The sequence below is a fragment of the Ursus maritimus genome, unplaced genomic scaffold, assembly GCF_017311325.1.
Source record: "Ursus maritimus isolate PB19 unplaced genomic scaffold, ASM1731132v1 scaffold_10, whole genome shotgun sequence".
Classification (NCBI taxonomy): Eukaryota; Metazoa; Chordata; class Mammalia; order Carnivora; family Ursidae; genus Ursus; species Ursus maritimus.
In genome coordinates, this window is record NW_024423344.1 from 79,020,114 (window position 1) to 79,152,721 (window position 132,608).

The 132,608-nt window shown below is 51.3% G+C and overlaps 3 protein-coding genes across 23 annotated transcripts; 1 reads left to right on the plus strand and 2 right to left on the minus strand.

Annotated features, from left to right (window-relative positions):
- Positions 1-17,525: 17,525 nt before the first annotated feature.
- On the minus strand, positions 17,526-37,729 carry ADPRHL1 (ADP-ribosylhydrolase like 1). Of its 3 annotated transcripts, none has more exons than XM_008684948.2 (7): positions 37,150-37,724; positions 32,100-32,264; positions 26,816-26,941; positions 24,929-25,069; positions 22,474-22,601; positions 21,095-21,227; positions 17,526-20,346 (listed from the first exon to the last, which is right to left on the minus strand). In XM_008684948.2, the coding sequence occupies exons 1-7, from the start codon at positions 37,361-37,363 to the stop codon at positions 20,189-20,191; spliced, it is 1,065 nt and encodes a 354-aa protein (XP_008683170.1). In that variant the 5' UTR covers positions 37,364-37,724; the 3' UTR covers positions 17,526-20,188. The 3 variants fall into 3 exon arrangements, with proteins under 3 accessions (XP_008683170.1, XP_008683171.1, XP_008683169.1); XM_008684947.2 differs by having other exon boundaries at positions 20,313-20,346; positions 20,885-21,227; positions 37,150-37,729; XM_008684949.2 differs by lacking the exons at positions 32,100-32,264; positions 37,150-37,724 and adding an exon at positions 27,788-28,671 and having other exon boundaries at positions 20,303-20,346; positions 20,885-21,227.
- Positions 37,730-39,065: 1,336 nt separating this feature from the next.
- DCUN1D2 (defective in cullin neddylation 1 domain containing 2) lies at positions 39,066-66,115 on the minus strand. Of its 15 annotated transcripts, XM_040624894.1 has the most exons (10): positions 65,913-66,115; positions 65,310-65,374; positions 64,592-64,868; positions 59,645-60,039; positions 56,495-56,663; positions 51,838-51,968; positions 50,122-50,253; positions 43,961-44,043; positions 42,082-42,249; positions 39,066-41,020 (listed from the first exon to the last, which is right to left on the minus strand). In XM_040624894.1, the coding sequence occupies exons 4-10, from the start codon at positions 59,817-59,819 to the stop codon at positions 41,000-41,002; spliced, it is 879 nt and encodes a 292-aa protein (XP_040480828.1). In that variant the 5' UTR covers positions 59,820-60,039; positions 64,592-64,868; positions 65,310-65,374; positions 65,913-66,115; the 3' UTR covers positions 39,066-40,999. The 15 variants fall into 15 exon arrangements, 14 of the variants coding, with proteins under 14 accessions (XP_040480828.1, XP_040480824.1, XP_040480846.1 ...); XM_040624890.1 differs by lacking the exon at positions 64,592-64,868; XR_005833393.1 differs by lacking the exons at positions 64,592-64,868; positions 65,310-65,374 and having other exon boundaries at positions 42,082-42,319.
- A 280-nt stretch (positions 66,116-66,395) lies between these two features.
- Positions 66,396-110,197, plus strand: TMCO3 (transmembrane and coiled-coil domains 3). Of its 5 annotated transcripts, none has more exons than XM_040624861.1 (14): positions 66,396-66,646; positions 67,975-68,083; positions 73,743-74,266; positions 76,645-76,824; positions 78,228-78,422; positions 79,325-79,453; positions 82,489-82,581; positions 83,622-83,808; positions 90,248-90,368; positions 100,092-100,287; positions 103,923-104,073; positions 105,895-105,974; positions 107,533-107,682; positions 109,482-110,197. In XM_040624861.1, the coding sequence occupies exons 3-14, from the start codon at positions 73,823-73,825 to the stop codon at positions 109,593-109,595; spliced, it is 2,040 nt and encodes a 679-aa protein (XP_040480795.1). In that variant the 5' UTR covers positions 66,396-66,646; positions 67,975-68,083; positions 73,743-73,822; the 3' UTR covers positions 109,596-110,197. The 5 variants fall into 5 exon arrangements, with proteins under 5 accessions (XP_040480795.1, XP_040480805.1, XP_040480799.1 ...); XM_040624871.1 differs by having other exon boundaries at positions 90,251-90,368; XM_040624865.1 differs by having other exon boundaries at positions 66,397-66,646; positions 78,228-78,419.
- Positions 110,198-132,608: the final 22,411 nt, after the last annotated feature.

The following is a 132,608-nucleotide window of genomic DNA, read 5'->3' on the forward strand; positions in this document are numbered from 1 at the left end:
GTGGCCCAGCTCTGGAGAAGCTTCTGGACCTCGCAATGGCTATAGCCCCCCGATCATCCTTTCCAATAAAGTGCAAAGTCCAGATTTGTGCTCTGTTTTTATTTTATTTATTTATTTATTTATTATTTTTGAGATTTTATTTATTTAGGGGTGCCTGGATGGCTCAGCCGTTAAGCGTCTGCCTTCGGCTCAGGGCGTGATCCCAGGGTCCTGGGATCAAGCCCCACATCAGGCTCCTCTGCTAGGAGCCTGCTTCTTCCTCTCCCACTCCCCCTGCCTGTGTTCCCTCTCTCGCTGCCTCTCTCTGTCCAATAAATAAATAGAATCTTTCTTTTTAAAATTTTATTTATTTATTGGACAGAGAGAGAGACAGCCAGCGAGAGAGGGAACACAAGCAGGGGGAGTGGGAGAGGAAGCAGCAGGCTCCCAGTGGAGCAGGGAGCCCGATGCAGGGCTCGATCCCAAGACCCTGGGATCACGCCCTGAGCCGAAGGCAGACGCTTAACGGCTAAGCCACCCAGGCACCTTGTGCCTCGTGCTCTGTTTGACTAAAGAAGAATATTGATGGGCGTCTGGAGTTGGCTTGAAATATATTCCAGCAAGAGAGAAAAGGAAGGAGTGGGTGAGGAAGCCACAGCAAAACCACGAGGCTGGGCCTCGGCACCACGGAGGGGTTCTCGCGTCTGACAAGTTCCCTGATAACGTATGTAGCCAGTTAGGGAGTGATGCCCTCCCCTAGTGGGGGCAGGAGGGCCCAGAAGCGGCCCTGCGGCCTGGGTCCCCCACCAGCCTGGCCCACCGGGGCTCGGGGGCCCTCCCCGCAAAGCCAGAAGGAGCACTCGCAGATGCTGTTAGTGACGGGTTAAGGAAGTGGGCGGGGCGGGGGCGCTCTGAGGTCTCGGGGACCCCACCAAATGCCCCTATCTCCGCATCTGGGCGGCCGCCTGCCTGGAGCGCGTGTGGGGCCCTGTCCTCGGGGCGCTTTCCTCCAATGGCAAGCAGCCTTCCAGGCCTGCGAGTGAGGGCCGGCCCAGGAGCCGGTGCGAACCATCGTCCTGGGCCGCCCCAGCGCGCCCGGCCTCGGGGTCCCCTGATGTGGGCCTCTCTCTCTGCGGGAAGCCCCTTCCGGAGACTGCAGTGGGGAGAGCGTGGGTCCCGGAAGCCGTGCTGCCCCCAGCGCACATGTCTGGGCACGTGACCCCGGCCGGCGGCTCACCTGGACCCGGAAGGGATTAGGCGGAGGCGGAGCGTTTCCGGTTCCGGACCCTCGCTGACGCGGGCGCCTCGTGGTCGTTCTCCTCGGAGAGCCCGTCCCGCGGGGAGTCACGCCGGGGTTTCTTCCGTGAAGCCCCTTACAGAAGAAAACCGGGTTTTGGAAGAGGGCAGGTCCGCCGAGCAGCGTGGGAAGAGCTGCGGGAGCCCAGACTTAGCTCGAGCGGGCGCGTGCGAGCGGCTGACGGAGGCGGCCCCGCGTTGGCCGGTGGCTCCCGCTCTCGGGACAGACCTCGTGCACCGCGCCTTCGGCACGTTCCGGGCATCGCGGGAAACGCGGGATTCGGTTTTGGAGACAGTTTTGAGGGAATGTTGCCCATAAGCAAGTTTTATTTCATCATGAGACAAAATGAACTTTAAAAAAGATTTTATTTGAGCGAGCGAGCACCTGTGAGCAGGGCAGGGGCAGAGGGAGAGGGAGACTCTCCAGCAGACGCCTCGCCGAGCGGGGAGCCCGCCGCGGGGTCGATCCCAGCCCCTGGGGTCACGACCGGAGCTGAGGGCAGTGTTAGTGCAGAACTCCGGCCCGACGGCGAGGACAGCAGGTCCGCAACAGTCCTGGAGCCTAGAAGTCCGCGATCCAGGCCTGGCAGGGCCGGTCCCTGCACCCTGTCTCCTCCCCCTGTCCTGCGGGGTCGCCCCTGTGCACGTGCACCCTGACCTCCTCCTCGCCCGGGGTAGGGCTCGGCCCGCCGGCCCGTCGTCCCTGACGCACCTCTTCGAAGACGGGACGTCCGAGCGCAGCCCCTTGAGAAGTATTCCTGCTGCCGAACGTGCCGGCACCGCCCACCGGGAGCGGTGATGGAAAGAGGCAGTCCCAGTTCACGGCACGACAGTCACACGTCGGGGAAACCCACTCGGCGGCACGGAGGTGGAGCTGACACGTGTGGCCTTGCCCGGTGAAGCGCGTGCGCAGGGCGCTCCCTGCAGGCAGCCCGCCTAGCCGCTCGCGGCCCGGCCTGCACGCACAGGAACCCCGGGACCCAGATTCCCGTGAGCAAGAGGTAAGGAGACCTTTCTCCTTGAGACTCAGTCTTTCCCGGGGAGTCTGTTCGGCGGGAAGAACACCCCCTTCGTTTCCGTGCTTTTCCCTCTGAACGTTGTAACACCCCCCCCCCCCAACCCCCCGCCCCGCGGAGTTGACGGACCCTCGCCTTCGATGCGAAGCAGGTCCCAGGCCGGGAAGAGCCGCGGGGATTCGGTGGGCTGGGAGGCGTGCGCATAGAGCCTCCCGGGCCCCGGGAGCCGTGCGCGTAAGATGGCGCAGCTGTGAGCAGGCACCTCGTCCCCGCCCGCGAAGAGGGTGCGAGGAGCCGAGTCAGTAATGGACAGGGTGCTGGTCTCCCGGGTCTGTGGGGCAGCGCTGCTTGCAGGCGGGAAACACGAGCAGCTGGATCGGGACAAGTCCGGGAGGGCGTTACTTTTAGAGGCCTGTTGACATTTCTCAGCAGCTGCCTCCGGCGGCTCGCCTGCAGGCTCTGAGCTGCCCCGGGACCCAGTGCGGTCTAGGTGCCGTCCCTTCACCCCCAGACGCGTCCCCTTCCTGCCCACTGACGCCAAGGCCACATACCGACCTCTCCTGCTTTCAAAATGGTGCTAAAATATACATCCCATACGACTTAGCATTGGACCCGGTTTTCAGTGAGCCAAGAGCTCAGGGGCCTTAAACACATTCCCGTTATTGTGTGACCAGCACCACCCTCTGTCTCCCGAACTTTCTCACCTTCCCAAACAGAAACTGGGTCCCCATAAACTCTGCCCTCAGCCCTTGGGCCCCTCCTGCTCTCTGTCACTGTGAACGGGGCTCCTCCAGGGACCTGTGCTTTTGTGAGGGGCTTATTTCTGCTGATGTCATGTCCTGCGGGTCCCGCGGCAGCCCAGGGGGTCCTGACTAGCTGGAGCCCATTTAACCTGAAGACCGAGTCTTGTCGGTTCTCTTTCCCCCTGAGCTTGTTCGACACGGTTCTGGCTGGGCAGGCCAGGGTGTGGGGAGAAGGAGGCTCTTTGTGTGTGCGTCCAGGGCAGGGAGTGGGGGTCATATGTGCCCAGCGGCCCCATGGGCAGCCCGGGCCTTCAGTTTCAGCGACAGTGGGATAAGACAGGCCTCCTCGGAGGTGCCAGCAGGACCTCCTGCTTGCCGAAGCCACAGAAGAGGGAAGCGTGTTTACAGAAGAGGGGGTATCCGTGCACAGCCTGCTGGGGGTTTTCCTGGAGCGAGCCAGTAGCCGGGAGCGGCTCCCCTCCTGCAGCGAGTATCTTCTCAGGGAAGCTGTGCGGCAGAAATACCGACGGGGTGGTCGCTGGAGAGCTGACAGATTGGGGGACTGGAAAAGCCCCCCAGGATGGGGGCAGGTGACCCCCTGGCAGCATGACACGTTTGCAGTTGTTCACAGGGTGTGAGCGTCTGTGGGCCTCGCACCGTGTGACCCTCCTTGCCTGCACTTTGAGGCCCAGGGACGCAAGGTGCCCATGCCTTTCTCGCAAACAAGAGTGCGGACTGAAGAGAGGGGTTATGTCAAGGCGGGCAGAGTAGACCCGTGACTGCGTGTCCGGCAAGCAGGACCGGGAATAAGGGTCCGGTCGGGTAGCCAGCGCCAGGGAGCTTCTGTCACCCACAGGGAGCGCGGAGCCTCCCCTGGCAGCTCCCAAGTGACACTGCGTGCAGGCGGTCATGGTGCTGGCAGGGTGGGTGCCAAGTGCTGACAGCCCAGGCCCTAACTCAGTGCCTCGAGGACCAGCACAGCAGGTGTGGTGGTTTCATTTCAGGGCGGGGAAAACAGGAGCAGGCACGCGCTCGCACACCCACCATCTCCCCCTCCCAGACACCCCCACAGTGTGCACACATGCACACACATGGACCTCTCCCAAGGCCACATGGCCAGCCTGTGGCAGGACTGCGGGGCTCTGTCCTGGAGCCCCACGGGAAGGTCTAGTGCAGAGGCCAGCTCTGGGGAGGGCTGGAGGAGCCTGTGCGTGCACACCCAGCCACTGGAAAGGCCCCTCCCCGGGGGTGCAGTTGAGAGCCGCTGTCACCAAAGGGTGGGGCGCCCGGTCCGGCCTCACCTGTCCACCCCAGAGTTCCGGGAGCTGCAGGGCCCTGTGGTGGCCACGTGACCGGCTCCGCTGCGCCCAGGGCTCCCCCACCTCGCCCGAAAGACCCGCCCCTTGCCTGCAGGGCCACAAAGGAAGCATCCGAAGCGACACCAAGATGACCCCACCCTACCCTGCCTGTGATAGGAAACATATTTTATTTCTGTTTTTGAAATTATCTCTAGCTGAATAATGTTAGTAAAAATTCAAAGGGAAGAACACAACAAATAAAATACAGTTAGTAGTTTTTTGCTAAAAAACCCATTTTACAGATGTTAGTATACAAAAAGTGATAAAACAGAACATAGACTTGAACAGCTGGGGTTATTACATAATCACATAATTACAAGATCGAAACTCAAATAAGGAAGAGACGCTGAGTTTGTGGAGTCCTAACCGCAGGCATTCGTGGATGGAGCACCTGAGACGGGCTGGCTCACAAGCGGGTCTGTAAACAGCAGAAGAAGCCTGAAGCAGGCCTTCATGTCCACAGCTCCACGAAGCACGCCCATCAGCTGACCAGCTCATATACACGTCCCCTTGTTGCGATGCCGACTGCCCTCGGGCGGCCACCCTTCTGTCTCAGCTGTTCCCGGGCAGGTGGGCTCAGGGGCCTTCTTTGCGTGGAGACACCTGCTTCCGTGGGGTCCTCCAGCCACGTGGCCTTTGTGTAATGGGAACACACACTGAGCACCGTCAAGCCCCCGTGGAAATTCACCTTTGACCGCCAGCCGCTCTGGCACAGGCAGCGGACCTGCGGCCGTATTTGGTGAACGGGGAGCAGGGCCCCACGCTTGCCAGGCGTCGAGCAGAGCTGGGAGCGCGACCTGCTTGAAGCTGCATCTGGAGGACAGTCTGATTCCAGCACTTGGACTCACACCCTCTGAGCATTCTCCAGCGGACTTTCTGGTCTGTTTAAAAATAGCAACACAAGCCTACCGCTTATTTTAAAAAGGGAACACTCAGTGAATATAATATTTTTATCTCCTCTGTCATCACATTCTTTGCCAAACATGGCCTCAGATCCTCTGGCACGAAGGAGGAAGGAGGACAGTGAGTAAGGCGGTGCCCTGCCAGGCGCAGGGGCACACGGTCCCCCTCCAGCTCCCGCAAAGACGCCGCGGGTGTGAGCACAGCCTCTGCTGGGCCCCACCCCCGAGCATGTGCCCAGCGCCTCGCGGGGTTTGCAGTGCCAGGAAGCCAGCCGACTAGATGCAGCCATCCCGAGATTCCCAAGGGGGGGGCACTGGACCCCCCCAAGCCTGGGAGCCCCCAGGAAGGGACACCCCGTCCTCCAGCAGACGTGGGACGGCCCCTGTCTCCCACTGGCCCTCGACTCCAAGTAGGAGCCAGACGCAGCTGGCGAGGTGCCCCCCCAGGGCTCCCAGGTGCCCAGACAAGGGCGTGGGCAGCACCGTGTACACAGGCCACTGTCACACACTGTCATGCCATGAGCCCTCGCAGTGCGCGGGGGGCACTATCTCTCCTCTACAGAGGAGGCCAAGCATCGCTGTCCCGGGACTCCCAGACTCGGGACACCTCCGCCGTGGAAAGTGCCGATGTGCCGGACTTTGAACCGCTGGCTTGAGGGGTGGGCAGCAGGAAGTGGGCCTGCTGCTGGATGGAGCACCGCTGGCCACATGGACCCTCTGCCTCCTGCTGAGCCCCGCAAGAACCTCCGTGCACCGTGGTCACATCAGGCAGGCCCGGAGGAGGCGCCGCAGCCGCTCTCACCCTGCCCGCCCTGCACAGGACCAGGGCTGAGCACCGACCGAAGGTCTGGTCAGAAAGCACCTTCTCCATGTGGACGTTCCAGTCAGCGCGTCAAGGAAGCTTCTACGGGATGGGTAGACATTGCTTAGAACGTCGCTCACCTGAAGGGCAGCCAGCAGCACAGCATATTCGAGAGGCAGGAACCCCCTTCTGCAGATGGGGCGTCATGTGCACAGCGTGTGCAGGACAGCCGTCCCCTCGGGAGCCGGCGCTTTCTTGAGGCCACTTGATGGCCCTGAAGCTGGTGCACTATAGCGTTGAGAGTTGAACACCGTACACAAGATGTGACTCCCAGTGTGGCTGCGCCATAGTCACAGAAATTACCTTGAGGTCACGTGATTACCAGGGATTTTTTTTTTATTTCTTTCCTTACGCTTCTATATAATACTCAACTACTCTAGACGGCAGAAGCATCATCATAGAGACTGAGAAGCACGGAAGAAGATCAAACGGCCCGGGCAGGAGGACAGGCAGCAAGGCCCCATGGGCAGCGGTGGGACACGGCACTGTGGAGGTTCCCTGTGCTCTGCACATGGCGCCCGCAGGGACGCTGCTTGGGACGTGCGTCTGGAAACATCCATCCCTGCTCAGCGCCCCTTCCTGTGGGACTGACAACAGTGTCCCCGTGGTTTGTTCCACTCTGGCCCCGCGGGCACTTCACGGGCGACTCACCCGCCCATGCGGAGCGGAGGGGCCGCGGCCTACAGGTGACACCACAAAGAGCAAGGCAGCCAGAGCCACCAAGACAGGGCAGGAGAGACGCCCACAAGGCTCAGAGGTGAACATGAAGGTGTGGAAACAATGCGGCTCCGTGCGCAGAGAGCAATGTGGACCTGGGTGCCCTCGAGCGCCGTAAAGAACGGGACCCGTGGGGACAAGCACCTGGATGTCCTGGGCTGTCCCTCGTCCTCGCTCTTCCATCCCCAAGGAGAAGCCGCATGGGCCCCAGGAAGACGCTGCAGAGCTCCACAGTTCGGGGACGTGGCCCTCCCACGGCCAGTTACCAAGCAGGAAAGGGATCCGCCACAGCGCACTCTGGACACGCACGTGCGAGGCCATGTGGATTGGAGGCAGGAAAGCAGCCTGAGCGAGGCGCTGACACTGAGGTGCCAGGCATGTCCGTGTCTGGAACCCAGGGCCTCACTTGGGAAGTTCGAACGTGTCATTGGCCCTGATAACTGTTGGTCTGAAGGACAGATCAAAGGACCGCTGGTCGCCAAAGCTCTGGGCTCTGTACTTGGCAAAGTGCGCCAGCCTTCTGCGGCGTTCACGCTCCAGCGTGCTGCCCCCTGCCTCCAGGGTGTTTGGGGGCTCCTCCTGGGCTGGGGCACAGGGCGTCTGGCAGCCCCCGAGCTTGGGTGCGGGCACTGTGGAGCCAGGCACTGGCTCGGGGCCAGAAGACCGCTGGCTCCTATCCACTGTGGGCTGGTTTTCTCCCACCTTGTGTGGTACTCCGGGCTCCGCCTGGCTGCCCCTGGGGGCTGGTCTCCGGGACCTGCCCTTTGCACCTGCAGTGGACAGTGCTTCCAGTGAGTTGCTGGGGGGGCCTGCTGAGATGCGGGTCACCATCCTGTCGTCCTGGGCCTGCGCTGGGCGCCCCGGCTTCCCTGGGGGGGAAGGTGCTTGGTTCTCTCCAGCCTGCGCACCGTGTCCCCGAGGGGGGGTCTCTGCACGCCACGCCCGCTGTCCCCGTGCATGTTCTGGGCCTTTCTCAGTGTGTTGGTGATTCGTCCCCACTTCAGTGGCCCCCACCTCAGCGCCATGGCCCACCTCAACCTCCCTGGGCCGTGTTGGACTCTCTTTTGCAGCACATGACAGAGGCTTCGGGCCCCACGGAGCTACCCCCTTCTCTGGGGGGCCATCCAGCTTCATGGGCCCTGCAGCCCTCTCCAGTGCCCCCAGGCCTGCCTGTGGCTGATGCCTGACCCCCACCTCGACTCCCTCCCGGGAGCCAGCCCTCATGAGGGATGCAGGCGGCGGGTGTGCCCGGGGGTTGGGGCACTTCTGGGGCGCCCCACCTCCCCACTGCCCTTCTGCTGCGGCTCCCGGTGATAGAGGCTGGCGGGGAGCCCCAGCGCCGGGAGGAACCTGGTTTTGGGGCAGGACGTGCTTGTCCGCTTTGGCCTGTGGGTTCTCAGGAGGTGAAGGTGGAGGCCCCACCACAGCGCTGCCCGGGGGCACAGGGTGAGCCCAGCCTGGGACTGGGATCACTTCGCCCCCCCAGGGGCTCCCGTGCACAGCTGCGGCACCTGTGCCTCCTGCCACTGCGCTAGCTTCACCCTTGGCCACAGCAGTCGTGCGCGGCTCAGCCAACATGAGCGGGGCGCCTGCCACCTCCAGTGACACAGCGGCCGGGGACCTGGGGGCCTCCGGCCGGCGCTGCCCTGAACCCCCACAGGCGCCGCTCTCTGCAGCTCTGAGCAGATGCCTCTGGGGCCCGGCTGGTGCCGAGCCACGCAGGGGGCTGGTGGCCCGGGTCAGAGCCACGGCAGCAAGGCTGTGGTGCGCTGGCGGTGGGCCACTCTCTTCCTCACACACTGGGTTCCCCTTTCTGGCCATGCTGTTTATGGGGCTTGGGACGTGACCAGCCACTGGTGTGGCGTGACTCTCTGTGGCCCCTGTGGCTGCCACCCATCTAGGGGCTTCGGGAGTTAGTTTGGGGCATTTGCTGAAGGAGGTGGGTCTGTTGCCGCTGAGGCCGGGGCTGGTGCTCCCTGCAGCCCGCAGGATGGGCTGGGCAGGGTCCCTTAGTGACGGCCCCCTGAGCTCTCGCTCACACAGGACCTTCTCGTCCGTGGAGGTCGGACTGTCAGACTGGGTCCTGTCTCTGGGGGTGACCTCCAGCGGTGCTGAGACGCCCGCCGGGTGTCCCATGTCAGCAGGCAGCTCTCGCTGATGGCCAGGGGCCGAGGGGCTGTCCCCTCTCCGAGCCTCTGAGGCCGTGGGATGATGCCATGGGGCACCCCCGCCACGGACCAACCTGTCACCTGATGCTGGCAAGTGATGCTTCTCACAGGCCAGCTCAGCCACGTCCTCTCCTGCCGGACCCTCAGGGCGCTGGAGCTCCTTTGAATCCCCAAAGCTGTATGTGTTTGCCTTTCCTCGAGTGGGACGTTTCTGAGGAACTGCTGCTGGGAGGTCCTGACCCATGCTGGTGACACCCCTTGCAGGTGGGACACTCAGGACTTTGAGGGCACCCTCAGCCATGCCGGCTGCCCTGGTGCTCTCACCGTCTGTCCCTGTGGGAAACGGCACTTGAGCAATTTCAAGCCCACCCCCACCCCCGCCTCCACTGCTCTGAAGACTAGAAGCTTTGTCTCCACGACTTGATGCCTTCGGCAGTGTGGCAGGAGGTGGTGGCATTTTGTACGTGTCCGGCCGGGTGACAGTCATCTGGGGAGACTCCGTGGCCTTGGACAGTGTGGCAGGAGATGGTGGCATTTCGTATGTGTCCGGCCGGGTGACAGTCATCTGGGGAGACTCCATGGCCTTGGACCACGTGGCAGGAGATGGTGGCAATTGGTACGTGTCCGGCCGGGTGACAGTCACCTGGGGAGACTCCATGGCCTTGGACCACGTGGCAGGAGATGGTGGCAATTGGTACATGTCCGGCCGGGTGACAGTCACCTGGGGAGACTCCATGGCCTTGGACCACGTGGCAGGAGATGGTGGCAATTGGTACATGTCCGGCCGGGTGACAGTCATCTGGGGAGACTCCACGGCCTTGGACAACGTGGCAGGAGATGGTGGCAATTGGTACGTGTCCGGCCGGATGACCGTCACCTGGGGAGACTCCATGGCCTTGGACAGCATGGCAGGAGATGGTGGCATTTCATACGTGTCTGGCTGGGTGACAGTCATCTGGGGAGACTCCATGGCCTTGGACCACGTGGCAGGAGATGGTGGCAATTGGTATGTGTCCAGCCGGGTGACTGTCATCTGGGGAGACTCCATGGCCTTGGACCACGTGGCAGGAGATGGTGGCAATTGGTACGTGTCCGGCCGGGTCACAGTCATCTGGGGAGACTCCACGGCCTTGGACAACATGGCAGGAGATGGTGGCAATTGGTACGTGTCCGGCCGGGTGACAGTCACTTGGGGAGACTCCACGGCCTTCAGCAGCGAGGCAGGAGATGGTGGCAATTGGTACATGTCCGGCCGGGTGACAGTCACCTGGAGAGACTCCACGGCCTTTGGCAGTGTGGCAGGAGGTGGTGGCATTTGGTACATGACTGGCCGTGTGACAGTTATCTGGGGAGACTCCACAGCTGACTGTGCGCGTTGCAGAGCCTGGGCGGCGGGAGCCAGAAAGGGCGGGATATGTCCCGCTACCTTCTGTTCCGGGAAAGTCGCCTGGACAGCAAACAGGGGGTCTCCTTCCGAGCCTAGAGTCACTCCTTCTGTTTCATCCTCAGAACTGCAAACCATCAGGGCAACCTCGGGGGCCATCCCTGCTCCTGCGCCCGGGAGTCCAGGCCACAGGCCCACCCTGGCTTCCCCAGGGCCCCCGGTGCGCTGTGAAGTGTCCCCTGCGGGGGGCAGGCCTATCCTGTCACCTCCTGTTGCCCTGGTATGCCCTGGGCTGGCTGGTTTGAGTAGGGACACCACGGGCTCACCGCCAGGAAGGGCCGCACCCCTGTGGGAGGCAGGAGAGGGGGCTGGCCCGGGGATGGGCTCGGGCCCCCCTCCCAGGAACGCCGTTTCCAGGCTGTCCCCGGGAGCCATGGCCCAGGGTGCTGGTGGCTGTGTGGGCCCGCCACCAGGCTGTCCCTGTCCTGCTGTTTTACTTCCCCTGGGCACTATGTCCCCTGCGGTGGGGGATGTGCCCGTTCCTCCCCTGGGCACGCGCCCCTGATGGGAGCGGCTGATTTTGGCACAGTGGGACAGCCAGCTCCTGGGGGCACAGACAACAGTGGCGATGTTGAAGGCCAGCACGGGCTCCGCGGTGCAGGCCAGGAAGCGGGCTAGCGGTGTCCGGATGCAGGTGCTGGCCATGGTGGCCATGCAGAGCACGCGGGTCTCGGGCCTCTGCGTCTTCCTCCTCTGCGTGTTCTTCTTCTTCCTCCCGTCTGTGCGGAGCGGCAGCACACTGGCCTCTGAACAAAGACAGCCGCTCTGCTCAAACTTCTCCCGCAGCTTGGACAGGATGGAGCCCCTCTTGGGGGCCAACTTCGGCAGGGGCCCCCTGGCAGCTTTGGGCTCCTCGCGGACCTCCTTCTCCTCTGCGGCCAGGAATATCTTCAGGATGTTTTTCACGGTGCCCTTCCCGGTTGGGAGGCCCTGCCGGGGCTTCTGCCCGTGGGGCGGCCCCGGGTCCTGCGGGGGGCGGCCGGCTCCCTCCCGGGTCTTCTCCAGGAGCTTGTTGATGGTGGCGGTCACCAAGCTCCTGCTGGGGCCCTGCTTGTCCTTGGAAATCAGCCTCCCCACCTCCCGGGCCTTCTTGAGGCGGGGCTCGCGGCCCGAGCCCATGAACTTGGCCTGCAGGAGCTGGAAGCACGTGGGCCGCCGGTGGGTGTCCTGGCTGTCAGGCGAGCGTGGGGCCCTGCTCTCTCTGCCCTCTGCCCTCCTGGTGGGAGGTGGCTCTGGGGGCCTGTCCTGGAGATCCGTGACATAGAGCAGCAGGCTGCTGAGGACGGCCCGGGCTGCCGGGTCACACGTCACGCTGCTGACCTTCTTTCTCAGGGCTTGGACGTCCACGCACTTCTTACTGCCATACGTCCTGCCACGCTTGGAGCTGCAGGAAAAAAAAATCAATCGTCACAGATTTTATCTTTGTTGTCTTCCAAGGTGACTTCAGAGAATATTTCCTGTGGAGCAATCACATTTCAAATACCCCAAAAATCTGGGGGAAGGACAGAGGCCTGGGAGCCTGGAGATGCAGAGACGAGGGACACGCATGGCCTCTTGGGCTGCCGTTTGCTGCCCACTCAAGACTGCTGTCCTTCCAAGGGTTACTAGCTCTGTGGAAGCACTTTGGAAAGTGGATGTGTGTGTGTGCGGTATTGGACTGTTTTTACAGCGGATATACGATGCTCGTATAATTGGGGAAAAGTAAGCATAGGAAATTAACACTTTCTGTGGGGTTCTATGCATATCTAACTTGAGGTATGAGAAATGAAGTTAATACCACGGTTATATCCTGACTCAAGACCCGTGGACAACCACAGGCCTGGGAAGACACGGAGGGCCTCAGCTTTGGGGAAGGTCTCAGGGGCAGGAACGGAGGGTGGTGAACCCCTGGAGGAAGTGGTCTTCGCTGCCAAGCAGAGTGGATGGGGCTCGCCAGGTACAGGGGGCACCCCAGAATGCTCTCAGAGGTTCCCCGTGGCTGAGGGGCCTGAGCCTCTGTCCCCGAGAGACTCTTATCAGCACGGCAGCCACAGGCCCTTGACCTCAACCCAGCCACTGACAGACCTCCTGGGGACGGGGTCTCGGGCGCCTGATGTGGCTTCTGCACAGCCTGGCACAGGAGGTCCTCCCTGGTGGGCGGAGGCACATCTGTGAAGATGCACAGGACACAGCCCGGCCGTTCTGGCTTCTAGTGAGTCCTTCCAAGCAGACGGTCGCGGAGCACGACAGAACCACATCCTGCTCGACAGTCTTCACGCTGCTTTGGACGACGTTAGAGCGTTGGCCGCATTCTAAACGTGCAGCACCAGGCTGTTTCACACACGGCACACGCCCATGGAAGCGAGAGCGCTGTCCTGGCTGGGAAAGTGCTCACGGCATACGTGAAGCGGCAAACTGCATGGCCCAATGTGGACTTAGATACCAGATTGAAAGGAAATACACATGATACTTTTCATGCTTTTATGCATTTCCCAGAAAAGAGGGCTCTGCATGTAGACGCCACACGCGTCTTCTTAATTAGCTGTGAGGACGTGCCCAGAGCCGCAGGTGGTCTGTCACCCAGCAGCCTGACCACACCGGGAAGTACTCGTTTCGGGGGGCGTGACCGTGGACGCCTGCACCCACAGGCTCCCCGAGAGCCCCCAGTCCACCCAGCTGCGGTCAGTTCGGGGAGAGGGGCAGCATTAGTTGTCCTCAGACACCAGACAACCTGTGATGACCCGGAGTGCGGGGGCACTACCCCCATGCCTGACTCTCGTCCACCAGGGGCCTGAGCACTTGCCTCCCGACAAGGCTTCCGAGCCACCGCCACTGCTGGCCCAGGGACCCCACTCGGAGAATCCCAGGGATAGGTCGGGCTCTTTCCCAACCTCAGACAGCTGTGCATTTGGTGAGTTAGGACCCTAAAGCAAAACAGAAACCTGAATCCATTCCTAAGCCCGAGCAGTGTGAGCCAGCATGGCCACCGGGCCACATGTGCACGCAGTGAGCACCAGCTGATTCCTGGGCCACAGCTGCACCCGTCCAGCGCAGGACCGCCGAGGGGCTGGCCAGGCACATGGGCACCCACACTGCTCACACATTGGCCCCCAAGGCGTGTGGGGACATCCTCTCTCCCACTACTCTCTGCAGGGTCATCAGAGACCTCACTTTTCCTGCCAGGGTAGGTTGTCAGTGGCCACTCGGGGCTCCATGGTCCAAGCTTCCTCCAGAGCCCACAAGCTTCATCTCCACGGCTTCAAAGGCAGCCCCAAGGAGACGCAGCCCAGGACCTGCGGGGACCGGGAGGAGACCTTGGTCAGTGCCAGCACTCCTGCGACCTGACTGTCCCCACGGCTCTGTCTCTGGACCGAGCGCTGGGATCCGTGGCCTCCTGCTCTGATGGGTAGCTGGCTGGCGGCACGGCTTTGTTTCCCAGAGGCACAAGACAGCAGGCATCCCCATGTCTCTTCGCGCGATTCGTCCCGAGGCTCTGCCGTTGACTTTGCTGGGCGCCCCACCAGTGCCCTGGGCTTGCTCGGGCTTATCTTACTTTACTGCGTTCTCTCACACGTTGCTGTGCAGATACTGGGTCTGAGCGCGGCACCGGGACTGGAACACTGTCCGGGCGGCTCACAAGTGTGGGGAGCTCACCTGGGATGCCCAGCTCTGTGCGTCTGGCCCGACACCAGGGTCTCACAGGCACGTCACATGTGGCTGAACTCCCTCCCAGCACCTGCACGGCCCCAGCTGCCGCCTGCCTGGCCGGGCTTTGCAGTCCCACGTTTCCCTCCGCCTCATGGCCACCTCTCCGACTGCACACCCATGTGCTCTGGCCTCCGCCGTGTCTACAACTGGGTCCAAACTCCTGCTGCGGACAAGGCTACAGCCCTGAGCTCTTGGCACCACCTCCTCGTGCTGCATTCCTGCTTGCCCGTCCATGCTCGTGTCCCTCCTTCTGGGACCCGTGCTCTGGAAGATGCCCATGGAAGCCTCACCCCACCTGGAGCCCTGGGCCTCAGTGCTCATCCCAGCCAGACTGACTCCCGGGCAGACGACCAGACGCCCATCTCTGAGGAGTCCAGACCCTAGCTCCATACCTGACTCACACAGGGCCTGTCGGTGCTGGCTGAGCTCACGGCTGGGACTGAGCGCCGGGCCAACACTGTCACTGCGCAGTCGCCCCAGGCGCCTGTCGTTGTGTGCGGGTCCTAGCTTCATGGGGATGGTGGCTGCAGCAGAGCCCGCCGCCTGCATCCTACACGGGGGCCTCTGGGCCCAGGACCTCGGCGTGCAGGCAGGGCCTGGTGCGGGTGCCGATGGGGGCCTCCTGGAGGAGCCGACCACACCGCCAGCCACAACTCTAGCCACCCTGCTGGGGGCCGTTGCTCCCTTGGCCCTTCCATTCACCTTCATGACTGCAGGTTGAGTCACTCGAGGGCTGAAATAGCTCTGGAGTCATTCTGACGTCTGAACACGGCCCCTGAGGACCAGCCACGTGGCCTCGTGCGCCCTTGCAGCTTCCTTTGCCTACAGGCGCCAGGATCCCCGAGTCTGAATGGGAAGCAGCTCTGGCAGGGGTGCAGAGTGAGGGCAGCTTGGTATGGACTGAGCCCTGTTTCTCTGCTGTCGGCACCGGACGCTTCCCGCCACGATCTCCAAGCCATGGCTTCGATGCCAAGCGCCCCTCTGTGGCATGAAGCAAGGTGGGGACTCATCCCAATTGTGTTTACCTACCAGCCCACGGCGGGGCTGACACGCTGGTCACGTCACGAGGTGCGAAGATTCAGAACGACGCCTGGAGCAGGGAGTGCAGAGGGGTGACCATGTGGCCTCCTCCAATAGGTAACTTGTGCGTAGCAGTCACCATGAACACGATACCCCTCCTCGACTCCACCTGCCCCTGTGCTGTCTCTGCTGTCCTGCTCCCTCCACCCTAGGGATCCCCTGCCCCCAGAGAAATGCTGAGCTCTGTTTGCAAGACTATTGTGCCATGCGTGCTCACCACGTGGCTGAGCTGGGATCCTGCCCTCCCTTCAGGGACACGCTACCCAGTGCTCAGGCCATGAACTTGCCCATCTGGCCCTCTGACCCCACCTTGTACTCTGCTCCAGCAGCACTGGCCATCAATTGGTCCCCAGCTCATTCCTACCCCTGGACCTTTGCACAAGCTGTTCCCTCTGCTTTCCACTGCCTATCCTCGGGCTTTCACGTGGATCCTCCTGAGGTCACTCCCTGCGCACACAACCCTCAGCGCCCCCAACGCACCACCTGGGGTCGTTATTGCTGTAACAATCATTGTCTGAGATTCAAGTGCAGTTGCAAACATGCATATGTTTGGCTCCACGTGGGCAGGAAAACCACTGTTCTGCACTTTCCTGGGGCTTGCATCGAGGCCTGGCAGGAGCAGACCCTCAGGAGACACCTGTGGAGGGGACCAGTCTGAGGTCTGGCTCACGCTGCCCATCACTGTCAGGGGTGAGGGATGCAGACCTGTGTGCCTCAGCTCAGCTCCCTGCTCTGCTCTGTCCCAGCCCTGCACTGAGCCTTTCCGCCTGGAACAGCCACACTCCCGACGAGCTCCTATGCATCCTTCACACCCCAGTTCAGATGTTCTTCTCGGCAGAGCCTTCCCAGTGGCCTGGCTATGTTGCCCCCACTGGTCCTGGGGAGGCCCCTCAGTGTCCCCTGTGGGGTACCAGCACGGCCCTCTGCAGCCCTGCAGTCCATGAATCAGAACGGCTGGGGGCGTGAATTCTCCTGCAGGACGGTGTGAGCGCAGCTGTGGAGGTGAGGTCCCCAATCGGGGCCTCCCATGGCTGCCTGAGCCCAGACTTGCAGGCAGGCCCAGCACATTCTTCTCTGAGCCCCACACACCTGGCCTGCGCACTGCAGGTGAGGACAGTTGTGGGGAGCATCGGCCATTTGCTCCTCAAAGCCAAGTGTGTTTCCGTCTGGTCAGCGCTTCCCAGAGGTGGTCTGGGGTTGACGTCTTCATGTTGGGCTGCTGCCCCTGCTGGCTGGTGGGACAGGACCGGAACACCTTTATCTGGGGCCACTGTGAGTAGCATGGCCGCGATAAGCTTTCCTGGCGGTTCCGTTGGCACCTCTGGCTACTGAGAGGTCACCTGCAAATACAGGGGCACTAGAGGGTCAGGGTGCAGGACAACTCCCTGGCTGAGACCCTCCACCTCAGCCTGGCCCAAAAGGCCAGTAGCACCGGGTCCCTCGGGGGTCTCAGTGGGGCCTTCCTGGCAGGCAGCGCCTGGCCTTCACCATCTGCTTTATCAGCAGGCACGGGTCCGCCCTCATCAGTGTGTCCTCGGGCAACAAGGGGACATCCCTTGGCCCCCGTGTCCTCCTCTGAGATATGGGGTCTCCTAGGCCCTGTTGGGCAGATCGCTGAGTCCCATGGCAGCAGAGACCCCCCCAACCCCGCCAAGTGCATCCTTGGAAAGAAAGGGGAAAGAAACCAGCCAGGATCACCCCCACAGTGCTGCTCCCACACTTGTCTTCCACACAGAGAGCTGCGCCCTCATGACGGCCCCCTGCTGTCCTCTGGCCCAGCACACTCGCCAACTTGCCTCACACTGCCTGTGCCCTCCCAAGCCCTTGCAGACGCTCCCTGTGGCCAGCTCTCTGAGCAGGCCAGTCCTGCTGCCTGGAGCTGTGAGGGGTAGTGGAGCTGAAACTGTGCAGGAGTCAGGGTCAGGGAACCCGAGCCCCTGTGTTTTCCTAGAAATAAATCCGGCTGGAAATGGTAGGCAGCCGTCTGGGCTGGGGTATCCCCAGCCCTGCACCCAAGCCCCCCAGCTGGCGGGCTGCAGGGAGAGAGGGGCGTCAGTCCAGCCCTGGCTGATGGAGTCCGTGGGGTAGATGCAGGCAGCCGGAGGGTTCTCGGGCACCCCTCCCTCGTTCCCGGGGCACGGCTGCTGCTGGGCACGTTTGTCTGCATCGCTGAGAGAGACAGCGGGCGGTGTGGCCCAGTGTTCGCACGCAGCAGTCAGCCCAATGTGAACAGCTGGTGCAGCTGGTGAAGGGAGCTTTTGGGGTCATTTTGTGGCTTTCTGTGTGTTTTAATGTACTTGAAAACAAGCGATTACAATGGGGGCAGGATGAACGCAGGACCAAGGGCTGACAGGTGGGCTGGGGGTCTCCCTCGTGTCCGTGTCCCCTTGGGCTGTGGCCCTGAGAAGGCCCTGTGTCCCCAGTGGCCTCCTCGGAAACGGTGTTTCCAGCTCCTTCTGCGGACACCTGGCCGAGCCTCCTTTGCTGTCTGCTCCAGCTGCCCGTGGGCCTGCGGCTGAGGACAAGTGCCACTGCCTCTGGAAGGCCGGCGGGCAGCTTAGAAGTGGGGCTGGGCTGTCAGGCTTACTGGGTCTACTTCACGAACAGCTCCCACCGTCCTGTGCCCAACAGGCAGTGATGGCACCCACTGCTGTCCCACCCCCGACCTGGGGAACCCCCGCCCCATGGAGGGGTCAGACCCAGAGAACCGGGCTGAGGCCGTTGTGCAGTTGGACCCTGTGAGTGGACCCTTCCGATCTCGTCAGGGGACTTGCTGGGTGGGTTGCCCCCAGCTGTCAGAGGGACAGAGCGTCTGCCAAACCTCCCATCTGGCTTCCAGATACAAAAACACTGGGAACAGGGTTCAAAATCTAAATGCCAAACCTCTTAACCCAAGAGCCTGGGGACATGCATTAATCCATCAGCCTGAAGTCTAGACGCCTGGGAGCAGAGCAGGGGACCTGCTCCGAAAGTGGAGCCCTGAGGGCAGGGGGCTGCCAGAAAGCAAACCCTTCCCGACGGGCCCAGCGCTGCCGGCAGGGTCAGGGCTGCCTCCGGAGCCCCAGCCTCTGAGCCCACGTGCCCATGCGCTGAGCTGGGGCGGGGGTCGTGGGGAGGACGCCATCTCCACGAGGAGGACCCGCCGCTGCCTGACACCCCCACCACGCAGAATGCAAAGTTGCCGGCCTACCTCGGGGACCAATGTCCTTGCAGGAGGGATGGGAGGCGACATTTGGAAATAGACATGGGGGTGGCAGAAGTGGGAACAACCGAGTAACGTGAATCACGTTGCACAAGAAAGTGCGGCATCTAAAAAGACCGGGGTCCAAAAATGCCAAAAGGAAAGGAGTGCACGCGTGCATGTGTGTGCAGATGCTCCCGGATTACACGTGAGAGGCGGCTTCTGGGGCCACCTGAGGGGCTGGGAGTGCTACTGTGGCTGAGGGCTTGGAGCCCCCTGCTCTCCACACACCACCGTGGACGCACGAGTTTCAGAAGCTGTGCGCCTGCGTCCCATTTGCAATAAGGATGGAATCACAAGTATTTAACGTAAAATCTGAGCGGGTGCGCTGTTCACCTCACCGTGTTTATGGTCTCATTTTCTTCAGTGCATGCATTTTTCTGCAGTGAGATGGGGAGACAGTCTACTCCTTTCAGGAGTCCTGTGAATTTTTGCTTAAATGTTTTATCATCAACCTGTAAATAGACCCACTTCCTGATTCTCAAGGATGGGCTGGGTTCTCCTAAACTGCCAGCGTGATGGAGCCCGGGTGTCCTTGCGCCGCCCCCCCCCCCCGGCTCCTCCCCTGGGGCCGGCCTCTGGCTCCCATGGTCGGCGGGACGTGGCTCGGCAACAGTGAGCGTGCCAGCTTACCTTTGCGGGCCTCTGCTCCTGAAGGGCATGCTGGGCGCCATCCCCGCCCCCCAGCCTGGGCAGCCCATCCGAGGGGCCACCCTGCGCGTGGCTTTCTGCCGCTTCCCACTGAAAAGCCCCAGCAGCAGCGAGGGTTAGTTCAGTTACTGGGACCCTCCTTGCCGGCCGCCCCTGGATCTTTTGCCCGCCAGCCGGCGTGAAGCCTTCACACTGTCCTGAGAAGCGAGGGGGTGACCCCGTGGGCTCTGGGGGCCACCGGCCACGCTCGGAGGCCACCGCGGGGCCGGCCCCAGCCAAGCCGCCAAAGCGCCGTGTTAAATGTGAAACACCAACTGCTCTTTTATTCACACCAGATGCTACTTCAGAAAGACTGTGTCTGAGGTTATTTTTAGCAAGAGCGGGCGTTCTCTCTCTCAAGACTCGCCGCCAGAGACACCCCAGCCACGGGGAGCGGCTCCGTGTCCTTAGCAGCGGGCCCGGTGGAGCAGGTGGGGGCCGAGGCTGGGCCTGTCAGGCCCGCATGACAACTGCAGACCACGTGGAAGGAGATGCGGGAGATGCACGCGGACCCTTTATTTCCCGGTTTTCTCAGGCACTCGTTCCAAACGGGTTGGTTTTTAAGATCTAGTGTGATTAAAAACGTCGGCTGGAGGTTAAGCGCGTGCTTCCGGCTGCCGGTGTCTGAGGCCAGGAGCGGGCGGGCACACGCCCTGTCCACGCACGGCCGTCGTGGTTAGCTTTGTCGGCATCAGTGAGCGAGCAGCATTAGTTGTGCACAGAGTGAAATACACGGACTGTCCCCGAGACTGTTTGTGCTGCTGTTTGGAGCCTCGGGGCGACAGACCCAGGGTGGGGCCAGTGATGCCCTGGGGTCACGTGAGGGCAGGACAAACATCCTTGTGGGACAGACAGTGCATTTCCTACAGCAGGTAGTTGTGACATCAGGGGGAGGAAAGAGTTAAAATGTAATTATGGCCAATTAGGCACGGCGCACACCAGGAGGGCCGTGGGACAGCCAGAGCTGGACGCGGCTCCCCGCAAAGGGACAGTGGTGGGAGGGCTTTACTTCTCCTCCGTGGACAGGCGATACAGAGCTTCACCCAGACGCGCCAGCTCTTCCTTGTGCTCCAGGTCCTGGTACAGGCCCGTGGGAACCGCATCCAGGCCGTGCAGCAGCCCAAACAGGCAGCCCGCGATAGTCCCTGTGGCCCCGCTCTCGCCTGGAACAGAAACACAGGTCCTCAGGGGCCCCAGGGTCAAGGCCGACGGGTGTGGCGCCGGGATCTGGCACTAGCCACTGCCTGTGGGTCCGCCTTGCCAAGGGACCATCTCAGAGACCCTCTGGGCAGCCCCCTCCCTCCCTCTTTGCACACCCTGACACGTCTGAGTGTGTGCAGATGCCCGTGCTGTCCTGGGGTCCGGGCGCTCGGGGAGACCACGTCTGCGGGGCAGTAATGGTGTCAGGACCCGAGGGGCTCTGATGCCCACGGAGACCCCGTGCTCAGCACGAGGTGGTGCTTGCCAGGAATCCCCTCATTTCACACCCGCGGGAGAGAGCAGGCACCGGGAGGCGGGGAAATCCCGCCTGCACAGCCGTGGGACAGTCACGGCCACTCCTGGAGGGCTCGAACCGGCGGCTGCCTGATGTAAGGTGCTACAGAGCTCTCTCTGGCTACACAGTCCACAGAACTGTGTGGGGCCCGTACGAGCAGGACCCCCACTCTTAGCCAAGCAGCCTTGAAGGAGAGGGACGCTCACCCCGGCTCCTGCAGATGCCGTTTTCTTATGAGCTCAGACTCAAATGGCCACTCGAGGCAGCACCCCGCCCAGAGAAGGACACACATCCAGGGGGGTCAGGAGGCCGGTCCTTTGACGCCTGCAGCCCTGGACATCCCAGGAGGGTGCTTTGGGGTGAGAAGAGGGTGCTGGTCGCCCGGAACCCAAGACCATTAAAGAAGGCGATCTCACCTCCGTGACACATGGCCCGGTGGCAGAGCTCCGTCCAGCTGTCCCCAGCTCCTAGGAGAGCATCGTAGGCAATCATGGGGGCATCGTGGCCCCGCCGGCCCCCTCGGCCTTCTGAGCTCCATTTTCGGTAGGCCTGAAGGAAGAGCCGGGGGTCAGGGTCATGCATGACAGTCAAGCCAGTGTCAGCTGGAGCACATGCTTCCTGGATTCGTCCAGGGCCCTGCTGTCCACGTACTCGCTGCGCACTTGTGGAGCACCGTCTGTGTGCCGGGTCCTGCCCCAGGGCTGGGGGTGACCGTGCACAGGAAAGAGCCACTTCTTACGGCTCCTATGGAGGCAGACATTCCAAAGACAAACAATCCTGACCACATGTTGGGGTAGCCGCCAAGTCTACAGTGATAGAGCCCACGCAACCCTCGTCTGAGCAGAGCATGGGGCAGCGGGTGCCAAGGCCCTAACGCAGGGCTGGGTGGTGGTTCCAAATGAAGCCCGGCGGGTGCGCGATGAGCGGGAAGGCTGGAGAGAGCTGGGAATGGGCAGGGGCCGCGAGGTGGAGACTGGCCGGTCACACCCCTGTGCCCTGGCCACAGATTCAGTGCTGGTTGGGGCAGTAGCACCACCACCTGCAGGACCGCACATGGGGGCCTTCCTGCATCCGGGGAGGGGGGGCATGGGGGGCACACAGAGGGCCGGTAGGGAGCACCTGAGGAGGAAGGGTGGGTCTCCCCCTCCCCCTCCCCTTGCACCCTCCTGACACCTGGAATGCAGACGTGCTGGCCGGAGCTGGAGCAGCCAGCTTGGACGACAGTGGTGCCCTCAGAAGGCAGAGGAGCCACACAGAAGTGTCCTCAGCTCCTCACTGCAAGGGACTTCCCACTCTGCTTTGGGATCCGTGGACCTATGGGTAATAAGTGTCTATCTTGGCTAAGCCACGCTGACTCAGTGTTTTCCCTTGTGCTACCAAACCCGATGCTGACAACGTCAGCCAGTTAGGGGTTGTCTCAGCACAAGGAAGGGTGACGGTGTGCACGACCTCATGCATCGTGTACACTTTTAAGTCCCAGTGCCTAGAAAAAGTGAAGTGGAATAGAACATCTTTAACAACCATATTTTCAAATTATTTAGCACATACCACGCTTTTAATGAGAGAAAACAGAAAAATAAAAGTTTTATCTGTTTCAAACATGCTTCCTCCAGGAAGGTTTCCACCCCCACCCCCACAGCTGCTCCAGGCCCCTCGTTGCTGTGGGGGGAGCCCCCCAGGCCAGGCTCTAAATGCGGCAGAAACACAGCCCCACTGCCGCGGCTCCTCAGCGGGACCCTGGGCAGTGGGGCCCAGACAACTCCTGTCCCCACCCCTCAGATGTGGGAAGACTTACCTTGTCCCTCTCCTCTGCATCATAGCGGTCGGGGAAGGTGGCTTTGTTTCCCGTGTCTTCGCTGATCTTTCTCTCCTCCAAGTAAAACTGCCATTTAGCTTCAAAGTAAAACCAGTGCTCCTGGTATTCTAAACATAAAGAATAGGGTGGGCTGCACACGAGGGCCACCAGCTGGGGCGTGGGGGCAGCGGGTGTCGCGCGGGCAGGAGCAGGAGGTGGAGGGCTGAGCCCCACCGCGGCGACGGCTCTGCGGCTCGGCAATGCTTGTGTCTGCACCTACTTTGAAACCATAGTGAGGAAGGTGGAGATGGGGGACAAAGTGACCCCAAGCCTTGCTTGACTCTGTTCCAAAGCCCAGGTGGGATTGCAGTCCTTCCAAGAGCATCCTCTTGAAAATTCCAAGCTGTATCCCTTCCCTGACGCAACCCAGCCTGGGAGGAGACGTTCCTTTACTCCCGGCTGACCGCCCAGTGCACAACCCTTACTCCTGACCAACCACCTGACGCCCAAGCCCCAGAGGTGTTGAAAGGACTTGCAAAATCACAGGGTGACGAGGACGTTCATGGCAGCAGCTACGCGGGTGCCGATATGGGGGCACGAGCCCCTGGGTGTCCCTCTGGCGGGCAGCTGGGCCGGCACACTGTGGCAGCCTCCTTGCCAGGATGAGGGAAGCTCCTGGCCCATGAGGCACAGCCACTGCTCTGGAGAGAGGGGACGGCTCGGGGGCTGGAGAAAGGCCCCGAGACAGGTGTTGGGGTGGGGCTCCAGGTCCTGAGGGAACCGCAGGGCCCTGGAAAAGCTGGCCCGAGTCTGCTTTACAAAACTAAAAGTAAAGCCGACCTAAGGTTGAGGCAAGATGACAGGGTCAGACGGGAAGTCCCAGCTGCCCCGCAGGGACGAGGGCTGGGCCTGCGTGTGGTCACCTCTGCCCTGGCCATTGGGCAGCCGACTCTAGGAACAGAAGTCCAGGCAGGAAAGCAGGGAACTGATTTTCCGTTGTCTCTACTGCCAATGGGCGTTGTCCCCACTAAGCAGAAGGCCCTGGAAGAATCGAACATGATTTTCTCTGGATAATTTTGGGTTTCTGTTAAAAAGGGTATGTGTCATAGGAGGTCATAAAACTCTAGGTTGAACACATTTAAAATCAAACAAAGAACAAAGTGTCAAATTTTCTGACCAATGCCTGTCCTCCCCATTACCGTCCAGGAGCATCCCCGATGGCTGCTCTGTGAGAAGTCCTGGGGGAGGCCAGTGCTCTGGGGGCCGTCCCTGACACAGCGTGAACGCAGTCACTGCATGGCCCACACTTGGCCTTGCTGACCTGTCTCTCCCAGGTGGGAGGAGGTAACCACAGACAGCCTCGCCTGGTGCAGAGACCTCCGGGTAAGAGTGACTTAAGCCAGTTGAAAAGAAGGCCAGCGTGGAGCTCTGTTCTATAATTAAGTTTATAGGGGGACACTTCAGTTCATGGTGGACACAAGGTTCTCTGCTTCCCATCGGAACGGGGCCCGGTGGATAAGAGTTTCCCAGCACTACAAGCTGGCAGAGGTCTCCTTGTCAAGTTGTTCTGGAAGCTTCTCCAAGATATTTAGAATGAGTCCCCACTCGTCGGAGGGTGACAGTGACTCATGGGTTTCCTGTCTCAAGACCTCAGCCTCGGGCTGCCCAGAAAACCAACAACTTTGCTCCTACACGCACCCTCAGCTCCCTCTGCCCCGGGACAAACATGGCAACTCATGCCAGAAATCCTCCTGGACACCTTCAGAACATCTGCATGCAGCTCCCGTCTTCCTAGAGGGAGAGAACCCTGCGGAGGGTCGGCGGCCCAAGGAGAAGCCGTGGGCTTCCTAGTCCTGCACCTGCTTCTCGCCTCTGGTCCGCCAGGTCACCACCACTCGCCCAACTGCCAGCAACACCACAGTCCCCTAGGACCTCTGCCGGACAAGCTGATGGACACCCCACTGGTGGCCAGGAGGGTGTGTATCCTTTGACAGTGGATTTGGGGTAACTGAGGACAGACAGACATTCCTGGGTATAGATGTCACCAGTGGGCACGGATGCCCATCTGACCTTGGTGGCAGCAGACTTCGAGTCAGGCAATCCGCAAGGTGGAGGAGTAGTGCAGACGTCAGTGTGGGTGTCCCTCGTCCCTCTCCGGGGAGTGGGCTACTTAAAGACCATCGAACTGGAGTGCACACTCCTTTCGTCTCTCCGCTGCCATCAGACAGCAGGAGGCCCGGGCTTGGGGTGCAGCGGCTTGCACTGCACCAGGTCTCCTGGCCACTGGGGTCCCCCTGGGCAGGTGCTGCCCTCTGCCAGGGGTGCCTTGGGCCCTTGGTTTCACTGTGGGGCAAATAAACCTCAAGCTGTCTGGGAACCTGGTCTGTCCAAATGCACTCTGAGTTTGAATCAGACAAGCCCGTTCAAGTGTGATAGGAGGGGAGGCCAGGCTCACCTGCCAGGTGCCGGATGGTCTTCTTACAGTACTCCTCAGCCAGCGGGACCGTCCGCATCATGTCCCTGCCCCACTGTTCCAGCGGCTTTCCTTGTGCAGCGTACGATGCAAACAGGGCCGTGCACAGGGACCCGAGGAAGCCTGCAGGGCAGGGCAGAACAGGAGAACGACAATGGCATCTGGGCCACGCCGGCTCTGAGCTCAGCGTGCTGGGCCATGGCTCTGTGCACGCTGGACTTGTTTCCTGCACAAAGGGGTGCCACACCCCCAGCAAGGGCTGTCGTGGGGGCAGACGGTCCTCAGCACAGAGGAGTGCCCACCAGGCCAGCCCGAGACTCACAGAGACTGCAACCACACGGGAAAAGGCACGGCCATCTCCAGAGATGCTCTCGGTGGCTCACTGGCCACTCTGGAAGGCATCGCTACGGGCTGAAAGTGAGTGTCCCCTTCTCAGACCCATTACCGTTTGGACCACCTGCCATCGCCTGCCCCCTCTTGGGGGGTATCCAGCGTTGAGGACGTGCACAGGTTAATATGACCGCGATGCTTGCTGCCAGTGGTGTCTGGAACACTGGACAGGGCCCAACATGCCTTCCCCGGTGTTGCCCGCAGACCATCAAACCCTCAGTGTCCCTCAGTGTTTCATCAGATCTTCCGTTAGAAACAAATTGTGTGAAACATTTCTTTAATAATAGGGGGCACTATATCAGCCAATGTTCTAGAGGTTTGGGTTCTGGACCCCGAGTCTCGTGCTCCCCATATTGTCTCCAGACACTCGGCACCGTCACGGTTGGAGGTTCCTGTGTTTAGTCCGCCTCTAGCTGAACTGCTAGCAGCAGGTGCACAGCACGGAGTCCCCCCAGCCAGCTGAGATGCCGCCAGCTGCCCAAATTCTCTGCCTTTCACACAGACTTAAGGGTCTAAAGAACACCCACAAGGGTGTTGCCAGGAGGGCACAGTGTGGCTGCATCAGTTACAGGGGACATTGAAAGTGGCCTTGAGGGGATGCCTGGGTGGCTCAGTTGTTAAGCATCTGCCTTCAGCTCAGGTCATGATCTCAGGATCCTGGGATCGAGCCCTGTGTTGGGCTCCCTGCTCAGTGGGGAGTCTGCTTCTCTTTCTGCCTGCCACTCCCCCTGCTCGTGCTCTCTCTCTCAAATAAATAAATAAAATCTTAAAGTGGCCTTGAAAGAGAGAACAGTCTTGGGACAGTGGCTGGCCATCTGCGGACTCACAGGGGTGTGGGAGGGCGTGTTACCCACCTTGCCATGATGCAAGGGTGGTTACAGGTTTCTTTTTAAACTTAGGAGCCGACTGCCCTTCTAGGTCATGACCCATGGTCAGGTGCTGGGGCCCCGCCTGTGTGATGGACGTGCAGCGGGGAACCCTGGGGCGTGGCTGGTGCCACTGCCCCCAGGAGCACGAGCCAAGGGGCCCATTGTTCCCCCCACTGTCTGCTCATGAACAAGGAGGCCTGGCTCCAGCGCCACAGTCTTCCCTGTGACAGGTGGGGAAACAGGCACGGGCGGTGAAGTGCAGCTCACGTGGCCCGTGAGTATTGGTCTGGTTCAGGCCCCCACGTGGGCGCAGCATGTGGCAGCAGATGATGCCCAACACATGTGATATAAATGCGGATGCCCGTGACGTCACCCCGGAGCCTAGCCTAATTCAGATAACTGGTGCTTTCTTTCGTCCTGGCGCAAACGGCACTGCACCTGCTGGGGATGCTTCCTTCTCCAGCATCACTGTGGTCAATGCCAAGCCTGCTTCTAGATTGAAAACAGAGCGGAAGCAGAACTGAAGATGGAAAAGCCCAAGTCCGCCCACAGGTAGACGACCCACACGGTGGGTCTGGTTTCTGCGCGGGCGTCGCTCGCGCAGCCTCACCTGTGGGGTGGTTGTGGGTCATCCTGCCGCACTCGACACTCACTTCCACCAGCGTCTCCAGGCGCTCCGGCTTCCAGTACCGCATGCCGATGCACATGGCTTTGGTGGCGGCTCCAAACCCAGAGCCTACATGGAACACAGAACACCCAGTTTCAGATGTTGGCTCCAATGGCCCCACCTCTGGCCACCAAACTCTCACGAATAACCCGAAAGTGCAAACACGTCCATGTCATGTTTATCACAGTGTCATTTAAGTGAGTGAAAAATCGTCAGATGACCCAAATGCCCAACAGAATGAAGTAAGTAAACTGCAAAGCCTCCAGGCACTGGGATTTTACTTTGGCAGGAAACACGGGATTGTTGATGGCTTGGGAGGTGCTCAAAACGTGCTCCCCCAGGAAAACGTGGCACACAGAGCTGCAGACCCAGCATGCTTTAACCAGATGCATCCTCTCTCTTTGAAGAGAGTTTCACGGACTTGTGGCTGTGGCACAGCCAGCTGCACGGGTCTCGGTCCCCGCCGGTAAGCTGCAGCGCGGCCTCCTGGATAAAGGTGGTGGGCCTGCCCGCCAGTCGCTCCGAAGGGTTCCAGGCACCCTCCAGGTCTGGCGCCACAGGCCCATAGGCCTTTCCTGGCGTTGTGTGCGCATGGAGTCATGCGGAATGTACTCCTTCCTGCCTGGCGTCTTCCACCCACGGTGACCACGTCGAGATGCCCCCGGGGCTGTCCTGCCAAAGGATTGACTTCTCCTCCCGCTGGGCGTACTGCGCAGTGCGGAGGGGCTGCCGCTCTGTCCGCCCACCTGCGGACAGATGCCTGGGCTGTTCCCAGTTGGGGGTGGGGGGTGATGGTGACAAATAACAGCACCGTGAACACTCCTAACCAAATCTTCGTACAGACACATGCCTTCCTTTCTCTCGGGAGACTCCTCGGACCACAGCGCTTAGCTCCTCCGACACATGAGTGCTCACCTGGGAAGGAGCTGCCAGACCGGCTTCCCAAGTGGCCGTGCTGCTCTACGTTCTGCTGGCGGCTCCTCTGCGCCCTGGATGCTCTTCGCAGGCTCTCCACTTCAGCGTGCTCGGCGCGGTCTCCCTGCGAGTTTAACACGGGTTTCCGAGAAACTACTGGTGCCGACCATGATTTCATGTGCTTTTTGGCCACCCCCGTCTCTTCCTTGGGGAATTGCTAGCTCAAATATCTCTCATTTTTGTTTTGGGTTGCTTGTTTTCTTATCATGTTCTACGAGTTCTGAGTATTTATCAGATGTGTGCTTTGCAAATATTTTCTCCCAATCTATAGTTTGCTGTGTTATTGTTTCAACAGTCTTCTGGGAACAGGATGAATTTGGGGAGTAGGTGTGCCCTTCAGTCCCTGGGATAGTCGTGTACGACTGGTTCTCTTTCTTCTTTAACTGGTTGGTAGAATTCCCCAGCGAGGCCATTTCTTTCATAGATACAGTGCTATTTACGTGATCTATTTTTTCTCGAGTGACCTTTGGTAGCTTGTGTCCCTCGAGGAACTTGTCCATTTCGTCTAAGTCCTTAAATGTATTGGAACAAATTTTTAATAACATTCCCTTATTTCTCTCAGAATGTGCAGAGAGGTCGCCTCTCTCACTGGGCGCTGCTACTTTGGGTCGTCCCCTTTTGTCCGGATCAGTCTGGCTCCAGGTTCAACAACATCTTCATCTTCGTAAAGAATCAGCATTTGGTTGCGTCCATTTTCTCTATTTCTCTGTTTTCTGTGGCACTGATTTCCACTCTGATCTGCAGGGTTTAGCTTGCCCTTTGTTCTCCACTTTCTCACCGTGAATACTGAGGCCTTAACCTTGAACTCTGATGCCGGGGTGGGTGTGTCTATTTCTCTTGCTGTTCTACGTCGTTGTTAGTACACAGATGCTTGGGTTTGCCGTGTCTTCCCAGTGAATGGGTGCATTGTCATGATGGAATTGCCTTCTTTTCCCCTGGCAACGGTCTTTGCTCCAAAACTTGCTTTTTGTGAAACAGAGCCACACCAGCTTTCTTCTGCCTGCTGTTCACATGGTGAACCTTTCTTCTCCCTAACCCACCTGTGCCTTCATGTGTAAAGTGCATTTCCTGTGAGCGGCCTGGAGCTGGGACTTGCTTCTTCCTCCCAGCTGAGCCCCTGCCATTTACTTGGAGTCTTTAGACCATTTATATTTGATGTGATTATTGATGTGATCTGGGTCAAGTCTGTCATCCTGTTCTTTGCTTCCTTTTCTCTCTTGTCTGCCTATTTTGGGTTGAACATTACTGAGCAGTGAGATCAGCTGCCAGTCCCACCATGTAAAGGGCAGCGCCCGCCACCACAGGGAGGAGCCCTCAGACCTCGGCCAGCTTCTCTGGTCTGGAGTTGCCCAGGAGGACAAAACACAGGGACACGAGGTTGGCGCTTTCCTTTCTGGAATGAGAAGACGCAGGGAGACCTGCATTGGTAGCAAGCTCTGGTCTCCCATGGCGGTGGGTCCCTCCTAAAGCCGAGGTGGGGTTCGTGCTGCAGGGGAGACCCGTTCTCTCCCCGTGGGCCAGCTGCACTGGCAGGGTTGGTTAGGGCCGTGAGATGCTCAGTTTAAGCAGTTCAGGGAATTCACTGCATACCTAGAATAGGGAAAGGTTTCCCCTAATGAGGTGGAGAAATCCAAGGCCGAGGGACAGCCTCACACCTGGTCCCCCCAGATGGGAGCATTCTGGGCTGGGACACAGGTCACTTGTGGAGGCTTCTCCAAGAAATATTTCCAAATGATTCCACTTTCTCTGTGGTTTGCTTATTAGTTATAACTATTTTGTGATGTTAGTAGTTGCTGTGGGGCTGAGTACCCGCCTCTAACTTACCACAGCCCGCCTCATGCCTCGGACAAGCACCGTGTGGCCGCTCGCTTCCACCCTCCCCAGCCAGCCTCAACCACACTGCGTCCAACTCCTGCTCACGAGCGCTTTATAAACCCGCAGTACCTGACTAGTTTTTGAAGTCAGTGCTCCTTTAAAGAGATTTCAATAAGAAGTTACAAATTCTTCCCTATTTACTCATGTGATGATGATTTCCATCGAAGTTCTTTTTGTGTGGATTCCATTCTGTGTTAGGTTCCTTCTGCCCAAATGATGGTCTGTCCCTTAGCCTTTCTCACAGCGTGACTGCTGGTGATGAAGTCTTTAGCTTTTGTTTGCCTGGAAAAGGCTATTTGGCCATCGCTTCTGTAGGATGCTGTTCTAGGAGTACAACTCCAGGGTGAAGTGTTTTCCTTCTGTGCCTGCGTCACGCTGCTTCCGACAAGAGACCCGCACCCTCCTCGCTGTGCTGTCAGCACACAGCGCGCTTTTCGCCTTATTATCAGTTGTGAGCAATTTGCCGCGTGCCATAGTGTAGTGTTCTCCGTGTTTCTTGTGCTCGATAGTTACTGAGTTTCTTCAATCTGTGGGTTTACAATTTTCATTAAATTTAGAGAGATTTTGGCCCCCATTTCTTTTTTTCCTTTGGTTTTATTAGAATTCAATTTAGTTAACATATGATGTATTATTAGTTTCAGAGGTAGAGGTCAGTGGTTTATCAGTTGCATACAACACCCCGTGCTCACTCCATCACGTCCCCTCCTTAATGCCCATCCCCCAGTTACCCCATCCCCCACCCTCCTCCCTCCAGCAGCCCTCAGTTTGTTTCCAGGAGTCCAGAGTCTCTCATGGTTTGTCTCCCTCTCCGATTTCATCTTGTTTTATTTTTCTTCTCTTCCCCTATGAGCCTCTGTTTTGTTTTGTTAAATTCCACATATGAGTGAGATCATATGATAACTGTCTTTCTCTGACCGACTTATTTCGCTCAGCATAGTACCCTCTAGTTCCATCCACATCGTTGCAAGTACAAGATTTCATTCTTTCTGATGGCTGAGTAGTATTCCGTTGTACGTATGAACCACATCTCCTTTATCCATTCATGTGTCGATGGGCATCTGAGCTCTTTCCACAGTTTGGCTAGTGTGGACGTGGCTGCTGTGAACACTGGGGTGCAGGGGCCCCTTCGGATCACTATATTACTGTATCTTTGGGGTAAATACCCAGTAGTGCAATTGCTGGGTCGTAGGGTAGCTCTATTTTTAACTTTTTGAGGACCCTCCCTACTGTTTTCCAGAGTGGATGCACCAGCTTGCATTCCCACCAACAGTGGAAGAGGGCCCCCTGTCTCCACAACCTCGCCAACACCTGTTGTTTCATGTCTTGTTGATTTTAGCCGTTCTGACTGGTGTGAGGTGGTGTCTCATTGTGGTTTTGATGTGTGTTTCCCGGATGCCGAGAGATGTGGAGCATCTTTTCATGTGTCTGTTGGCCATTGTATGTCTTCTTTGGAGAAGTGTCTGTTCGTGACTTCTGAGATTTTGGCTGCTAGTTCTTCAAATCATTTCTTTGTTGCCCTCGCTCTGTCAGGGACCCTTTCACAGGCACATGAGGTCGCTGTGAGTCGTCTATGGCTCACTAGTGCTCTTTTCATATTTTTGGATGCTTTTTTCTCTACATGTCTGGTTCTGGGTTGTTTCTCTTGCTATGCCTTCAGACTCACTGTTTTTCTTCTAAAATGTCTAATCTGCTGTTAATCTCAGCCAATGCATTTAGAAACTCAGACATTATAGTGTTTTTTCTGGAAATGTGATTTAGGTTCTTTTTATACATCCACGTCCTTACTTAACTCTTTCAGCCTTTGGCATACATACTATTTTATACCTGGTTGATGACTCTAACATCTGCATCAGGATTCATCGGTTTTGATTTATTGATTTTCCTCTTCATTATAGATTATATTGTCCGCTTCTTTTATGCCAAGTAACATGATTGGATGCCAACCTCAGTAGAAACCCCAAGGGGGGTCCAACCTCAGTATAAACCCCAAGGGGCAAGTTCGTCCCCTATAAACCCAGAGGGATGGTCTGGGACCCCAGGAGCAGGTGCCCTGGAGGCAGAGACCCTGGCGATGTAAATATATCACCATAAACACATCAGAGCACCCTGGAGACAGACCTTTATGCTGCTAGTATATGTGTTCCTGACTTTTTGGCAAAATACAAACTTAAAGGGAAAGCAGTTGAAAGTATTCCTTAAGGGGAAGCCAGGATTGGTGTCGAACAGACGCCCGGGTGGCAGGTGCGGCACAAAGGAGCCCCCGCCAGTCCCTCTGTCGTGCAGACCTGCACCGCTGCGGGTTAGTGGGCGACACGCGGGTTAGTGTGCAGACTGCTGTCCAGCATGCGCTTTACGCGGAGGAGAAAGCACCCCTGACCCTTCTCGTTGAACGGTGTGTGCCAGGCGAGGAGGTAGTTGTCCGGCTTCAGCTGTGAGCAGCCTTCAAGGGTGGCTGGATCTGCCCAATGTTCCGGAAGCTTCTCAAGGACTTCCACGTAGCGTTTCACCATCTCCCGGTACAGGTCGTCCAGGCACCAGTAGTCTGGGGAGAGAGGAGTAGGACAAGGTCAGACTGAGCAGGAAGGGCGGCAGCCCCGTAAGCCCGCAGGGCAGCAGGGACAAGGCAGGGGGCAGTAAGCTTCCTGACCCCGTCGGTAGGAGAGGAGGAAGCTTTAGGGGACCCACCTCCCACGGTCCTGGCTCCCTAGAGACACGTCGCATGCACACAGCTCACTAGATTTTATGCAGAATTCAGATATTATAGTTTGTTGTGCTTCTCATTCTGGTTACACAGCAGAGTCTAGACAAAACCCACAGTCCTCATCTCCTGCTGACAGTTCTATCCACGGCGAGGACAAACTGGCCTGAAATCTGCCCGTCCCTTGGGCTTTCACAAACCCACATCTCCATACAGGAACCTGAACCTCTGCGCCTCCGTTGGCCTCTCCCTCCTGTGATGCAGCCTAGTGGACTCCCAGTTCGTCCCAAACTGCACCCAGTGTGTGACGGCGTTCTGGGGACAAGCGCATTCTCAAGTCCCTGGAGGATCAGGGATGTGGAGGGCAGAGGCGCTAACGCGCTGCCCTCCAGCTGTCTGGCGGGCATTGCCCCTCGCCGGTTGCAGGTGCCCCTGCCAACACCGTCAGTCCTGTCGTGTTGGGGTTCCGGGAAGGCTCGGTGGTTATGCGACTTGCCCGAGACCAGAGACTGTAAACGGAGTCCGACTGCAGGCCTGGGCGTTGCTGTCGTTAAATAAATGTGCAGTGTGGCGGGTGCAGGCCACGTAGCTCCAGACGGGGCCTCTGATTTGCCTTGTTCCATCAGAGAGCAGGGCCAGGTGGTGGAGGGACAGCTGGGCCAGTGGAGGGCACCACTGTGACTTGTACAGCTACCAACAAACTCCTTCTGTACCCAAACTGTATTTCAGGCCTTCGGGCTGGCCTCAGGAGCCGGGATTGCCCCTCTTCTGCTTGGGGCACATACCCTAACTTTGGGGGGTGTGGGGGAGGGGAGGACGCTGGGAGGGAGCCCCCCTCTCGGCCACCCCAGGGCCAGGATCCCCTCATGGGGGTGAGGGAGACAGGCACACTGGCCAAGTCTCTCCCTGCTCCGGGATGAAAGCCGCCGTTCCTGCCGCCATCAGGGCCAGTGGGCCCTCTGGCCCTGGAGTTGGGGCTCTGGAGGCAGGACTTCGTCTTCAGTCCTTTTGTCCCCAACTGCACACGGCTGGCGCCGTGTGGGACGTGCCACGCATGGCCCAGGTCTGAGTGGGGATGGAGAGCCCGTGGCCACACCCAGTGGCGGGAGGAGTGGGCTTTGCAGGGCACGCGGCTGTGGGGGCATCCTGCCTGTGGGTCACCAGCACCTCCCTTACAAACAGCCTTTCTTAACTCCATCTGGGGTGAGTGAGCCTGGCCTTTCCGGAGTCCCTCAAATAATTCGTTTTATTCTGGAATCACATCCTTCTAAAGGAAAAAAAAATAAACCTCCCTAAAAGCAAAGAAGATGTGGTCCATATATACACTGGAATATTACTCAGCTATCAAAAAAGAATGATTTCTCAACATTTGCTGCAACATGGATGGCACTGGAGGAGATAATGCTAAGTGAAATAAGTCAAGCAGAGAAAGACAATTATATGGTTTCACTCATTTACGGAACATAAGAAGTAGGAAGATCGGTAGGGGAAGAAAGGGATAAAGAAAGGGGGGTAATCAGAAGGGGGAATGAAGCATGAGAGACTATGGACTCTGAGAAACAATCTGAGGGCTTCAGAAGCGAGGGGGGTGGGGGAATGGGATAGACCGGTGATGGGTAGTAAGGAGGGCACGTATTACATGGTGCACTGGGTGTTATACGCAACTAATGAATCATGGAACTTTATATCAAAAACCAGGGATGTACTGTATGGTGACTAATATAATAAAAAAATAGTATTATTTGAAAAAAAAGAACTACAAAAAAAAAAAAAGCAAAATGGCAACAAACAGTCTTCAGTTTGTTTCAGGTTAGAATTCAAACTAGAAACAGCTTTTTCTAAAGCTGCAATGCCGTGGTTCCTCCACTTTGTGACGTGGCTTTTCAGCTCACTTTTCTCCGCCTTCCCATCCAGTCTCCCCTGAGACAGGGTGGCTCATGAAACCCCTGTATGTCTCCCAACCAATGTCACCATAAAGAAAAGGCACACCACCCATATCGAGGGGCTTCATAGTAAAAATGTCAACTTTTCAAAATGCTGTTGCCATCAGGGAGCCCGTGATGGAGGAAGAGAGAGGGGGAGTCTGGACGGCCTGGTCCGCTCACACGTGGGCCAGGCCCCACGTTCCCCTGCAAGTATGGACACGCCCATGGCACCTGCCGTAGTCCCTGGTGGCTCATGCCCCCACTGCTCCTGTCCGGCCACAGCAGCTGGAGTGGCTGACCATCAGACCAGGACACTTAGAAAGACAGGCAGTAACTATCTTGCCATGAGCCACCTTCCCTTAATAATTGATTACGTGCCCGCGCTGCCCCACTTGATCTCACTTAACCCTATGACGAAGGCATCATCGTCCCAAAGTGCAGGAGGGAAAGCCAGCTCAAGAGTTTCAGGGCCAGGGAGCGCCAGGCCCCAGGGCCCCCGAGGTGGAGCCCCCTTCCCATCCTTGGGTGATGGGCACAGGGCCACACGCACAAGGCAGCCTGTGGTAAGTGTGTGTAGTGAGCTCGCGGGGCACGCTATGGAGACTGGATTGCCCACCCGGCCTGTGGGGCACGGGACACGGCTTTGGGGGCCACTATCTGATCTCGCCCAATTCTGTACGTTCCAGAGACATGGCCCAAAGTAGGAGGTCACACAGGCTGTCCGTGACCCTGCATCTCCCTCACAACAGCAGGACCCCATCATCTCACAGCGCAGAACAGCAGGACGTACTTCAAAATGCCAACCTGTGGTCCCGCTTTGTGAAAGTCTGCGGGTCTTTGGGAGAAGTAGTGAAGAACCACTGTCCATTGGGGCCCTCGGAGTCCCTGCGTGGCCATGACTGCAGGTGGTCGGGACAGTGCTGAGAACCTTATGTGTTGGAAGCAAGTTATCTGGGTCCCGTCCCAGCTCAGACACTCACGTGGCTGTGGGGCACTGGGCAAGTTACCTGACCTCTCTGCGTCCGTTCCTCTGTCTGTAAAACTGTAATAATGATGTCAACCTTCAGGGTGATGTGAGGGTCAGATGATGACACATGTGGGACCAGAACATACCGGGCAGCACTTAGCGCCGCGTCAGGGCTGGCGGTCCCTGTGAACGGGGCTCAGAGGCCCCTTTATAGGCCACAATTTGCTATTATTTAATAAAGATTTTACGTATGTATGTATGTATGTATGTATTTATTTGTCAGAGACAGAGAGCACAGAGGGAGAGGGAGAAGCAGACTCCCCGCTGATCAGGGAGCCAAACATGGGGGTCAATCCCAGGACCCTGGGATTGTGACCTGAGCCAGAGGCAGACCCTTCACTGGCTGAGCCACCCAGGAGCTCCCACAATTTGCTATTAATTGAAAAAAAAAGATCCAGCTGTTTGACAACTACATTTAAATAAAATTTCAACTTAGATTCTTAGTGACTTGAAAAAGATGCCTGCTTGAGTTTCTGGAGGCTCGAGTCAGGGGTGATCCTCAGAAGTGTCCCCTCAAGGCGGGCAGACCAGAGGATGCTGGGTGCACAGCCACCCCTGCGGCCGGAGGCGGGGGCACGTCTCTGCTGGGAAACAAGACCCCAAATACCCCCATCCTCTCACATGCACACATTTCACACTGGGGCAGATTATGTCCTATTTCTGTCAAGAGGGCTTAATCTAATCTCAGCACGTCACGGTCAGCTGGCCAGTGCAGGCACGCCGCGGACTCCGCCATTCACAAAAGAGACAAGGGCAGACACGGAGAGGACATGGAGAGACACCCGTGGAGGGAGCAAGGACCGGCTGTGCGCAGCCCGAATGAGGCCGGCTCTGCTGGCGGGGCGGGGGGGGAACGCGAAGTTCTCGGGCCGGCACCCCTGCTTCGGGTGAGTCTGAGCACACGAGAAACTGGAGATCCTCGATGGCACAGTTGTGCAGACTCAGGAAGGCGCCTCACCCCCCAGTGCGCTGTGGCGCTATCTTATCTCTTCTGGTGCCTCGGCCGTCGCCCGGGTTATTTTGGAATGGGCCACGGCGCGGTCGGCATTCCTGCAGGATGAGCACAGAGCTAAGCTGAGTGCGCCCGGGGCCCGGGCCCAGCCTCATTGCCTCACCGTCGCCCCCAACACTCGCTCTGCGGCCACATGCGGATGAGGCGCACAGGCTGTCAGCCTGAACCTTGTCGGGAACGGTGCATGACCCACCGCGGCTTCCCTGAAAGTCGTGCCAACTCGCGATCCTGCCGCGCACCTGCTCCCCGAAGAGCACTTCCCCTCCCCGCCCCGTCCAGCCGAATTCACAGCATCTCCCCAGGACCTGTTCTGTTTACGCGGGTATCTGAATCCTGTTTTGGGAGGTGGCATTTTGACTCAAATTCGTTGGGATTTAGAATTAATCCCCAAACAATATCTTAATGGGGTCCAAATTTCAAACGGGCTTATTATTTTGTATTCTTTTGAAATAAAATCAGAGGGCTTACTATCTGCAGTGAAAAGTTGAACCCTCTCCCAAAACAGCCCCAAAGCGAGAAATTCAACTGGTTTAACTCCGGGAACACGGGGCTCAGCCTCGTGGACAGTTTACAGACACAAACCAAGAGTCACGATTCCAGAGGCTGACTGCAGACAGGCAGAGGGACACGACCCATAGGGGCCGCGAGCAGGGACACTGCTGGCTGGGAGGTCAGGGGTTGCCGTGGCAGAAATGCCAGGCACCTCCAGGGCTCGGGTGCCCAGCAGCGGGTGCTGGCGGCTGAGGGCGGGGGAGGGGGGCTTACCTGTGGTCAGGGCGCCGGCCGTCGTCAGGTGCATGATGGTGTTGTCACTCACCGGCCACGTCTCCGCGGAGAGCAGCAGGTGGTCCAGGTCCGTGCTCGTCTGCAGCCCCTCCTGGACCTTCCTGCCTGAGGCACTGCTGTCCCTGCGGGCGTTTCTGTGCCCGAGCGCATCCCCCACAGCCCCCAGCAGCATCGCAGCCTTGAACTTCTCCATGTGGGAGTCCGCTCCTCTGGCCGCGCACAGCCTTTGTGCTTCGCGGCAGCGGCCTTCAGTGCGCCCCACTGACCTCTGTTTTGGTCATTGTGCGGCTGTCAGCAGCTCCCTGAGTGGCCAGGCACGCCTTTTCTGTCTCTGCAGGTGGCACCAATGAGAACTGCTCCAGCCCCCTCTGCTCCCCGTGCCTGCCGAGGAGCCACGTGGACAGCGTCCCTCCCTTCCGCATCAGCACAGGCACCAGCTCTGGGCAGAGGAGCCCAGGGCTTAGTCAGCGTCGCAACAGCTGCGGCCGCCTCCCCGCAGAGCGACGACCTCTGAGCGCTGAGCCCTTGCCAGAGTTCTGGAGACGTGCACACGCCCAGCGTGCCGTCTGACTGCTGCCCCGCCCCCAGGCACCCTGTGCTTTCTGCCCCGACAGCTTGGTCTTTCCTCACGTTTCCAGTAAATGGAATCGTAGACTCTCTGTGGCCTCTCTGGCGTCTCTCACTAGCATAACACTGAGTTTCATTCCATGCATGGTTTTATTTTTTGGAAAACTTTTTTGATTACACACTGTGGTTGGCAGAAAGCCTCGGCAACGTGCGGGCCAAGGAGAGGTGCGCCTCCAGCGCGGGTGCGAGCGGCCGGCTCACCGTTCGCGCACAGCAGGCAGGCTCTCCTGCGGCGGCTGGGCTCTGGGCGCGGACTCCTGCCGTGCCGAGGACGCTCCACGGCGGGAAGCTGGGGTGCGAACGTGCACATCAGGCTCTGGGGCTGAATCAGGAGTTAGCAAGCAGTGTCCCCGCCCGCCGCTGGCCCCGCCATGGGCCTGCGCTTCCCCCTTGGCCCCTGGGACCTGGTTACTCATCAGACCAGAAGTGGGACCCATCACCCCTGGATCTGGGAAACACGTGTGATAGAAATAGCAATTCTTTCACTAATAACAAGATGCCGAGGGCACTTGAGCTCAGGGTGTTTAGTCAGTGTTACCAAGGAGGCTCTAGAATATTCTTCCAGCCAGCAGGGTCCTGCGGGGGGCCGGGGCGGGGGGAGGCACGTGCGCTCCCTGTGCAGCAGGACAAGACCGTCACTGCACTCAGATAAGCACCCAGCACGGGCGAAGGGCATTGTGGGAACAGCTACACGGAGGGCCTGTGGCTCATTTCTTCTGCTGCCTCTGAGGCTGTGGAAACCTTTCCTGAAGTGGCCATGCCCTCCGGCCTGTGTGGGCACTCCCTGTCCTGTGGGGCAGCATTCCCGAGCCCGGCCATGTGCCTGGGGCCGTGGGCGCCCCTCCCCCCACGCAGCCTGCTGTCTGAGGGCTGGAGTGCTGCACTCAGACGTGCATGCGTCCCCGACATGGGAAGATGGGGTCCCACCTGTTCCAGAAATTCCTGGCAGGCGCTCCGTGTCTTAACTAAGCCTCTTGAATTTGGGTGGTTTGTGTATTTTTTATATAGTTTGCAATCCAGTATGTTCTGGTACAGGATACCCATCAGCTCAAGGACAGTCTCTCCTTTTCACATGGAAACAACCACAGTTAGTGGGCACACTCCGTGGTGATGGCAAGGAGAGCACCTGGCCAGGCTCTTCTCTCGAGCATCTAAGCAGGAGTGCGGGCCGCACACGGGTGGGGCGTCCCCAGACGGGCTGTGCTCCTGTGGGTCCCGTGGCGCCCAGCATCTTAGCAACCGAGAGCAGAACTGGAAGGACACCATCATCACAGCAGAGAAAATAATTTATTTTAATGTTTCCGAAGCTCTTACACTTTCATAGCATGCATGCCTTACACATACATAAGAGAAGAAAGAGAAACCCGGTTTTTTGAAGAGCCTGTGTCCAAGCACAGGGCTCTGTTTTCTCTGATAAACAGCCACACAGAACCTCCCCCACACCTCTGACTCTTGAGAACGAACAGACCTCCCGATTTGTGCGAGATTACCCAAGCGCTACAACTCGTCTGAGCACAACACTTTACGTGGCAGGAGCCTCGAAGGGTGCTGTAAAATCGCGGAGGTTTTTATTCTGCAAATACGCGCTCTCTTAGAGCCCCAGGCTCACAGGCAGAGGCAGCCTTGCTCCTCCCTGGGGAGCCGTGGAAGCGCAGGCCTGGGAGAAGCCTCGGGACTCGGTCGTGCACCTCGCTGGGGCCGCCCCGGCCCCGACGGTGGTGTCCAGCCTCAGGCCCCCTTTCCTCCCCCCACAGCCTGCTGTCTCTTTGAATGACTCCTTTTCGAAAGTATACATAGTTCACGCACCGCAAGTATGCAAAACCCCCCACTGGGCACAGATGCTTCCGGAAACTCGGAACCACATTTGTGAAGGTCAACTCAAGCACACATTTTACGCACACCGTCCATTTACAGGGAATCCAAAGTGAACTTCCTCTCCCCGTGAAGTGACCCCAACTCATCTGTGTCGTAAACTGGGTTGAGGGCAGGAAGCAGGCACACTTGTGACATGAAGATATTTCCACGTATGAGGTAGGTCCACACAGTGATTTGTGGAACGCGCAGCTTTTTCCAAACAGAAAGCAGGCGGCATCATGGGCCTTCCGCGTTCGGATGGCAGGTTCTGGGCCTTGCTGGACGGTCTTCTCTGGCCAGCAAACACCAGAAGAACGTAGACAACAACGTGATGAGCACGGGCTTCGGATGGAAACGAGGTGGAGGTTTCCCCCTGGGTGTTTTCGGAGAACGAAACGTATGCAACCACACACACGGCCAGAGGGCGGGTGACCGGCCTCGCAGACCGCTGGACGGGACCAACTCACAGGACTTTCAAATCCATAATCCATTGCTTGTAAAAGAAATACTTTTCATGGAAAAATGTCTTCTTAAATGTAATAAAATACATCTTTTAAAAAAACAATCTTTACAAAATTTTTTAGGAAGCTCACTCAAATGACGTTGGAAGGAAAAGACCCGCGACTTGTCAAGAGTTTACAATAACGTCCCCGGAGCCCCCGCCCGCATGTGCCATCACTGCGCAAACCGTCACACCAAGAGCCGCCGAAAGACTTTCACATGAACACCTACAGGGAATTAAAATAAAAATAGACCCAATAAATCTAGGTATTTGATAATTCAGAAAATAGAAATCTTGAATTCCTGGCACCAAGTTTATAAGATGTTCAAATCCATGTCAGATGTTCTTTAGGCCACACGGATACCGGCTTTGACCTGCAGAAAACCGCGCATCCTGCCGAGGACACAAACACCGCTTTTTAAGTGGAATTACAAGGCAGCCCGGCAGAGCTGTGGTCACTGTTGGCGTTCCCCTGACATCATGAGTGAAACAGCATGCTCTGCCACTCGGCCAACAGGCTCTGAGTTACTTTTTCACAAGTATAATAAAAATCATGCAGAAATCCCCTAAAGCAACAGCCACGGGGCCACCCCCAGGCATCCCAAAGCCGCGTCTTCTGAGGAGTTCCTTCCGGCGTCCAACTCAGCCCTTTCTGTAGCAGGGGGAAGTCACTCCAGCGCCCCGGCTGGCCAAGGGTGACTGCGCAGCCAGCGACACGGGCACAGTGACCGACCGACCTTGCAGGAGGTGCTTCCTCTCGGCATCGTAATGCGTCTTCATTTTCTGCCTAGAAAGGGCTGCGCTTAGCGCCCGTGACGACTGGCCGCGCGTACTCGACGAAATCGTCTATGAGAACAGGCCATGCGCCTACAGGAAAGCAAACACAGATTTTTAAAAAAAAATCAACAGTTTAGAGTAATACTTTTATATTCAGAGCATTCTTCTCATAGTCAGTGTCTGTATTTCAAGAACTCAAGTGAATTTAAACTTCCCAGCCTGTTTCTCTGGAGGAATTGGCCAATGAAACCCATTCCTCCTGCTCTGGCCAGACCCAGGTGCAAATATGGGTGCGCTTGTGTGGACACTGCCTCTAACGACAGGGCAGGCGGGGCTGGCTGGCCACAAGGCCCCGGCCCCCGTCCCAGGCCGTCAGGAACAGGCACAGGGCCCTCTGCTTTCCCTGCAGAACACGGCCTCCTGGCTGCCCAGGTGCCTTTTTCTCCCTGGGCCATTTCCCCCTCCAGCCCAGGCCACCCCCACACTCTCAAGTGGCCCAGACCATCCAAGATCCTGGGACACCCCCCCGCCGGCCTGACACACGCTCGCTGTAAGCTGCTGGCTGCTTCTCTGCAGACGAGCTGTGTCTCGCTACCATAGCTAAGCTTCTGGGAACTGGGCTTCCGTCTACGGTCCACTGTCCACGTTCACTCACACATGTTTAGTAAATGCCTGCTCTGTGCCCAGTGTGGAGGACACACACAGACACACACGCCAGGGCGGTGAGCCTTCACCGTCCAGAGCAAAGCACAGGGAGGTGAGACGGTGCCCAGAGGGTATCGCTGAGGAAGCACACGGTGGGCGGGTGAGCCTGTGCTCCTTCCCTGAAGTGGCACAGCGCCCAGGGCGGTAGGCACGCAGATGCTCCCCGACTGGCTGTCCGGAGATGTTGGGGGGAGGGCCCACGAGATACGTAATCATGTTTACGTCAGGCACCGGCCGGCATCTTCAGACAGACAGGGCCTCGCACAGGATTGTGTACCTGGGGCGGCAGCTTCCAACACCCCCACGGCTCTGCCGCAGGCCCCTGGGCACGGCCACCCCGGAAATGCTCTAGTTTAGGGGACAGTGTCCTCTGGATGGAGACTACATCTGAAGCCCTATTTTTCTTTCGTGAGGTTGACAGACACTGAAGTGGGTCCTATTATTACCGCCGTCACCCCCACTGCACTGAGGGGTGGGGCCGGAGTCGGAGGAGCTGGTCGGCACCGTCCTGCGCCCCGGGGGCAGGGAGAGGCAGCCCGCGCGTCAGCGTTTCTGGCCAGCATCTGCAGCACTAGGACTTCCCGTACCTTCTTCGTCATAGTTAGACATATCATCTGCAATCATATTTCCAAAATCTAGCAGAAGGTTCCAGGTGTCCCTTGGGATTGATCTTTTGTGCTGCTCCTAATACATAAGAGAAAAAACCCACGAGACTTGAGGAGCAGACGTGACCCTCGGGTGTCCCACCGTCTAGCTGGCTCGGTGCGCAGTCACGCAGAGTAAGCACCACCCTCACACTGCGGACACTAGTGACAGAAAGAGGCTTCCGGAGAAATCTTAGGAGCCACATAATGCCAACGTGCAAATATGGAGAAGCAGACTTATTAAAAAACAGAGTAAACATTTAAAATACAAAGTGTATAATCTGTTCCAGTCAAATACGAGGGCATCCCTTTAAATCTCTACCTAACTCCCACTGATTCAGACACAATGCAGGAGGACAGGCAAACTGCACTTGGATACGATGTATTTCTCTCTCTACTAGGATGGGGTGACGGTCTAAAAGCACGTGATCAACATTTGAGATCTAGCAAACATGCGGAGAACACCGCACATCTGTGCTGGGATGCACCACCCGCGGAAGCTTCCACCTCGCAGTCCTGGCGGGCACTGTCCTCCCTGGCCTCCCCTCCTAGCACAGCGCTCCCCTCCTGAAGGGACCACGCACCACGCTCACCCCCTCTCTGGGCATTTATCTAAAGCTCCCCCAGAACGTGTAGCCGCTTTCTCCCGCTCCACATCAGGCCTGGACTCAGGGGAGTTCACTGTGCTCTGGGAGCATTCTGCTGAGCGGTTAGCCGCTCTCCTGTCTGGGGCTCTGTGCGCGTCCCCAAGGTGCGGCTGTGATGATGCCGCCCCATCTCTGGGAACGTCTGCAACCGAGGTCGCCGGCCACAAACTAGTAAGTGGGGGAGCAGAGTAAAAGTGATGGGCGGCTTTGAAGCCGTGTCTCGGCTTTCCCACGCTGCTGCAAGGAGGCCCCTAACCACACGGAGCCCCAGGGGACGGACGGACCTCGGCCAGGCCAGGGTCTGTGCCGTGATCAGGCCTGCCCCCTCACATGTTCCCGGAGGAACCGACACAGTAGGTCTGGGCACACCGACATCATGTGACTCTCTATTCTGCAGCGAGACCCCGTGCTCCACACGCGTCACACCGTGACACCTGCTTCCCTCCCTCCCGACGAGGAGGAGCCCCCCCATGAAGAAGGCCCAACGCCACTCAGAGGCCCGCCTCCAGCACAGACAGACCCTCTCCCAAGGGGCCAGATAGCCCTCCCTTTTCCTTCTGAACATCGTAAACACGTTTAAAATGTATCAGACTATGAGCGCGCTGGACTCTGGGTTACAGTCCATAGCCTGAAGCGAGCGCGCTGGACTCTGGGTTACAGTCCATGGCCTGAAGCCAGTATCAACGTCCAGGACATGTGTGACTGGTGCTTTCTTCAGGAATTCCAAGTTTCTCAGAGGAAGCGCAGAATTAGTTAGTTTGAGTTCCCCAGAGAAGGTGGTGGAGGGATGACGGCCCAGGTCTGCAGGGCATCTGAAACCCTAGCCTGCGGGTTCTGTGTGTGGCTCCCTGAGCTGCTTCGGACATCGGCCTTGGCACAGCCCTGCCTAAAGCTCCGTGGCCGTGGCGCTCTGCATGGCTGAGTGGCCGTGTGGGCACCGTACAGAACACCTTGGCCACATAACACAGACAGCCACGTAAACTGCTGGCCCCCTCCCACTGGGCACACAGAGCAAGAAGCAGGAGGACACTTACCAATAAAAACGTGTTCCAAAGATCTAAAAATTTAAACCTTCCAGATAATACTAAATTCCAGTATGCAACAGCCATTTCTAAATCTGGCAAAAAGAGAGAAAGAGCAGTTAATAAATCCCAATTTCTTTTTCCACTGCACAAAACGTGATCACTTCTTAGCACACTGATTCTCACCTCAATCAATAAAACTCAGCACTCTAAGCCAAGGTCAGAGGAGGCCTACCCCCCACATAGGTGTTCCTGAAATTGTGTGTAGTCTAAGCTTATAACTCTGGGGATCTATGCATTTGTGAGTCAGCCGTGTAAATGACTGTTCCGCACGGACATCAGTGTTGGGGACTCTCATTTTCGTCTATGTCGGGCTACCTTCAAACCTGGCCAAGCCAACCTGGATGCAACCCGTGCACACCATTTATTATCGGTGCTTTGCCACCGTGGGAGCGGAAAGAGTCAGACGCAAACATAAGCCGCACGCGCGCTACAAGGGCTCCACGTTTTCTCAAGACCACAGCTAGGGAGAGAACTTCCACTGACGGGAGAACACTTAGAATCTAAACTGGTTATCAGTGAGAGTCAACATCCCCCGTCCTCCCCGACACAGACCCACGCTGCAGGGCTCGGGGGGAAGATGAGGTCTTACGGGATAGGGTCGCTGAGTTTTAGGACTGCATGAGAATACTGTCCTAAGCCGTAATTTTTGGAATGCTGACTCATTCTCTGCTTACTGTAAGTTTCATACCTGTCTCTTTCTGTGTGCTCGAGATGGCAAGTGTACTAAGAGGCTGAGCTGAGCTAAAACCAACAACCTGTAATCACGTGCTTTAGCCACAAGTGCTCAGCACTTCTAGACCATAAGAGAACAGTCATAATAAAACAATTTCCTAATTACATGTTTGCATACATACGTCAGGATGGGCTAATGTGAAAAACAGACAAATAAATACTTAAGGTAACAGATTCTTTTAAGTGCAAAATATTCACTTTTCAGAAAATTTTCGTCAAATCCCTGGTCGGCCCCACGTGGGCGGATGGCGGAAGCAGCCGTAGGGGCGCCTGGGGGCTCCGTCGGCACAGCACGCAGACTCTCGATGTCAGGGTTGTGAGTCTGCGCCCCATGTGGGGTGCAGTTTACTTACAATTGGAATAAAAAAGTAGAGCCGTAACCTGAGATTTCCAGGAAAACTGCATACGCAAAGGGAAGTACAAGTGGCACCAGCTTTAAGTAAAATGCCTGTACTCCCCCTGTTTAAAGTCCATCACAGACTTTCTCAGCCTTAAATACGCTGGAGGCTTCATGAGAAAGAGACGGTCAGGAAGTCTGCAGGACCGACCGGACGGGACGGGTGGGACGGCTCGCTAAGCCTTGCCCGCCGCCCGAGGTCTAACGCGGAGACGAGCCTCTTGTCTCGCTAGGGCTACATCCCTGTGACTTCGAAAGAACGTGAACTGAGATCTACACTCAACTCAGCTTCAAGGTGACAACACCACACCGAGAAGTGGGGGTGAACCTGGGAGGAAAGAGGAATCGAGCCGTATGGCAGACATCTCATCTAGGTATTTTGGGGTTAGTCTGGTCCTAGAAACATTTCTTCAAAGTTCTTGATTCGCATGTTTGTGACTAAAAGTAAATGTACACATTTTCCATATTTAGTATTATCTATGTAAAAACGTTTTTACATGAGGGGCTCAGTCGGTAAAGCGTCTGCCTTTGGCTCAGGTCTTGATCTCAGGGTCCCCGTGTCGGGCTCCCTGCTCAGCGGGGAACCTGCTTCTCCCTCTGCCGCTCCCCCTGCTTGTGCTCTCTCACCCTCTGTCAAATGAATAAATAAAATCTTTAAAAAAAATTCTATATTTAATCCTTCAGGAGACAGACCACATAATATGCTTTGGAAATTGTAAAATCAATTGTTCTGCTTTGGGTATGTAGTCATAAAATTATTCATCTGGCTTTATTTTTTTTTTTTAAGCCTTCAAAAAACTTCTAAATGGAGGGTCATGTATTTGAATAATCTGATTTCCTGAAGAGGCTGTTGCTTCCTGGCAGTTCCCTGCCCTCTCCCCAAGCTGCTAAGACTCTGCAGTTGTCCGTCCCTATAGGTGTCGGTGTCCTGCAGGTGTCTGCAGACAGGCCTGAGACTCAGGAAAGGGGCCACAGGTGAGAGTGGAGATCTCCCGTCTCTGCCGCCTGATGCAGAGGCTGAGCTCTCTAAACCAGAGCTTGTGTCGCAAACATCTTCCAAAAACACTCCTTCCCCTCACAGTGAGTCTCCTTGAAATATTCATGGAGAAAGAAAATAGATTTACAGACTGTAAGTCAGGTACTTAATTCAGACTCTTAATTGACAACCTCCTGAAAATGGCTTGGAATTACACCTGAACTTGAGGGGGCGACTTCGGGCTGAAGCTGAAGATGGAGCGTCATCTCGAGAAAAGCCCGGTGATGCTGTCTTGACAACGCTCACGGCAGTCACTGGCTAGTCACAGGCGTTAATTTGCCTCAGCCTCTTAGAAAGGAACAGATCGGAACAGGAAAGATGATGCAGCAGAAGCTGTAGTTCCACAAGTGAGAAAGCAGCTCAGGAAAGAATAGTCCTGGGCACACCTATTAGGGTTATCATAGAAAAGGGGGAAACCCCACATCAAAACCCCCAGAAGTAACAGGTGTCGGCAAAGATGTGGAGCCAGTGCACCTGTGGTCTGCTGGCGACAAGGTCAGGTGGGGCAGCCACCACGGAGACCAGTACGGTGGCTCCTCGGGAAATTCAATGCAGACTTACTACACAACCCCGCAATTCCACATGGGGAATAAGCCCAAGGAACGGAGAAGCAGGGGCTCGGGCAGACGTGGGAAGAGCCGTGTTCACAGCAGCATTTCTCACAAGACCTAAGAGCTGGAAGCGACCCGAGTGTCCACTGTGGATGAATGTGTGAGCAAAATGTGGCATGTGTGCCGTGCACATGGGAGTATCACCCAGGCTTCAAAAGGAAGGATACTGACACGACACAACCAGGAAGAGCCTTGGGGACACTGTGATCGAAGGAACAAACGAGTCGCAGAAGGACACGTGCTGCGAGCTACCTGTGGGAGCCAACTTTGCACAGACAGGCTGGCACCAGCGGCTGGGGGGCTGTCACTGTTTGGTAGGGAGAGTGCAGTTCTCAGGCTAGGAAAGTTCCAGAGACGGGTGGGGGCAGTGGTTGGACAACAGTGGGGGTGCCACTGAGCTGCCCACTTAAAACAGTTAAAATGGCAAAGAAGAAAGGAAGGAGAGGAGAGGAAAAACAGTCCGGGGAGAAGCCCCCCCGGACCCCGATGAAGATTTAGGATGAGCAGTTGTGTGCTTCAGCCCCTCCTTTCTGTCCGCCCCCCAATTTTTTTTAAAGTGAGGGAAGGGGGAGGGGAAGAGAGAGACAGAATCTCAAGCAGGCTCCGCCCCCAGCATGGAGCCCCATTGTGGGCTCAATCCCATGACCCTGAGACCACAACCTGAGCCAAAATCAAGAGTCGGATGCCCAACTCACTGAGCCACCCAGGTGCCCCTACTTTCTGTCCCTTACACGACTGATGACAAGGAACATTCATGGGCATGTGGAAGGGTTCTAGAAAGGTAGTGGGAGAGGCAGCATAGTTTTTAAATTTCTGTGAATCTTCACATAAAAACAGAAAAAGCACCTGGACAGCATATCCCAAACCAAAGGCAACATTTACAGTGCTGTCCAGGCAGGAGAGGATGACCCATCAGCAGTCACACGACCTGCATGGGCTATGGGGGGGTCAGAGCAGCATGGGGTCCCTGGCAGATGTGACAGCAGGGGCCTCGGGGCAGCAGCAGGTGCTCCCCACAAAGCCTTGCCAGGACAAGGGGACGAAGACCCTGAACTGGGCTGCTGGTGAACCAGCAGGAGGTGGGTGCAGGGACCTGCCCCAAGCTGGCCCCCACGCACCCCAGAACCCACCCACCAGGCATCTCCCAAATAGGGCCTCACCGCACAGGCAGTGGGGAATGGGTGGCAAGGTGACCAGCAAAGGACACCAGAGATAGGAAGAGACAAGGTAGGGAGAGCGACAGAGGCAGGGCACCTTAGGAAGCAAACTTCACGTTACTGCACATGACACGCACATGCGTGCACACAGGGACCTACCGGCAGGCAAGTCCACGCACACGCGTGAGCCTGATGAGGAAAGTGGCCTGAGCCAGCCTCTTAGAAGCCCAAGAAAGTAATTTCACATAAAGATGAGCGAGCAAAAAACATGACACTTTATCCTAAGAAAAAACAATTGCAAACAGATTGTCACCCAGGAAAACAAGACCTTCCGTTTCAAACAGGCGAAGAGATCGAGAAATGACAAGACACAGGGAGAAGCACACACAACGGAGAGACTTGGGAGGAGAGGACAAAGCTCAGGGACCGGGAATCGAAGAAACTGTTTCAGAAATAGCCAAATTAGAGGGGGGACCCAGCAAAGAGGCTCAACAGATGGAGGCTGGAGGGAAAGAGGGGGACAGGGAAGGCAGTCCTTCCAGGAAAGAGCGAGGAGCTACAAGGGCTGCAGAGGAAGTGAGCCGTCTGGAAATCTAAGTCCTGGCAGGTGGAGAAAGGGGAGCCAGGGGTGGGGCAAGAGCCCTTCTGGAGGAAGAAAGACCAGAAAGGATTGGGGGGACGGCACGTCGCAGGTGCAGGGGCACTGGTCCTGCAGGGCCAGCACCCAGGCATTGTCAGCAACAATCACTGACTTCGAGGAGAAAGGAAAACAATCCTGGGGGGCGCCCTGGGCAGGGCAGTCAGATTATCCTCAGAGGATGGAGTCTGCAGTCGGGACCAGAAAAGAGTGGAAGGACACATATAAGACACTCAAGGAAGGAAACACTTGAGCCAAGACCTTGTGCCCAGGACGACTGCTCGAGCACACCAGGGCCAGGGCTCCCTGCGGACATGCATGGAGGCCGGCGGCACCGGCTCCCTGTCCGGCCGCACAGCCCCAGCGGCACCTAGTCGGTGCGCGCAGCGAACACGCAGGCTGCTATTCAGAAAGCGCATGCAACCTTTAAAAACATTCCTCAGTATTTATATTGGTGGCAGAAGAAAGGAAATGCGGTTATCATACAGGAAACCTCAAGTTAAAAACAGTCCTGCAGTCCTGAGTTTGAATGAGAAGCACTAGCGTGAAGCTGTGTTTACTGAAGAATCTAGAGATAGTGGCCGAGTCGGTGTCCACGAGCACTGCTGCTGACGGCACTCTGGTCCTGAGATGGCTTTCTTCAGCCAAAGAAACCAGGGCTCCCTGCAGAAAGGGCCAACGTCCTATGTGGGGCAGGAAGATGAGCCACAAGCAGCCTGTCCTGGCAGACGGGGTAACAGCCACACACCCCGGGTGACATCAAGGGGATGCCGGGGCCCACGCGCAGACACTCCCCCAGGGTCCCCCGGCTCCCCCGGCCACGGGAAGGATGATTATCCCTGAGCGTCAGCTGAAACCTTCCCCTGTGATTCAGTCCTTGGGTTCACAGCGATATGACAAAAATGCACACTGATGGACACTTTCCACAGGGTGCCAGGGAAACAGTCTGTTGTCTTGACGTGGGACAGTGGCACAGAAGCGAGTGTCCACCCGCTGTCCCCAGATGACCTGTGCTGCTGGGTGTGAGGCCTCGTCCACGTCATACATGGAAGACTGACGGAGCTGGCCACGGCGGGTGGACGGATCTAGGCAGTGAGCCGCAGAAGGAGCGGCGAGCGTCCCAAACACAAGATGGCCAGAGGCAAGGTCTGATCCAGACAGCCCTCAGTGCCTGCAGTCTCCCCAGAGGCTGGAAGGCGAGTGTGTGCCCACCTGGGACACCCCCAGGCGCACACCAGCACCACCACGCAGCGGACCGGCCACCTCATGGGATGTCATGGAGCCAAAAGCATTTTACCTATTTTTCTTAGTGGTCCTAACATAATTAATAAAAGCACTACTCATCCTGTTAAATAAATCAGAGGCCGGCAGTGCGGGCCCTGGTAGCCCAGATGGCAGGGCGGGTGATTTACGAAGAGACCTGGGACCCCCTATCCTCCCATATGCCTGTCCCTCTTTCTCAGATGGCCCCTCTGAGGGCCACGTACAGCTCAGAAGCCGCCCCTACACCCCACGCTGCCTCCCCTGGCAGCCACCTAACCTTGCCACGGTGGAAACAGCAGTGAAGAAGGAGTTCCTCCAGGTGTGTCCCGTCTGCACCGCTGAGAATGGAGCGCGGAGGTGGAAAGCGCCCTCAGACAGCGAGGTCCATGGAGGGTGCGTTTGCAGCTGGCTGCGAGGCAGGCAGGAGGTGAGTGTGTCTACTATGTCAGAGCGAGAGCAAAATGCATGGGCTGATGTCATCAAGACAGCGCCACGCACAAGGCAAGATGACGCTCCAACCAAGCAACCAACCAACCATTACAGCGACCTTGACCAAAGTCACACCATCTCCTACCTAAGGGGACACTTTAGCCTTGTCATCTGGCTTAAGACTGTGTGACCGCCAGGGGACGCGTCCTCAGGGCACTCTGTGGCCGCTCTCTGAGACAGCAAGAAAGCTTCTCCTGTCCACCACACACAGGAGCCAATGACGTGGCCCACTGCTTTCCATGGTGCCTACCATGACATGACCACATGAAGCAACACGACCTGAGCAAATCACCATGGTTTTGATCCACGTTTGCTGCTTTTAAAAAATGAGGTGAAGGCATTTGTATAGAAATAGAACTGTGACTATTTCAGGAGTTTAAAAATTGTGATATATTTTTTTCATACAACATATAAGCCTAGCATGAAACAAGTAATTTGAGATTGAGGGACAGCCTACAAGATGTGGGCAAACTGGGAAGTACCTTGGGCCAGAACCTGTCTAAAGGTGGGTCCTGAGTGTCCTGAGAATGTGCAGACCACAGGAGAACAGGAGACAAGCTTGGAGCACAGGGCAGTGCCAACCCCCCACCCCACAAAGAGCCCGCCCCTCCCCACCCCCGCCGCTCTGGGAGGGAAGAGCCTGTCCCTCCCTCGACCTGCACCTGCATTTGATATGGTGACAGGAGAAGGAAAGGAAGAATGTCAGAGACAGAAGGGACAAGAGTGTTTACTACTCACACACACCTGCAAACACCCATGGGTGAGATTAGGCCCTGAAATCCATGCATTTTCAATCCCCTTTCGGTTTCCTACCTAAATTTGGTTACTGTATAATACTGCTTTATGTATAAGAACTCTTCCTCAAAACATTCTTTCTAACATACCTGTTTAATCCCTATTTAAAGGCCATGTAAGTCCCCGCTCCAAACTTGTAAGATATTTTACTGAACTAACCGTATCTGTTACATTAAACAGAAATAAGTTGTATAGTACTTAGGAGGAAAAACAAATGAAAATAAGCAGAAGAAAACCCTCAAAGAAATCAAAACAGATTGAAAATTTAAGTTAGGAATTTTCCAAATGTACCATATGTGGTAATAAACAAGTTACATTACAGCAAAACTGTACAACTCTGAAGGAAGTACTAAAATGGGATCCAGGCGCCTCAGAATTGTTGTAAATCTCCAGACCGGGACAGGATTCAGGTCCCCTGGCTGGTCCCAACAACGCCGTCTGCCGATCACACACCTGGCTGATACAAACGCTCTGTGGACACTAACTGTTGACCTCTCTAACCCATGAGTCAACTGGATATCAATATGACGGGACAGGGAGCATCTGCAGATTAGTTCACTACCAAGTGCGCTAGCCTGCGCGTGGTGCAACCGCAGAGAGAAGACCCTAAGGAGGAACACTGTAGCGGCAGGAATGACACCTGGCTGGTCGTACCCACTTTCAGTCTCATGAAGATGTGGCTTCTTACGAGTGTGGATTTTACACTCACCTAAACCCTTCTGCCCGGGGTTCTTAGCGAAGGTGAAGGTAAACTGATAAAAATCCTTAAACTTCGCCGTGTCCTTCAGTTCCTGCTCCAGTCTTGGCAGAAGGGCTCTCAGCTTCTCGGTGCTGTCACACCTGCAATGAGAGACAGCGCTGTGGTGGCGGGAGTCATGCCTCCCCGCCTGCCAGCAGCTCCCCGGTGCCTGCGGGCTTAGCGGCCTGACGCTCACTCGCGTCCGCTCGGGTCTGGCCAGGCGCACTGCTTGGGGGCCCCTCGCCCTGGCTAGAAGGACTCTGACGTTCTGGAAGCGATTGTGGTGATGGCTGCACAGCTCTGGGAAGACACCAAAACCACTGACTTGTAGACTTTAAGTGGACGAGCTCTACAGTATAGGAACTATAGCTTAATAAAAAAGAAGAAAAGGAAAAAACAAAAACCAAAATTGCTTGCCTTCCTCTATGAGTTGGAATACAGACACACGCACATGCCAGGGCCCTGGGATGACAGATGAGCAAGGCGGAAAGACCCCATCTCCTCAGCCACCTCGTGGAGCCGAGCCACTCTGCCAGCCCACGAGCTCCTGATCTTGTGGTCACTTCCTTACGGCAGGCTAGAGTTAAAAAATCCAAGTATGATAAAACACAACTCCATTGCTTTAAAATTGGGTTTTCTGGGTGGGGGAAGGGGGTACATAGGTGAGGGGTTGAGGGCACTTATCAGGATGAGCACCGAGTCATGTACAGAACTGCTGAATCACTACATGGTTCACCTGCAACTCATGTAACAATATGTTAATTATACTGGAATTTAAAAAATAAATTAAAATAAATAAATAATAAAATTGGATTTTCCTCCAAAAAGTCAACAACCTTTAAGACTATTAAAAAGCCTTGGGGCGCCTGGGTGGCTCAGTCAGTAAAGTGTCTGCCTTCGGCTCAGGTCATGGTCTCAGGGTCCTGGGATGGAGTCCCACATCGGGCTCCCTGCTCAGCGGGAAACCTGCTTCTCCTCCTCCCTCTGCTGCTGCCCCTCCCCTGGTCATGCTCTCCCTCTCCCATGCTCTCTCTCAAATAAATAAAATCTTTAAAAAAATAAAAAAAGAACATTAAAAAGACTTTATTTTTTTTTAAAGATTTTATTTATTTGACAGAGAGAGAGACAGCCAGCGAGAGAGGGAACACAAGCAGGGGGAGTGGGAGAGGAAGAAGCAGGCTCCTAGCAGAAGAGCCTGATGTGGGACTCGATCCCATAATACCGGGATCACGCCCTGAGCCGAAGGCAGACGCCTAACCGCTGTGCCACCCAGGCGCCCCAAGAACTGCTAACTATTCTGACTGCATTTTCATATGCATTTTAAATCCATCTGTCAGATCGCACATATGAAACTACTATGTATGGGGGTTTTGACTGATATCACACCAAGTTCATAGACAAATTTAGGGATAAAATACTGACTGTTCCAATCTATGAATGAGGTTTATGTCTCTATTTATTCAGGTTTCCTGCCTCTCAATGAGTTATTTACTCTATGGAGTTGGACACATCTTTAATTAGATTTATCCTAGGTGTTTTGTACTTTTGATGCTACTGAAAATGACAAATGTTTAAAATTCACTTTGCTTTGTTGTATTGTTGCATTCAGTATTCTAAAATAAGACTGATTTTTGTGTGCTGATCTTGGGTCCTCACTTATTGATTTGAATATTTTACCTGAGATCAGACCAGCTAATACCTCCTGTTCAAAGCTAAATAAACGTAGGCATTCATGTTCCGGTTAAGTACACATCCTGTAGGATTTGGCAGGAAGGCGGTGTGTGTTTGTGTGTGAGGGGGGGTGGGTGTGTCAGATTAAGGGCTGTCCCTCGTATTCCTGATTTGTGTTCTCTCTTTTTCAAAAAATGATGACTGGAATTGAATTTTATTAAACCCATTTTATGCATTGAGATAATCCCCCCTTTTCTGTTAATAAATGACATTGATCGACTGACTTTGTAATGCTAAATCTCACAATCCTGGGCTATAATAAACTTTGTCAGGATAAATTAACCTGGTTTTTTGGTTGATTTGTTTTGGGGGCTGGATTTAGTTTGCTCATAATTTGTCTAAGATTTTTACATCTTATGCATCTTTTGAACCTTAGGACTGAGAGTAGCCAATAATTTTCCTTCTCAAAATATCCTCTTCTGCTTGCTTCAGCAGCACACACACCAAAATATCCTTTCCAGGTTTGGTTATCCAGGTTGTGTTGGCCTCAAAACAAATTAGAAACTGTTTCTTCCTGTATGATTTTCTAAGCGGTTGTGTAAAGTTGTGTAAAGTATTCTCTTCGTTAAATGTTTTGTAGGAGGTGCTGGTGCACCAATCCTGGCCAACTGTTTTCTTTTTGAAAAGATTTTAAATTATGGATTCAAATGTGAGAGTTGCGGAACTATTTATGTGTCCATTTCAGTGAATCGTATTTTTAAGAGAATTCCTCTCTTGCATCCAGGTTTTCACATTTACTAGCACAGAGTCGTTGGTGATATGTTCTTATTTTTAACAGCTATAGGGACTACAGTGATGTCTCCCGTTTCATTCCATATTGTTATCTGTTACTTATTACTTTTATCAATCTTCTCAAACAAGCTTCTGGCTTTATGGATTCTTCCTATTGACTTCATTTCTATTTCCTTAAATAACTGCCTGTTTAAAAAAATTAATCCCTTCCCTCTACACTCTTTAATTTCCTGCTCTTTTTCTACTTCTTGAGATGGATTCCTTGCTCACTGATTTTTAACTCTTCCTTCTAAAATATGCATTTAAGAAGTTGAATCCTGCAAGTTTTCATGTGTAGTGTTTTCTTCATCATTCAAAATATTCTCTAATTCCCACTGTAACTTCTTCTTACTCCCAAGGTTTATTCAGGAGTATACAATATGCACACATATTTCAACCTATCAAGTTATCTTTTTGTTATGTTTCTCCCGTAATTGTATTCTGGTCAGAAAGTATACTCTGTATCATTTCAATCCTTTGAAATCTGTCGCATATCTCATTTTATGGCCCAGTTGATGGCTGATATTTATAAATGGTCTGTTCTTCTCCTGAAAAGCATACGTATGCTTCATCATCGCTGCTCTAAGTGCACCCATTAGGCCATTTGTTGTGTTGTCCAAATCTATTTCCTTACTGATTTTTCACCTACGCATTCTCTCAGTTGGTAAGATGTGTGTGAGAATTCCCCACTTGGATTGTACATTTGTATCTTTCTCTTTGTAGTGTTTATTTTTCCTTTAAGTAATCCACTGCCTTCCATGTGAAATAAGCCTCCCTCATTATGAAATGTCCTTCACTATCTCTAGAATTACTTTTTGCCTTAAAGCTTATTTTAATATTGACATAGCCACACCACATTTTTTTGGTTCAATGTTTGCAAATTATATCAACTTTGATCCTTCACACTGTTTTGTGCCCTTACGTTTTAATTGTATCTTAAATTACATTCTGTATACTTCATATAAGGAGGCATAAATTTATCTATCACATTTTGGAAAGATTCACACTCAAAATCTTTAAAATACGTTTTTTAACTTATAGCACTTAGGATAGCAGACAGGAATTTTTAAAATTTACCTGTACAACATAATTCTAGATAATGCCTAAGAAATGCCAGTGTTTCCACAAGAAGCACTCATGTCCAAAATCTCCCATTTGGGGGAGGTTTTAGCAGATGGGATAAAGTGTACTACAAGGACAAGAGGATGCTTCTTTAATAGGGGTTTTCCATTGTAAAATCCCCGTACTTCGCCTTGGTTTTCCTGCGTGCACAGAACGCGAAGCGACATGCCGTGACACCGCTGTCACGGTGATGTCTTTGGTTGGTTTTATACAACCTCCAGCAATAGGGCACGTCTTGTAGAGTTATCATCTAAACAGACAAGGCTGATAAATGTAACAGATTCATCAGTTTAGTGGAAAAAACAGATGTTCTATTTTTTCCCCTGGGATGCTGTAAGTCTGTGCCTTAAGAACATGTTTACCTTAGACTTTCAAGCTCCTTCAGCAGCTAAAAATAAGCTAGTTTAAGTTGTCAATACTGAAATATCACAATATCAGCAAATAAAGCAAGCTGGCATTTATATCACTCTATGAAATAGCTTAGTAAGCTTAGTGACTACAAGACATTGAAGTTACATGCTTTCCTTTACTTCTCTGACCTGACAAGTGAGAAACATCTTAAGTTATTAATGAAGCTTTTATCCGAACCCTGTAGGTAGAACACAGAAGTATTACAAGCAAAAAACAAAATGACACTTCACTGATGTTTAACACAGCAACACAAATAATACATTTAGGGCACAGTGTCATGAAATAAATTGAATGGCTGGAAACAAACAAAGACTCCCTGATATTTACTGTGAATTCAAAACCGGAAGGATAAAAATCAAAAAGAAAAAAATTAATTACAAAAGGGATTAATCTGAATAAAAGTATCAAATAAAACTTTAACTGGAATTTAAAAGGAAACCAAAGGCTTAATAGAGCAAAGGCACAAAAAATGTATAAGATACACACAGAAATAAATTAATTTGAAATTAATGTTTATAGGTTGTTGAAAAATAATTAATGTTGAAAGCATCTTCCTTTTTGAAAAAATTTAAACTGAGACCAGTTTACTTACCCAAGCTCTGTCATGCCATCTACAAATTCCTTTTTGCTAAATTCACATTGCGTCGCCGCCCTGAATTTCCACGCTATAACCAAAACGCTGGCACTGGCAGGATCTAGGCTTAAGTCATCACAAAACTGCTGAATCCCATCAACTCCAATTCTGTTTTCATCTTGTGGGTCTACAGGTAAAATCAAGGGGGAAAGAAATTTGGTATTTTGGAAAGTACCACTCAAATGGGTGCTTAGAATCGTAGCAAGCATGTTTCAGACACATCAATCAATGGACCACAAATTTCTGCTGTATGTGAAACAGCAACGAATAATAATTTATCCAGCAAAAAAGCCGTTTTTTTTTTTTTTAAGATTTTATTTATTTATTCGACAGAGATAGAGACAGCCAGCAAGAGAGGGAACACAAGCAGGGGGAGTAGGAGAGGAAGAGGCAGGCTCATAGTGGAGGAGCCTGATGTGGGGCTCGATCCCATAACGCCAGGATCACGCCCTGAGCTGAAGGCAGACGCTTAACCGCTGTGCCACCCAGGCGCCCCAAAAAAGCCGTATTTTAAAAATCTAGATTAGTAGAGTTTAGGGGAAGAAAAAAAGAATACGGCAACTTCTTTGAGAAGACTTCATCCTTAAGAAAAAATTTAATTTCCATGAAGTAAAATAAAAATTCAAGTTTATACAATTCTAGTTTGCCCAAAGGCAAACTGCTACAAAAAAATACTGCATTGTGAGGTGCCTGGCTGGCCCGGTTGGGGGAACATGTGACTCTAGATCTTGACTCTTGACCTCAGGGTCGTGAGTTTGAGCCCCAGGTTAGGTGTGGAGATTACTTAAAAATTTTTAAAAATCCATAATTAAAAAAATATTGCATTTGTAAAGTGTTTACAATAAGTTTTTATGACAACCCTGCCAAAACAATAGAGAAACTGATGTTTTTCTTTTTAAACTGATTTCATTTGCTATAATTTTAATGCTATTATACAACATTTAGGTTGCAAGATCATTTAGTTCATTCGTCCACATTTAATGTCTTAGAAATTCAGGCCTCCCTTACTCCCCATTTCTGGTTTAGAAATGAAATTAAGGAACTCAGCATTTCTGTATCAGAAAATCAAATAGCAGGGGCGCCTGGGTGGCACAGTCGTTAAGCGTCTGCCTTCGGCTCAGGGCGTGATCCCGGCGTTGTGGGATCGAGCCCCACATCAGGCTCCTCTGCTATGAGCCTGCTTCTTCCTCTCCCACTCCCCCTGCTTGTGTTCCCTCTCTCGCTGGCTGTCTCTATCTCTGTCGAATAAATAAATAAAATCTTTAAAAAAAAAAAAAAGAAAGAAAATCAAATAGCAAAATCTATTAGAAAAATCTCAGCAAGACCTCACCAAACTAGGTCTGGTAATTTCCAGCAGAATGCGCCTATACTGATATATCATCATGAGGTATGCGTTAATCCTGCTGGTTTAGAAAGTGCGAATAGAAGATCTGTAGCTGCTTTGCTCAGATGAAGATTAAGTGTGATACACTTTCCTTCCATCACACAAAATTTAACTTTGGTCACTTAAGTACTATATGATACCTTTTTATAGACATGTTGTTACCAAAAGAAAAGAAAAGAAAAGAAAAGAAAAGAAAAAGTATCCCATCAATGAAACAAATGAAGCACAGCTTCCTCCCCACCTGTTGTCCAGTATGAGTGGGTGGGCGCCCCAGGGGCTTCTGCCTCTCACCCACCTTCCCAAAGTTACAGACCTTCAGGAGAAGAGCAAAACTGCCCTCGGTGCCTTCACCTCATACATTTCACATGCAATAATACCAACTATTTTAAAGTAATTGTGGAAGTACTCGTTCATTTGCATACATTAACATAATAACCAACGTTATATTTGTCAATAGTCTTTGAACAATATATTTCTTTCTAGACCCCTAGATGATTGCACAATGTGCCTACTTTAAATGACAAGAATTGCATGAATAAAACTAAATGATAAAAAGATGTTGTTTAAAGAAATAACTCTCACAAAGTATTTTTTAAAGGCGCTAGGCATACTTGAATCACTTCAGAAATCTGCATAGCACGTGACTCACAAAATTAGCTCCACAATTAACTTAGCCAAAAAAATGTAAAGCACATTAAAGCTTATTAAAAACAATGATTTTTCATTTTGAAAACCAATGTTCATTTTTCAAATACAATCTGGTCTTTCTACCGCTTAGTATGTTTCTGTGCCAAAGTTTAAAACAAAAAAAAGAATGTAATTTTCAGATCTAAATAGATTAAAATATATACTTGGTATTTTCGAAAGTAAAAAATGAAAATAATACATAAACAAGAATTTAAAGCCAAGGAATTATTCTGTTTGGGTTAATACTTGTTTAAATAGGTTTTCGTTTTTGTCTTTAAATTTTGGAAAAGAAGGCTAACCTTAGAAAGTACTAGAAAGAAAAATATAAACTCTTGAATAGTTATTGCCTCTCCAATTACAGCAGGGATTGGACATGTGATATGAAATCTGACAGCCTGCTGAGTGATTCCGATTGGTACAGACTTATCAGAGAGACTTCTTCCTGCAGCAGGACCATATTTTGATAGGGAAAGCTCCATTCCAAGGCTGATTTCAATAAAACAACAATGGTCCCCAAGTTACAACACAAACGTTTCTTTGCTAAGAGCTGCCCCCCCCCCAGCTTCCTCAACAGCCTGTCAGCTCCAGGCCCACCACGTGGCTGCACTGTGTTAGCGGAAGGATGACTTCTACCCTCAGGTCAGAGTTACTTCTTCAACTGCCCCCTCACCACGAGTCCTCCAGATCACACACAAAAGTGCCGGGGAAATCGGCGTGTGGCCGGAGCAGCACACCCCACAGCAAGGAGACGATGCCACAGCTGGCCGTGCCTGCCGCAGACCCCACCCCGGGCAGACTCACCACAGCTGCGTCTGCAGACCCCTCTCCGGTCATCCCAGCCCAGCCGCTATCGGTCACCAGTCCAGGGTCCCTTGAAACGGACTGGACGCCGCGGCGGATACCAGGAAGAGGAGGACTAGCCTTCCGGAGGTCTTGTAAACACGGCATAAGAAATTCAGGAGCTGGAATACTGCTTCTGCTCCCCGGAGATGGAAGCGAGCTGCCCACGTCTGCCCGCGGCCGCGGCCTCCCCTTACCTCTGTACCTGTTGTACAGCTGCTCCAGCTTCTTCTTGTCCACTGCGCTTCTCATGGGTTCCTTGGGGAAGGAGTCTGGGCTCGGTGAGAAGTCGTCTGCGGCCACGTCTAGTTTCCACTCATCCTGCGTTACGCAGCAGACGGCACTTCTTTGGCCACGGTGAGGAAATGCCATAAACTGGGGACCGTGTTCTTCCAAGATGACCTACGTGTTCGTGTTGGACACAGGGGCAGCAGGAAAGCCAACACCACTGGTCCAGAGCGCTGTTTCAGCGTCCCGTGACTGCTGCCGGTGTTCTAACTGAGCCTAGCTGTGTCTCACTGGGTCAACTTCACTGCAGAACCCCGGGACAACACGCCTTGTTCTTCATTAGTCAAGAAGACGGCACGGTCTTCTGAAAACAGAAATGACAGCAATCTAATAACAAGTATGCAAAGTGTAGTCTTCAATTATGAGAATTCGTATTTTATACAAAATACATTTTGATCTCCACCCACTTCAATTTGCACAAAACACAACTTTATTTTTTTTCCTAAGATCCCTCTTTTACACACGTAGCCTTGTGATGCAGTGAGGCTGGGTATCTGACCCAAGGCGTGACTGTATCACCATCTGCAGGACCCTCTTCGGCTTCAGTTAATTTCAGGCTCTACTGAACAGGAGAAGGGCTTCACACAGTTCGTGAACATCCATGTGTTAAGTTTCTCCCTGTTTAAAATCAACAGAGCCACACCGATGAAAACATATACAGGTAACTAAGAATAGTGTTAAGCACCACTTACAAAAGTTCCAAAGCAGCCACAAAAAGCCTGTTATGACTAAATGTAATAACATGAATAACAGAAATATCTGTGCACATGAGACAGAAATAAAATGGAAAAATAGGGCAGAGGCTGAGGGAGGCAGTAAATAACAGAACTGCCAAGTAACTGTACTATATATAGTATGTGAGGAAACAAAACAGCGGCCCCGTCCTTCCAGATATGGGATGGTTAGGGTTGGACTTATCTAAGGTAACCTGATGAAAAGGACACAGCAATGAAAGTGACTCACTCCCTCTGTAAATCAGCAGACTCTAACCTCCAGATGCCAATGCTCTGAAACACTTCACAAAATAACATGAGGAAAACTTTCACTTGAAAGGGTTTATAGTCAATCTTGTTCAAAAAAGGATGTGACAGTCTATAAAACCACACAGAGCACACCGTAGCTTACAGAAATATGTAAATGCAATACACATGCCAATGGAGAGACTGGGGAGGGAAAAAGCAGGAAAGTCAGGGGTGAGACTCAGACACACACACCACATCCAAGAGCTGAACACAGGCTAAAAATTAGGCTCTGAGCTTCCTAGTTGCCAAATCAAAGATGAAAACAGGATTGGTCAGGAAAATCTGTTCTCATAAGATTTAAAAACCTTCCAGTGGCCCAGAGGTGGCCCAGCTCTTCCCGGCACTGAAACCCAAAGGAGTGGCCCCTGTGGTCACTCATGAAAGGGTGACTGCCTCGTGCCCTTCCTGCCCTTCCTGCCCTTCGCAATAGACCAGCCCGTCCCCCCAGTGCCGTGAACAGCAGAGCAAGCTCCCAAAGCTGCTTCTTACAGCATCCCTTACTGCATGCTGATGCCAAAACAGCTGGGTACAATTCAGCCGGAGAATAACATAATGCCGTTCAAACACACCGCTCCCCAGGTACAGTCTGGGCATAACAGGTCCTGAGACCTCTCAGGGGTTCCACCTGACAAAACTACATTCACGACAATCCCAAGCCATTATCTGCCTTTCTCAGGCTCACTGGAATGCAGTGGAGGCCATGTGACTTGTGCTTCTTGCAAGAATGTAAATATGCAATCAGCTGATTATTGTTATTTTTAAATATACAAATGTTTTTAAACTTTTCATTGTAACTTCTAAAACAGTAAATCCCGATGGCTACAACTCACATAAGCAAAAGCTCTTTGGGGCTCCAGCAATTTTTTAAAGTGCCTGGAGGGCCTGGTCCTAGCAAGTCTCAGAACTGCTGATGAAGCATAACACAGGGCACTGCCCTTTTGGCTACTTAGAACAATGACTGTTAATCACGTGGGGTCTTGGGTCCCTTCCGGAAACTGGTGAAAATCAGATCCTCTCTGCAGCAAAACGTGCTTTTGCATAAAATTTGGGGGTTTTCACAGATCACTGAAGCCTATCTCTTGGTTCCTCAGCGGTGAAGGGAAGGTGAAACAGGTTCTAAGGCCCAGTAAGGTAGATGAGGGGCCACTGGTCTCTGTTGCAGCTAGTGGGTTCTGCAGTGTGTAAATGATGGATGTGCTGTGCACCAATACAACCTTATTTACACACATGGGCAATGAGCCCGTGAGCTGTAGTTTCTAACCCTAATGTAGACTCTAGGGGAACATACAGAATGTATATTCTGGACGCTATTTCCTGAAACTGAGCCACTGAAAAGAAATAGACAAAGGGCTTGAGGTTGTAGTTTCTGGTAAGACTGAATTTAGCCAAATTACAACAGGTCCCATACGCTCTGACAGTAAGCTGACGAAAGGGAAAGCAGCATCTTTCATGAAGGTGATGGCTCCCCAAGGGAGGGTGGGTAAAGCCAAGGACTCCCTCAGAAACTGAAGTGGAGAGAGATGTTTGACACCAACCCAGCGCATCACTAGCCGCGCTCATAACATCTGTATTATGCAAATAGCCATCAGCGCTAGATTTTAAAATTCTGTCATGGTTGTAAAATAAAATTTGTGCACATACACAATGAAATTCAGCCATAAAAAGGAACAAAGTACTGAAAAATGCTACGATGTGGATGAAGCTTGAAAACATTATACCAAGTGAAAGAAGTCAGACATGAAAATTCCATTTATATGAAGTATCCAGATAAGCAAATCCATAGACAGCAAACAGCCCAGAGGCTGCCTGGGGCCTGGGGGGTAAAGGGGAAAGGGGAGTGACTGCTCAATGGGCATGGGGTTTTCCTTGAGGGTCATGAAACGGTTTGGAACTCACCAGAGGTGGTGGTAGTACAACACTGTGGATGTCCTCAACACCACTGAACTATGCACTTTAAAATACCTAATTTTATGTTATGTGGATTCTACTTAAAAAAAAAAATTCAACATAGCACTCTTAGAACCTCCAAGATTAATCAACAGAGTAGCAAACTGTCAGGTAACTGAATTATTTCACCAGCATCACACAGCTGATGGATCTGTGCCAAGTAAATGTTGGCAGGCACCTGGAAGATCTGATGTCTGGTCTTGAGTACTTTTCCCGATAATCACCTCTTGAAGCTTCTCCTAATACACGACAAAATAATTATATCAACGGTGTAAAGAAAAATACTCTCTGAAAACTCTAGAAAAAGAGGTACAGGACTGTATGGACCAAGCCAGGCAAAGTGGCTTGAACTGTTACTATGTAAGTTACCAAGTGGGTAGACGTGCAGAGAGCGAAACAAGGCCATCCCTCCTCCATCTATTCCAAGTGCCTCGCGGGTCACAAGGCGCTGGCTCCTCGTGAGGAGCAGCAGCCATGGGTCTAAGCTTAGCCTGTAACAAGTCTGTGGCCAGAATGAACAGGAGAGGGATTCTGAATAAACATGCAACAGTGCGATGTTACGCCTCACAGGCTTCTCCGGAAAGTGGCCGTGACTGAAGCAATGATCGCTGGCTAAGTATAAAGACGATGTGTGCTTCATGTCCAAAAGGGACTAAGAGACTCAAGTTGCAATCTGTAGAAAAGGGAACTGGCATAAAGCTTTCTAGAAAAAAAAAGTCTCATAAACTAAAAAATTACAGGGATAGAAGCAAGATCTGGATCCATTTAGATGGGCTAAATCCATGTAAAATTAATGAAGGCCCATATTTGGCAGGACCAGGGCCTACTCTTCAAGCTCATGGCCCTCATTAAGGCTTACTGCATCAAGGAAATTAACATAAGAGCAGCTTTTTTGGGGGGGAGGGGAGATGTTCAATTGTTTTACTTTGTTAAAATATACAAAATTCTTGAAATAAAAATATGGACAATACAGTAGAAAATCAAATAAAATCTCTAAACTATAGGAAAAGTCTAAAACATTTCAACTGTGACTTTGAAAAAAATCACCTATATAATCTGGGCACCATGATTGCCCTGATACAAAATGGAAAAAAAAAGTTACTCTTTCTTTTTAAAAGATTTTTATTTATTTGACAGAGAGAGAAAACAAGAGCACAAGCAGGGGGAGCGGCAGGCAGAGGCAGAGGGTGAAGCAGGCTCCTCACCGAGCAGGGAGCCCAAGGTGGGACTCGGTCCCAGGACCCCGAGATCATGACCTGAGCTGAAGGCAGCCGCTTCACTGACTGAGCCCCCCAAGCGCCCCCTGAAAAATAGTTATTGCTGCAATGCCCTTCCACCGACACTTAATATGACAACATCTTTGGTTAGGGCAGCCAGGGCAACCATACTGATCAAATTAATGACATAAGCTGCGTCACTCCGCTTTGCTGTTTTGTATACAGCAGCCTGGGTGGCATTAAACCCAAGTGTCCCCTTACACACTCTTGGGTCTTCAGCCTCTGCAGTGATGGCTCCGTGCTCTTCCACAAGTGATGCCCCTGCCCACGGAGCCCCTTCCCTGGAAGCCCGCCCTGCTGCGGGGGGCTCATCCTGCCTGGGCAGTGTGCCCAGAGCCTTCTGGCTGCCTGAAGACCGTGCTCCCTCTGGACTTCTAAGCCGACTCTCCCTGGCCTTGTTTCTCAGACCAGCCTCCTCCGTCTCCTTCTCCGCTCCTCGCCCCCTGAAGTTCCCCCCTCAGGCCTCTACTCTTTCCCCTACACATTCCTCCTGGACCGTCTTCCTCCTCTTGGAAACCCTCCCACCAGCCCCCCGAGACGTGAGGACAAACACGAACCTTTTCTTCCTGTGCCCTAGAAGACTCTGCACACCTGACTCCTGTTCCCTCACCTGTTCCTACGGACACTTTCTCTGCCTCTCAGCGCTCCAGCCGGGCGGATTTTCTGGGTCCTGGGATCTGTCGTCTCCGCCGCCTATTTCGTTCCTTCTGCATGGAGTGGGGCACCCATTGGCCGCCCCTCCCACATCTCTCATCCCGGAGAATTCAGCCCACACCGCATGACACTCCGTGTTCCTCTGGTGGCGCCTCGCTGCCTCAGCCCTGGGCACCATCCCGCAGCCCACGGCAGACTCCTAGAACCTGTGCCTCTCGGAGCCCTTACTCCAACTGGAACACAACAGTTGTGCGTCAGTGCCTGTCTCCCCTGCGAAGACAGCGGCTCCGTTGATGGCAAAGCCACATCTGTCCTGCGCGCCGTCAAACCCCCGCACCTTGTCCACTACCCTCCTTGCGCCGAGAAACCTCTGAATTTATTGAATAAGCGGTGAAACCCCTCGACTACCACGGTCTCCACTACACTTCAAAACAGGAGTCTTTTTCCAGAACCTCTTCTGAGCTGCACCTGTCTCTCTTCCTTCCTCATGACTATTGTCTTCCCACACAAACCTGCTCTTCCCTCCATACTTCCTATTTTGGTCACTAATGTCACCAGCTGCTCAGGTGCCCAAGCCAGGAGCTGGCAAGCCGGCTCCTCACAATTCGGCGAAGATCCTCCCCCTCCCCTCCGCCTTCTTATTCCTACGGAGAGTCTCGGGTTCGAGTACTCACGCCTCCTGCCTGGACTATCACAACAGCTTCCAACTGGTCTTCCCTCGGGTCCAACTCCTGTCCTCCTGACAAAATACAAGCAGGAGCACATCACACGCCGCCTTCTTGAAAACCTCCCGTGCATCCCTCGTCTCCTGGACAAACCACCTCCCGCGCACGGACTCCAAGGCCCTGCTTGCGCCTCGCTACCCTCCCTGCCTCCCAAGTCCGCCTGCCGGCCGCTATGCATCAGCGGTAATGCTCCAAGGCGCCACCTTCCCCGCTTCATCCCTGGCGAGGGGCTTCCCTCCTCGTCCCCCCGGCTGCCCGCGTTCCCGCTCGAGCCCTATTCAGAGTCGCCTCCACCGCGTCAGACCGCCCGCAGGCTCCCACCTGCGCGCCTCCCCTCAGAGCCCCTCGGGCCTGAGGCCGGCAGGCGACCCCGCCACTCCCGTGACCTTCGCGCCCCGCGCTCCCCGGGCTCCCCAGTCTCTGCCCCAGTCGCGCCCTGAGCCGCGATCCCGGCGCTCCCCGGCTCCCGGCCCCCGCCCCGACCCCGGCGCTCCCTCGGCCCCCGGTACGGAGGAGGGGGCCCGGCGGGACGCGACACCGCGGGCCACCTACCATTCTCCTCGACGCATCCCAGTTTCTCGCCGGCTCCGGCCGTCTGCGCAGGCGCCCCGGCCCGGCTGTCCTTGTCCTCGGCGTTGGCACCCGGGACACCCGCCCGAGAAGGGGCACAGGGGACAGCGACAGGTCCACCCGCGGCGGAACTCCAACTCCCGGCGGGCACCCGGCCGCCCGGGGGCGGACGGCACTCAGGCCCCGCCCCAGCCCCCAGCGTGCACCGCGTCGCCCGGGGGCGGACGGCATCCAGGCCCCGCCCCCAAGCTCCCAGCATGCACAGCGTCGTCCGGGGGCTTGCGGGACCCCACCTCCCGCGCTCCCTCCGGGCTCCGACGTGCAGAGCGCCGCCCGAGGACAATGAGACTCGCGGGCGACGTTCCCTCCTCTGACCCGACGTGCACTGCGCCGCCCGGGGGCCGACGGGACCCAAACCCGCCCTCTCCTACAAATCCCGAAGTACACTGCGCCGCCTGGGGGCCGATGGGATGCAGGCCCTGCCCTCCAAGGGCGGGGGACGCGCCTCCCTCTAGGCCGCGTCCTCGGCGACGGCGTTCCGGAGAAAGCGACGGACCGCCAGGACCCTCCCCGCGCCCGAACGCGTCCTGGTCCCCGCCCCGGGGGCGGACCTGCCGCCTGGAAAGGGATGCGGTCAAGGCACGACCCTGTTCGCTCCTTGGCTCCCGACGCCGGAGAGCCGGGCCCAGGACGCACGTCTGCCGTGCCGCGTCCAGGTGAGCGCTGCTCGCAGTTCGGGCGCGGGGCCTCGAGGCTCCCTCCTGGGGGTTTTCCCCTTCCCGGGTGTCCCTCCCCCGCTCCTTCGCCCCCAGTCTGCGTGCTCGGGGTCTCCCCTCCTCGGGGCGCCCTTTCCTTCCCTTCCCTTCCGAGTCCCGCTCTCCACGTCTGCTCCTGCGTGGTCTCCTCCCTGGCCGTGGACACCCTAGGATTGTCGTCCTGGGGGGCTGTGATCGGGGCGGTCTTCTGCAACGCCATGACTTAGGTTTATTGGTAAAACTGTGGAAGCTGCCAAAGTCTACGGGGAAGCACCTAAGGTCAGTTCCTAGGTTCCCCAAGCAGAGGCTTCATTCTTGCCTCAGCTTTAAGATTCCTACTCGTGTAGTTACTCGCGTAAATGGGAGTCACACGGAAGACCGAACAGGTTCTGCCAGCTTGGCCCTGGAGGCCCTCTCATTCGGCCCCGCAGGTCCAGCAAGTCCGGAGAAAGGGCGGGGAGACCCCCTGCTGGCTGGATTTCGGAGGCAGGCTCCAGTCCCGGCCGAAGAAGCTGGGAGGGGCCCGCGCGCATCAGCTGACTCCTCCCAAGCCGCGGACTCTTCGCGACCATTCCTCCTTGACCCTGTGCCTGCTTTCCAGGCTCTAGGGAAAGGACAGGTGCCTTCTTATAGGCTCTGCCCTAAGTCCTGTTCGGATCTTACCTGATAGCACCCGAGTAGATGGAAACGGAAAGGAACATGGTTAGCTCTGATGCTCACTTTTTGTGAGATGATACAGTTATCTAGGGGCAAGGTAACTCAGCCTTCTCATATTTAAACATTTTTCTGATCATCTTCGGATCAGAGTGTCTTACTGGTTCTAGGTCTTTTCTTATATATCAACTTTTTAAAAAGTAGTATAGTAATGATTGGATTACTTAATGGAATACATGGTTTTTGTGGTTTAGTTATAACATTAAGTACTTTGAAGCTTCTTATGTCCATGAGAATTTTCCTTCGTTCTCTTTCCTTCCCTATTAACTCATTCTCTACTTATTTTACAAATTAGATGTGAATCTGGAAGTTGTATTTGTAAGATTATAAGTGCTTTATCTTTTAAGAATTATACTTTTGTCATTCGATGTGTTCATATTTAAAATTCTCCACGAGTTAGATTGAGGCAGGTTATTTCTGTTGGGGAGTTTGCTTTCTAAGACCTTTCCACGCGTGCTGCTTTTGTTTCCTGTTTATTTACTGTGCTGTGCTGAATCTGGAAGTGTTGCTGGTATCACAAAGAAATTCTAATGTTAAACCATTTCCTACAAACGATCTTTGTTTTCCTTTTTCAGAAGAAGCTAAGTGACCGGTATTGGACTTGTTAACTTTATTCCTGCCACACCCACACTGCTTGCTCTGAGATCTCCTGCACACGGTGCCAGGCACCGCATTTGGTACCAGGTCAGTAGCCCCACACTTAGGGCCTCGGTTCAGCTGAGTGGATGCGGCTGGGGTTCCTCCGAAGAGTTGTGTTAGACCCTGGCTGGGTTGGCCTCTGCCCAACAGACACTGGGTGCTGTATTAGTGCGGTGAATGAACTAGATTCTTTCAGCACTGTGATCAGGAAAATTGGAGAAAGTGGGTTTGGAAGGTCCAGAGGAAGAGAGATGATGGAGCATCCTGTGGTGACACGTAAGCAGAAGGGTGGGAGACAGAACCTTGAGGTTTTCCAGTTTTAGCCCATTATAGAAAATTAAATAAAATAGAGGAGCTGCTGCTCCCTCTGTTTCCCCTCTCCCTCTGCCTCCCCAGCCCCATTCCCTGAGGGGACTTCAGCAACCCCAGGACTCTAGAGCTCTGTCTCATAGGACGTGTCTGAGGAAAAAGACCCTTTATATACCCTGCAGTCCTGATAGAGCTCAGAGTTAGAGGCATGTGGGAGAAATCTTTAACTTGGGTAACTTTGCTTGAAAAAGACTGGTTTTAGACTGCATTATTGTGCTTTGCTTTTGAGCTTTCTAGCCAATAAGTGACGTGACATTTGTGAATTACTAAAGATTTTCAAGGGAATAAGAGTAATGTGATTTTCATACAACAGTGAATTAAACGTATTGGGAATTTTTTTTTTTTTTTAGATTCATTAATTTGAGAGAGAGAGTGTGCGTGGTCGGGGGGGAGGGACAGAAAGAGAGGGAGAGAATCTCAAGCAGACTCCCCACTGAGTGTGGGGCTTGACACTGGGCACAACCCCACCATCCATGAGATTATGATCTGAGCTGAAACCAAGAGTTGGAAGCTTTTGGTTTTGGCTGAATTGAAACTATGAATGTTTTTTGATTTTTTGAGTGGGCTAAATGGTGAACCCATTTGCCTTTTTATCCTAAATAACTTAGGATGTTTATTAAATATTTTTGTTCTTGATCAAGTAATCTCATCGATTTTAAGGTAAGTTTTGGGGATCGTGTTCTGCATTTATCAAGCAAGCAAAAACCATCAGAAATTTGGCAAAGCTGTGGAGACATATTTTAATTAATGTTGAAATACGTGTGAATAGAAACCTTTGGGGGTGGGTTGTGTTCAAAGTACTGATTTTGCTATGGCTCTAGATGAAAAATAACCTTGTGTTTTACTGTAGCAGAGACATCTTGAAAACCTTTGCTTCTGGTTTAGGGCATTTCCTAGTTTAAAATATAAAAAATGTCATGGGCATGTTTTCCTTGTTCTGCAATGTAAACAGTGATCATTACACATAATAAGGGTTTAGTGGGAAACAGTAAGCCTTTATATTGAATTTTTTAAATTTTATTTTGAGATAATTATAAACTTCTATACAGTTATAAGAACTAATACAGAGAAATCCCGTAGATCCTTCGCCCAGATTTCCCCAATGATAGCTCCTGACAAAACATATGGTATAAACAGAAGAGTGCGTTGATCCGCTGCACCCACTGCTCAGACGGCCTGTTCCACGTGCACTCGTGTGTGTGCTCACATCGGTGCGACTCTGTCATGTGTGGACTCCTGGGGCCACCCACGCTGCCAAGATGCAGACCATTTCCATCCACAGGGTCCCTCTTCCCCTTCCCTGACCCCTGACAGCCCCTATCTGCTCTCCCCTCCACAGTTTGTGACTCCACGATGCTGTGTAAAAGGAGTGGTAGGGCCTCCGTGATAGGCTGTCCTCACGCACCCTTGAGATCCACTAAGATTGGATCAGTGAATCAAGGTATAGAAATTCTGGGGGCACCTGGGTGGCACAGTCGGTGAAGCGTCCACCTTCGGCTCAGGTCCTGATCCCAGGTCTTGGTATTGAGCCCAGCTTTGGACTCCATGCTCAGCAGGAAGCCTGCTTCTCCCTCTGCCTCTTCCCCGTGCTCAGGCACACACGTACGCTCCGTTTCTCCCTCTCAAATAAATAAATACAATCTTAAAAAAAAAAACATATAGAAATTCTAGGAATTCATTATAAAAACACAGGAAATCCAAAGTGCTTTTTTTTTTTTTTTAATAATTGAAGGTAATAATAACAAAACACTGGAGCCAAAATGTTTATTACTTAAGAAAAAGCACGCTACGATTTAGTAGTCCATGGGGTTTGGTAGCCAAGTTTGAAGGTAAGATGAAATTGAATTTATGAAGAAGGAGTGATTCATATTTTCAGAGTCTATAAAATTACAGTTTCATGTTCATGGTATAAGATTGTTTTGGTTGGAGATATGATATGACCACAACTAAAATTCTCAATGATTTCTTACAAAAATTAATAGTCTCTCATGTGTTGTAGGATAGAGTTATAACTAATTAATTTCAGGAACTTGTTTGGGGAAGGAACCAGAGATTAATAGAGGCGTGTTGTTCATAGTCTGTGTGGGAGGTTATTTGTCTGAAGTTTGAAATCCATAGAAGAGTCACTTTTTGAGATCTTTTAGGGAAAATGGGAAACATTGACAAAGCTTCAGAAATTTCTATCTTGGTTCTGAAAAATATTAAAAAAGCATGTGCTTCTGAAGTAGTGATTGAATTCTTTCTGTCTCCTGAAACAATAGAAGCTTAACAATAAAATGAGTCATTAAAATGGCAGATTAACTATGTTGCTAGGCATTACTGTGGTTAGGTAATCATTTATTTATTTTTAAGGTGGTAACATTTAAAGTTATATTCAAACTGGAACATAAAGTTGGGTGAGTTAGACAGCATGTTCTCATGGATCCTACTTTTTTGGGGTAAAAAGGGAGCTATTGTAGGTACGTGAATTCTCTATGTGACATCAGGAGCCAAAGGATTAAAAAATGTATTGAAATTGAGCAGTTTCCTGACTTTTTAACCAGTATATTGAGCCAGAATATAATATTTTCTTGGTGACTTTTGATTGGCAGGTGTCCCTCCTGTCCTCCAGCAGTGGTATTGTTGGTTCAACCCTCACCAGACCCCCGGACGGCTAGTCTTTGCAGAGTTCTTGTGCTGATTTTTCAGAAGCTCTGTTTTGTCTCCACTTTCTCTTGGCTGTCATTTCTTGGTCTGGTCAGAATTTTATCTCTAGAAATGTCACAGTCTTATTTTTGCTGCATCTGATCTGTTTTGCCTGGGAAACCAGATTAAACTTGTGAGAATCGGGATTACTAGTGGAACTGAGGTACAGATACGTGTTTGAGTAAACAGATCCCCAGGGAGGGGAAATAACTGGTACATTTGACGTGATAATCCGTGGGATGCTGCTATTAATGATTCGTTTATATTAATATTTTGTTTTCTTTAAACTGCAAGTTTTGTGTAAATGGGTTTCTTTTGTTTGTTTTATTTTCTTTTTTGATATAGCTACCTGTGCCCAGTGACCTAGTTGCCACGTTTAGTGGTTACCTTTTAGGGCGCAGCTGGCTTGGCCTGTCTTGTGTTTGTTACTTCTTCCTTCTTTGTTCTCCGTTTTCCTGCCTCTGAGGTGGTTCCTTCTTGGTGGTCTTGCTGACCCAGCTTGTACCTGCTCCCTGATCACTGTCTCCTCTGGAGGACACAGCTCTCCCTCCTAGTGTAAGCAGGACAGAACAGCGCAGGACCCACTGCTGCCCACACCACAGCCTTCCGTGAGACCTCCAGCCCGTCGTGGTCAGGGTCCTGTCTGTGCTTCACCTGCTAGGGTAAATTCACACACAGTGCCTGGGCACTTCCGAAAGAGAAGGAGCCTAAATTTGGATGATAGAGAATGTGTGAACATCTAATAAAGCCCTGTTGATCCGGGTGTGGTTGTGTTTTATAAGTTTCTTTTTCTGTGTTTGACATCTGTGACTCTGGAAATTTAACAAAATACCTAATGATTTTGGAAAGGAAACAATATGGTAGAGTTAGCTAATAATAGCTCAAAGGATTTCATTCAGATATGATGTGGAGCATGTTTCCTCCAGGTGATTTCACTGATCTGAGGTAGTGGAAGTTGATGGTATTTTCTGGCCTTTAATACGTGGACCCTCTTAAGTCAAATTGATTTTTGTCTTTTGCACACAGTAGATTTTTTTAAATTTTTTGTTATGTTATGTTAGTTACCATACAGTACATCATTAGTTTTTGATGTAGTGTTCCATGATTCATTGTTTGCGTATAACACCCAGTGCTCCATGCAATACGTGCCCTCCTTATTACCAATCACCGGCCTATCCCATCCCCCAGCCCCTCCCCTCTGAAGCCCTCAGTTTCTTTCCCAGAGTCCATAGTCCCTCGTGGTTCATTCCCCCTTCTGTTTACCCCCCCTTCATTCTTCCCTTCCTTCTCCTACTGATCTTCCTATTTCTTATGTTCCATAAATGAGTGAAACGATATGATAATTGTCTTTCTCTGCTTGACTTATTTCCCTTGGCATAATCTCCTCCAGTTCCCTCCATGTTGCTGCAAATGTTGGGTAATCGTTCTTTCTGATGGCTAATATTCCATTGTATATATGGACCACATCTTCTTTATCCAGTCATCTGTTGAAGGGCATCTCGGCTCCTTCCACAATTTAGCTATTGTGGACAATGCTGCTATGAACATGGGGGTGCATATGGCCTTTCTCTTCACTATGTCTGTATCTTTGGTATAAATACCCAGTAATGCAATTGCTGGGTCATAGGGTAGCTCTATTTTTAACTTTTTGAGGGACCTCCACACTGTTTTCCAAAGTGGCTGTACCAACTTGGATTCCCACCAACAGTGTAAGAGGAATCCCGTTTCTCCACATCCTCTCCATTTGTTTTTTCCTGCCTTGTCTATTTTTGCCATTGTAATTGGCGTAAGGTGGTATCTCAATGTGGTTTTGATTTGAATTCCCCTGATGGCTAATGATTTTGAACATTTTTTCGTGTGTCTGTTAGCCATTTGTATGTCTTCATTGGAAAAGTGTTTATATCTTCTGCCCATTTTTCGATTTGATTATTTGTTTCTCGTTTACTGAGTTTGAGAAGTTCTTTATAGATCTTGGATACAAGCCTTTTATCTGTAGGTTCATTTCCAAATATCTTCTCCCATTCCGTGGGCTGCCTCTTAGTTTTGATGACTGTTTCTTTGCCGTGCAGAAACTTTTTATCTCGATGAAGTCCCACAAGTTCATTTTATCTTTTGTTCCTTTTGCCTGTGGAGATGTGTCATGAAAGAGGTTGCTGTGGCCGATGTCAAAGAGGTTGCAGCCTATGTTCTCCTCTATGATTTTGATGGATTCCTGTCTCACATTGAGGTCTTTCATCCATTTTGAGTTTATCTTTGTGTATGGTGTGAGAGAGTGGTCAAGTTTCATTCTTTTGTATATAGCTATCCAATTTTCCCAGCCCCATTTATTGAAGAGATGCACACAGTAGATTTAATAGGTGTATGAGGCTAAGTTTCTTTAAAAACAAACAAACAAACAAACAAACAAAAAAACAACCTTTAAATTCGACATAACCTTTAATCTCAATTCTTTACCAGGCCCTGTACTTTAATATGCAGTATTTGACTTAAATCCAGGTATAATAGTTCAGATATTAATGTTTATCTAGGAAAAATAACATCTTCAAAAAAGTAATAGTTTTCTGAATGTAATTATTTAATACTTTTAACTCTGATCTGAATAGTAATGAATCATTGTTCAACTATATGTGATGGTAGATCTCTTTTTCAGGTGAAAATGTATATCTAAAATGCAAGCCCACCTTAGCAGAAGCCTTCGGACAGCGTTGCCCTGTCCTCTTAAACTGGATCATGAAGGTATTGGAAAAGAATTACTTCTGGATGTTGCTTCCACTGCTTCGTTTGATGGCCGAGGCTGCAGAACATGAAGAGGTGGCAAAACATGCCATCAAGTTACACCGAGGCCGAGGAGCAGCCATCACTCAGAGGAAACAGTGGGTCCTCGATAGTTGCAGAAAGCTCTCTGGGCTTCTTCGCCAAAAGACTGTGGTTCTGAACAAACTGAAAAGTGCAATCAGAGCAGTAGAAAAAGACGTTAGCCTGTCAGATGAAGAGAAACTGTTTCAGGTGCACACATTTGAAATTTTCCAAAAAGAGCTGAATGAAAGTGAAAACTCAGTGTTCCAGGCGATCCATGGCCTCCAGAGAGCCCTACAGGGAGACTACAGAGATGTCGTGAACATGAAGGAGAGCAGCAGGCAGCGCCTGGAGGCCCTGAGAGAGGCTGCGATAAAGGTCAGTCCGCCCAGCTCTGAGCCAGATAGCAGGGCCAGTAGGAGTCCGGGGACAGCGGGGCGGGCGCGGGTTCTCCAGTAGCTGTGGTCTGTCAGGCGCCTGGTCACAGCAAAACACGTACCGGAAACGTCCCTACCTTGTGCATGATATCTTAGCATAGCTCCATTTCGTGACGTTTAGGACTTGTTCTAATGCTTTTCTCTGTTGTGGAAATCTGCAGGTAATTAAAATAGTGACTCAAGTTACCCCAGTAAACTGACGTGGAAATAAATATATTTGTAACCCCAATCAACATTTTGAGTTTCTGACAATTCTTTTTAGTGTGAAGGTTGGCTGTCTTTAATGTCTATCTACTGAAAATAAAAATACAAAGATTAATTTTAAACAAATACATACATTTGAAATAAGGATTTTAATGAAGCGTATTTTTAAAATGGTGAGATGAAAACTATTATTGTATCAGATGTGATATTTCTGTGATTTTTTTTTAAGCCATCATTTATGCCATTCATTATGTGCCAGGCACTTTAAATACAGATCTACCTTGACCAACAATGGGGTTTTGTCCCCGTCAGCCCGTCATAAGTTGAACATACAGCAAGTCAGAAATACACTAAACACACCTAAGCTGCACAGCACCGCTGCTTAGCCTGGCCCACCTTCAGTGTGCTTAGAGCACTGACGCTGGGCAGTATTCTCTGACACGGAGCCTGTTTCATAACAAAGCGCTGAATAGCTCCCGTAATGTATTGAGTTCTGTACTGAAAGTGAAAACAGAATGCTTGTCACTGTGTCCATTGTTTACCGTGTGATCGCTGGCTGATTGGGAGCTGTGGCCCCATGCCACTGCCCAGCATCGTGAGAGGGTCCCGCTGCCTATGGCTAGCCCAGGAAAAGATCACATCAAAATCCCAAGTGTGTTTTCTACTGAATGTGTATCACTTTCACACGGTCGTGAAGTCAAAGTTTTAAGTCCAACCATTGTAAGTCAGAGACTGTTGGTATGTGAAATATTTCATCTTCATAGAAAGGTGATGGTATTATCACAAGTTAAAAAAGTAGAGAGGGTACAGACTTAGTAAACTTTCTTTACCAAAGTACGGTATATTGGGTAGAAACATGGTAGTGGGGTAGATGGCTGAGTCAGGGTTTTCGGCCACCTTGATTCGGTAGCTTGTCTGTTCAGTATGTGTGATGGTATGTTGGAAACAGACCCTGATGCCGTCCTCTGAACAGATACTACTGCCTTACCAAATCCTTTGGACAGTTAAGACATTAAAACTCCTTGGTTTTAAAGATAGGCACATAGTGGTAGTGATTTGAGGTGGGTTTACTATAAAATAGAGAACTAACACGAGTTTGAGTGATGTTGACGCAAGTGCACATGCTCTCTACACATGGTTGTGCCTCACATCTGAGACAGTCCAGATGTTGGTAGCTGCTCTCTGCACATGGGTGTGCCTCACATCTGAGACAGTCCAGATGTTGGTAGCAGTGTGTGTCTTAGAGTCATTGGATGGTGTTGAGTTGAGGTCTGTCAAACAGCCATGCTTGTCCTTGGGACTGTCCTGTTGCTTCCCTGTTCCAGCTATGCCCCACCCGTTTAAAGTAGGAATATGTATCTTAATAGTAGGGATGTTGATTTGATTGATAGCTTGAGCTTAAATATGATTGTATAAAATACCTGTATCGTTGGCACCATCCGTCAGTTTCCCAAGTAATGCTGTCATTTTCTTCTGGAACAATTTCTCCTTTGTAACTTGGAATTTGTGTGTATCCTGCTTAGAAATTTTTAGCTCAGGGCGCCTGGGTGGCTCAGTCGTTAAGCGTCTGCCTTCGGCCCAGGGCGTGATCCTGGAGTCCTGGGATCGAGTCCCACATCGGGCCCCTCTGCTGGGAGCCTGCTTCTTCCTCTCCCACTCCCCCTGCCTGTGTTCCCTCTCTCGCTGGCTGTCTCTCTCTCTGTCAAATAAATAAATAAAATCTTTTAAAAAAAATTCTTTTTAGCTCAATGATCAAGTATCACAGGTGTTTTTAGAGTACAGTGGGACATCCATACATGTAGGCATGATGTCTGGAATATTATCTGTTCAGTGAGTGGTTTTATTCAGAATTTAGTTACAGTAGTATATCACGTTTGTTGGTGTGTACATACAAATAGCTTTCCGTGAACATTTTGCTAAGCTCCATTATGTTTGAGTGATCTAGGATACTTAACTTTCTCTCGTTGACCGGAGCCAGATTTACATGATTATGAACATATTTGGCAGCGAGAGCACATTGGTTGGTGTGGCTGGGCCAGGCAGCTGAGGGCTAGGAAGTCCTAACCTGGTCTGTTTCTTAATAAGCCCCACATTTCATTTCTCACCAATGAACAGGAAGAGACAGAATATGTGGAACTTCTGGCAGCAGAAAAACATCAAGTTGAAGCTCTCAAAAATATGCAACATCAAAACAAGAGTTTATCCATACTTGATGAAATTCTTGAAGATGTGAGAAAGGCCGCCGATCGTCTAGAGGAAGAAATAGAAGAGCACGCTTTTGATGACAATAAATCAGTAAGTAGTATTCCAGGACAATTTCCTCTTTGCTCGGGCTGCTTGCAGAGATGAAGACAAAACCAAAACACCTGTGTGTCTCAGAAAGTGATTTGGTTTGGTTACGCAGAAGTACACTAGATATCCTTTACTTCGCCTCATGTTTTTGTCAGTGCCACACCAGTGGCTCATCTCTGTCCCACTTTTGCCTTCAGGGGGACTGGGACTCTGGTCTCAAGAAAGCTCGCCCTGGGACCGTCGGGTTTCAGTGCTGATCTGCCCAGGGGGCCATAAAGTCCTTCTAGGAGTCGTGTCCGAGGGAGGCTTTCAGACCTCTCACTTGCCGTGACATATTCAGGATTCTCTGGGGAAAGTTATATTAACGCCAGAAATTGACTGTGAGTCCTAAGAAGGACTCAGAAAAGCACGCAGTAGTAAAAGCAAGTGGGAACACAGTCCGGGGTGGGTGAGCACCAAGTAGTGCTGCTAACGTCGCCAGCTGCAGCAGGGAGGAGAACGTGTGAGGAACGTGTCCTTTATGCGCTGATCATCGGGCTTCCCTACCACACACTCCTCCAATTCACTGCTGCCCCCAGCACCGTGGGTCAGTACGGACCCTGTGGACAAGGGCTCAGCCCAACACTTCCCTCCATTTCAGATGCCCATCACGGGTTGCAGGTTTTTACCTTGGAGGGTCCCACAATCCCCTCCTCCGGCTCTCAGAACACAGGAAGACAGTTTATTTGCTAGGTTACCTGGACATGTGAAATATACAGCTCAGAAACAGCCAGGTGGAAGGGGTGGAAGAGTGTGGATGCAGCAACCCTACACTCTGGGTCTGCTTCCTTCCCTCCCAGCTGAACACCTTCACGTGTGGAGCAACCTGGAAGTGCTCCAAACCCCATACTTGAAGGGTTTAATGGAAGCCGCCTTGTGTAGGCTTGTGATGAACTCAGACTTGTCTCCTCCCGGAGGTCATGTGGTCGCTTCCTTAGTTGGCCAGCCCCATCTGTGGTTATCCAGCAGGTTTCTAAAAGTCTCCTCACTGCTGTGAACTCGGGTGAGGTTGCAAAGGGCTGGTAAGGTGCTCCTGTGGGCCCTTACGTGTAGGAAATTGCACACGTGTGGGAGCTTTGAGCCAGGACGGGGGATGAAGACCGATATGTATTTCTTGTTACAGGTTATACCCTGAGTCACGCAGAGCAGCTGTTTGGGAGAAATAGAAACCGTAAACACTTGACCCTCACATCACTTTTTTGCTTGAAATAATTTTCTTAATTTGTTAATGAGTATCTATCGATCTTTCATCGCATATGACAGAATACTAGAAACATTCCTGTCACTTCTATAGAATTTATGCTCTAAAAATGGAACTTGAGAACATTTCCTTGTTTTTAATTACACAATGTTGGTTATTCTTACAGGTGAAAGGAGTCAATTTTGAGGCAGTTCTCAGAGTAGAAGAAGAAGAGGCCAATTCTAAGCAAAACCTCACAAAGAGGGAAGTGGAGGATGATTTGGGTCTCAGCATGCTGATTGACTCCCAGAACAACCGGTACGTCTTGACCAAGCCCAGGGATGCCACGGTTCCACGTGCAGATCACCACTTCCTCAAGGTAGTCCGTCTCTTTGCTCCGCTCTCAAAATCTCCGCCCCTTCTGTCCCATTTCCTGGTGACGTAAGACTGAGTTCTTTTCTGAGCATCGTAAATAGGGTGCATGACCTTCCTCCTAACAGAGTATCCACTGGAATTCCCTGTTTTCTACGACTTGAAACATTTTCTCTTAATCTTTAATTTTTTCCCCAAGACAATAAGGCATTTTAATATTTAAAATGAAAATTAATTTTCCTTTTGAGAATCTGGAAGTCTTTTTGAAGGCAGGAGCTACTGTGATGGGCTCGAGCTCTGTTAGCGGAAATGAGCATCTGGTGAGGCAGAGAGGCTTTGGCTAAGGGGTCGTGTGTGGTTTTGTGTAGGCATGGGTGCAGGATGAGACCCGGCTTCTCCACAGGGTGACTGGCGTTCCAGATTGAGTTAGAGGCACATCTGTGCCCTCTGAGGAAGCCAGTCTAGTAAAAGAGGATATGGGATTGTGTAAAGATTTGCAGTTGAAAGTGTTATGGGTGGAGATCACTACTTGGGTTTGGACCAGAGTGGGTAACAGGTGTGGAATGACTGGGTCAGCCTGCTCAGGGAAGGCTGGCGGGGTCCAGACACACGGTCAGGTCTCCAGCATAGTCCTGGATGCTGAAATTTGTGCTAGTCTTAAAGAGGATGACAGCACAGGCTGAGAGGAAGGTGCATGATGCCCAGGGAGTGCTGGGAGTGGCTGACTCCTATGCCGAGAAAGTCAAACCGGGAAGGTCAGCCCAGGTATCGCCTGCGGTGTTGTGGCCAGAGTGGAAACTGGGAGGGGCCGGGTCTGCAGAACATCTGCTTTCTCTACTAACCAGCCCTGTCTCCTTGTCTTGCCAACTGTTATCTTAAGTTTGTGTTTCTTTTTTGTTTATTCTCCTCCAGGACATTGTTACCATAGGAATGTTGTCTTTACCTTGTGGCTGGCTGTGCACAATAATAGGGTTGCCTACGATGTTTGGTTATATTGTTTGTGGTGTACTTCTGGGGCCTTCGGGACTAAATAGTATTAAGGTAAGGGCGGGATTTAACTGTTTTAGCACCCGTTTAACAGAATACTAAACACTCACAAAGACTAAAGAGTTTTGAAGTTTTGAACTTGAATTAATAAAGATAGTAGTTTCTTTTCTTTTTTTTTTTTTTTTTAAGATTTTATTTATTTATTCGACAGAGACAGCCAGTGAGAGAGGGAACACAAGCAGGGGGAGTGGGAGAGGAAGAAGCAGGCTCATAGCGGAGGAGCCTGATGTGGGGCTCGATCCCAGAACGCTGGGATCACGCCCTGAGCTGAAGGCAGACGCTTAACCGCTGTGCCACCCAGGCGCCCCAAGATAGTAGTTTCTTATAAACCATATCAAAGAAGATGCTCTATAAAGTTTCATAAGAAATTTCTAAACCATAAGGAAATAATTTTGTTCATGAGTGAATGGATGACTTGACTAGAGAAAAAATCCATTCATGTCTTTAAATTTTATTAGTTTTAGGAATTCTATTTTCAGTAATGGGATGAACTATGTTATTCAGATACTGAAAGCAACTCAAAATGCTGGATTAAATGTATAATTTAAAAAATTATAACATATTATAAAGCTGGTAAAGTAGTGAGGAATTATCAAGCCTAAATGTGGGGTATGGTGACAACGCCAGGACACGGTGAGTGCTGAGGCTGCTGTTGCTAGAGGCTGTTTGCTAAACAGATTGATGAGTTTTGTCCTGTATCGATGGCACTTTGTGGCGGTAAGGAAGGGTCCCCAAGCTTTTGTGGGCTCCAGAGTGTGTCATCTAAATACACACAATGCAGACAAAATGAGAACAGAGTGCCAAGAGTGAGTGTTCCGAGTCCCACACAGGAGTAATACGGGGTGGGGAGAAACAAGCAGCGGAGTCCTCAGAACGTCCCTGGCCCTTCCTAGCTGGGTAGAACAGGGCAGGCAGACAGGCAGAGGGGTGGGCACTCCACCTGTAGACTCACCCCTGCCGCTAACTGACGCACCTCGCCGGGCAGAAGGACTGCTACACTTTCTCCAGACTGGACAACAGAAGAAGGTGTGAAAAAAATCCTCATCCCTAAGTAATCTTAACAGCGGGTCTGATTGGCAGGGGGATGGAAGGCGGTGCCCGGGCTCAAAGCCCAGGACCTTCGTGGCAGGTGAGCCAGTGAGTGGTGTGGCAGGTGCTCTTGTGGGCTGGGCTCAACTTGGCAGGGTGGCCTCTGGGAAGAATGGCTTTTGGGTTTGTTCTTTTTTTAAAGATTTATTTATTAGAGAGAAAGGGAGAGAAGGCACCCGCGGAGCAGGGGTAGGGGCAGAGGGAGAGAAGCTGACTCCCCACTGAGCGCAGAGCCCCGTCTCTGAGATCATGACCTGAGCCAAAACCAAGAGTTGGACACTCAACCGACTGAGCCACCCACATGCCCCTGGGAAGAATGGTTTTAATTCAGTTTTCTTAGTAGGTAATCTCCACGTGATTGAGAACAAAATTGTGTGGGTAAAAAAAAAATTTTTAAGTTGTAGATGAAAAATCTCTTCCTGCCTTTGTCCCATCCCTCCCTTTCCAGAGTATTTACAAACGATAGAAAATACAAATGTATTTTCCTTTTTTATTTATTTATTTTTTTTTTTAAAAGATTTTATTTATTTATTTGACAGAGAGAGACAGTCAGCGAGAGAGGGAACACAGGCAGGGGGAGTGGGAGAGGAAGAAGCAGGCTCCCAGCGGAGGAGCCTGATGTGGGGCTCGATCCCAGAACCCTGGGATCACGCCCTGAGCCGAAGGCAGACGCTTGACGACTGCGCCACCCAGGCGCCCCCCTTTTTTATTTTTTCTTCACAGCAGAGATTGCTTATAAGAATTAAAGCTGAATAATAATAAAGGCTGAATAAAGTAATAAATATAAGTGGAAGTTACAAATATTACAATTCCTAACAAGTCTGCTGTACCTTGGAAAATAATGTAATTACAGTAGACCAAGTTGAAAATCCTAGGGTGTACCAGCCAGAAGTGGGAGGTGATTTAGGGAGGAAGTGTGGTGGTGCCAATGTTTATCTTTGATAGGCTTGTGTTCATTAAGTGGAGAAGAACAGGTTTAAGTAAGTTACTGTAAAGTCATAGGTTGCAGCTTCGTTTTAAAAAGGGAGTAGAAGTAAAAGCAGTAAGGAAAAGCCAGGAGAAAAGGAGTAAGAGCAGAAATCTGCTACCACACTGAGTAGGAGTGGAGTTCCCTGTTCAAGGACACAGGTTGCAGATGGCGTCAGGAAGAATGGACAGTAAGCAAGATTCAGTGAAAATAAGATGAGTAAGAAAGGTTGAAGAGAGAGGAGGGAGATGGCAGCGAGAAAGAGGATGGGGCCCGTCCTGTTGGTGGCTGGCGGGCCGTGTGTATGTCCCTGCGCAGCAGGTCAGGGCGGCCGTGGACACGTGGAGTCCTGTGCTTCACTTTCACATGTTGGGTTCATGGCTGCACTGGAAAGCACGAGTGTAAATAGTGGAGGTGGTACCAAATAGAACAGTGTGGAAAGCATGCTCTACTATCACATAATGGCCTAGAAAGTCAATGGTGAACGAAGAACCAGAACAAACACAGCACTCGAGAACACGGTATCTCAGAACCGGTGGGGTGTGGCCCGCTGTGGCGCCAGGAGCAAGTGGGTACACATGGCTGTGCACAGACCCACGTGAGTGTGGGCACTCGGGGTTCAGACGCCCCACTCCGGTTCAGTGCCGGCCATCCTCCAGGGAAAGCGAAGGCAGGCAGAGATGGAGAGAGCTGTGGCAGCTGCTAACCTGAAAACAGGTGAATTCATGAGCCAGTCCTTAGGAAAAAAGATACAAAGAGTCCTTCAGCTAATCAAGAAAAATGAAAAAAACCGTACAATCAGGAAGTTCAAGTTATCTCAGATACAGAGCACATTGAAAGAGTTAGTTTAAAAAAAAAATACTTTGCTTTTTTGGGGTGGTCCCACTGAGTATGTTAGCATACGATTGTTCTATGAAGTATACATCATATGTGAAATACATTAAATTATGTGGTTTTACAATTGTGTTTGCAGTCTGTTGTGCAGGTGGAGACCTTGGGAGAGGTCGGTGTGTTCTTTACTCTGTTCCTTGTTGGCCTGGAGTTCTCCCCAGAAAGGCTGAGAAAGGTAAGGGCCTCACCAGGCAGTGTTGTTGCCCCCAATTTAGTATCGTATGGTTTCAGTTTATTTACTTTCAGTGTGTTTACATGATCGGGCTATCAAATTAAACATTTTAGAATAGGTTTTAGTTTGATGTTATTTTTAGAGCATAAATTCTGAAAGATAAAAAATGCTAGAAAAGGTAAATATTCAATGCATAAATAAAATTAGCTTTCATGTGGCTGATTTTGAGGGAAGTATGGCTTTTTATCAAGAAGCAGAGCAGGGGAGGAAGAGGCCACATCCTTCAGAGCACCGAAAGGTGAATAGTGTGTCAACGCACAGACGAGGCTGGCCAAGCCCTAGGGCCTTGAGTGTTCGCCTGAGAGCCTCTGTGCTGACCCCCTCCTGCTCCTTCTCTGGGCCCCTCCTGTTCTTGCCAGAGGACCTGGGTGCGGGAGTTGGTTTTTGTCTGAGAGGGTGTGGGCCGAGCAGAAAACAAGTGCTTTCCAGTAGGGTAGGATGAGTTTCAGGATAATTTCTTTTGTCGGTATATACCATTCCTGTTTGTATAAATATCAGATAGTCTTTTATTATCGTGTCTCTTCAACACAATTGAAAACCCTGGAGATTTAGAATCAAACCTGATTTCTTCCACATTTTCCATCATGTCTAACAGCACTAAGAAAACACCGAGGTGCCTCATCAGTGTTTGATTATTAAGCGGTGCCGGCTTCCATGGGACCACGTGTTTTCATCCAGGGAGAGGGGGGAGGTAGTGCTGTCCACCGTGGAGACGTGCTGTGAGCATTAGGTCGTATGTGCATGGACATGCATTACACAGAGAGAGGCGTGTGTTTAGTCCCTGTGACAGCAATGAGCACTCAGGAAGCCAACAAGAGTGGTTGCTGTTTTTGTTGTGTTCAGATCACGACGTTGGGTATTGTGCTGATGGTGTGTTTACGACAGAGCTCCTTCCTGAAAGATTGAGGCCCCTGACAGGGCAGTGTGTGTGTGTGCTCTGCGTATTGTCACTAAATGTGTGTAACAAATGTGTCCTCTTGAAGGTGTGGAAGATAGCCTTACAAGGACCATGTTACATGACGCTGTTGATGATCGCATTTGGCTTGTTATGGGGACACCTCTTACAGATCAGACCCACTCAGAGCGTCTTTATTTCTACCTGCTTGTCCTTATCGAGCACACCCTTAGTGTCCAGATTCCTCGTGGGCAGTGCCCGGGGTGAAAAAGAAGGTAGGTGGTGATGTGTTGTAAGTATGTGTTGAAGTATTAGCTGTGTCATTGACTTGAATTCACTCCAAAGGCCTTTTAGAAAAATTACAACTCTGCCCCCGTCCCTGGGGCTCTCCTCACAGTCACAGTCCCAATTCAGCTTTTCCAAATCTCCACTGGACTAAAAGTGGCATTTACATGCTTGTTGATTTAGGATAGTTTGAGGACCGCGTTCAAAAGAAACAAATCCACATTGGAAAATGAGAATTGGTGATTTAGGAGATGAATGTGCCGCCCCCGAGCTGGAGCCGCCCCGTGGCAGTGCTGCCCTCACGTGAGACCAGACGTGTCTGTGACCTGCAGCCTGAAACGGAACGACTGGTGGACACTGTCCACGGCGCTAATTGCAGCTGGGCTGGGAACACACAGACTTCTGTAACCTATGGCAACTGAAGGGGCTTTTGCCTTTTTGGTGCCAGCTTCAGCTCTGTGCACAAGACGCTGGCCTCCGATCGTCACTGGACGTGCTGAAGCCAGACTGTATCCGAAGCTTGGGGGTGAACACTCCAGGGTCTCACTGCCACTATTTACGTCATGGGAACTCGTGATGGTGATGTTCACTGTTTAGTTTTTATTTTGTAAAAGTAAAAAACAGGGTTAAAATGTTGTAGTAACTTCACACTGATATTTGCCCTGCACCAACACAGCAATGAGAGGGAAATAGGAGAAGAGAAAACCAGAGTCGTGTGGCTGGCTTCTCTTGTAAAACCCGTCTTGCTGTACATGGAACCAGTCATGGGCTGCAGGCTCCTGGCGTCACTGGCAGCCACACGCAGCACGCCACCGCCTGATACCGGGGGTTTTACAACGGAGGCTAGAAACGTTGGGAACAGTCTGGTGTCTTCCGCTGATTCGTGGGCTGTGGACCGTGGATGCGGCTTCCTGGCTTGGAACTGGACTAGCTAGTGGTCCGTCTGTGGGGGTCCCAGTGTCCCCGTAGCCTGGCGATTAGGACCACCCCTCACAAGACCCAGGTGACAGAGGCGGTGAAGGGGGCAGTTGCAGTGAAGTAGGAGAATGAAGACAACTCTGTAAGGACCCACACACTGGGTGTCAGTGTGCGTGAGGACGCCGGCTAGGAGAGACCCGTGACAGACCTGATGTCAGGATGTGAATTCTCCTTGTTTGTGGAGAAGTCTCATAACCCCTGTCAGATGAGCTTGCATGAGGCCCTCAAACATAAGTGAAGGAATCGCGCCTATTCAGTTTGAGTAGGCACAGAGATAGGACACGGTATAGACAGAAGACGTAGGAGAGAATGCCAAGAGACAGGAGAATAGCTAAGAGGCTCAGTATGTATACAGTAGAAGTCCTGGAAGAATAGAGTGGAAGAAACAGCTGTTAACGTTCAGACTTGGAGAAAGATGTGAGCCTTTGACTTGAACGTACCACTCCAGAACCGAGGAGGAAAACAGGAAAATAAATGTACTCAAGGCACGTCCCAGGACAACAGCAGAGCTGCAAGGACAAAGGGGAGGGCTTGACACCTGTCCAAGAACACAGGTGATCCACACACCTCCACCACTCCGGGTGGTGGACGCCTGTGGACTCATGTCTTTGGCATGCACACCCATCAGAGCTGTCACCGAAGAGCAGGTAGAAGGGAAGGTGTCATCAGACACATGCAGGCTGGAGAGCATGGCTGTCCATCCAGCCGCGCACCAAGCACCGGAACGTAAGAAAGCAAAGGAGAACAGACAGATGTTTCCAGGTTGGCAAATTTCATTAACCTCATACACAAAGTGCCCCACGTAGTCTGTGTATGGACTGTTAGGAGGAAGGCTTTTTCATTTTATAGAAGGCATACCCGGAGCTCTGAACTGTAAGAAGGTAGGAGTGTTCACGGGGTTGCAGGTTTGGGAGGTAGGCGTGCATACTGACAAACCTGGGCTTTGTAGAAATTTATAATTAAACTCACAGGCTAACATGTGGCACCTGCAGGACCATTAGAAAATGTAATCTGGAGGAAGAAAGCTTTGATTTATAATGGCCACAAAAAATAACTTAGGAATAAATCTCTGAAAAAATGTGTGTGACCTCTGAGGACAAGAGTACAAAATGTTATTGAAGAGAGACCTCGTGTTCATGATGGAAAGACTCGATACATAAAGATGTTGTTTCTCCCAAATTTATAAACTCCCAGCTATCCCAGTAAAAAATCTGGCAGGCTTTTTCATGAAACTTGGCAAACTGAGCCTACCGTTCATTTAAGAGCAAAGACCAAGAATTTTATATTATATTTATATAATTATATTTATATAATTATATTATATTCATTTGAAGTGAGGTGCTTCTGCACCACATGGCAAGCCCTGAGGTCCTGTCCCTGTGCTTGGAGAGCATGGCACGTCCAGGCCAGATGGGGCAGGAGGGGAGTGGGCAGCCAGACGTGCACATGCGTGGGAGCGTGTGGGCCACTGGGTGGGTGGGAATTCGTTGTCCGTACAGACGGATAAAACCAGAGCCTCCCTTGAGCCACACACAGAAGCCAGCTCGATGTGGGTTAGACACCTCGGTGTGAAGGGCAGAACTTCAGAGCCTGCCAGAGAGAGATGGGAGACTCCCTGTGACCTGAGGGTAGAGAGGATTGCTGGAATCGAGATGCAGAGAGGATTGCTGGAATCGAGATGCAGAATCCAAAAGAAAAAATGTTGTCAAACCTGAACACATTGAACTTTGTAAAACTTAAAAAGACCTTTTTTTAGAAGCTGCAAACTAAGAGGAGACATTTGCTGTGTATATAAGATGTGCAAGGAAGGAATACTTAGAACGCATCAAGAACTTCAACAACAATCAAAACAAAAGGAAGCCCAACTGGAAAATAGGCCGAACATCCTAATGGAGGACTCAGGGATGAGATGTGCATGATGAGTAAACGTGAAGAAGGACTCAGCAGTGGTTAGGGGAATGCAGGTGCAGGCCATTCCTCACATGTGCCGCCCTGGAGTGTCCTCGGCTGTCCCCTGTGTCAGCAGGAGCATGGGCTCTCACGCACTGTCAGTGGGAGCGGGAGCTTTCTCAGCCGCTTTGGGGAACACTACCACAACAGAAAGTTCCATTTCTAGAGACACGTCCTAGAAAGCTCTTCAAATGTGAAAGAATATTCAAAACAGTTATTTTTTTTTTAAGATTTTATTTGGGGGGGGGGCCAGCAAGCAGGGGGAGGGGGCAGAGGGAGAAGCAGACTGCCTGCTGAGCGGGGAGCCCAATCAGGATGGGGGACTCGATCCCAGGACCCTGGGATCATGACCTGAGCCGAAGGCAGACACAACCGACTGAGCCACCCAGGCGCCCCCAAAACAGTTATTTTCTATAGCAAAAATTTTAATCTGAATTATTTAGTAATACAACGAGCAGTTAAATTATGGTGTATTCATATATACTGGAGTACTGCAGATGTAAAAATGAGTTAATCATTATGCTATCAAGGAAGAGATATAAAATACAGAAGATGTCTTGTCTGATATAATTTATGGAAAGTTTGAAATTGTGCAAAGCTATGTCCTCAGAGCTACACCCTGAGACAGAAGGAAATGCATGCCCAAGGGTGACGCCCCTGCCTCTTCACATGTGGGTGTGGTGTTCCCCAGATTCTCCTTTTTCCCTTCTCAAGGTTTCAGGCCTAGTACATTGGATAGTGGGGCCCAGACCCCCAGAGGGGTCAAGTAGATGGCTCCAGCCTTCCATGCCCATGCTTAGAACCCACAGAACAATGAAGGGTTAGGCAGCCAGAGCTCATGGTAGCAGCTTGATTATGATGAAAGGTGACACAGAAGATGTGGCAATGGTGGCTTTTGGTCCCTATCCCCAGAGTGAGACTTGCTACCAGCCCCGTGCTGCATGGACCCACAGAGGCCTCCCCTGCAAAACACAGGCCTGCAAGAGACCCCCCCACACTGTGACCTCGCTTCCCCTTGCCCAGGTAGACCATGCTTGTCTGTGGGAGCAGTATGGGCAGGGTAGGACACAAGGCCAGGGTGGAGGCTGGGAGTGGTTAAAGGGGAATCTCCTCGTGAAAACACAAGGGAAGGGGGTGTTCCCGGTAAATGTGCTAGAATGTTCATCGTAACATGCTTGCAGTAGTGGGAAGATTGAAAACCTAAGTGCCCATCATTTGGGGAATGGGTAAATTGCTGTATTCTATACCAGTTTTAAAAAGAGATCTTTAAGCATCAGCAATGGATAATTTTCAGACGTAATGGTGAGCAAAACAAAAACCAAGTTGCAGATATTGACTATATTATATAAAGTTTATAATTACAAAATCATAAACTCAGTGTTCCCAAATACATAGATGTTGTTATGTTAAAGCAGAAAAACCCTCAAGGGAATAATCCGCATGAAAACTAAGGTGTTGATTGGGGGTGTGGCAGGAGGGGTCCAGCTGTGGTTGGGGGCTCCCTGGTAGTACCCACAGTGTCTCAGGATCTTACTTCTTGTCAAAACTCTGAAGCCAGCGTCTCAAAAGTTTACAGTTTAGCAAAGCATAGTCATGGGTATTCATCATATTCTTTATTTTCCTTACATTTAAAGTATTTAATAAAAGGGATAGAAAACAGGAAAGAAATTAAATGCTGTATAAATGATAAGCACAAAAATTAAGCTTAGTGCAAAATGCAGGCAGATGAAAAAATATTGAGAGTGGTGTCTTTATAAGAGTTCAGTCTGAGTAATTACTTTCACCTGTCTTGACTATACCACTTACCTTTCCCATCAGTCACCACAGTGGGTGCGTGTCTTTCCCTGTCCCGCCTCAGGGAGCTGCTTCTCTGCACAGGCTTCCTGAGATCTGGCCGCCCCGAACACCCTGCCCCTGTTCCGTGTCGCCTGCCCCCTGGTGGTAGATAGTTCGTGCCCACTGATTTAAGACCTTGGACTGTGAGCAGGTGTAAGGCAAAGAACAGAATTTTTAATAGAAAATGCTGGCAGTATATCATCAAATGCTGTTTCTAAAAAGTAAGGTGTGACTGGAGATTTTGTATTTCCTCAAAGTCAAGAAGAAGCACCATCAGGGGCACAGGGCAGAACTACCTTAATCTCATGTGAGGCCTTGGGGAGGAAGACGGCCGTGTCATTGCGAACTCAGGACCTAACAGATTTCCCAAGGTCAAGAGTCAGCGGTCATAAACCCGTTGAGGTGTTTGTTGAAAGTGTCCCACTCCTCCATTATTTGTTGTGAGGGAAGCATTCTTCACTAAGATGTGCAACCCTCAGGGACGCAACAGCGACCTGATGGGACTATCCATTCGGAATGGTGCAAAATTCTGAGGCAAGATACTCTCTTCACCAAAAATTCAACTTTGCGTGGAGAATAAAGGAAGCCTCTTGGAAGGATCAAGTGTGACTTTTGCTGGTGATAAGGAATTTTTATTTGATTTGATTTGTTCATTCTTTTTCTTTACCATGAGGTTATTTTTTAATCAGATTGACCTTTAAATATCTGTTCTCAGGAGTAGTTTTTTTTTTTTTCCTAAGAAAAAGCTTATTTTACGGGGGTGGGGTTGGGGAACATGACCATTAAGTGTTTAGAAACACATTTAAAAGTTTGGTCCAGGGGCGCCTGGGTGGCTCAGCCAGTTAAGAGTCTGTCTTTGGCTCGGGTCATGATCCCAGGGTCTTGGGATTGAGCCCCGCGTCGGGCTTCCTGCTCCGCTGGGAGCCTGCTTCTCTCTCTCCCTTTGCCTGCTGCTCCCCCTGCTTGTGCTCTCTTGCTCACCCTCTCTCTCAAACAAGTAAAACATTAAAAAAAAAAAAAAAAAAAGTTTGGTCCAAAGCCAGAACTGTTGGTTGGAAATGGAGATGTCGGAGGCCCATGTGACGCATTGATTTGGGGAAAATGGTATCCGTGTCTTGTCTTCTTTGCAGAGGAGCAGGTGGTCCCTTTAGCAGCCCCGGCTACTGTCTTCCTGTTCGTTCACCTGGTGAGCCAGTGTTTCTCTAGCAGATCCGTGTTTGTCTCAGGGACCAACGCTCAGTGTAGCGGTGCTAGCAGGCTGGAGGTGCGACCAGAAAGGGGGCTAGGCCAGGTCTCCTGAACAGCTCAGGGGAGCAATAGAGTCTGGACACGAAGGCTGCTTCCTACATTCTAGGGACACAGCATGAAATTGGCTACCCAGGCCCGTCATATTCTTGTGTCCCATGCCACATTTTTATGACGGTGTTTTTTCTGTAATTGTGTAAGTAAAAGGTAGTAGAAATGAAAAACTAGGGATTTTCTTTACCAAAAGGTTTTTATGTTTAAGATGTTTCAGTGTTTGCTCTCAAAGAGATTTTAAAGTCTATGCTCTCTTAAAGTACCAAATTATTTGAATTATTTTGGAAATAAGCACGACGATTGTGTTTTGACTTGGGACACTTTAAATTATTATAAATCTGTGCTATTGATAGGTTTTTCCTTCAGCAGGTGACATCGACTACAGCGCGGTGCTGCTTGGGATGCTTGTCGTGCAGGACGTGCAGCTGGGCTTGTTCATAGCTGGCCTGCCCACCCTTATCCAGGCTGGAGCCGGTACTTCCTCCAGGTCAGGGTGCTGTTGCTTCACCGCACAGCCTGTGCTTCTGGCTTCCCACCCTCTGTTTATAAAAGTGCCATTTAATACCTTTTTCCGAAGAGATGTTCAGAGCTTGTGTGGCGCAGGCTGAGAGCTCAGACTCTGGAGTCACGCTGCCTGGGCTCCCGCGCCGTCTGTCAACCTTGGGCGCACTGCTTCTCCTCACTCTTCCTCAGTTTTGTCATCTAGAAAGTGAGGGTGAGGTCACTCCCTATCAGAGCAGTTAGGATTAAATGGGTTAAAATATAAAAGTGCTTAGCACAATGCCTGGAACATGGGATGTGTGTGTGTGTGTGATCTCGTGTATGAAGGACATGTGCGTGTGTGTGTGTGATGGCGTGTGTGCATGTATGTGATTGTGTGCATGTGCGTGTATGCATGCCATTATTGGGGGGATTATCATTGTTAGTGTCTCCACCATTACCTTTCGCCTGATCCTTTTCTCGCTTCTTCGAATAAAATAATCCAAAACCTGAACTGCACTTGCTTAGGTTCATGTGGAGAGAGAAGTCACATTGAAAAGTGGAAAAATAAATTTATCCGGAAAGTTGTAGGTTATGCGGTATATACAACCTATTTCAAGAACCCCAGCCAGAAAATACATCACTTGGAAAATGTAAGGAGCCCCATAAAATTTAAAGATAAATCGCACATGGGTTAGGACTACAAGCTTGAGTTTGTTTAAGCAGATATACTATATGCATGTAACTATTGGGCTTTGAGTGTTTCCAGATGCCACATTTATTGATTTCATGTCTCACAGTGATGATACCATAGGTCACAAATTAGTAGACTTTCTTGAAGTTTCTTTTGGAGCCACCTTGAAATGCTGAGATCTGTCATTTAATTTATTTGTTCCTTTCTGATCTGTATGCCTTTTATTTCTTCTTCTTGCCTTGTTGCCCTGGCTAGCATTTCCAGTGTGTTGTTGAGTAACATTATGTGAGTGGATGTTCCTGCCTTTTTCCTCATCTTAGAGGGAAAGCATCAACTTTTTAACCATTAAATATGTTGTTAACTGTGGGGTTTTTTGCAGATGTTCTTTATAACTTTAGGGAAGTTCCCTTCTAGTCTTAGTTTGTTGAGAGTTTTTATTGTTAGTTGGATTTTGTCAAATGCTTTTTCCACATCTATTGATGATAAAATTGTATGGTTTTTCTTCTTTAGCCAATTGATACAGTTGATTGACTTCTGAAAGTCAAACCAGCCTTGAATACCGAGAATGAACCCCACCTTGTGGGGGTTGTGGTATATAATTCTTTTTGTACATTTTGTACAATTAGCCAATATTTTGTTGAGAATTTTTATGTCTGAGTTCATGAGAGATATTGGTGTGTAGCTTTCTTTTATGGTAATCTCCTTTTCTGGTTTGGTATTGGGGTAATACTAGGTTAAAAAAATAATTTGGGACATGTTCCTTCTCTCTGTTTTCTGGAAAACAGTGTATAAAACTGCTGTTAATTCTTTCTTAAATATTTGGTACAGTTCTCTAATGAAACCATCTGGGGCTTGAGATTTGTTTGGGGGGATTTTTCTTAAGTTACAGATTCAATTTGCTTAATGGTTATGAGGCTATTCAGATTATCTACTACGTTTTGTTGAGTTGTGGTAGCTTGGTTTTTCAAGGAGTTGGTCTGTTCCATCTCATTGGTCATACAGTTGTTCTCAGTGTTCCTTTATCACCCTTTTGATGTCTGTGGGGTCTCTTTCGCTCCTCATGTTGGTAACTTGCATCGTCTCTTTCTTTTTCTTTGTCAATCTTCTTAGAAGTTTGGCAATTTTATTAATCTCTTCAAATTACCAACTCTGTTTCATTGGTTTTTCTCTTTGTTTTTCTGTTTTTAATTTCACTGGTTTCTGCCCTTCTTTTTTTTTTTCTTTCCTCCTTTCCTTTTTTTTTTTCTTCCCCCTTTTGTGTTGGGTTTATTTCACTCTTATTTTTCTAGGTTCTTGTGCTGTGAGTGTAGATTATTGATTTGAAACCTTTTTTCTTTTCTACTGTATTTAGTGCTACAAATTTTCCTTGCAGCACTGTCTTAGCTGCATTTCTTTTATTGTGATATGTTGTATTTTTATCTTCATTCAGTTCAGTTAATGTAAAACATCTCCTCTGATGCTTCATCTTTGACCTATGGGTTATTTAGAAGTCTGTTGCTTAATTTCCAAGTGTTTATGGAGATTTTCCTATTGTCTTTCTCTTACTGATTTCTAGTTTGATTCTACTGTGGTCACAGAACAAACACACTTTGTATGATTTTAATTCTTTTAAATTTGTTGAACTTTGTCTTGTGGCCTCAGCTATGGTCTGTGGTAAGTACTCCCCAGTCACTTGAAAACAAAATGTGTATTGTGATGTTGAGTGGAGTATTTTTTGTGAGATCCTGTTTGTTCATTGCATTGTTCAGTTTTTCTGTATCCTTGCTGTGGTTCCAGCAATCGTTGAGGTAGGTTATTAACATCCCCACTTAAAATCGTTTGTTTATTTCTTCTTGCTCTATCAGCTTTTGCTTTATGTATTTTGGAGCTGTTTTGTTTGGTACGTACACATTTAGGATCATTTCGTCTTCCGGGTGGATAGATCTTATTATGTAATATTTCTTTTATTTCTAGTAATTTTCCTTATTCTGAAATTCACTTATCTGATATCAATATAGCCACTCCTGCTTGTTTTTTATTAATGTCTACAATGATCTGTCTTTTCCATCTTCTTACTGTCAATCTATTCATGCCATTGTATTTGAAATAAGCTTCACATAGACAAGGTATTGCAGGATGATGTTTTTTTAATCCTGTCTTAATTGGTGTTGAGACCATTTGCATTTGATATGTTAGGGCTTCAGTCTCTCATTTTGTTATTTGTTTTCTCTGTTTCTTGTCCTCTTTTACATTTTTCTTACCTCCTTGTCGGTTACTTGCATACTTTTAAGGATTGCATGATTTTTTTTTTTTTAAGATTTTATTTATTTATTTGACAGAGAGAGAGACAGCCAGCGAGAGAGGGAACACAAGCAGGGGGAGTGGGAGAGGAAGAAGCAGGCTCATAGCGGAGGAGCCTGATGTGGGGCTCAATCCGAGAACGCCGGGATCACGCCCTGAGCTGAAGGCAGATGCTTAACCGCTGTGCCACCCAGGCGCCCCCAGGACTGCATGGTTTTGAGTGTGTTACTTTGTATAGTTATTTTAGTAGCTACTCTGGGCACTGTAGTGCACACGTTACCGTAATCAGCCCACTGCTGTCGACGCTTCACCCGTTCCTGTGGAACGGGACCTTATTTCCATTTAGTTCCCTTTCCTCTCCCTACTTTTTAAATATAATTGTTGTGTTTTCTCTGCTTATATTATGAGCACCATATCAGATGGCTTTATTAACTTTGCTTCAATAATTAAATAGGATTTTTATTTTATTATTTTATCTTATTTTTTTAAATAGGATTTTTAAACTCAAGATTATCTGTTATGTTTTTACCAGTTCATTTGTTCTTACTTGCTTCAAGATCTCTTTTGTTATAATTTCCTTTCTGTCTGAGGACTTTCTTTCGTCATTCTTTCGTAGTTAGTCTGCTTTTGGTGACAAATTGTCATAGTTTTCTTCTGAGAACATTTTATCTCCCCTCATTCCTGAAGGACATTTTCACAGGATATGGATTTTGCAGTTGACAGTTCTTTTCTTCCAACACTTGAAAAATGTGCCACTTCTCTGGCCCCCAGTGGCTTCCATGAGAACTCGGCCGCCATTTCAATTTGTGGTGTTCCAAACACAGGTTACAGAGAATCACGTAAAGGAGTGGTTTCTCCGGCTGCTTTTAAGATTCATTCTTCGTTTTTAGTTTTCAGAAATCTAACTACGGTGCATCTTGGTGTCTTCGTTGGTTCAGCTGCTCTAACAGCACCACAGGCATTAATCTCACAGTCTGGCGGCTGGACGACAGTCCGGCGGCTGGACGTCTGCGATCAATGCTGGCAGATTCAGTTCTTGACCAGAACTCACTTTCACACAGACATCCTCTTGCTGTGTCCTCATGTGGCAGAGGGCACCCAGCACAGAAAGTCTCTAGTCTCTTCTTATGACGGGGGCACTGACCCCACCTCAGGGCCCCAGCCTCGTGACTCCACCTAAACCTGATCACCTCCTGGGGGTCCCTCCTCCTCACAGCATCATGTCGGGACTTCACACAGGACTTTGCTACAGACATTGAATCCATAACACTCTGGGCGTATCCTATATGGAGTTTGCTTGGCTTCTTGAATCTGTAGGTTTATGTCTCATGCCTAATTTAGGATTTTTCAGCCATTATTTCCTCAAATATTGTTTGAGTCCCATATGCTCTCCCCTGCTAGGACTCCAGGGGTTTTCTTATTGTCCCACAGGCCTTTGAGATGACTCTTCTTCCTGCCCCCCCCCATTTTCTCTCTGTTGTTCAGACCAGGTAAGTTCTGTTAATCTGTCCTCAAGTTCACAGATTCTGTCCTCTGTCTTCACTCTGTGTAATCCATCCAGCAAGATTTTTATTTTGGTTATTACAGTTGACGCTTGAAAAAAGCTGGTTTGAACTGTGTGGGTCCATGGATATACACAGGATGGTGCTGTAAACATATTTTATCTTCCATATAATGTTTTTGCCATATTCTTTTCTATACCAACTTCATTGTAAGAATACAGTGTATAATTCATACACACAGTATGTGTTATCAACTATGTTATCAGTAAGACTTCTGGTCAGTAGTGGACTGTTAGTTGTTGGGGGAGTCAAAAGTTATATGCAGCTTTTTGTGCAGATGGTTTGTGCCCCTTCACCCCCACGTTGTTCAAAGGTCAACTGTATATTGTTTGGTTGTATAATTTCCATTTGGGCCTCCTTTTTATGACTTCTGTTTCTTTACTGAGATATTTTTTCATTTCTTTCAAGAGAGAATTTTTAATTGGTGTTGAATCATATTTTCAATGGCTGCTTAAAATCTTTGTCAGATAATTCTAATAACGATTCACCTTGATGTTTACCTTTTGCCAGATGTTATGTTAAGTTTCAACAATCCTAAAATGATTAAAATCTCTTCTCTGCCGGGCAGGGAAAGTAGAAGGAATGAATAGTTTTTGAACTGGGATTTCTGGAGGTTAAGGCTCGGGCCCTAGAGCTCCAGCTCTGCCACTTACCAGTCTTGCAATCTCTAGGCTTCAGTTTTCTCCCTGAAGACAGGGATGGGGTGAGGCGCCTGGCTGGCTCAGTCGGTGAAATATGTGACTCTTGATCTCGGGGTGTGGGTTCGAGCCCCACGTTGGATATAGAGATTATTTAAAATAAAATCTTAAAGAAAACCAGTGGGGCTTGTATGGAAATCGTACCTGCCTCATGGGCTGGGTGAGGGTTGCAAGAGAGAATCCAAAGAGCGCCTAGCTCACTACCTGGCGGGTAGAACTGTTAAAGTTAGTTTATTGAGAAGTTCCTCTTGTCATTTTCCTCTGATTCAGATTTTTTTTTAACTATCAGAAAAGTAACACTTCTCATCACAACCTATAAATCAGAGCCAGTTATTTTTCCTTCTGGCTACAGATTTTCAACCTAAGTAACTGAACAAAATTTGGACAGCAAAAGGAAGAGTTGCAACTTTAGTTGAAAATCATTTGTGTTCTATTTAAGAAGTGTGCAGTAAACTATGACCCGTCGAGGCGAGACTCTCCTTACCAAATGGGAAGCCACGCCTCCGCAAAGAGCTGGAGGTGGAAGTGTCACCAGAGGACGTTGTCTCAGCCAGAAAGCTTTGGGGACTGTTCTTTTGTGTTTTTCCAGTTACGAAATCCAGTCCGTGTATTGATCCTATTGATATTATTCCACGTTAGCCATGAAACATTACAGTTTTAATGATGTAGAAAAGATGTTCTATATTATGTTTAGCTGTAAAAAATGGAGTCAGATCATACACAGTATTCCTCAAAAGCCTAAACACAGAGTTGCCAAAAGACTCAGCTGTTCCACTCCAAGGTATTTACCCAAGAGAAGTGAAAACACCTGCCATATAAAAACCTCTGTGTGGGGATGATGGCAGCACAAGAGTGTTTCTGTCCTTAATGCCACAAGTTAATATACTTTAAAATGGTTGAAGTGGTAGTTTTATGTTACGATTATTTTACCACAATAAAAATTACAAAACTTGTGTATGAATGTTCATAGCGGCATTATTCATAATCACTGAAAAGTGGAAACAGCTCAAATGTCCGTAAGCTAATGAACGGATAAAGTGTGCTGTGACCGCACCACGGGATGTTCAGCCACTGACACAGGCCACGTGCAAGCCCACAAACCATGACAACATCACGCTTATGAACAAAGCACACACACAGGCCATATATTGTGTGATTGCATTTGTGTGACGCGACCATAATAGGCAAATCCATAGGCAGGAAGTAGATGAGGGGCTGTCGGGCCGCGGCAGAAGCAGAGCGTGAGCGCTGATGGGCGGGTAGATGCGCCCTGAAATGGGCGGTGGTGGTGGGTGCACACCTCGGTGAGTATACTGGAAACCACTGGAGTGTGCACTTCATTTTCTTTTTAAAGATTTATTTACTTATTTTAGAGAGTGCAGGAGCGGGGGGAGGGGCAGAGGGAGAGAGACAGTCCCAAGCAGGCCCCCTGCTGAGTGCAGAGCCTGAGGTGGGGTCGATCCCACAACCCTGAGGTCAAGACCTGAGTGGAAATCAAGAGTCAGAGGGTCAACTGACTGAGCTCCCTAGGCGCCTCTGAATTATCCACTTTTAGGAGTAAATTGTATGGAATGAGAATTTTATTTTAATAAAACTATTAAAAATTATATATAATATTTCGGTTACATGAAGAAAATGAGAGACTAGAAACAGATCTACTTACATGTATAATTGATATATATTTAAAAACAAGGGGTTGATGATTGTCTACTAGTAGAGGGATAGTTTATGATCATTTTACTGTCTGCTATGTATATTTTCTTCATAATTTGGGAAAACCTCTTCCAATTTTGATAACCAGGGAAAATTTATAGTAAACAAACTAGACAAAATTAGTGGTAATGTTAATATGAACATTGCCTCTTTATTAAGCTCTAGTCAGAATTTTTTTTAAACATTTTTTTGAGAGTGTGCGTGTATAAGCAGGGAGAGGGGCAGAAGCAGAGGGAGAAGCAGGCTCCCTGCTGAGCAAGGAACCTGATGCGGGACTCGATCTCAGAACCCTGGAATCATGACCTGAGCCAAAGGCAGACGCTTCACGGAGTGAGCCAACCAGTCTCCCCTCTAATCAGAATTAATCTTGATCTTTTCTAAAGGAAAGCATTAACTCCCCCCCCAAATATTTCACAGTTAAATAACAGAACACAGAGACTATGATAATACTTTTTAAAGAGTGATTTGAATTATTAAGTCTTGCAAGATCATGAAAATTCTAGAAAAAAGTATGAATGGATTTGTTTGTAATATTGAAGATTGGGGCCCTTGGCTTCGAGCAGAGCAGAAATCACAGTAGCCATAAAGGATGGGAAAGTGTATTTTCTGCATGAAACGTTATCACATGGAAGTTTCATTCTGTGAGTATTTAAATACACCTGCATGTATACACGTACACATGTGCTTGTAAACACACGTGTGGCCACACGTGCTCTGGAGACATGCAGGTACACATTTGGTAAGCAGGCCAAAGACAAATGGGAAAAATATTTGTAAACACATAAAAGGCAGAGTTAAATTTCTTACTTCATAAAGAACTACAAATTAGTAAAAACAAAATAAAACACTTTGAATAACCCAGTTAAAAAATAGGCAAGCAGCGAACCTAGAAATGAGCAGGTGGAAGATGCTCACGCTGCCGCGTAGCGCGGAAGGCCTCTCCTGCCCGTCCGACGGGGGTGATGGGGCGCGGCTGCAGCGCTCCGGGCAGAGGGCTGAGCAGTGCGCGAGCGATCACCAGAGGGGTCTGGTCAGATGCGTGGGGTGCAGAGGGTCAGAGCAGGGTGAAGAGTGGCGGACGGCCGCGTCAGGTTGGCAGGGCCTCTGAGTCGGAAACACGGAGGACGCCCTGGGGTGGTGGGGAGCCCCCGAGGTGGGGGCCTGGTGCACAGGTCCTGCCAGAGGGAACGTGGGCCTTCAGGGAGCGGAGGCTGGTGGAGGCTGCTGTGTGGGTGAGGGATGCGGGCAGTTGCGGCTGGGCCAGGAAGCCTGGGCTCGTGGTGTGGCTCCGGAGCATCACGAGACCGATAGGTTAGTGCAGCCGTGTGGGGAGGTGGCGGCACCTCAGGAAGGGGTGTGGGGTGCCGGGCGCAGGCCACGTGCCGCATGACTGGGGTGGGAAGACTGGCAGGGAGTTGAGGTAGACCCAGCCTGCTTCGTTCTGTGCAGGCCTGCGAGGGCTACAGATCCCAGTTCCACACGCCTGCCTCCCTCTCGGTGAGCCCGCGTGGAGCCTTCCGCAGCGAGGGCACTCGAGCCCAGCTGGGTCTGATTCCCCACGTGATCAGCCGTGTGCAGCTTGACATTCGTGTCCACCGCTGCTGCTTTAAGCTTTGACTGCAAATGATGAATTCTCTCCTAGTAATCAGATTTGTATTCTTCCACTGAGAATTTTTATTTTTATTTTTTTAAGATTTTAGTTATTTATTTGACAAAGATAGAGACAGCCAGCGAGAGAGGGAACACAAGCAGGGGGAGTGGGAGAGGAAGAAGCAGGCTCATAGCGGAGGAGCCTGATGTGGGGCTCAATCCCATAACGCCGGGATCACGCCCTGAGCCGAAGGCAGACGCTTAACCGCTGTGCCACCCAGGCGCCCCTCCACTGAGAATTTTTAAACCAGAATTCCAGACTAAATAGTTTCCTAAATATGATGAACTAAGTTTTTAAAAAACTAAATTTAATTAAATAAAAACTATGTATATTCATTGTAAATACTATAAACATGCAATAGTGCCTTTCTTCTGAAAGTTTTTTTTTTTTTAAGATTTTATTTATTTATTTGACAGAGATAGAGACAGCCAGCGAGAGAGGGAACACAAGCAGGGGGAGTGGGAGAGGGAGAAGCAGGCTCCCAGTGGAGGAGCCTGATGTGGGGCTCGATCCCAGAACGCCAGGATCACGCCCTGAGCCGAAGGCAGATGCTTAACAAGTGAGCCACCCCGGCGCCCCTCTTCTGAAAAGCTTTTTGACTGAGATCTTAAGAATACATTCTGGGGGTAAATAGCATATTCTCAAAAGAGCTTTGCACCGAATCCTGTTCTCTGAGACTAAACAACAGACATGAGATTCGGGGTTCTGGCACGGCCACAAGGAGCGACTTTGCTGCATGTCGCTGGGGTTCTGTGGCCGTGCCTCGAGTGCTGAGCCTGCGGAGTGATGGTCGTTGCAGGAAGAACTTCAAGTGGGGATTAGTTCCTGGTGAGGATTTTTGTTACCAGTCACTGTATGAGCTGTGGTCAGGAGTCCTCATACCCTGGAAGATGGATTTGCTTCGAATTGTTGGCAAAACAATCCAGCTTCCATATTGGATTCAAATAACTTAATTTGAACGAAGTTATTTAGAATTACTGTGATTGATAGGTTTTTAGTTCTTGGAAATAAAAATGTGATTTGGGGAATTTATTTTGTAACATGTCAAAGAAAAACAAGTGAAAGCCCATTTTATTGGGTGTCAGGGAAATGTGTGCTGGAGGTGGGATAACATCTCTTTCTTCTCTCCTAGCGTTGCCATGGAGACTCTGCGGGTCCTGGCTTTGGTCGGCCAGATTCTCTTCTCGCTCGCTGCTGCTTTTCTTCTATGTCTCGTTATAAAGACTTACCTCATTGGACCGTATTATCGGAAACTGCATGTGGAAAGCAAAGGGAACAAAGAAATCCTTATCTTAGGAATCTCTGCTTTCATCTTTTTAATGTTAACGGTAATTCTCAAAATACCTGATATTTACGTACTCTGACTTGTAACCTGTTCACTGAGAGCTTAAGTTCAGTTCTTTGTCTTTTATTTTAATAGTAGTTAAAACATTTGAAACACATGGTCGTATTTTTATTATGCACGGTCCTTACTCTACCCCTCAGTATTTGTACAATGAGCTAAACCTGTTTGCTCCCATAATTTTTTTTTAAGATTTTATTTTTATTTATTTGAGAGAGAATGAGCAGTGGAGAGGGGCAGAGGGAGAAGCAGACTCCCGCTGAGCAGGGAGCCCGATGTGGGGCTCATTCCCAGGACCCTGAGATCAAGGCAGACGCCCAATGACTGAGCCACCCAGGTGCTCCTGTTCCCGTACTTTTAAGCACTTTGCTAAAATGGCACCTCAAGCATGGCACTGCAGGTGGTCTGGGTGGCCTTGAGAGCCACGTGGACTCCCAGCATCACCAGCGTTGCGTTGTCTTAAACTTTCAGACAACTTTGTACCTGAAATCAGATGAACAGTTTAAAACAGGTTTTCTATTCGATGATGACAAAGCTGGTCAGCTGTGTAGCTTCTTTTGCCATAATGTGAAAAGTTGAAAATGAAAATAGAAGGTTCGTTTTAGAAGCAGCCTTCTCCTTACTGAAAGGACGTGCTTCTCTTGAGAGAACGGGGGAAATGCTGTGAGACCCCCACCAAAAGTCCGTGGTACCAGCGTCACCTATGGCTCCGCAGCTTCGCTCCTCACCGTGGGCCCCAGAGAAGTGAAGATTCGGGTTCGCGCAGAAGCTCACATGTGACTGTTCACAGTAGCTGTGTTCGTAGCAGCCAAACCCCCAGATGTCCTTCAGCAGCTGCCTGGTTCCACCAGCTGTGATCCGTCCGCACCAAGGAAGACCACCCAGGTTTAAAACAGCTGGTCCATGAATCTCCAGAGAACTACCCTGAGCGGGAAAAGCCAGTCCCACGGGTCACACACTGTGTGATTCCATTTATGTGACATTTGTGATGATAAAATTTTAGAAATGGAAGATTGCTGGTTGCCAGGGGTTATGGAGAGGGTGGGGGGAGGATCCTGTGACAGAAAGTTGCGTGTGTCCTCACTGCGGTGCGTCCAGATCCTGGCTGTGATCTCGTGCCCTGACTTAGCAAGATGCTGCCACTGGGGAGAATGAGCAGGGGGTGCATGAGAGCTCCTTGGATTGCTGCTTAAAACTTCAAGCGAATCTACATTTACCTCGAACCAAAAAGGCTAATTTTAAAAGGTTCATTTTAATTTAAAGGAAATTAACAAAAACGATTTCGTCATGTATGATTTAATTGTCTACTAATTTATAATCTTGGGAGAAGTCTAAGATCTGCTTCTGCTCAAAGCTGCTCATGTGTGTGACGTCCTTTTTTTACATTGCTTTATCCATTCTGGAGTATTTTTCTCTCTGGAAATAACATCCGGCAGAGCGGTGTCGTCTGGATGACTTCCACGCTGTCTTCCCAGTGGCTAAACTGGTTAAACTGGTTCTCTTTCTTCCAGAGCAGCTGCTGGTCCTCACGCTCATCCGATCGGCTTACAGTTCACGTGCCGTTGTTGCCGTGACATAGTCCTGGCGTGTCTCACAGTCGTCCTTTCTGTTGTTGGACATTCGGGTGGGTTCCCGTTCGGGCTCTTGCGAGTAAAGCGGCTGTTCACGCGCTCCCGCATGCTCACGGGCGGGCGCGTGGGAGTCGGCTTGCTGGCTGGAGCTGTGCACACCCCCCACCCCCCACCCCCGTGCCGGCAGGGCTCGGGGTCTCCGCACCCTCCGCACCCTCCCCCGCAGCGCCGCGGGTTCAGCGGTTCTGCTGGGTGCTCGCAGTGTCTCCTGGGGGCTTTGACTCACATTGCCCTCTGGAGCTGTGTGGACGCCCTCCTTGGGGCCGGCCTGTCAACCCTCAGTTTGGTTATTTCTCTTACTGGGTTGTAGGAATTTTTATATATTCTGGCAAATCTTTTGTCTGTTTTTCTTTTTACTAAAATGAAATTCCTATAATAAAATCAGCCATTTTAACCCTTTTAAAGTGTACAAGTCAGTGGTTTTCAGCACGTTCGCAGCACTGTGCGACCGTCAGCACTGTCAGAACATTCCCGTCACCCCCCAAAAACCCCGAATCTCCAGTCCCGCCTGGCCCCCCATCCCGCAGTAACCGCTCCCTGCTTTCTGTCCCCATGGACTTGCCTCTGTGTCTGCCGCGCTCATGTGGTGCCACGTAAAGGTCCAGCCACGCCGGCGCGGGTTTCTGTACTTGATGCCTTTTTATGGCTGAAATTCTGTGTCCCGTGTATTTTTGATAAGATCTTCCAGTCTGTGACTTACCTTTTGACTCTCTTCATGGCATTTTTTAATAGACAGGAGTTCTTAACTTTCACGTACTCTAAGTTTCAAATTTTGTACAGAGAGCACTTTTTCGGTCCTGTGTAGATCTTTGCCTTCCCTGGGTCCAAAGGCACCCGTGTCGTCATCCAGGATGTCCTGCTTTGCTTTTCTCGTTAGATCTGCATCCGTCTGGACGTATGTGGAGCCCAGGCATAGGGCTGTGGTCAAGGATTCGTGTTACCACGCGCATCTCTCTGTGCCGCACTGGGCACAGGGTCACCTTGTCAGAAGCCAAGAGGCATGTGAGCACGTGAGTGTGAGCGTGCATGTGGGTGTGAGCGTGTGTGTGTGTGCGAGCACGAGTGCATGAGTATGAGCGCGAGGGGGTCCTTCGCGGTCCAGGCTGCCCGGCCGTATTCGTGGTCTTTCCAGCACCCGCGTGAGTTGTTGGATTCAGCTTGTCAGTGTTCGCAGCCGCTGCAGGGACTCGGGGCCCAGGAGGGAGAGCTCCTGCGTCCACGGCTGCGAGCCTCTTGCCTGGGAGCACACACTGCGGGTCCCGGCTCTCGTGCATGTTTCTCTGTGGTGTTTGGTGTGAGGGCCATGCGTTCCCTTGTGGGACTTGTTCCGGGTGCTGTTGTGAAGCGTTTTTCCTTGACGGCTCTTTCTGCTGGCTGCTGGCTTCTGAGCGTGGTTTTACTTCCTCAGAATAAGAAGCATCTACTACTTTCAAGTTGTTTTGTGTCAGTAGCACCTCATGAAGCAGTCTACCGGAAGCTTTGTGTTTAACAGGTGTCGTTAGAAACCCAGCAAATCCTGACGTGTGCCACGTCCGGCCCGCTGAACGTGCTGGCACTTCCCTCTGGGGTCCTGTTCTCTCCGGGCATCGCTCTCTAGACTGTCCACTTTCTCTGCGTGCTTTCAGTTGGAGACCGGAAAGGTTTTTACAGTAACACATGTTTTATTGCCATAGTTGGGCGAGTCACTGGGTCGAGGTAAAGAAAATCTATCACAACTATTTAAAGTAAATTTTCAAAAGTATTGTCATTCAAAGATTTGAATGATTGTTTCAAATATCTTAAGTTAATTTTTTTTCCTCCTTGTATGGAATATTCAACTAATGTTCGTTTCCTGTGCGTATCTCAGCTCGACCCCACAGAGGCCCCTCCGGGGACTTTGAGATGGGCCTTTGGTGTGATGGCACACCTGCCTTTGGGCATGAACCTGCCCCTGGCCAGATGTGTACTGGTGGCACTTGTGAGTGACATGTGGCCTTCCCCTTTCGCCCAGGTCACGGAGCTGCTGGACATCTCCATGGAGCTGGGCTGCTTCCTGGCCGGAGCGCTCATCTCTTCCCAAGGCCACATGGTCACCGAGGAGGTTGTGTCTTACATTGAGCCCATCCGTGACTTCCTGGTTATCATCTTCTTCGCATCCATAGGTAACCTTTCTTGTTCACATCAGGACATTCACGCAGTATTTGTGAGACAGATCCACGTGACTTCTGTGACCTGTTTACATATTTCTATTTATGCAGTAAGAACAGTTCCGTAAAAATTGGGGTCTGCAGAGAAATCTTATTAAAAAGGGAAAATTTGCACTCGGGGATATGGACTTGTTGATCAGCGGCCATGCTCTGGGGGCACTCTGATGCCCTCGGGGGAGTGACCCTGGGGTCCCAGCACCACATGCAGAATCACCGAGGGCCCTGGCTGAGCGCTGAGCAGTGAGAGCAGTGTGACCAGCAAAGGGCAGTTTGGGGCCCAGATGAAGGAGGGCCCCCCCGGGGGGGGGGGCTGAACGCTGAGGCAGCAGTGCTCGGCGTGGGCACCTGGGAGGGCATGGGGGTGGGGATTCGGTCCAGATGGCGGGACCCTCAGAGGCCAGGAAGGCCCCTGCACATGGTGCACATGGTGGCGGGCGGCAGTGCAGACTCTTAGTCGTCCCCGTGTTCCTCCCGCTAGACCAGGTGTCGCAGGCTCTGCTCCTCTTCACGATCCCGCTGGCACCTGACTTCATATATGCTGTGTCACTGAAATACCACTGTACCCATTCCTTTGTGCTGTATTTTTTTAAGATTTTATTTATTAGAGAGAGCACATGTACGAGCAGGGGAGAGGGAGAAGCAGGCTTCACAATGAGCAGGGAGCTCGTTGCAGGACTCGATCCCAGGACCCCAAGGTCATGACCTGAGCTGAAGGCAGACGCTTCACCAACTGAGCCCCCCAGGTGACCTCCTCTGTGTTGTGTTGAACGGGGGCCAGTGTACCCCAGGCAGGTCCGTGCAGTGGGCTGGGTCAGGGATGTGTGCACATGTGTGCTTACGCTGGTCACTTCATACTACGGGTGACAGTGTGATGAGTTTGAGGAACACAGGTGCAGCCAGAGCTGGTCTGCACCCGTAATGCTGGGGGCTCGAAAACCCCAGAACTGGCTCCTCCCCTGGCACATGTACCCTGGGCCGTCGTCAGGGCTCAGGGAGCACACAGACTTGGGAGGTGGCCGAGGCAGACCCAGGAAGAGGGACATTGCCAAGAAGGAGGTTGGGGCAGGTGCTTGTCAGCAGGCCCCCGCGGAGCAGCATAAAGGGTCGGTACTGCTGAATTCCACGGAAGAGAAGCCTATCTTGGGAGCACGGGGGTTCTTGGGTTTGTGTTTCTGCGTCAAACAGACGCAGACTGCTGAGGGGTCGCACGTGTCCCTGCCCCATCGTGAGCTCCCGGTGCTCACAAGGAGAGGCCCTGTCAGCCGTGCCCTCCTTAGGGGTGTGAGACTGGCCGCCGAGTGAGGAGGGGCCCGCCAGCACCCACCCCGCGTCCCTCATCCCCGGCACGCAGAGCCTGCCAGCAGGCACTGACCACAGCAGGAGAACGGTTCTTGGTTGTTTTGTCAGGACAGCAAGGAGCCATGAGTGTCCAGGCTTCTCCCCTCGCTTCCCGGCCCCGGGAGGTGTCTGTACCTCGTACAGAATGTTTTCACAAAGGAAAATCACTTCGCTGCTGCTTGCCGTCCCATTTTGCCAAGTCCTGAGGGTGAAGTCTGGTGGAGGATGGCCCTCGGCACCTGGGCCCCTTCCCCTGCGGCGAGCCAGCTCCAGAACCGCGAGCAGCAGACGCGGGCATGAGCCATGCACACGGGGCCCCGCAGGGTGACGCTCACGAGCTGCTCGTGTGCGGGGAAAGGGCAAGAGGAAGCCTGAGCATCGCAGACTCATGGCTGAGGACTGAGGCGAGAGTGACTGTGTCTGTCCTTTCCCTANCAGGCCTTCACGTGTTCCCCACTTTTGTGGTGTACGAGCTCAGCGTCCTGATGGTCCTCACCCTGTCGGTGGTGATCATGAAGGTACGGATTCTCCTCAGTGCTTTGTGATCGGTACAATTCCTGTCGTTTTTGGTCGATGTGGGACGGAGCCTCACTTCCTACCCAGAGTGACGTGGAGTCTGCAAACTCCAACGAGGCTGCTTACCCGGAGCCCCTCTTGCCACCCAGCAGTCTGGGGACTGCATGGGATAGGACCGAGGCCTTTGGGTTTGTTTTCCTTCCTTGTCTCAGAATTGGGTATGTTTGAAATGGGGAGCTATGAGAGTGGGGCCAGGAGAAGTGACTTCTGCACACCCCGCGAGGCCCTGCGCTGGGACGCCCCTCCTGAAGCCCCCACCAGCGGTGCATGCACACGTACGCTCGATCGCTTCTGTGCTGTAGAAGTGTTATTATGTTTGTACCCACCACATCAGTGGTTTATTATGAAAGGATGTAACTCAGGGACAGCCAGATGGAAGAGGGGCCCAGGGCGGGGCTGTGGGGCAGGGCGTGGAGTGCCCATGCCTGTCCAGACCCCTCACAGACGTCCAGCTTCACTGCCACTGAGAATTACCTCACCACTGTCTGTCCCCCATGACCTGTCTGTTCTCCATGACCGCAGATTCTTTTTTTTTTTTTTTAGATTTTTATTTATTTATTTGAGAGAGAATGGAGGGGAGGGGTAGAGGGAGAAGCCGACTCCCCGCTGAGCAGGGAGCCCGATGCGGGACTCGATCCCAGGACCCCAAGATCATGACCTGAGCTGAAGGCAGATGCTTCACTGACTGGGCCACCCACGTGCCCCAATGACTACAGATCCTTGAGTTGCCTGTGTTAACATTCATTTCAGGGTCCGATTACCTGTTCAGTAGCTGTCTGGCTTTGTAGATTATAAAAGTTGACTTAATGGGCGCCTGGGTGTCTCAGTCGGTGAAGCATCTGTCTTCAGCTCACGTCATGATCGAGGGGTCCTGGGATCGAGTCCCGCATCGGGCTCCCTGCTCAGCGTGGAGCCTGCTTCTCCCTCTGCCGCTCCCCCTGCTTGTGCTCTCTCTCTGTCAAATGAATAATATCTTCTAAAAAAAAAGTTGACTTAAAATACTATTTTTTTTTTAATTGGGGTGGAGAGGCACAGAGGGAGAGGGAGAGAGAATCTCAAGCAGCAGACTCCATGCCCAGCATGGAGCCGAACGTGGGGCTCGATCCCAGACCCCGAGATCAGGACCTGAGCCAAAACCAAGAGTCGGACACCAAACCGATGGAGCCATCCAGGCGCCCCTGACTTAAAATCCTTCCACTGGAAGGAATCCGAGTCCCTGATGATTGTTGCACTTGCCCCACGGATTCTGGACTGCTCACCTCTAGATTCTGCGTATGTGAGAGACACAGTTCTCTCCTTAGAAAGTAGAATGTCCTTGAGTGCTGCCGGACACCCACTGCTGTCGACTTAGCCGGGGGGGACCGACTTATCAGTAAACCTCACCCTTGATTTTGCTCTGTCCAGCGTGGTTTTCTGGCAGACACTCTGGGTCCCTTTGGTGCCTCTGCACGTGTCCCGGTGTTGGGCGAGGGTGAGGCGCTAACACGGATGCTCTCGCAGTTTGTTCTGGCAGCTCTGGTCTTGTCTCTCCTCCTGCCGAAGAGCAGTCAGTACGTCAAGTGGATCGTGGCTGCGGGCCTGGCGCAGGTCAGCGAGCTCTCTTTTGTCCTGGGGAGCAGAGCACGCAGAGCTGGCATCATTTCTCGGGAGGTGAGTCTGCAGCCACGTGCTGTGCGTGTGTGGGGAGCCCTGGTCCGCACACCCCCACACTGGCGTCTGAGCATCCTGCCCGCAGTCGCGAGCAGCGGGTGTGGGCCCGGGGCTCTGCCCCTCACCGGCACGGAGGAGTAACGTCCTTGTTGACGCTGCCCCATCACTACTCGCATCTCTGGCAGAAAGTAAACCCTGAGTCAGAGCCCCCCCACTAGTTTGTGCAGGGCCATCAGCCAGGCCGAGAGCCCCGGCCTTCCCAGGACCGCATCTGTGAGCCGTGTGCCTGCGCTTGGGTCTGAACTCCGAAACCATGGAAAAGGCAGAACTGGAATGTTGTTGTGTGAAAGTCCCTGGTTGGTTTGTGGAGTTTTTTCACAAAATACATTGCAGCATTGGCCTGTGTGTAAAAGGTGAGCTTGGGTTCAGAAGTGCTTCTGAAGACACCGTGTCTCCAAATTTTGGGGAGTTGGAATTAAAACTGGAATAGAAGTGATGACAGAGCCTCCTGTGTATAAAATACACGGAGGTTTTTCCCGCGTATCAACATATACGAAAGTTTGGGGCTCTTTTCATTGGCTCCCTCCTTCCCCCACCATAGTTCTAAGCGTGCATGCGCTGGGCCCTCTGCGTGGCGCCTGGAAGGTGAGCCCCCCGCCCCCCATTTGCCTCCTTCCCCTTTGTCTCTGGTCCGTTCATCCTGGGCCTGGCGCTCTCCCGTGCCAGGTGCACGCACGCCCGGGTGTGGGTCTGTGGGCACGGCCGCCCGCTGTGCACTTGCCTTGTTCTCTCCAGCTGTGAATTAGAACTTGGTAAATGTCGTCTGATGACCCCCGGTTGTCACTTTAAATTTGACTAGCAGGACGTTTGTGCTTGGCTGTGGCCTATGGGGTCCGTGGGCCGCAGTCCGGTCCACCGTGGTAAGAGCTAATGTCCCTTAGAGCAGGGCCAGTGTGAGCCCTGAGTGACCTGAGGACTGGTGATGCTGCTGATTGAGTGCAAGGAGGGTGGACAGTAAAGGGGCTCTGCTGCAGACAGAGGCTAAATGCCGGCTCGCGGTGTAGAAGCAGCCGGGACCCCCGGCTCTGACTGCCGGGTCCCCGAGGATCGCATGTAGGCCAGCGGCCGGGAGACTGCATACCGTTTCCCCACAGACTTGTGCTTCTAGCTTAGAAACACTCAGGGCGCTCTCAGATTGGGGGTTTGTGGGCATACAAGCTCATGAACGGTAGTTTCTACCCAAACCTGACTGGACCCACCAGCACCATGCTGCATCTAGTTTTGTTTTGCCCTTTTTGTGTGCACGTGTCGGGTGGGTCCTTGAACAAGGGCGGGGGTTTGCCTGTTGCCCCCCTTAAGGTGAGCATCCTCCCTTGGGCACCCTGTTGCCAGTAAGCCCCTCCCCCCCACGAGATGCCTCCAATATCCGGTTCTGCACACCTGCTCCCTAGTTTGGGCCAAGGGATAGAGAAGTTCCTCTTGGTGCGTGGGACGTGCTGGCAAGCATTCAGAATTCCGTGCTTGTGCCCTCGTGTCTATGAGTATGAGGAAGATAGGATGAGTCTCGATTTTGAAGAAACGGTGGCTGAGGAATGACGTCTGTGCACAGGCTCCGTCCGAGGCCTGCACTGCGGCCGCGTGCTCAGTCTGCCCGCGGGGTGAGCCATGTGCACGAGTTTCCATCAGGGCCCACATCTCCCCACACCTCACGTCCACATGTCCGCGTGCCCGTGGCTCCCTGGGGTGTGCAGGGGCGTCTCCTAGTCCTGCGCGAGACCACTGCCGCTTACCTGTTGCAGGTGTACCTCCTCATCCTGAGTGTGACCACACTCAGCCTCTTGCTGGCCCCGGTGCTGTGGAGGGCCGCCGTCACGAGGTGCGCGCCCCGGCCGGAGAGACGCTCAAGCCTCTGAGGGCCACGGCGGGACGGACAGCTTCACGAGTGAGACCCGTGTGCGGCCGCACCTCCCTGTGCGCCCGTTGCCTCGGGGACAAAGCGCCCGGTGGGAGGGGCTCCCCGTTTGCCCGGCGTGACGACCTTTACTCCGCAGTCTCGGGTCTCGCCGAGTGATTTATTCCATTCAGTGGTCATGCACAGTATAAATATAACGCCAGATTTTACGGTCACCTTGACTGTTTTGCCTGGATGTGCCTTTTTTTCTGAAGTTAATGTTAACTTTCTATTGTTACTTCATCAGTTCATGATTTTTTGGTAAAACAATCAGAAAGGTTTTTTATTTATTCAACTTTTGTGTTGCAATCTGTTGGTCAATATTTGTTATTAAACGTTTCTGTGATGTGACATTTTAATTCGGGCGGTGAGTTTGGAAGTTACTTTAGTCATTACTGTCTCTTTTCTAAAATGACAGATATCTTCTAAATGTCTATTTGTTTTTATTATAATAATTTTAAATAAAACACTCATGTCGGTTTTTATTAGATATGTCATTCTTTTAAAATATTTGTTTTGAATCACAGGAATATGCATGCTTTAATAAAGATCATTTACAATCAGGAATTAATTGAAATTTATTGGAATTTTTTTTAGATTTTTCTGTTAAACTGATCTTTGACAGTTTTCAAAAATGAGGATGATTTATACCTTGCCACATCATTCTCTAAGAGACCAAGTTAATACAGTGCTATTTGTAAAGCCTAAGTTGTAACTTTGAACTTTATATTTTGGTTACTATATGCCCCGTTTCAGAGAACTCGGGGCTGGAAGGTCTGGTCCTTACAGATTCCCCGAGAGGCGCTGTGAGTGGAGTGTCCTGTCGAGATGGGCTTTAAGAGCCTAGCAGTTGGACCAGAGTCCTTACAGCGGAGGGACGCCACCTCGGGCACGACCACGACCGCAGATGTGACCGTGTGATTAACAGTGTGTGGGAGGAAGTGAGCTGCATCTGGTCTGCAGGAAATGGATAGAGAAGAGATACAGCACTGGTTTTATTCATTCTCAATCAGAGCACATCAGTGCCCTTCCCTTGAAACCACTGGGTGTGGACGCGCGGGCAGAACGCTTTCTCTTACGTGCCCAGCAGGCTGGAATCCACTCAGGACGGCCTCTGGGGTGCCTGTTCTTTCATTTTCAATCCCCAGCACCTGAGGGCAGAGCCAGGAGCTCAAGAAATCGTGTTGAGTGGAAGGAGACCTATATGATGCGCTGACATAGTTTTTCCCAGAACACGGAGCCAATGTCACCGGTGGGTAAAGACGCCAAGAGGACGCGTCTCTGGAAGATGTCTGCCCGCAGGGCACCCTCCCTGGGGGGCTCCAGCCCCAGGATGTGGCCTCTTCACCTTCCACTCACCTCTCAGGGCCCATCATCCACACCCCTCCCACACAGTGAGGCCACAGAGCCGTCCCCGGCCTCGTCCTCCGTCTCTCCTCCTCATCCGGACTCGGAGAGCTCAGCTGTCCCTTCTCTGCCCCGACCAGCCACTGGGCACCCCTGGGAGCCCCTGCCGCTGCCGCCATCAGCATCTCTTCTGCGCACGGGTGAGTCCTGCTATTGATGGCACGCCGGAGGGAAGCGTGCTTGCCGACCAGCCTGGGAGTGACGTCCTCACCTTGATTTTAAAACCTGGTGTCTGCTGTGAGCCCGTTCCTAGTGGATTGACATCTGAGGTGCAGAGCTGAAGACAGAGGGGAGGGTGGGGCACCAGCTACTGACGGCCAGTGCCTCACCGGGTCCCCGACACACGTCGTCTGGGTAGTCACCCCTCACACCCGGAGTGCTAACCCAACCCCCAGCTCCTCCGGTCCCCACGCGCATTGCGCGTGTTCCAACCTGCTGGTGCCCTCGCGCGGCCTTCCTGCTTCCTGGGTCTGAGTTCCGCCTACACTCTGGCGGGTAGGCACCCTCGTCCGTGCTGTCCTGGTGCTCTGCTGTGCGTGGGGGGCAGGATCGCGGTAAACCGCGCCCTCAGTTCCCGGGGCCTGAAGCCCCACGTGGAAGAGCTTCATTCAGCCTGAGGGAAGCCAGAGCACGTCCAGCACCATCTGGCTGGAGGCTTGAGAGCCGTGGCCGTTAGAGCAGGTCTTGCGTGGGAGGTCAGTTAGGAGAGAAGCTTGCTCAGTTTGCTTACACCATGGACACAGGAGAACACCTGTGCATCACTGACTGTGGGCAAAGCAGGCAGGGGAGGGAGGGTGCAGAGTGGAGGCAGAGCTGGCGGCCTGGTGCACGGAATGGGCCGGGGAACCGCCAACCACTCGGGAGAAAGCAGGCGGGTCGGGGGTGCCCAGGAGCGGCACGAGGTGCTGGGCTAGCAGGTGCTCAGAGGTCGGTGTGTGAGACAGCCTCCCCCACGGCTCCCGGGCCACGGGCACCAGGTGTGGCAGAGCAGAGCCCCCTTGGGGGAAGGCCGCGGCCACGTCTCCCTCGCGGCACTAATCCATGCTGCCAAAGCCTAAACGCGGAGACGGCAAGGCTTCGCGGCCCCGAGCAGAGCACAGAGGCGGCCAGCATCCACTTCGGGCACAGTGTCTCCCGGGCCCAAAGTGGTTGTGCTACGTCAGAGCCCCGAGGAGGAAGGTGAGGCAGGCTCAGGCCCAGCGGCGGGGCGGGCGTGGGGGCCTCGGTGCTCAGAAGCTGCAGGTGCGGGCGTGGTGGGGCTGTGGCCCCGGGCGAGGCCGACGCTCCTGGGCTCAGGCAGGTGGTTCTTCCAGGTGACCGGTGAGGAGCAGGCAGGCAGGGAGGAGGAAGGAGAGGCCATGGTGTGCAGGCTCCGTAGGGTGGGCGGCTGCTCCAGTGTCCGACTCCGGAACTCCTGCTGGCTCCCCACACCCCTGGGACATGCCAGCCCTTGGCCCTCAGCACGAAGGTCCGGATGACCCTGCCGCTCCGTGGCTCCCAGTGCAGAGCGCCTCCGCCTGTGGGCCGGGGGCCCAGGGCTCTCCGTTCCTCCTGCGTGATGGCAGCCCCAGCCCCTGCAAGTGTCATTAATCTGGGGGAATCGCCTAACCCCCACCCACGCCTCCCGGCCACACACTGGCTCCCTCCTCCCCCTGCCTGCCCAGGCCGAGGTCCGCGGCTTCCGGAGGCCTGTGGCAGCGGCACCTTCGCCAGCACGGGGCCTCGAGGTTGGCTGTGGAGAGTCCGTGCGCCCTGCACGTGAGACAGGCGGAGAGGTCGGCTGCCCTGTTTCCGTCAGCTCATCCAGAAAGAGTGAGGCTTGTCTTTCTTGAGGGCAAGTAGGACCTGGTGCCCCGCAGGCCTCTGGCCTCCCTGTCCTGGCCGGAGTGAAGAGGCCTTTGCTTTGCTTGCTTTAGGGAGGAATGTGCTGAGGGGTCCAGAGGGCACTGGCCGAGGGCAGGGCCCATCCCCAGCTGCTCCAGGAGCTCATGGGGGCTCGGGCTGAACCCTGACCCTGCTGCCTGGGGATCCTGCCGACACCTGACTTTGAATGCCGCGTGAGGAATCCAGAAACGTGACATGCACGTGTTTAGAGATTTGGGGTGAACATGCCTAGGGGAGGGTGGGGGCAGGCCTTTATTAGGATGAGCCCGATGCGCCCACATCCCCGTGCTTGCTGTGAGGACACTCCCTGCCTTTAGAAACCCTGTCACGAGCTGTTTCTCACATGCAGGCCGTGTGGGCATGGGTGTGGTCGCCACAGGAAACCGTGTCGGCGCTGGGACACCCCTCCCCTGCACGGCCCCTAGCCCTGCCTCCCCGGCCCTTCAGCGTTCACCGTGGTGCTCGCTTCCTTCCCCGAGGAGCCGTTAGTGGCGTGAACGCTTCCCAGAAGTACTGTGTTCTGTGGTCTTTTACTCAACCGCGTGTTTCTGACTCATCCTGATGCTGAGTCTGAGACAGACATTCTCACCCTCTGTGACCGTCCCTTCCGTGAAGACGCTGCAAAGTGCTTCTGTCACCAGCAGCGTCCCAGCATTGTCACCACGGCATAGTTTTGGAAATGCTCAGCGAGGGGAGAGGCAGGGGGGCCTCACACATGGCCTCGGGGTCTTTGACTCCTGCAAGGAGACACAGCAGCGTTCGTGTGCACGCAGGTGTGGGTGCCCAAGTGCTTCTCAGGCGGCACGTTAGCACCTACCTGGCGGTGGTCAGCCTTTGTCACCTCCTCCACGGGACGCTCATGAGCCTCGAGAGACTCTCTGTTGGCCTGTGTTGAGGCACTAGTCCCAGGGCAGGGGTGAAGTGGCGTAAGGAGCGACCTGAAAACGCCTGACCCGTGGTGGATGCGGCTGCGTCACAGGCGGGTCCCTGGGGACGCCCAGTGTCGTCCAGAGCCAGCACGGCTCTGTCCTGATGGAGCCCAGATCCCGTCCGTCCGGACTGGGGCCTGAAAATGAGTGTTTCTGACGCATTTCCAGGCAGTGCTGGTGCGGCTGGGCTGGGAGCACACAGGAGAGACAGCCGTCCAGCTCATGGTGGCCCTAGCTGGGCCTTTGCTGACTGAACACGTGGACCCAGATGCGAAGACAAAGGCCTCCGAGCCAGGAACGGAGTCTGGAACAGAGCTGCCGCGGCACTGGGCTCCGAGGACCACTGCGCAGCGTCTCTCCAACAGCGGACTCTGGTGGAAGAGGCGTCCCCTGGAGTGGATTGTGGCTGCGGGAGCACAGCCACCCAGCCAGGCAAGTGCTGTTGCCGTCTCTGGCTCCGTCACACATGCGCGTCACGTGCGCGTGTTGGCCAGTCAGAGAGTTTGAAGCCGCTGGCATAAGGGAGGAAGGTCGGGGAGGGCAGAACGCAGGTGCTTCCTGGGGCTGAGGGGGCCGTGGGGCCTCGGGAGTGGCTTGGGGGGGGCGCTCAGGAGACCCTGGCTTCCAGCACCTTCTGCCCCGACCAGGCGCCAGGCGGGCACCACCATGGCGTCCAGCGCACAGAGGGAGGCCGCGTGCGGCCGGCGTGCTCAGGTGCTTCTCAGGGAGCGGCCGTGTGTCCCGCCCGGACAGGGGGAGCCGGGGTGCAGGCTGCACGCCGGGGGAGCACCAGTTGTCCGTACGAAGCAAGTCACTGGAATCTCTTCTTATTTCCCGATTTATGAATGAAATCAAGTGTGGAGAAATGAGCCAAGAACTTGGCGTGCACACAGGCGAGGCGGGCGCGAGGACAGAAGGGAGCATTTGTAAGCAAAGGGGCACCATTATTTCAAAACAAGGGGTGTTCGAGAGGGAGGGGAGCACATCGAGCTCTGCACTCTGCCTGCGTCCCCTGGGGGGACGACCCGCGGGAGGTGCTTTTATGGGCTTGCTGTTACCTCAAACCCGCTTCAGGGATCAAAGTGCCGCCTCAGCATGGATCCCTCACATGGGGGTCGGGCGACGTTTTGAGATGTGTTTCCTCCCCTAAATTCCCTTTTCTTCCCTCAAAGTGGACTCCAGTGTCTCAGGGTGGATCACAACGGTCCCGAGGACAGAGCTAGCTTGCCGGTCTTCCGGGCGTTTTACAAAAGCCCTCCAAAGTTTAGAGGCTCGACCGAGAAGGTAGAAGGAGGGTGAATTTGCACATCGAGACGGAGGCCGGGGGGCCGTCCATGTGGGCTAAGGACGGGACCCAGCAGTCTCACGAAGGACCCCATGCGCCCGTGGCGTCTGACTCGGGACACCGGCCATGACCGTGCGCATCCTGGGCAGAGAAAACCCCAAGAACAAGAGGAAAGCTCGCAGGAGCCCAGTGGACGGACACTGAGCCTGAACATAGGCCGGCTGTCCAAGGGTGCCGTCCGTCAGCCCCGGGACTGTGCACCGGGCTCCCGCGCGGGCAGCAGGCCGCTCGCTCAGCCACGCTGGTGTCCGCCGCTCGGCCGCCAGCTCCAGCACGCGGCCTGGACCCTTTCCAGGTTCATGCACGGTTCCAAATTCCTTTTGATAGCTGCCGTTTTCCCGCAAACCTTTCCTTGAAATGTGAAGATTAGAGAAAGAGGGTGGACACAAACCCAGGAGAACTGAAAAGTGGAGGGTACTCTGAAATGACAGTTTGGAGGTCAGCAAGTCAGCAAGAGGTCGGGCCTCACGATCTGAGATTGTAAAGCAGGAAGGTCGGTCCGCCTTCCTTGTAGGCCGCTCCGCAAGGCCACCGGTCCTCCATCCCTGACGCTGGGAACCCCGTCAGCCCTGGTGCCACCGCTGCGGGGGCAGAAGCCAGGCCTCGGGGAAGCGGACAGGGGCGCACTCCGCTGGGGTCGTCGGGTGCCTGCACTTTTGCCGCGCTCGCCGTCCTGACCGCGCTGCACACTGTGGTCCAGGTCACGGGCTTCCAGAAATTAGCTAAGGCCGCCCGGCAAGAAGGAACTTTCCGGGCTGAATGAAGGACCATCAACTCCCACTTGCAGGTTTCCAGATTCACGCCTGCTCCTCAGCTTTCCCTGAATAACGGGCACAAGCCGGCCGTTCCTGCGAGCTGACATCTGCCTTCTGTCCCACGACGGTCTCTTCTGTGTTTCCATCGCACGCGTTCCCGAGACACCTCGTTGCACCAGGAACGAGTGCTTGGCAAGCACTGAAAACCGACACTCCGTTTTTGACTGCTCCCCGGCGCGTCTGACCCACTTATAGGATCCAAAATACACTTCACCTGCCGTTTGTGGCCATCTAACTCTGCTGTCGTCCCCGTCATGCTGACGGCTCTTGATTGTCTGTGTTTATTCTGGTCCAACATCCACGTTGAACTAACTCGCAGAGAATTTAACCCCCCAGAGAGGGAGACGAGGCTGGGGTGCCAGGCCACTGAGGCTCCTACCAGCACTGAGTGGCAACTGTGTGTACATGTCACTGGCCTAGTTTGAGGACTGTGGACGTCGTTAGGTGTGGACCCTCCCCTCCTCCCACCGGAAGGACTGGAGCTTGGCTCGCCACCCAGTGAACCTGCCTTGTTACAGAGACCCCAGGACACTGACACAGGCTTCCTGTGCCTGTTCAGGAATGAGGACTTGCTTCCCTCTTCGGCCCTGCATCCTCGTGGCTACAGGACTTGGGAGACCCGGTGGGTGTGTAGGACGACCGGGGCCAGCCCTGGGGCCAGACACCTGCAGGCTCAGCTGGAACAAGGGCCCCGAGGGTCTGCACAGGAGCGGCCCCAGGTGCGGCTCCGGGCATGGGTGTAGCAGGACTTCATGGTGGGGTGGGGGCCTCAGCGGGGGCAGGGCTTTGGATGAATGCGGGGTGGGGGAGGGGGGGCGCCGCAGGCTGGAGTGGGCGGGGCTTCAGAGGGGGCTCCAAGGTGTGGGGCGGGGCCGCGGGGGGGGCGGGACAAAGGGACCCCAAGTCCCTGCAGCTTGTGGGCGTGGGCCTCCTTGGGGCCCCTCCACCTGCCGCCCTGCAGACCCAGAGCCCGAAGGTTGGTGCGACTCTGTCCCATTGGGTTCCCCTGGCTGCACGTGGGAGTTGCTGCCCCTTTCCCATAGGTGACACATGAGCTCGGGCTGCCCAGCCTGTCATTCGGTCAGTTCACAGAGTCCTCCCAGCTTGGGGTGGGCTTTCCTCCATCAGGCAGGTGCTCTAGGAGAAGTTATACCAAGTGACAGAACGTAAAGGACTAAGTTTCTGCGAGTACAAGTGTGTGCGTGTGTATGGACAGGTAGGTACATAGGTGAGTGTAGACGAGTGATGGACATGATAGGTGGGTATAGAAGTAGACACACGGGCAGATGGAGAGACAGATGGTAGGTGACAGGTGGAGAGGCAGCCAGCAGCCCCCTGGCTCGCAGCACCGGAACGCCCACCAGCTGGCGGCTGGGGGCCCCTCTGCACCATTCAGACAGGGACTACGGGAACGCCGTCAAAGCACACGGCATTTCCCACCCTGACCCAGCGTGGCCTTGGGCTCAGACGGCCAACACTACTTTTAAGACCTGGCATTAGAAATTTTCACATTGGGGCGCCTGGGTGGCTCAGTCGTTAAGCATCTGCCTTCGGCTCAGGGCGTGATCCCGAAGTCCTGAGATCGAGCCCCATATCAGGCTCCTCCGCTATGAGCCTGCTTCTTCCTCTCCCACTCCCCCTGCTTGTGTTCCCTCTCTCGCTGGCTGTCTCTCTCTGTCAAATAAATAAATAAATAAAAGTCTTAAAAAAAAAAAAAAGAAATTTTCACATTTCTTGTTTTAAAATGGGTCGCGGTGCGGGTGGGGGATCAGTGGGAGGTTGGGGTGCAGGTGCCCGTGGTAGTGTTGGTGTGCGGGAGCTGGGCCGTATGAGTGGAGAGGGCCCCTACCCGTGATGAAGGCGCTGGGTCTCCATCCTCTCAGAGACCTGCCCGGTGCGGGGGCCAAGCGGGCTGTGAGCAGGCAGGTGGGCGGGACCGCGGGGAACGGGGCCCTGACTCTGGCTTCCGTGCAAGGCTGGGATTGTGCACTACAGGCATAAATTAAACCTCTTGGGATTACAAATAAAAATCATGGAACACTGATTAGAAGCCGAGGCTCTGCGTGGCTGCACAGAGTGGGTGTGGGACACAGGAACCAACCCCAGCACTCTCCCCACAGGCACGGACACTCCGACAGCCATTCCAGTGAGAATATATGAGTGAAAGCATCTTATCCTATGATTGTACGTGTGGGTTTTAAAAGGCACCTTTACTTCCCTTCATGGCTGAATGCCCAGGGCACCTTCGGAACCTCCGGAGTCCTCCACTGAACTCTAGCGACCTCTGCTCTTCGCCGGTCCCAGGCGAGGGATTTTCACTTTGAGATAAAAGGTGGGGGTGGGGGGAAGCTGTTGCCCACATGGGCCACTGGAGAGCACCCCCCTCCCAAGCATCTTCTCTTCTGGGGTCGGCTCGCGGGTGTCGACGGCTGTAGGGTTCGGCCACCTGCTGCTCCAATCCTGATCCCTGGCCAGGGTTCTGGTCAGTCTAGAGTTGAGGTCGAGGCCCTCAGCTCTGTCCAGCACACATCTCATTCTCTCTCCCCGCCACGGAAGCGGCCGTCGCCAGCCACATGTGGGCGGGTGCAAGCCCCTGCTCAGGTCACCAGCCGGGTCTGGTTCTGTGGCTGGCTCTCGAGGGAAAGCTGCCGAAAAGGCACGGGGACCTCTTCCCCACAGCCTGAGGCTCCGAGACCATGGTCAGCAGGAGCTGGCGGGAGAGGGGGTGCGGCAGCCCCAGCCACCGGCCCTGCTGGGTCCGGAGCCTCTAGTGACATCATCTACCAGATGCGATGTGAAAAGGACATGGAGCAGATGGGTGAGTTTGAGGTCCCCTGGCTAATGATCCTGCAGCCCCAGGTGGTCGTGCAGAAGCCTTTTGCCTGGGAGGCTGGGTGGGGGTTGGGTGGGTCATGTTAACACTCACACTGTCTTGTTGCCGTGGGACCGTTCTAAATCAGAGAGGAAGAGTACACTGGGCTCTGCCTGGTGTTGTCCGAGGCACCACGGAAGCTGACGCAGGGCACCCCACCCCTGCCGGCAGCACCCCCGACCTTGACCCCGGCTCCAGCTCCACTCCCTAGCCTTCCTCCACCACCCACCTGTGGTTTGGGCCAGACACCTGGGTGTGGGGGGGGGCAGGTAGCAAGTGAGAATTTCCTTTAAACATCCCTTTGGTGTCTCCTTGAAAGGCTGAGCACTGGCTGACCCTGCGGCTTGCTCATCGCCAACTGGACTGGCCCCCGAAATGGGTCTGGTGTCGATTTCCTCCTTGGTTTCAGGCCACTTTATGGCCCATTTCCTTCGTCCATCAGTCAGAGGAGGTGGTTAGACAGGACGGCTGCCGTGGGGAATCTTTTTTCCTGTAAGGACACCAAGGAGCAAGAAGAGCACGCGGAGGAAGGAAAGCGGCCAGAGCAGAAAGAAATCACAGACACGCCCCCGCAGCTGGAGGGCAGGCGGCTGGAGGGGCGAGAGGAGCCAGAGGCAGATGGGGCCGTGGGGTGGGCTCTGAGCCTCGGCTGGCTTCCACACTGCAGGGGTGCACCGCCCCTGGGGCCAGATGGCCCATTCCTTGAAAGAAGCCAGAAATCTGGAACTCTGTGTAGAATCCTGTGAGCTGTGAATGTCGGCAACATTTTTTACTTTTATTTTTCCTTTTTAATCTTGGATAGGGCAAACCGTCCGTTTGCAGCTTTCATACCAAGAGATGTTTCCTGGGTTTTTTAAACTAAGATTTTGTTTTATATATTTATACAGAAAAGTAGAAAATGCCAGACAAAAGAAAGAGTGCTTGTATTTCACTGCTAAAAATAACTATATAAAGTGAGAAGGGAAAGCAGTCCCAAGATCTCCAGTCTCTGGTCTGACCGGAGTCTGGTCACCAAAGGGGAACTGGGCCAACGTGGGCTGGAGTGGTCCTCGGGCCAGAATGTGCAGGGCCAAGTGGGCAGAGGTGGGTGATATAGTTTTGGAATATAGGTGAGGTTCGGTGGGGTGAGGTCTGGAGCCGATGGCCAAGAAGGAATTCTTGAGGCAACTTTGGTGCAAAAAAGGTGGTTTATTACAGCACGGGGACAGGCCCCGTGGGCAGAAAGAGCTGCTGCCCCGGGTTGTGAGGGTGGCTGATTATATACCATGGGGCTGGGGGAGGTGAGGAAAAGGGAGGTTTCAGAGGAACTTTCATACACTAAAGAGGACCTACAAGACCCCGGAGGCCTTGCCTTTGTCAAGTACAGGTGGTTTCTCCCTCTAGCAAGGCCTTAATGAGCAGAGAGTTGGCGGCTTCCTGGGAGAATGTCACACTGGCTCACCCCGGAGTGGGGGTGGGGCAGCAGGGTGTCAGCCTGTGCTTTGTCCTCAGCCAGCCTGTGGCTCCCTCATCAGCGGGAACTGAAGTAACACTGAGATGTCTCAGGCGTTGGACCTCAGGTGGAATGACCAGGGCCGTCGGGACCTCTGTTCCCACATGCTGGTGCGTGCTTGGTTCAGTGTGTTTGTCCGCTGAGCATAAATCCTCGTGCAGCCTCACCCAGCGGAGGATAAACACTCCTCAAGAGAAGTGACTACTAACCCAGATTTGGTGCTTACCAGCCTCTCTAGCTGCTTCCTTTTTGTTTTCTCTTACACATATGACGTGCGCGTGCGCTCTGAGTCTGTTGTCTGTCAGCTGTCAGTGGGGTGGGTACGTGGGCGTGAGGGACGATCTACCTCATTCGTGTTCGGTGCTGCTTCTGATCCTGTTGTGGGTACACGTCCCTGTTGGGTCTCCTGCTGTTGGACCTTGAACTGTGGTTCACTTTTTGGTAGTGTAAACCCTGATGCTGAGTGTGCCCCCGGATACACCCTAGAAGCAGCATGGCTGGGCAGTAGGGTGTGGGAATACTCAACCTAATAAGGTAATGCCAAATTATTCTCAAAAGTGATGACATCAGTTTACATCCCTACTAGCTGTGTGTAAGGGATATGACTGATCCACAGCCTTTCCAATACTTGCTGTTGTCAGACTTGCACAGCAAGTGGGTATAAACTGATTTCTGCTTGAGCTCTTCATTTGCATTCCCCTGATAATTAATAAGACTAAGAATCAATTCAAATGTATATATGTTGGCCAATTTATAATACTGACTCTGCCAATCCATGAGCGTAGCAGATCCTTCCATTTACTTAATTCTTCTTTAGTTTTTGTAGACTTCTGTGCAGAGGTCTTATGTATTTTTTTCATTACCTTTATTCCTAGGTATTTTACATTTTGGATCCATTGCTCAATGGCATTTTAAAAAGCTGTCTATTGCCATATAACGTACCTACATAAAGGTGCAAATATCACAAATTTACAGCTTCAGGAACTTTCACCGAACACACCTATGTAACCTGTGCCCAGCTCAAGAACCTTATCCGCACCCAACGACCCTGCATAGAGGGGTATTCTCTTCCATTCATTTCTACCCCCACAAGTAATCACAGGTGACCTGGCTTACTTTTGCTTACTTGGTACTTTGTAATAATGGACTCACACAAAATGTAGTCTTTTGGGTCAGGCAACTTTTGCTCAAAGTGGTGTGAGGAAGTTGACCCAAGTGTTGCCTGTGGTCATGGACATTCCTTCCAAGTGTACCTGTATCACAGCTTTTCCTTCTACAAAGGGGCAGCAGGGAGGTGCCCCTGGGGCCATTACACATAGTGCTCCTGGAAGTGCTCTAGAAGAGTCTTTGGTAGACGTATGCACTTACTTTTCTTGGATCTACTCTTGGAATGCCGTTGCTGGGTCACAGAGCACTTGTATGCTTGACTTGATTAGGAAATATCAAGCAGTTTTCCAAAGCGATTTGAACATGTTATTCCTAGCAGCAAGGTATGACAGTTCCAGGTGTACCACATTTTTATCAACAGTTTTTATTATCAACCCCTTGTTTTTGGGTGTGAGATGGTATCCTACAGTGGTTTTAATTTGCATTTTCCTGATTGCTAAGGAAGTTGGGAACATTTTCACATGCTTCTTAGTTATTCAGATTTCTTCTTTAATATAATAGTTCAAGTTTTTGACAATTAACAGAGTTCTTTACGTTTTATTTATTGATTTGTAGTTGTTCTTTGCATAGGAGTTTTTATCAGACATACTGATTGTGAATACGTTCCCTAGTCTATGGATGTCTTCTAAACTTGCTTTTGATGAACAAGAGTTTTAACTTTTGATAAAGTTTAATTTACACATTTTTTTCTTTTGTTTTTAGTGCCATATTTGTCCTATTTTTAAAACCCTTGCCTATTCCAAGGTCCTGTTTTCTTCTAGAAAATTTAAATTAAGCTTTCAGAAATTATTTTTTTGAGTTTGGTATGAGTACAGATCAAAGTTTATTTTTTTCCATATGGAAATCCAGTAGATTCAGCACCATTTATTGGAAAGACTTTCTTTTCCCTGTTGAATTACATCAATGCCTTTTTTGAAAATCAAGTAACTGTAAACATGTGGGTCTGTTGGGATTTTCTATTCCGTCTCCTTGATCTGTTTATCCTTTGTCACATCACATTGTCTAAATGTGGCATCAAAATCTGGTAGTGCAAATCCTTCAACAGTACTGTTCTTCAGATTGTCTTGATATTGTAAGATGTTGGTATTAAATATAAATTTTGAAATCAGATTGTCACTGGAAAATCTGAAAATACATGGAGATTAAACAACACATTTCTAAAAAACACATGGATAAGGAAGAAATCTCAAGAGAAATTTAAAAGTATTTTGAACAAAATGAAAATGAAAACATGACTTACCTCATTTGTGGTATGCAGTGAAAGCAGTGCTTAGAGGGGAACTGACAGCACTGAGTGCACACAGTCAAGAAGAAGAAAGATTTAAAACCGGTCACCAAAGCTTCCACCCTGGGAAGCTGAAAAAAGAAGAGCAAATTAAATCCAAAGTAAGCAGAAGAAAGTAAATTACAAACCTAGACCAGATGTCAATGCAATTGAAAACAGGAGGACATCAATAGAGAAAATCAATGAAACCAAAAGCTCTTTCTTTGAAAATATCAATAAAATCATAAAATTCTAGCTGGGCTAAGAAAAAAAAAAGAGAAGACACAAATTACTAATATCAGAAACAAAAGAAGGGACATTACTACAGATCCCATGGACATTAAAAGGATAAGAAAGGACTATTATGGGGGCGCCTGGGTGGCTCAGTCGGTTGAGTGTCTGCCTTCCGGTCATGATCTTGGGGTCCTGGGATCAAGTCCCACATTGGGCTCCCTGCTCAGCAGAGAGTCTGCTTCTCCCTCTCTCTCTCTGTCGTTCCCCCTGATTGTGCTCTCTCTCTCCGTGTCAAGTAAATAAATAAAATCTTTAAAAAAAAAAAGTATGAACAACTCCTTGCCCACAAACCCACAGATGTGATAACCCAGATGAAATGAACTAATTCCTTAAAAGACACTGTAGTGTTAAGTGACATTAAGCTATTTTTTCTCTTCTTTTAAATTAAAAATCAATTTAATTAACATATAGTGTATTATTAGTTTTAGAGGTAGAGTTCAATGATTCATCAGTTGCATACAACACCCAGTGCTCACTCCATCATGTGCCCTCTTTAATGCCCATCGCCCAGTTACCCCATCCCCCCACCTACCTCCCTTCCAGCAGCCCTCAGTTTGTTTCCTAGAGTTAAGAGTCTCTTATGGTTTGTCTCCCTCTCTGATTTCGTCTCATTTTATTTTTCCTTCCTTTTCCCTATGTTTATCTGGTTTTTTTCTCAAATTCCACGTATGAATGAAATCATATGGTATTTGTCTTTCTCTGACTGACTTATTTCACTTAGCCTAATATGTTCTAGTTCCATCCACATTGTTGCAAAGGGCAAGATTTCATTCTTTTTTTTTTAAAGATTTTTTAAAATTTTATTTATTTGTCAGAGAGAGAGAGAGAGCACAAGCAGGGGGAGTGGCAGGCAGAAGGATAAGCAGGCTCCCTGCTGAGCAAGGACCCTGATATAGGACTTGATCCCAGGACCCTGGGAGCAATACCTGAGCCGAAGGCAGATGCTTCACTGACTGAGCCACCCAGACATCCCAAGATTTCACTTTTTTTGATGGCTGAGTAATATTCCATTGTATATATACACAACATCTTCTTTATCCAGTCATCTGACATGAAGCTTTTGATTACTGAGGCATCCATTTCAAAAGACATCTGTCTTGAATAAACATATCTCCCCCTGTATGACACAGCTTCCAGCCAAAACAAAACAAAAACCAGATAAGGAACGAGGTCAGCCCCAGACATGAAGGTCCCTCTTTCAGAAAGCTCTGGGTAACCTAGGTAACGGTGTGAAGGACTCCATATCTCCCTTCAGTGCCCTAATTCCCACTCTTATGTGTTAAGTTAGCCAGAAAAGAAGCAGAAAAACCCTAGACACCCTGTCCTTGGGTCCTACTAAAGGCAGAGCCCCAGATGCATGTGCTCTCTCTTTACCTGTGATCTCACTGGGTGGTCCTTGGGTGTTCCGTGTATCCTCCAGGAATTGTGAGTAATAAATCTTGTTCCTCAAACCAACTGATGGTTTTTGTGGAAGTGCATCCTGTGGCCATAAGAATACAAGGGTCAGTCCTCATATTGGCCCTGGCGGGGAATGTCTGTGGGCTCACTATGAATAAATGAGCCCGGATGAGTGCCTCAGGCATTCCTAGTCCCGATAATTAATAACCTTCCCAAACAGAAAGCACCAAGTTCGTGTAGGTTCACAGTGAATTCTACCAAACATTTAAGAAAGAAATAGTACTAAAATCTACAATAGGCTAAAGAGGAAAATCACATTATCCTCTCAATACACACAGAAGAAACATTTGACAAACTCCAATACTCATTCATGATTTTAAAATACTCTTAGCAAACTAGCGATAGAAGAGAATTTACTCAAATTGATAGTAAACACCTACAAAAAACCTACAGCTAGCATCACAGTTAATAGTGAGAAACTCAAAGCTTTCCCACTAAGATCAAGAACAAGACGAGAGGGGCCCCTGGGGGGCTCAGTCAGTTAAGCATCTGCTTTTGGCTCAGGTCATGATCTTGGGGTCTTGGGATCAAGCCCTGTGTTGGGCTCCCTGCTCACAGGGGAGCCTGCTTCTCCCTCTGCTTCTGCCCCTCCACCCTCTCATGCTCTCTCTCTCTTTCTCGCTCTCTCATAAATAAATAAAATCGTAAAAAAAAAAAAAAAAGAACAAGGGAAGAATGTTCTCTCTCACCCCTCCTTTTCAACATTTTACTGGAAGTCCTAGCTAATGCAAAAAGACCAAAAAAAAAAAAAAAAAAAAAGAGGAAGAAGAAGAAAAAGAAAAGGTGCAAAGATTGGTAAGAAAGAAAGAAAACTATCTTTGTTTGCTGATGACACGACTGTCTGTGTAGCAAATCCAGAAGAGTTGCCGAGAAACTCTGGAGTTAATAAGCAATTATAACAAAGTTACAGGGTACAGGGTGAGTATACAAAAGTCAGTTGCTTATATGCCAGCAATGAACAAGTAGAGTTTGAAATAAAAAAACTTAATACCACTTATGTTAGTACCCCCAAAATGAAATACTTAGGTATAAACAGAACAAAATCTGTATAAACTCTACATGAGAAAAACTATAAAATTCTGATGAAAGATACCAAAGAACCATAAATAAATGGAGAGATATTCTATCCATGAATCCGAAGCCTCATTCATAATGTCGGGGTGTCAGCTCTTCCCAACTTTATCTATACATTCAGTGCAATCCCAATCAAAATCCCAGCAAGTTTTTGTGTAGATATTGGCAAACCGATTCTAACATTTATAGGTAGAGGCAAAAGACTCAGAAGAGCCAAAACAGTGCTGAAGGACAAGAACAGAGTTTGAGGACTGACACTATCCAACTTCAAGACCTACTGTAAAGCTATAGTAATCAAGATTGTGTGTTATTAGCAGAAGAACAGACAAGTAGATCAACGGAACAGAACAGAGCGCCCAGAAATAGACCCACATAAATACATACGTGGCAAATAAGCATAATGAAAAGATGTTCCACACCATATGTCATTAGGAAATTGCAAATCAAAACAACAATGAAATTCCACCACACACCTGTTAGAATGGCCAAAATTCAACAGTGACAACACCCGTGCTGATAAACGGGAACGCTCATCCATTGCTGCTGGGAGTGCAAGATCCATCCCCTTCAGAAGACAGTGCGGCAGTCACCGACTAAACTAAACATACTCTCGCTATAAGACCCAGCAATCATGCTCTTTGATATTCACCCAAATGAGCTGAAAACGTGTCCTGCACATACGTGCTTATAGCAGCTTTGTTCGTAATTGCCAAACAGTGGAAGCAACTAAGATGTCCTTCAGTAGATGAATGTATAGGGGCGCCTGGCTGGCTCAGTCGGTGGATCATGTGACTCTTGACCTCAGGGTTGTAAGTTCGAACCCCATGTTGGGTGTAGAGATTACTTAAAACAATCTTTAAAAAAAAAAGTAGATGAATGTATAAATAGATTGTGGTATATCCAGACAATTGAATATTATTTAGTCCTAAATATTACATAGGCTATCAAGCCATGAAAAGCCCTGGAGGAAACTTACTTGTTGCTAAGTGAAAGAAACCAGTCTGAGAGTACATACTGTGCGGTTCCAAGTATATGACATTCTGGAAAAGGCAAAACTGCAGAGACGGTGTAACGGTCAATAGTTGCCAGGAGTTAGTAGGGAGGGAGGATGAAGAAGTGGAATACAGAAGCTTCTAGGGCAGGATCAGTGTGATTCCATACATGTCATTATACATTTGCCAAAATATAGAATGTGCAAGACCAAGAGTGGACCCCAGTGTAAACCATGGACTTCGGGTGATTATGCTGTGTCAATGTGTGTTCACTGATCTTAGCAAATGTGCCACTCTGATGCAGAATTTGGATAGTGGGGGAGGCTGTGTGTAGGGGCACGGCAGGGGGTATATGAGAAGTTTCTGTACTTTCTGCTCAGTTTTGTTCTGAACCTCAAATTGCTATAAAAGTGAAGTCTATTTTTCCCCCCAAACCAGGTTTCTAATTTCTTCCAAAATAATGCTGAGATTTTGATCGAGACGGCATTGTCTATAGGTTAGTTTGGAAAGAATGGGCACCTTGACAATACTGAGTCTCCCAATCCAAAAATATGATATATCTCCAAAGTGTTGGGTCTACTTTAGATTTTTAAAACAGTGTTTTGTATTTTTTCTATAGATCTTTGCACATCTAAATTAATTCCCAATAAGCTGATATTTTTCATGCTATTTTAAACAATATTTAAAATTGTTTTCCAGTAGTTTGTTGTTATACAGAAACATACTGTTTTTATCGCACAGGTCTTATATCTAGAGAATCTGCTGGATTTAGTGGTTAGTTTTGGTAGATTCTTGTGGTATTCCACATACACAATCATTTCAAGGAATAGAGACAGTTTAAATTCTTCCTATTCAATATTTATGCCTCAATTTCTTTTTTCCTTATTGCACTGGTTAGAACCTTCTGATTAATGTTGAACAGAAGGGGATTTTCTTCCAACTGTTTTGAAAGTTTCAAAATACTGTGAGGTTGGTGGGGCACCTGGGTGGCTCAGCTGGGGAAGCGTCTGACTTTGGCTCAGGTCATGATCTCAGCCCTGCGTTGGGCTCCCCACGAGTGGGGAGTCTGCTTGTCCCTCTCCTTCCTCTACTCTTCCCCCTACTCATGTTCTCTCTCTCTCTCTCAAATAAATAAAATCTTTTAAGAAAATACAGTGAGGTTGAGCAAATAGTAAAATACACACTCATACCTAAACGGCTGTTATCATTTTGCTATATTTGTTCTCCCCACTCTTTCTCTCTCTCCTCCTCTCCCATCTCAAAGACACACATACATCTCTCCCCCAACCATTCAAAAGTAAAGTATTGGCATCATGATGCTTAGAAACTCAGTTCATCACCATGCCTCTTCTAAGAAAAAAGACAGTCATCTGCACTGTCACACTACCATTGTCATACCTACCAAATAGCAAGGTCTTCTCTTATCTATTTTTTGGAACATAGATAATCTTCCCCAATTGTCCTTTCTAGCTTCTTTTTTTTTTAAAAGAAAATAGTTCCATTGAGCTATAATTCATGTGCCATCAATTCACCCATTTAAAATGTACAATTCAATGTTTTTTGGTTACTAATTTCTAAAATTGTGGTAAAATACACTTCATAAAATTTGCCACTTTGCCTATTTTTAAGTGTACAATTCAGTGGTGTTAATTAAACTCACCATGTTGTGCACCCATTACCACTTTCTATTTCAAAACTTTTGAATCACCCTAAACAGAAACTCTGTGACTATTAAGTAATACCGCTCCCCATCCTCTACTAGCCTTGCTCACTGGTCACCACGCGTGTGCTTTACGTATCCACTCAGCTGCCTAGCTTAGCTATTTCACGTAAATAGAACCACACCCCGTTTGCCCTTTTGTGTCTGACTCACTTCACTCACTATAGTATTTTCAAGGTTCATTCACGTTGTAGCATGTGTTAGAATTTCATTCCTTTATATGGCTGAATAATATTCCATTCTGTATATTTATACCACATTTTGTTTATCCATTCACCCGCTGACGGCACTTAGGTTGTTTCCGCCTTTTGCCTACTGTGAATAATGCTGCAGTGAACGTTGGCATAGAAGCATCTAACAGATTACTTGTGTGTGTGTGTGTGTGTGTGTGTGTGTGTGTGTGTGTGTGCGGAGTTCTGTTAATGTGATGTGTTAACATTGATTGGTTCTCTTATGTTGAAAAACACTTGCATCCTTGGAATAAATCCCACTTGGTCATAGTGTGTAATTGGATGAAAGATATGACTATAAATCCAAGAAGCTCAATGAATTCAAAGTAGGATGAACTCAAAGTCGAGTAAACTTAAAGAGACCGGCACCGAAACACCTTGTAATCAAACTCAAAGACACAGGGAATCTCTAAAGCAAAGAGATGTGACTCACTGAGATCCTGAGTAAGACGAACAGCCGGTTTCTTATCAGAAGCCATGGATGCCAGAAGGCAGGAGGATGACATATTTAAAATGTTGAGGGAAAACCCTCCAACCTGCCAATCAAGGATTCTGTATCCAGAAAACCTGTACTTCAAAAATAAGGGAGAAAGTAAGACATTTCCAGAGAGACAAAAGCAGAAAGAGTTTATGTCCACTAGAGCTGTCGTACAAGAGACGCTATAGAGAATCCTTTCGGTTGGGACAGAAGGACACTAGACACAGCCAGAGGCCATATGAAGAAACAAAGACCTGTAGTAAGGGTGAATACAGGGGCAAATTATTGTATTCTTGGTTCGTAGCTATACTTTTAATTTCCTACCTGATTTAATAGACAAATGCATAAAATACTTAGAACTCTACATATTGGGCAAATAAGGTATATTTGTGTAGATGGATCAAAAAACATAGATTGGCAGAATGGATAACAAGCAGGCTCCAACTACATGCTGCCTGGAAGACTTGCTCTTGATCTGAGGACACACAAGTTGAAAGTGAGAGGGTGCAAAAAGATTTTACTCACAATTTTGAGTTGTGACCAAATAGTGACCAAAAGAGACTGAAGTGGCTATGCTAATATCAGACAACATAGATTTTAAGTAAAACATTGTCATAAGAGGGGTGCCTGGGTGGCTCAGTTGGTTAAGCTGGCCCTGGGTTTTGGCTCAGGTCATGCTCTGGGCGTGCATCTGGCTCCATACTCAACGGGGAGTCTGCTTGAGATTCTGCCCCTCTCCCTCTGCCCCTCCCCAAGCTTGCACACACGCACATGCACCATCTTTAAAAAATTGTTACACGAAACAAAGGACATTCTGTAATAATAACAACGACATAATGTGACTGTGTTAAAGGGTGAGTTCACAAGAAGATATACCAATTAGAAATACATACATACACACTAGGGGCACCCAGGTGGCTCAGTCAAAGAGCACTTGAGTTCAAGCCCCACGTGGGGTGTAGACACTACTTAAATAAAACTTAAAAAAATAAATACATGTATATACACACTAAACATCAGTGTTTCTAAATAAAGGAAGCGAGCACTGACAGGTTAAGGGAGAAAAAGACCATTCTAGAACAACATAGGGGACCTCAATGCCCCACCTCCAGCCATGGGCACAACACCAAGACAGAAGGCCATCAGGAACTCAGAGGCCCTGCACCACACTACACACCGATTGGACCTAACTCAGCCTGCCGACATCAGCACACACATTTGTCTCCAGCACGCATGCAGCCTTCTCCAGGGTTAGGTCCCGGAGACACGGCCGACCCGGTGTGAGCCAGCAGTGCGTTGAAGAAGAGCCTCGCTTGGAGACTGCTCATCTCAGTGCCCTGGCTTCTTACCAGCCCCAAAGCAGGGTGCAAACTGAGAAATTTGAAGCAGGACGTAGCATGATTGTCCATTTTTAAAATACCACTCTGGCTGCTGGATAGGCAAGCGATCCGAGTGGGACGACTGCAGGAGGGAGCAGAGGAGTTCGTCGTCCTCAGTGAAGAGGGCAGTAGAGGACAAGGGGGTGGCGGAGGAGATGGGAAAGAGAAGAGCTCAAGGTATTTCAAGTTGCTGACTGGTTTTAGCTACCAAGAGCACATGAGGCGTTTGACTTCCATCCAGGTTTCTAGTACGAATAACTGGGCGGACAGAGTTCCTTTCCTGCACCGGGGGATGCTGGACAAAGGCGCAGGATTGGCGGAAGAGGCATGAGTTCACGGTTGTTGTTGCAGATGACATGGTAAGGGTTCGTCATATCACCCAGTTGTCTACTGAGAAGTCGTGCTCTTCCAACCTCGCATCAACGGCTTCGATGGTGTCCGTGAGGCCAAGAATTTATTTTTATTTTTTTAAAGATTTTATTTATTTATTTGAGATAGAGCAAGAGAGAGAGAGAGAGAGAGAGAGAGCACAAGCAGGGGGAGTGGGAGGCAGAGGGAGAGGAACAAGCAGACTCCCCGCTGAGCAGGGAGCCCAATGCGGAACTCGATCCCAGGACCCTGGGACCGTGACCTGAACCAAAGGCAGATGCTTCACTGCCTAAGCCCCCCAGGTGCCCCGAAGCCAGGAATTTAAATGGTTTTCCCCAAAGGAATCTGTAGCCTGGTTATAGGACGGCAAACCTAGACTGGAGAAAGACTCGGTGTGTGCTGTGCTGGAGGTTTTAGGGAGTGTGGAGAGGAAGAATGCACTCTCGAAGTGGCCTATCGATGTCTTGCTTTCTGCTGCCCGGCCTGGAGTGCCACTGCCAGAAACCTTTCCCAAAACTGCCCTGTGTCCAGTCCTCCTGCCCCAGCTGCCCCACACCCGCCCACACCAGCCTCTTCCTTGTCCTGGCCCAACAGCCTGGATGTGGGCTCCTGGGTCTGACCCCTGCTCTTCCCTGCCCCTATGCATCCTCAGCATGTTCTAGTAACGCTCTCTATAGCCAACACTTGCATTTTGGAAGCTGGTGTCTGAAGGAACCCCTTACATTTAAGAAATCTGCTCTCGTTAACTATTGGCAGGAGGCAGGTGCCACCCTCCCCCACTCCTCGCCCCCTGGGGAAATGTCACCACTACCAGAAGCTAGAGCAGTGGAGGAAGCCTGCCCATGCCCAGGCTTCAGTCCACAGTGGTGTGCTCCAGAACGGTAATCGCATTTGGACCGGTTTAAACCATTCTGGTCTCCGAGGCACAGTTTGCATGTTGGTGCCGCTGCCCCAGCCAGGTCGAGGGGGCAAGCCCAGCTTCCCTGGCCCCTGCGTGTTGCTGCTGAGCCGACTGACTGCAAATCTGCCGTCCTATTTTAGCAATCCTCTATCTTATTCATCTGTACAATATCAGCACTCAGAGTTTGGGGAGGAATGCAGGAAAGGCAAAACTTATGAAAGTGTGGTTTGTCTTCTTACCAAAGAACTCTATTGCTATCTATTTCTCAGCTAAAGGAATCTGAGCATCGGAGAGGCTGAGATGACTTATCCGAGGCCATTTGACTTCCCTTCGTGTCAGCTTCACTGTAGCAGGTGGGCTGTAAGGCCCCTCCCCAAATCTGTAAGATCAGCAGACAGGTAGTGGAGAAATGACCAAAGCGTTCGGTTGTACGTAAAGTCAAGTCCCCAACACCTGCTGTAGGCTCCGGGGCTGCTCTCCCTCCCCGTGACAGAACCGGATTCTATGGCGGAAGGACCTGATGTAAGGACAACGTGGGTATTTCCGCCTCACACTGTAGGGTTCTGTAGAAAATAATCTTGTTGCCATCCCAGCTAGGGCAGTGTGGCCTCCCAGGAGAGCCCTTTAGAAGGGCTGTGGGGTTAAATGGCCAAGACCGGGACGATTTCTTGCATCGCAGAAGCCAGAGAGCACTGCAGGCAAAGGGTAAGTGAAGAGGGTCTGAACAGTAAACAGGCTGGTGAGGTCAGCTTGAGTGAACTGGGTGCCACAGTCCAGAATTTGTCAGATCTGAGAAGTACTTCCCAAAGGACCACGGCTTCAGCCTGCAAATGATCATGCAAGTCTTTTAAGATGCGAGTAAATGCTGGGAGCCTAATACACAAGACGGGCCAGGACTGGCCTCT

Coding starts and splice junctions, on each gene's coding strand:
- ADPRHL1 (XM_008684947.2), bottom strand. CDS start 37,363: ATGGAGAAGTTCAAGGCTGCGATGCTGCTGGGGGCTGTGGGGGATGCG. Junction 26,942..32,099: donor CACACCGTTCAACGAGAAGG/GTCAGGGGTGCT, acceptor TGTTCCATGTAG/GCTCTGGGTTTGGAGCCGCC. Junction 21,228..22,473: donor ATGCAGAGGAGAGGGACAAG/GTAAGTCTTCCC, acceptor CTCTTCCTTCAG/GCCTACCGAAAATGGAGCTC.
- DCUN1D2 (XM_040624886.1), bottom strand. CDS start 59,819: ATGGCATTTCCTCACCGTGGCCAAAGAAGTGCCGTCTGCTGCGTAACG. Junction 56,664..59,644: donor GCTGTACAACAGGTACAGAG/GTAAGGGGAGGC, acceptor TTTTACCTGTAG/ACCCACAAGATGAAAACAGA. Junction 41,021..42,081: donor GTGCAGTGGGGGTGACGGCG/GTAATAATAGGA, acceptor GCTTTCCTGTAG/GCGCATGGCCTGTTCTCATA.
- TMCO3 (XM_040624861.1), top strand. CDS start 73,823: ATGAAGGTATTGGAAAAGAATTACTTCTGGATGTTGCTTCCACTGCTT. Junction 79,454..82,488: donor CGGGACTAAATAGTATTAAG/GTAAGGGCGGGA, acceptor TTGTGTTTGCAG/TCTGTTGTGCAGGTGGAGAC. Junction 83,809..90,247: donor TGCCCGGGGTGAAAAAGAAG/GTAGGTGGTGAT, acceptor TTTTTCCTTCAG/CAGGTGACATCGACTACAGC.